Below are 140309 nucleotides of genomic sequence, written 5' to 3' on the forward strand. Positions count from 1 at the left end.
GTGGGCGGGGGGGGATTAAAAAGCCAAATAAAATCCTAATAAATAAAATCACGAAACCGGAGTGTGTGCGGAGAGGGCCCRGCTGTCCCGCGGCCAGGGCAGGGGATGGGAGCCCTGCCGGCACCACCAGGTCCTCCCGTCGCTGTCGGACAGGGACAATATCGCGGCGTTTCCCGGGATCCTGGATGGTGCAGAGGAAGCTCGGAGTGTTTCCAGCAATAGAGCAGCTCCTGCGGGGCCAAAGGAGAGACGGGCGCTTGGCCTCGCTCCGATTTGGCCGGGTCCCCAAGCTGCTAGCAGGGCCGGGCAGGGGTCCCTGCGCTGAGAGGCTTCCCGTAAGGGCGGCGCTGTTCGGAGCGCCGGGATGCGCCGGGCGGAGCGCTTCCCGCCTGGAGCCGCCTCGGCCACAGCCCRCACTGCAACCCRGCTTCATCCTGGCTCAGCCGTCACSTCGGTGTGAGGGAGGAGGGGGGAAGAGCCCCCATCCCTCCTGTGGGGAGGAAGGGGACAAGCTCTTCTCAGTGGTGGCCAGTGACAGGACAAGGGGCAGTGGGTCCGTGTTGAAACCTTGGCAGTTCCATCTCCATGGGAGGAAGAACCTCTTTAGTGTGAGAGTGCCMGAGCCCTGGCACAGGCTGCACAGGGAGGCTGGGGAGGCTCCTTCTCTGGAGATACTCAAAACCCACCTGGATGCGCCCTGGTGTCCCTGCTGGAGCAGGGCGTTGGACTGGATGATCTCTAGGGGTCCCTTCCAACCTCAACCGTTCTGTGATGCTGTGGGGTGGTGGCAGCGAGAGATGCGGGGTTATTTTCCACCCCTCTCTGTCTCTGTCTCTSTCTCTCTYTCCTCCTGCATTAATCTCCCCTGGCTGGTGGGTCTGAGACACAGGATTCCTGCCAGAGCCGGGGAAGGGATTTGCTCATCTTGTGTCTTGCGAGCTCCAAAGCAAATCCTCCCAAGGGAATTTAACCCCCGCGCAGCCTGGAAGGGCCGGGGAGGAAAAGTTGGGCCGGGAGGAAGAGGCTGTTGAGGGAGAAGGGACAGGAGAGGCGGGAGAGCCTGTGGAGGCGCAGGGGACGTCCGCGCTGCCCTCGACCCCGCGCTGGCGTCTGGGCCGCTCCTGAGGGGCTCTGCAGCTTGGGGGGCTCTGCAGGGCCGCAGCAAAGCCTGGCYCTTGCTGGGCAGCAGCGAAGACACCGGGGCCGAGCCAGCCCCGCACCAGGCTCTGCTTCTCCGCTCCGCCTGCGTTTGCTTCCCCGCAAGGATAGCGCCCGGCCTCTTCCTCATAAATAGATTTTCCAATATCTACGTGGCTGCGCGGCAGGTAGGCAGCAGGGCAGAGCTCGGCAGCGTCTGCCAACCGCTCCCACCGAGAACCCAGGCCCTGGTGTCCGTTTTCCAGTGCTCCTGGGATCGCAGCCTCAGAGGCCTCGTCCTGCAGGCTAGGCCGAGGGGGCACCTTCCGAAAGGTGCTCTGCTTCCCCCGGAAAGGAGGCTAATGCACCTGAGCGAGCGGCCCGTGAGCGCAGCCAGGACAAGCCCCAAAGGGTTCAAGTTTCGTTCTCTAGTGGTTTCACTCTGGTGAAGCCGAAATCAGGACCTGTTGGCGCTTCCTTCCTGCGTTCTGTACAGCAAAGCGAGTGCATTCCGCTCACAGGCCCTGCTTGGGCAGCGCYGTCGGCAGCCCGGCGGCCCCAGCACCTTCCGCCTCCGTCCCCCAAAGGAGCTGAAGGAGCTGGGTGTCCGGCACCCTCCCAAGTGGGAGGTGCTGGGAGGAAAATCTCCAAAAGCATCTTAGGGGCTTAGGTTAAGTCCCTTCGACTCTCAATGGAACTTAAGCTCTTAAGAGCCGTAGATGCTTCTGAGTGGTTTCCCCTTTGTGCCCAGCACCCTTGGGTCCCTGAAATCCCACGCTCTGTCTGGAGGAGCCGCCGTGGAGGCTGCTCCCTCCAAACCCTTCCCGCCTCTGTCCGTTTTGGTGATGTCCTCGGCGGTGATGTCCTCCGAGCTGCGCCCGTCCGCGGGCCCCGAGGACGAGGGGATCAGGCAGGGCACAGAAGGAGCCGTACGGGGCTCTTTGGCTGCAAGGATTAATCTCATTTCTGACCTGTGACTGCAGCGAGCGCAGAGCTGACCCTGGCAGGGGCTGGGGCTCTGCTGAKCTGCATCCCGTAACGTGGACGGAGGCCTGTGGAGGGCTGCAGGGGATCCAGGGAATTGGATGGAAATTTGCAGGTCCAGTGGTGTTTCCGTGAACGGTGCAGGCGCAGGGAGCTGCGTGGCGAGGCACAAACCTGTCCCAGAGAGGCAGACGGGGCCGCGTGATGAAAGCCTTGCGATTCCCGTGCCCGTGGCCACAATTCCCCGCCAGAGCCTGCATTTCCACGCATGGCGCGTTTGGAAGGAAGGCCCAGGAAGGCTGTGGGGAGCAGCCGCAGTGCCGGCCCATGCGGCTCCGCTGGTAATGCTGGCCGGGGCAGCCGCTGCCCTTCCCGCTCTGAGGGATCCAAGGTGACGTGTCCTCGTGTCCCTGCCAGCGCTTTCTGTCTCTGTCAAGGGCTCAGGAAGCACGTTAGCACCGRCGTGGAGGTGTCACCCTCTGGCATCTCTTTCTTTGCTCCTGGAGCTGTTGCCATATCCCCTTAAGCAGACCTTCCCGGCCCATTATGTGCCATGAAAACACTGCCTCAGGAGAAACCCCTCACCAGCCCGAGGAGAGTGAAGCCACTCAGGCATCTCTGCTGCCAGAGGGGACACGGGGGCATTTTGCTCAGGCAGAGAAAGATAGAGCTCCTGTTTTCTGAAACGTGGAGGACTAAAGGAGCTGGAAGGAGGTTTTCTTGCTGGTAGCAGCTGGCGGGTGTGTGTGGAGCAGGACGAAGCCCCTRCAGCTCTTCCCTTGGCTGGCGTGGACGCCACATCCCCACATTAATTCCTGCTGCCCCACGGCTATTCCTGGCATTGCCACACGCCAGCACCAGGCAGCCAGGCGCGTTGTTTGCTGCCCTCGAGCCTGCGCACCCCTTTACGCCTGGCTGGAGCCTTTGTGCCCCAGACAGCAGCGACTGGAACCAACATTCGCAGAGGTTCCCAGCGCTGTCGCCCTGTTTTCCCCTGCCTGCGTTTCCCAGGATGGGGCTGGTGTTTCAGCTGTCCCGCCAGGACGGTGGCTGACGGGGTGTCAAACACGGCGCCTGCGGCTCCTGCTGCTCCCCATTGCGCCGTGCCCTCCCTTGGAGTGCATGGGAATCGGCCCCGTGCGGCAATGGAGCAGCCAGTTTCCCCACGGCATCGTCCCTCTGCGTGGCCCTCGTCGCCTCACGCTTCCCCTTGTGCTCCCGCAGGTGCTGACGAGGCTCCGGAGACGCCGTGGGTCCCGCTGAGCCAGAGCCTCCCGGCCGGGGCTGGCGGCCGCTGCCGAGGATGAGCATCCTTCCCGGCCCCGGGATGTCTTCGCTGCTCTCCCTCGTGAACCTCCTCTCCGTGCTGCTTGTGGGCTGCCTTGCTGAAAGTAAGTGGCTCTGCTGTCCCCTGCCCTGCGCTCTCCCATCGGAGCCCTGCGCATCCCCTTGCCAGGCCGCTTGGCCGGGGAAGCGCTCGGTACCCCATGATGCCCTCTCTATTTTCCAGCTACCTTTAGTTTTCCACCCGTTCCCTTCCTGTTGTTCCCGGGGCTGTCCTGGCGGGACATCAGAGGGCAGCAAGGTCCTTGTAGGCCGCTTTGATCCCAGCACTGCCTCCGAGGCTGCCAAAAGGCCGGAGGGAGCCGGGGGAGCTCCCCTCACCCCCTCGTCCTCTCCTGTCCCTCAGACACGGGCCGCCCTGGCCATGTTCCTCGCTGGGGCCGGATTCCAAACAGGATCCAAACCCAGAGCATCGTGTCCCCTTCCTTCATTAGCAGGCTTTGCTAAGGGGACGGGGTCATCGGGGCCTGAGCGGCATCCCGGCCCTTTCCTCGCTGGCCGGTACTTTGGAGCGGTGCTGTCTGTCTGCAGGACTGTGAGAGGGGCCGCGCGGGCGCTGTCGTGGGGAACCCAGCACCCCAAGCAGCCRCCGTGGCGTTTCCATGCCCCTGTTTCCATGCCCCTCGCTGCGGGAGCGCTGGCCCCACCGCCAAGCGCGAGGCCGAAGGCTCCGCCAGGCCTCCTCCCTCGGCCTTTAAAGCAGCCTCTTGCTTTAAAGAGCGGCAGCCTCGGCAATCAAAGGGCCATTAAAATACTYCCCTTGTTTCCCAGGCTAATTGATCTCAGTCAGTGATTTAAATCTTTCCTCGGCTGGAACATGCTATTTAAAGGAAACTGCTATTTAAATTAGAAAAAAAGAAACCAAAGTGCCGCACTGCTTCTTGCCTGCTGTTCTTACTTGGGAAGCTGGAGAGGATGATAATTGAAAGGTAAAAAGCGGCCCCTTTCTCCCCTTTCTCTTGGGTTGCACGTGGCCGCTCTCACTGCTTCTTCTGTAGGGCCGAGGGCCGCTGGAAATTGTGAACTCTGTGGTTATTTTCAGTGGTCTCTCATTACAGGGGACGTATGCTCGTTTTTTTCAGGCTTCGACTGACTGTTGGAGCAGCGTAAGTTGATGGGACCACAGCGGGATTGTAGACAGGTCCCTTGGCCCTTGGACCTTATGGAAAATCAGGCAGGAGAGGCAGATTCTCCCTGAAATTTCTAGCGTGCCTGGGCCCACAACCCACCCTGCTGTTCCCAGCCCTGTTCATGCCGTTAAAACAATTCTCCTGTTTTGTGCCTGTGCAGAACCAGCCCGCGCGCGGCCTCCCCTGCTACCCGCAGCAGCAAGGTGCGCGCCGGGCTGCGCAGCACAGGTCACGCAGCGCTGCGGCACCGGCTCGGCTTGGAGCTGCAACCAGCCTGCCCGCTCTTTGCAAGTGGGGGGTCCTGCATTGCTCAAAGCCCTCGTTCCACCCGCGAGCTTTGCTAAGCGCAGCTTGGCGTGTGCCCAGGGCTGGCGGTGCCGCTCCGCCCTGGCAGAGGTTTAGTAGCAGATCAGGAGCGAGCGTTCCTTGTTACTTAGGTTTCCTGCCTTTTATAAATCACCATATAGAGCGCTTTATAAATCACCGTATAGAGCGCTTATTAGCACGCGCTGAAGTATTACCATAAATAATTAAAGCTGAATTGYAGTTGACAATATGGAAGAAGAAAGCCCCTTTTATGATGCATTGCCCAGCCTTTCTTCCTTCTTAATTGCACTTGCTCTGTCGTTAATTTGCAGCAGGCAGGGACGAGGGTGCAGCAGAAGTTCAGGGGCACACGAGCAGGCCGAGGGGTCTGGCTTGGTGGATGGTGGAGTCTCTCCTGGCCCTTGCTTGTTGCTCCTACCTTGTAAGAGATGGTGGCACCTGAGTCACATCCACCCGCATGGGAGAGTCCCCATGTCCCCCCCGCCGGATCCACTTGTCGCTCCCATCCTCAGTGCACCGGGATTCGGTGATGTCCTTCTGAGCTGCCCTTTCCCTCCCTGTCTCTCTGCCAGCTCTGATSCAGCCTGCGGTTTGGGAGGGTTCTGGGCTAGTTGTCTTCCCGCTCAAGGACACTGAATTAAGCTTCTGTGTCACCTTGTTTAAGTGCCTGATTAAATTAAACAAACCTCGTCTGCCTGGATCGAGTGATGTCATTAGATTTTTTTTTTCTTAAAGGATAACTCAAATTGGAAAGTTTGTGCTTTAGGAGCAGGTTTGTGCTGCAGGAGCAGGAGAGGGAATAAATCATCTTTTCAAGGAGCTTCCCGGTGCTGGGAGCTGCCACCTCCCAGGTCCCAGCTGTGCCCCGCAGTGCAGACACTTATTAGATTAGTGTTTGCGGAGGTGCAGCTGGGGACCGCMGCACCACGGGGGCTTGAGAGCCACTCATGGGTGTCTCCTGCTCCAGGAGCCTTTCCCGACCAGCAGCTCTTGTTGCTCGGCTTCGTTAGACAGTAAGACAGGGGGAAAGAAAAGAGCATCTGCTTGTTGAGTAAACAAGCGGCTTGCACGGAAATGTCGTCTCCATAGCGCTTGTGATGGAGGGAATCTATATGTGTGTGCTCACCACATGTGTGTGCCAAAACCCCAGTCGTCTTCATGCCAGACTCYCCTAGGAGAATAGTTCTTTCCTTGCGTTTTTCCCTTTTTGTTGTGCTTTACACCCATTCTTGCAGGTGCTGCTAGGAAGACTGGGGTTCTTTTGGCACATCATGAGCCCCTGGTCACATCAGCTGGTTTGTGTGGCTGTGTCTGCTCAAGACGGGTGGGATGTTAATCCCTTGGGTCKCTGGAAGGAATCTCAAAGGGCATTCCTGTTCTTTCTGTGGCTTGGGAAGCCCAATGTTATTCTCTGAAGGCAAAGCAGAGTGTTTCCCAGGGACGGCAGAGCAGCGGAGGGCTGTTCTCGGGTGTGCGTGGGATGTAAGCTGGGCTCGAATTGGCCCGGGAGAGRCAGTCTCCCCAGGATGGTTTTATTTACACTGCGCCGCTCTTCTCCGCTGGTCGAGGAGTCTCTTGCAACGTAACCGGTCCCGGTTCCCATTGGAGACAGCTATGAGCTTCTCCGCGCTGCCCTATTTCATTTTGGGGCTTGTTCAGGTTCATGAAGACATTCGTGGTTTCTACTCTGTGCTGCAGGTGGTGGAACAAGTGTTGGTGCAAAGGGCCGTGCTGGAGCATCCCCATCCCGCGCCCTGGGACGGCTCCTTCCCTGCCCTTCCTTGCCTGGCGTTGCTTTTTTGAGCAAGGGCTTCTCTTGCCATATCCTTGTCCACTGTAATTAGGCTCAGCCTTGGTTTGGGGTTCTCGGAATGCAAATGTTAAATGGGCAGGTTAGGCTTTGGCAGAGGAGCCGCTCGAGCCGTCCAAGGGCACAGCAGTGGCTGTGGAAGGGATCACAGCTAACCTAGACCCGAAGGCTGCCAGGAAAGAGCAGTATAAACACGCTTTGGAAGTCTGCTGCTCCGCCTTTGAAAGGGGATATGGATATAGGGGATATAGGAACGATTTGGACAGTTGACATGAGGAGCACGGGCTGACCTCCTGTTTTCATAGTATGGTTGTGCAGAGGATTTTTAGTGTGTCCCGTCTTGCTTTTGAAGACATGAAATGCTGCTCTCTCGCATGAGCTTGGCTAAAGCCAGCGCCACGGTTGTTTCATCTGTAATGCACAGAACCCTTTCTGTTTCCTTTGGAGGGCAAGAGGAAAAGCAAAGCTTTCAAAAGGCAAAAAATAAATAGAAAGAACCACAGCCGGTTTCTCATTCTACAAAGTTTCTCCAAGTCCTCCAAACCTTTAATTGACTCAGAAGCATAAAATTGAGAAGGGGAGAGAGTGTGAGAGTGTGTGGACTGGCGCGAGCGATTTGAATAATTTATTGTCCTTTGAAGTTGCAAGAGAAATTTCAGCTGCCTTGGGGAGTAATTTCTCCCCATTCTGAAAGGGTTTCTCCTTATTTTAAAGTCATCCAGAGGATGATAGTTTTGCATTTTCTGCATAATTAATGAGAAAAACTCCCCCCTCCACGCACTCTCCCAACCTCTAAAGAGTATCGGAGTGATGGAACTTGGTGGATTTTTTAATTAATAAAGTCAAATTAATTTGGCTGTGTCCTCATCCTCCCTCACCTCTGCTAGAATTTGTAGATTTATTTATAAATTAGTCTGAGCGTGCTGATAAGAGTGACGACACTTACAAATCTGCAGCCGGGGCTTTGATTTGTCTGCGTGGAATTTCTAAAGGAGGATGTAGGGGGGTTTTTTCAGCCGAGCTATTAAAGATCACCTTGAGATTGGCTCTCATGTGATCATMCACCGAGCCAGGAAGAGGCTCCAGCTCTCATTTCTCTTTGTCTASCCATGGGTAGGACCTGTTTGGTTTTGAGGGCTTCCCGCGTTGCTTTCCTTCATAAACGTTGCCCCTTTGCAATATGTCACCTCTTCCACCTCTGTCTTCAGTAGAAGACTTTGGGGAGTCCTCGCTGCTGCTTTTCCATTATTTCTTCTCGGCTCACTGAATCTCTAGGGACCTCAAGCCCGAATTCATGGGGTCACCACTGCTGCCACTTCTCAGGGCTTTGCTTGGGTTCTCCCTTTTTCTTCTTTTTCTTTTTGCTGCTGCACCCCCTGCAAGTCTGAATGCTGAGGGCTGTGTTTCAGAGACAGAAATTGTCCTGACTGATGTGGCAGGAGCCGCAGCTCGTGTCTGGTTAAGGCTTCATCCGTCCATTAGTCGTGGATTTACATGGGTTTGTGTTCGTATCTTCAGGTTTCCCATCTAGAGCTCCCTTGACATCCCATTCCAGTGGAAACCCATGGACAGTACAAGCTCACAGCGCGCTGTTACAACCTGCGTTAGGGTGTTTCAGGCTACATACCCAGAATCACCTTCTGTTCCATAGAAAATGTGTGCTGAGGTCACCCAAAATTGGCCAGGAACGATGCAGCCGGCTTTGGAAAGATCCAGAACACCACGCCCCAGGAACTGCACCTTCTTCTTTTCTTCCAGACCACAAAACTTCATCGCTTGCCTGAAAGAAAGAACTAGTGTTTAAATCCGTGGGGATTCAGCCAAATTGCCTCAAAATAACAAAACCAGCAGCTAGTGCTCTGCCACCGCAGAGCTGCTTGCGGGGAGAAGACGGAAGCAACAGAGCTTTTATTTACAGGAGTAGGAGAGCGGAGCTTTGTTGTGCGATACTGCATTTGGCTGGTGTGTCTTGCAATGCCAGGYGATCCCCACGTGCACGTAGTTGGGCAGGATGCAGGACGGGGACGTTGCATCGGTGTGGGGCTCTGCGGCGCCTGCCGCGTCGGCGGTGCCGGAGCAGCCGGGCACGTGCGGCAGGAGCGGGGCCGGGCGCCGAGCTCGCCGGTGGCACCGGGGCGCTGGCACCGCGCGCTGCACGCCCGGGCCCCGCGATGCCTGCAGCCCTTTGCTCCCTGCTTTCCTCCCTGCCGCTGCTCCCGCTGCCACGTTGGGGTGGCTCGTGCCCGCTGCGGCGCTGGATTGAGATGGCATCGCCCCCCGGCAGCTGCCACGCAGCCTCGGGAAGCTCTCCCCTCGTTCAGGCTTGTCCCACAGGAGATGTTTCTTCRTGTTCTGGTGTCCCCTGTGGACTCCGCTGCTTTAATGATGCAAACAGAGCAGCGGGAGCCGAGCAAAGGGCCGAGTCCTTTCGAATCGCGTCTYGGCTGCGCGGCGGGCGAACGGAGCTTCTCGGAGCTGCCGCCGCCGATGGCACGGTGGGAGCAGAAGCTGTCCCGGTGACTTAGCGGTGGAGGGAAGGGTGGCAGCACAGGGTGCACTCCACCCTCGGCCTCCGCTTGCCAGCGAGCCGGGATCGCTGCGCGGACATTGCCGGACAAGGGGCCCTCATCAGGCTGCCAGGATGGCTCCGTGGCCTCCGCGCTCCTGCTCCGCGCTGCTTTGTTAGAGGACCTGGGGGGAAAGGTGGAAATRCAGAGATCTGCCAGTGCTCCCACCTCCTGCCTGCTTTGCCGGTGGGTTTGTCCCGCGAGGAGGGAGAGCGGGACCGTGGGTGCCGGGTGCGGAGGAGCGGCTGCGGCCGCTGGAGTGCTCTGCATCYGCACGGGAACGGTGCGGTGTTTGGGAAACTGAGGCCACTGGTTGAGGACGTTTGGGGAGAGGGGCCATGGAATGAACTGAAAAGAAACTATCAGCTGGGACCGGCTTGCGACGGTTGCAGATGGATGGGGACCCAAACCGCATCCCCCGCGCAGGAGCGGTGGGAAAGGCCCCGGCCACGGCCGCGCTGCCGACGGAGGCGACGGGGAGAGGCTGCAGCCCCCAGCCCCACGTGCGGCCACCSGCACTGGGGCGACCTGGTGATGCTTCCCACCGCTCCTTGCTTGTGTCGGCTCCCACGCTGGTCACATCCGTGACCRCTCTCCTTCCTGTTCCCCAGGCTGGCACGAAGAGGAGCAGAAGYCCTTCAGCTGACCGTCCCCTGTGTCTAAATGGGGAAGAAAGCCTCAAATCCACTTGTGTGCCGTCGTGGAAGGACTTTGGTTGTCAACAGGAGGATTGCAAGGGGGGAGCCATTTCACCTCCAAGACAATCGCTCCCGGCCTCTTTTTACCCAGCTCCTTTCCCCAGCCTTGCTAGTCCCCATCACCCTGAAGGGAGCCGGGAGCTGCTGACAGTAAGAGGAGATCTCCGTCTGAAGCCTGTAATTATCCTGTCTGCCTTCCCAGAAAGGGCCGGTCGGGGAGTGAGCGCGCTCCGGCTCCCGAGCGCGGCCCGGCGCTCCGCTGCCTCCCCAATTACTGCCTAATGGACTTTTTATGATGATAAGACGACTGGGTTGGGGCGAAGTTATTGACGGGGAAATGGAGTGTAATTCACTCCCTGTTTGTTTGTTCTGTCAGAAAACTCTCATTTTAGTTTTATTTGTGAGGCACTGAGAAATAGCCCTCAGGAAAGAAAGGAATAGGCAGAATGTGTTGGCAAAACCTTGGGTCTCCAGGGGAGCTGTTGGAGGGGTGTTTTCGGCTCCCTGTTCGCTCCCTCGTGTGGCTGTTCCCGACCGCTCCTGCTCCCAATGCCCGTTCCTGCTCCTCGCTCTCCATGCCRCTGAGCTCCCCTGTTGGCCCCTGCTCACCTCCCGTCTCCCATCCTCCCTTCCCTACTCTCCATCTTGCCGCTCTTCCCTCCTTCCTCCCGCCTCCTCTGCCCTCCTGGGCCTCCCCTTTCCCTGTGGGCTGCATAGAGGCTGCTCCCTCCTCCTCTCCCTTGGCCTCTGGCCCCGGCTGCCCAGCCCCTTTCCCAGGGATTCGGGGCAGCTCCCAAATCCAACCAGGAGCCATCCGCTCCCAGTGACCCCCTCATCCCTGCTTCCTGACTAAGCACTGTGGTGGAGACCTTCGGGCCCGGAGGACGGCAGCCATCGATCGGGAAGGCCGCCCTGAAACGCTTTGAGAATCAATTTGTTCTCAGAAAAGCTCCGGGAAGTCGATAATTCCYTGCCGTGAGCGGCCGCGTCCCCGCTGGCGGCCAGCTCTGCTCTGCCCTCTCTGAACGGCGGGAAGCCGCTTTGGCCTCGTCCTCCCGCCCGGCCCGGGGGCTCCAAACCCCGGCCGTGCCGCTCGGCCAGCGGCGGGAAGGAAGGAGGAGGTGCAGAGGTGAGGGCGCCGCGGGGTGTTCCCAGAGCTCGGAAACTTGGCCCGTTTTAAAAACAGTCCTTCTGGCTTCCATTCTTCATCCGTTTTTCCCGGCGAGCAGGAAGGCCCGTGCGTTGGCTGGGAGGGACGTTGTCCGCGCGCTCCCAAGTTGGATCCCGCGCTGCGTCCGCACGGCTCCCGGCGGCGGCCGAGCCGTGACTTCTGCTCAGCCCCGTGTTCAGCACGGGCCCTGTCTGCGGGCCAGCAATACCTGTAGTTTCTCCTCCGTTCTCCGATCACGCTGCTTGCACCCGTCCAAACATATAGGCAGCCTGTGTGCGTGAGTACGAGGAGCTTTCCTTGCAGGTTGTGAACCTACAGGTTGGCCTTAAAAAGGCCTCTTGGGTGTTTTGGGCTCTGCCTTCCAAGCTGACCTCTGCAAAATGCTCCGATTTTGAACATAGGAGAGARGGCAGGTGTGAGGTTGCAGCCAGGGGGAACATTTATATGTCCTCTAGCCTGAAGCCAAGTTTGGGGTTGGCYTTGCTCGGGTGGAAAGAGATTTCCCCACCACTCGCTTGGTAACCTCTAGTATAACATTGCAGAGAAGACTCTGCCCTCTAAATATAGATTCAGATATTTATAAATGTAATGCTTTGTACATACAGCGTTCGGTGGGACAGAAACGGCTCCAGCAAATTGTATTTACCTCCAGCGTGGAAACAAATGCTTGATTGCATCACATGAGCTTGCTCAGTGGCTTTTATTTATATACTGCTGGCCATATATACAGCAGGCGGGGAAGAGGGGACATTTCCTTTTGTCTTTCGACCCCTACAAGACCCTGAAGACTTCTCTCTAGCTGCCTTTTGCCCTCTTCTGAAGCTCCTTGGTAGGCAGTTTGCATCGTGTTTTATAGACTTGGAATATGTACATATAAATACGCACATTTTGCAGTCATGTGGCCTGCTTTCCTCAAGAATAACAGACGGCAACTTTATGATCTGAGTGATTTTATTTGAACACAGCTGTGGCCTTGTGATTTAAATATTTCAATAAATTTTAAGCTAACTAGATGAGAGGAAACTGTGAGGGAAAGCAGGTTGGAGCAGGGAAGGGAGAATTCCCCGTGGGAAGGAGCAGAGGGGGCTCCGTGCAGATGCTGCCGTCCTCGGCCCGCTCCCGTCCGCAGCCTCTAGTGCCATCCCGGGTGTGGGATCCTCSTCCCGCTCTGCAGGGATGTTCCCGGGGCCCTCGGGTGCGGATGGGAGGRGAGGGTGGGCGCCGCACGCTCCGGTGTCCAGCCTGTCCAGCCCCGCTCCGGCCTCGCTGCATCTTCCAGCAGCTGCTTCTCCCAGGGGCTGGAGCTGCCCTTGGCGGCGTCTTGGAGCCGTTACTGATCCCTTGCTTTTCTCTGGGGTCTCACGGTGGCAACGGGGAGCTGCAGACTCGGCTGCCGGGCTCTTGGGCTGGGCAAGTGGTTTAGTTTTAGATGGAGATGCCTCTGGTCTGTGGGGCCGCATCCCGCCAGCATGCCCRTCCCAAAGAGGGCACGAGGGGGTAGGTGAAAACAGAGCGTCTGCTGCCAGGGATGGTTCACACGGCCAAGCCGCCCTCAGCAGCCTCCTCGTCTTCAAGATTCCCTCTTTCCTGTCCTACTTATTTCTCAGTGCTCCCACCCTTTTCCTTTGCCTTGGGTGCGTATGAATCTTGCTCATCCGTGCTAATCCAGCAGGATCTGGGGGTTGCAGCTCCGCACCTCCAGACGGTGTTTCCAGCTCTACCGTGGGTTTCTGATCCCGTGATGATCAAGGGTGCTGATCCCTTGATGGCTTTGCCAGGACAATATTCCCTGCACAAAATGGTTTGGAGTCGGAGGGGCTTTGCAGCATCACCCAGCTTAGAGCCGACTGTGGTACCAGGCCCTGAACATCTTGTGCTTTAGCTTCCTCATATGTGAAATGGAGGCAAAGACCATTCTTTCCAAAGGAACCAAGGTTTAGTTTCATCTGGGTTCATTAGAGAGCAGCAGCGATAGTGCTGCTATTAATTACCACTCGCATCTCCTGGGAGTTTGTCTTTCCGCGTGTCAATAATGACATTTCTTTTTGTTTTCAGGTCCCCCTGTGTTCATTAAAAAGCCCGTGGACCAGATTGGTGTGTCGGGAGGGGTGGCCTCCTTCGTCTGCCAAGCGACTGGAGACCCGAAGCCCCGAGTCACCTGGAACAAGAAAGGGAAGAAAGTGAATTCCCAGCGGTTTGAGGTAAGAGGTGTCCTAGAAACCTGCGTGTGCGGAGAGGGAGGAGAGACGAGCAGCCAGCAGCCCTGCTGCTCTTGGGAGACAATAACTGCCGGCTCGGAAGGGGAGGAGCTGTAGCTGCAGGAATGGGATGCAAGCTCCCGGCCATGTCAACAGCTGGGCTTGCTCCAAAGCAAAAGAGAGCTTGGCTGCTCACGCTGTTCTCCCTTTCTGTTTTGTTTTGTTTTTTTTCTTACCTCCTGGGATACAGCTGCGCGCTGCCTTTTTCCTTTCCCCAGGACCCCACCTGAGCTGGTGCTTCTCCAGCTCGGTAAATGCACCTTCAAGCCATCCGTGCCTCCTTATTTAGCCCTGGGGTGGCCTGAAGGGAACGTTGCAACGTCTGGGGCTGCAGTTACAGTGTCTGCACTGCCCCGGCAGCCAGACCCGAGCTCTGTAGATAGAACCGAGAGCGGAAAAACAAGGACCAGGAGGTCATCCCACGGAATTCCTTGTGGGAGTCGGCAGCTGCGTGCAGGGAAGAGCTCTGTGGTGTCAGCTGCCCGGACAGATGGTGACCAGAGCAGAACTTTGTCATTTTTATTTAGTTTTCCCTTGTCCCACATCCCGTTGCTTCCCCACACTGAACCCCCAGCCAGCTCGGAGCCTCAGAGCACTGCAGATGCTCTTGGCAGTGTGGTGGGCTGGGAATACTTGCTGTGGGACACTTTTCTGGCACTTGRAGGTCGATGAAGAGCGAGAGGAAGGCTGATGGGGCGGATTACTCTCAGAGGGCGGCAGGAGCAGCATCTGTGAGCGTGTACGTGCCTGCCTCCGCCCGCCCCAAGGAGGCCTGCGATGTGTGTGTCTCCTCTATCCCTCAGACCATTGAATTTGATGAGAGCGCGGGGGCTGTTTTGAGGATCCAGCCCCTCCGGACTCCCCGGGACGAGAACATCTACGAGTGCGTTGCCCAAAACCCGCACGGGGAGGTCACCGTCCACGCGAAGCTCACCGTGCTCCGAGGTAAGGAGCGCCCCGGGTGCTTGCTTAGGTGTCGCAGGGAGAAGGGAGCCATCGGCTTCCCCTTCCTTCACCAAGGAAGCTTGCTGAAGAAGACTCGTGTTAGGGGAAAAGATGCGTGGGGTTCCCAGTTCAAAGCCGAAGTCAAGTGATGCTGCCAGAAAGGCCCCTGGCGATGGTGGAGAACTGTCTGCAAGTCCCCTCGGGGGCATTAGCTGCCATGGAGCCATCAGCAGGAGCTGCTGGGGGCTTTTGGATAGGGATGCCTGAAGTGAGAGCAGTGATTGCTGCAGCCAGCATCACTGGTGCCACTTCAGGTGCTCATGGTGCTCTCTGTGGTCCCCGTAAGGCGGCTTTCCCTGCATTCCAATTGCCTTTTCTCCAGCAATTCCCAAGTTCCCTCTGGGAGCGTCTGAAATCCTTTCATGTGAACGGCAGCGAGCGCATACCTAGGAGTACGGAGCTAAATTGCCTGCAAGTTCCTGACGTGCAGCAGGGAGTAAAGGCCGGACACGAAGGGTGCRTAGCGCAGCCATCACTTCCCCGTGCCAGGGGCGCTCCTGCTGCTGCCCTCCCACGGGCTCTGTGCCGCTGAGCAGGAGGCCCGTGGGGTGGTCGTGCCCAGCAGGTTTGTGCGGGTGCCCCTGGCTTTGAGCTGCTCTTCTGCTCGGCTGCTGCTTCGCCTTGAGCCCGCAGCGCGGGTTGGGGTGTCTCCGCGAGAGGCCGCGACGGCCCCTGTGGCAGGAGGCAGGCGAGCGGGGGGCCTTGTTCCTCAGCTCGCGTGTTCCTCGAGAGCAGTGACAGGTTGGCAGGAACGCCCTGTGATCATAGTCCAAAGGACTGTCCCCTGCCCGTGCCCAGGAGCGCTGGCGTGGGTGCGCGGGGCCCTCCGGCTGCCGGCCTCGCAGCCCTGCGGGGTCCTGCCGCGCTCGCYGGGCGCTCTCGGGACCGGTGCGGCGCAGGGCTGACGAGTCGTGCGCGGCGGCCGGCCCCGCGGACCGAGGCTCCTTGCCAGGGTTGGCCGCTCGTCCTTGCGGCGTCGGGACCGTGCGTGCGGCGGCGAGAGCGGAGCCTCCATCTCCCTGCTGCTTCCCTAATTGCATCCTTTGCTGGTCCCCCCAGTGCTCCTGCACTCCGCCGCTTTCCACGAGCGGTCCGGCTCCGTGTGCCTAACAGGGCCTTGTTAGGAAGCTTTATTAACTGGCTGTGGAAGAGCAGCGAGGCTCTGCACTTCATGAAATTTGAAGGAGCAGTAATTAGCTGCAGGCCTAGGCAAACAGGTTGTTGAAGAGCGTCAAGGAYGTGGTTCTTCCAGCGTGCCCTCTCCTTCCCTGCTCAGCTGGAGTGCTGCTTCGCCTGCCGCTTCCTTAGCTTTCCCATGGCAGACACCATCTCCTCTTTATGCTCATTTTTAAGAGCTGGGTGAGTTAAAAAGACAAAGCACAAATGCACTAACTTCCACAGTGACAAAGTTAGCAGCTAGTCCTGGCATCCAGCCCTCTCTTTTTCTTCTCCCCTCCTGCTTTCCCCCACTCTCCTGTTTGTCTTTTCTCTCTCCTTCCTCACAGTGCCTCCTCCTCCTCCTCTCTGTCTTCTCTCACTTTCATGCTTAACACGAAGCCAGGGGTGGCTCCGCAGCTTGCRGATGGGTGTGAGCTGCCACCTGCAGAAGCTGCTGCCCTGGCGTGCTGGGGATGATGGAAACGTGGCCCCAGCTGCTGCGGGCTCCGTGGAGCGGGGTTTGTAGTAAATCCTCAGCCTGTTGGCAGTGCTGTAGTAACCACAGCTAGAAATACGTGTGGGCACCTTCATGCTCTGCACGTGTTCAACCATTGTGGGATTTCTGCARCGCCAGCGCAGCCGCTCCGGAGAAGAGAAGAGAAAACTCCCTTCCCTGCTAGGTGCAGCAGGGGCTGAGAGAACAACCCTCCCTGCTTATGCACATGGCTGCTCCTGGATCAGGCCCTGCTGGAAATCCACGTGTGCTCRCTGAAAAGCGGGAAGCTGCAGGAGAGGAAGCCTTTGGGCCCGAGCGTGTGGGGAGTGATGCTCGTGGTGGACACGGCTCAGCGCYGGCCCTGCTGGTTTCTTTGTCCTTCCTGCTCTGCTTCTCCAGGGATCCTAGTTTTGGGAGAGCACTGAGACCTGCTCTTTGTTCCACAGCCTGCTAGACACAGCGCCKGCGACTCAAATCTTGCCTAGTCCGAAGGAAGGGAAGCGTTTTGGGGAGGCATTTTCCATGTAGTGCTGACTCCAGCTGCTGCAGCTTTTCATTATAGCGTAGAGAGAAAGTTAAGTTCCCAGTACAGGTTCTCTAAGCTTCGTGCTCCAAAAGTAAGATTTTTGTGTTATTACTTCTTGTAAACAGGTTGCGCTTTGTCCCCGTGACGTGCAGAGCTTCCAGCGGGGCCCGGGCAGGGCTCAGCTCTCTGCTTTCCTCGTTGCCCAGCAGTGCAGCTGACCCTTTGTGGGTACCCAGTAAGTGCAATGCTGCCGGCACGTTGATCCCCTTGAAACCAATCCTTGGGTCCGGTTAAATGTAATGGAACAGAATTTTCCWTGGCTCACTGAATACTGTCTTTGCTGGAGGATTACTGCACTCTGGAAAATTGCAGAAAACTGCTGTTATACATATAAGGTCTGCGGCGGCGATTACCAGGGTGTGATTCGGGCTGCCATGGACAGGCTCTCAGAACTTCTTTTYGTGCGCTTCCCAATCGTTATTTTTATGAAGTATCCATACATTTCTCTCACAGTTTTAGCCTCACCTTTTTCTCACATGTCTCCTCCTCGAAGGGAACATCTAGTATGGGCAGGCGTAAAGACCTAGCAGAGTCTCTGGGGTTTTGAGGGGTTTTATTTGTGATTGTTGGCTTTAGATTAGCAAAAAGTAAATAAAAATCAGGACTAGGTGCTCAGGAGAGGAAAAGCATCGCATGCCCCAGCAGCACCCTTGGATGAGAAGCTGGCCCTTCTCAAATACCTTCCCACTGGAAAGGCTCCTGGCACACTTCCTTCAAACTTACCTTGTTTTGCTGTTCTTGGAATGGCCAGCATGTCAAGCCAAGTTGAAAGCAGATTAGTTTGTAGGTGATTAATGGTATCAGAGCAAGTGTAACTCGGATGCCTTGTAAGGAGTGCACGCGGGGTATGCTGGTGTCTGGAAGGAGCGTGTTGCCTGCACGGTTATGAAGTCCAACCCACATGGCCAAGCATGGGGCAGCTTTGATGCTCATAAACTGGTACAAAAGKTGAAGAATTGGATTCAGGACTGTTGAATTTTGATCCTGGTTCTGCTTGAAGCTTGTGTTGCTCGAGTTACTGCATCTTTATTCCTCATTACTGCAGCTGGAAGCTGGGACAGCCGATTGCTTAGAGACCCGGGCTGCAGATCTGCAGAGCAAGGATTCCTGCTCCTCCCCATCCTCCCCCAGCTGCTCGCAGTCACCCCGAGCGCGTCCGTACTTGCTCCCACCCTCCTCCTCCTCCGAATTACTGAGCCGCGGAGCACACCCTGCGGGACGATGAGCAGCAGCAACATCCACCTTATCTGTCTTCGTCTTCCCCCTTTCCCGCACAGCTAATTATCTGCACCCAGAGGTGCCACCTTGCAGAGCGACGGGGAGACGGCAGCGAGTGCTGGTGSCGTTGGCTCTGCTGGAGCGTGAGCGCCCGCGCGCTGGGGAGCTCCGTGGTGCACGGCCTCCGCCAGGATGTGCCGTGATTGAAAGCTGAAGAGCTCTTCTCTCTCCGCTCTCGCTGCCTCCCTGCGCTTTCCTACCCACTTTGTTCGGTGGCCTTGAGAGAATTCAGCAGCTTTTCTTTTTTTCCTCAGGAGAGGCCTTTAAAATAGCCCAAGAGCAGCTCTGAACAAGGTGCTTGGGAGAGGGTATTCACGTGGCGAGTGCAGCAYGGGAAAGCCTGTGCCTGCCCACGGCAGCGCGGTCCGCATGGCCAACAGCTGCCCAGATGTGCCCCCCTCGTCGCTGCAGCCCGGGTCTGCTCTGAGCAAGACAATTCGCGCTGCAGGACTCTGCTTGTTTGTTTGTTTGGCAGCAGGTTTGGGCTGGTGTTGGGGGATGGAGGAGGAGGGTGGCAGGGCCTGCGTGTGCACGTCCTGCGGGGATTGAGTTGAGACTCTAATTGCATTATTACGGGGAATCCAATTGTTAGGGGATGAAGATGGTTTCACTTTCCTGGCAGGAAGGAAATGGGAGCGCTCGGATCCAAGGAATATGTGCTGTTTGGAGATGCTTCCTCCGCTCATCTGATCCTCCAATCTGATCACGCCGCTAGTCGCAGTTGTTTTAATTAAACTCAGAGGAATTCTGCGCAATGTGCTGCAAGATTAACATTTTTGTTTAATTAGAAGCGCTCGGTAATGATAGTTGTAGCAGCGTCCCCCCGCACGTGCGGGCCCGGCGAGCCGGCCGGGCGCTGCTCCCGGCGGGTTCCTCGGGAGGAGCGGAGCGGGGCCGGGAGCCGCAGCGTTGCCGGGGAGCGGGATGAAAGCCGGGATCGATGATGATGTCACCCGCAGCCAATGCGGCAGCGGCTCCGCGGCGCCTGCCGCTCCCACCRCCCGCTAAAATGCGAGGAGAAGGAGAGGGGTCTGTGGAAAACCGGGCACAGTCAGCGCCCTCCCCGGCTCCCTCTGTGATCGAGAGACACCAGCAAAGCCCGAGTGTAGCCCGAGGACGGGAGAGCTCGAAGGGTTGGCTCCGGAGGTGTTGGTTACTGTTCAAGGTGTAATTCCCTGCTTTAGAGAGGGTTAAAATGCACCGTCATGACCAGCCCTCGAGCTTGTCCGTCCCAGGAGGTGCAGGTGTGCAGCGGTGTTTTGTGTGTGGACGGATCCCCTTGGTTTTTGGGAGCCAGGTGGTTGGTGCTCTCACTCTGCAGTGAGTCTCAGCCACTGCTTTCTGTTCCCGCGTGCATGGTCAGAAGGAAGGAGGCACATTTGCAAATACAGTTGCGGTGTTTAAGTAATAAAATGGGCTATTTATTGTGTTTTCATGGGTCATCTATGGAGTGTTCACTGCAGCCCTGTTCTTGGTTGCATTGCCAGGGTGCCTGATGTTTGTTCATGTGTCCTCCCACCCTTCAGCTACCCTGAGCCCTCGTCCGTGTTTGACTGCTCTTCTTTTGCTCCTTGTCCCACCAGAGGACCAGTTGCCTCCCGGCTTCCCAAACATTGACATGGGGCCCCAGCTGAAAGTGGTGGAGCGGACACGAACGGCCACCATGCTCTGTGCGGCCAGCGGCAACCCGGACCCGGAGATCACCTGGTTTAAGGATTTCCTGCCTGTCGACCCCAGCGCCAGCAACGGGAGAATAAAGCAGCTGAGATCAGGTAAGGCCCTCAGCGAGACTGTGCGGAGACTTCTGCAGCAGCGAAGGCAGCTGTCAGATGCGGTCGCCTTTGGAGCAGACCGGGCCGTTAGCTTTTCTTCATTTCTGGGACTCCTCACCCAAGGAGGAGTGGTTGGAATATTCTCCTTTCCCCTCTATCTTCCCGACCTTCACTGCTGCCCAGTTAACATAATGGGAAACACAGTGAGCAGGGAGGCTGGTTCCCATCRAGGAGGAGCACGACGAGGCCACTGTGCTGGGTAAGGAGGAAAGAGAGACCACGGTGCAGCAAACATGGTGTTTCAGCAAACGTGGTGTTTCAGACGGGCACCAGGATGGGGCCTGCAGCTCAGGCAGCCTCTTACTTTAATGTACTTCAGTTGTTTTTTAATGTAAATTGAGCCCCAATGCTGGGAGCTCTTCCTGGAACAGCTCTCAGGGTCTCTCAGGTATCACGTCCCCGCCGTCGTCGCCGGAGAGCAGCTCTGAGCAGTGACGAGTGACCCTCGGTGCTGCCCAGCAGTGCCCATGGAGTGGATCTCCATGACCAGATGTACCCCAGCTCTGTGGCTCTTGTCAGTTCTAGTCTTTTCCCATCTGCTTGTCCATCTGTCTCKTTTGTTTGTTTTTGTTTGTTTGTTGGTTGGTTTTTGTGTGTGTCTCCATGTGGCGTCTCTTAATATTCACATCTCAGGAGCTGTTTGTGGACTCGCTGAATCTCCCGGTTCATGGTGGGAGCGTGTCTGGGTGTGCAGGGAGGACCCGGTGTTCTTAGCCTTGATTGCTCCTGATAGAGCACCTCCCTTTCTGCTCTTAAAAGCCTCTAGCTCCTCTCTGATAACTGCAAATATGAAGCAACCTTTGGAACCTCTAACATCTGACAAAGACTAACCCAAAAATCAATCCTTTTAAGTATGCTTGGCCTGACTGCCTGACCCAGCCTGGAGCACAGTGTGTGTGTGGTTAAGCTTAGCGAGCGCTCCCGTCACTCCGAGCATTCCTTTGGCCGAGACGGAGCATTTTTAAGGGAGTTTTCTTTGGCAGAGGAAGGGCGCTGTTGGAGGCCCAGGCAGCACGGAGGCTGCAGAGCAGCAGCTGCCATTGCTGGGTGGGTATCAGCCGTTTTGCAGGTCCACTGGTCGCCAAGTCCCCCTGCCCAGACCCTCAGCATCCACAGCAGCCGCCTCTGACTCTTGTCAGGCTGGAGCTGAACATCAGAGAACACAACCACCTGGTTTTTCTCTTCCCAGATTTACCAAAAGGTCTACATAAAGATTTCCAGCGCCGTGGGCCACATGTGATAAATATTCACTACGGGCTTTTATACCTGCACAAACGCATCCTTATGCAGCGAAGCAAACTTAAACGGAGACACTTAAACTGCTTTGTCTGCATTTGAATGCCTTGTTGAGTCCCACAAACAGAGATGAGACTGACTTGCCTTTTTTATTGTGAAAGCAGAGTCAAATTCAAATAAAAAAAGCACTTGGCATAAATAATGAGAGGTAAACTAGAATTGTATCACGCTCTGTGACCGTGATCTGAAGTGTGAGTAATACACAGGCAGGTTATTTTTAATACACTTATCATCTTGATAAGAATGCCTTTATACTCCTTAACTAGGTTTGATCTAGTGTTTTCCTTAACGCCCCTTGAGTGCTGCATTTTTATTCCAATGAATTGGTTAGCCTTAGGGTAAAGGCGCTTGGCCCTTCTGATAAATCAGGAGATACCTGCCAAGAATTAATCTCATTTACAGCTGCTTTGAATGAGCAAACTGGGGAAAACCTGATGCATCCCTGTTGTCCTTTTAGGACACAAACCTGGTGCTTTTGGCCTGGCTGGTAAAGGGAGCGCAGATTCCTGGTCACGCTGGAGGACTCTGAGTTCCCTTCCTGGTTGGGTCTCTTTTTGTGGCCTTTCAGAAATTTCATGTTCCCAGTGACCCAAGAGAAGAGAAGTCCCCTCTGMCCTGGTAGTGGGAAGTAGCTCAGTGGGAAGGAGCTGGTTTAAGAGCAAGGCAGGGCAGATTCAGGGCAGTTTAACTGGAGTGAAACACGTGGGATGCTGGTGGTGAGGGTGCTGCTGGTGCCAGAACTCAAATTAATGCATTTGTCTTTACAGAAAGCAAACCTTGCTGGCAGAAGGGCAGCACTAGCACTCAGGAGGGTGTTGGATGGAGGACAGTTGTGCCACACCACGAAGCGATGTGGCATGAGCCATAGAGACATTTCTCTGTCCAGCRTTTCCTCTCCTCTCCCTCCTCCTCCTCTCCATCCTCAAATGCATTTTTCGAGTGGCTGGAGGGCTCAAGGGCTCTGACAGAGTGAAAAGCCGAGTTGTGAATCAAAGGGGACAGGGAGAACATCTGTTCTGGGCTCCCGCCTTGTGCAGACACCTCTGCACACCTGGGCTCAGAGAGTGGCTCCTGGGCTCACGGTGGAAGTGGCCGTTCCTGCTTTGCTCCGTCCGGGATGTTTCCAGCAGGGCCAGTGTCCTTGGCTCTGCCGTGTCCCCTAGGGGGGACAGGGACAGGCTGTGTGCAGCCAGCGACCTGCGGAACAGAAACCTCCAAACCTTGTGTGTCTTGTGTGTCGTCTTCTGCTTTCTAAATAACTGCTTATAACAACGTTAATTCCTTCTTCTTTTCTTTTTTTTCACAATTTTTTACACTCAGAGACCTTTGGTAAGTTTGTTCACTTTAAAACACCAAACCGAACAAAAACAACCCCCCCAAACCTGCTAACGTCCAGATTTGTATCCCTTGCCCCTTAAACTAATTCCTCCGTAACAGCTTTCTGAGAGGCATGCTCTGCACTTCTACTAACTCTTTCAATAAGGATTTTCTGCCCTCGTGATGAACTTCCGCAGGGGTATTGCAGGCTACAAAAGTAATAACCATCCTAATTAATATATCTATATGAAGAGATAACMGCTCAATATTAACCTCCTAACATTGCATAGATTTTTTTTTGTGTAACTTAGCCACAGTTGTCCTGGAATTCCCCAATTACACAACAGCTTCTACCCCGGAACCGTGAGCCTTGTGTTCACACCTGCAGGAGCTCTTGGAGTTTCACATCTAGCCGAGTTCTCGGCATTTTGCAGGGGAGTGGAGCAGGGGCAGCGCCTTCAAACCGCATCTGTAGATCCCAGGGCTGCTGCAAAGGGCTGTGAAAAGGAGATGTGAGACGTTCCCCCCTCCTGCATCATCTCGGCCCCTTGGGAAACCAGGGCCTGTCCACAGAGCTCACGGCACGGTTCCTCCTTACGCCAAATGCCCCTTTTTCCCCTTAGCGATGCTGCAGTCGCAGCTGCCCGCAGGATGCCGTGCTCTGGAGYGACGGAAAGTCCTTGGCCCTCCCTTGTTTGGCTCTGCAGCCCTCGGAGCGGAGCCGCGCACACGTGTGCCCGCACGCAGCCTGCCAGAAGGTGGGCACATGTTTTGTGCCATGGCCATGGGCCTTGCCTGCTCTCCTGTTGCGTGTGGAGAGTCCAAGGAGGAAGAGCAGATCCCGTCCTCGGGGGCAGAGGGGGCTCCTGCTCATGGCTTCAGCCTGGCACCGTTCTGGGTGCAGGGGCAGTCGCTGGGATCAGCTGCCCTCCTCACTGCTGCTGAACTGGCCATCAGGGCTCATGTAGCCTCCATGTTTTCCCTAAAGAGGGAGATTTCCTCTTCCTGGRTGGCAATATGAATAGTTTGCATGTGGCTTCTTATCCCTAGGTTTTCGTTTGGAATTTCAACGTGGAGGTTGAGCCGCTGCCTCTCTGATTTTCCTGCAGAGCTGGTTATGTGCCTGTGCACAGGGCAGTGCTGACCGCGTGTCTTTGCCCTGTGTCACCAGGCAAGGCAGCTAGTGAAGGACGCAGCCTCCCCAACAGTCCTTAGGAAGCCTTAGGGGACCTGTCAGGGCACTTGAAAACAGATGAATTTGTTTCAGATCCTCTTGCAGCACCATCCCACTGCCCCGAAATGGAACATGAAGTGGTTAGATGTGAAACTCCAATAGTGAAAATCTACCATCTGTGTCCCTGCCCCTTCTCAAATTGATTTTTTTCTTGCCTTTCAAGTTACTTGGCCTGATTTTGATTCAAATTCTGTCCCCTCCCTCCCTGTGATGGGAGCCTTTGGCTCCTTGCCTCTGTGTCCCACGTGCCGGCGCTGGAACCCGTGGCACTGGTGGCACCGCCGGGCTCCCCTCGCTCCYAGAGCTGCTCCCAGCCCGTTCCCAGGGCCAGCGCTGCCCTTCGGAGCGACCAGGGAGCGCGTGACCCTCAAGGACCGTGGCTGCTGTCCCGTGTCCCCGGTACGGAGCCCTGGCGCCGCGGGTGCCTCTCCGGCCTGTCGGAACAAGCCCTCCCGGGACGGCCAGGCCGAGGCAGCTCCCGAGCAGCGGGTGCCGTCGGGCTCTCTTCCCCTCCGCTACCCTTTTCCCATCAGCCTTGCTCCAGATTTGTGCCACAGATGGCAGATTTTCRCTCCGGTTTGGAGACAGAAGGATGTATCGGAGGCTGTCATTATTTCCACCGAACTGATCTCTCCCCCTCTGCTGCTTTGTCTTCCTCTCGCTTCTTAAAGCCTTCCCGCAGTCTCCCGCGTGGAGACGCGCCGAGCACACGCTCCCACCGGCTCCTCTCCGCGCGCCCCGGCCTCTCTCCCGATAGCTAACCAGCCTGCTTTATTAACCGTAGCTAGTTCCTAACCCTAACTAGTTGCTAACTTCCTCTAGCCGATAACCTAACCTCTTAACTAGAAGTCGAGTATAACTAGACTCTAATATCCTAACACCTAACACCTCTCTTCCTGCGTCTCCTTCAAAAATTAAAGGCGAACCATGACCAGTATCTATGAATTTTTACCTTCTATCCTGAAAATGGAGCATTGAACCGCAGCACGAGGAGGGTGAGCGGAGGATGAGGAGGGAAGGGAAGGTCCTGTGGATTGGGCAGGAGATCAGCACGTGGGGGCTTCACCCTGTTCCTGCCTCTGCCGCAGACCTTCCTTTGAGACCTCGAGCAAGTTGCTTCTTCTCTAGCTGTTTCCCCGTCTGCAAAGTGGGGGTAATGATACTGCTGYGGTCCAGTAATGATATCAGTAGCACTGATATCTGCAACATGCTGTGCCTGCCCGCCTGAGGATGCTGCAGCAGGACAGCGGGCACAGAGAAGCACTTGCAGCTCCCCCTTGCAAGCAGCAAAGTTTGGAGTGCGTGCGGAGTCTGCCCTGTTCTCAGGATTGGGGTAAAAAAACCCACCCACAAAATTTAAAAACCCCTCCTTTAACAAGCTGTGTGCAAATCTGGATGCCAATGGGAGCAAAAGGACCTGCCGTGTTTTCAAAGGAAGATGGTTGTAGCCTCAGGAGGTCAAAGGGGGGACACTTTTTATCCATGTCCTTTGGTACTTGAGACCTGCCTGGGCAGAGCACTCGTGTCAGGCATTAGAGACAATTAGAGACAATTAGAGACAGGAGGGGGGTTAAATTAAAAGAAGCTGAGAGGTGCAGAGGACAGACAGGGCTGTTTTCCCCGCCATGCATCATGTTCTGCACTGGCACTAGAGAAGCTCCTGATGCCCATGTGTGAGGTCCCCTCCTTGCCTGTATCCCTTGAGCAGTAGTTTGACCTTCTTTTGAGCACAACATCAGGCTGTGTGGAGCTACCACAGRATAACTGGAGTCCCAATAAGGGCAAGCTTTAAATTCCACACACATCAGTGTTAATGGCTTAAATCTGGAGCTGGGAAGTCTCTGGCAGAGCTTGGATCAGAATCTGCAGCTCTTCATGTGTTGGAGGACACCTTCCTGGACTGGGAAATAATTCCAACCCTATTCCCCAGGGGCGACAAAGGCAAKTGCAGGTTTATCACATGTTGTGCAAGAAGCAAATATTCATGTTAGTTGTGAGCTTGGAGACTTAAGTGTAAAATGGAGCCAGTCTCAAGAGTTTTCAAGCCAAGTGCGATGGTGATTCTGCAAAGTGCCCACCCAGCTGAACTGCTTGAAAAAGAGCAACCAGCTTGGAGTAACCCACACCGTCCTCAGTCTGTCCCTGCAATGTAAGAGGAGATAGTGCAGGAAGTGTCCTTTGGGGAACTGTCTTCCTTGGCTCAGGTCCTTTTCCCCACGGGCAGTCCAGATGTTTGGGGGTTTACAGTCTTTTCACGTCTGTTCTTTGTTTCCTTTGCAGAAGGTACTCCGATCCGAGGTAAGACACCCCCAGCTCGCCCACTCACCCACTCTCCAAACACCTCTCTCCACTCAGTTTCTGTTTCATTGACCTGTGTGCAATCCAAATTCTTGCTGTTGTTGCTATGTTTTTGTGTCCTGCTTCAYCTCTGGTTATTTATTTCTTGATTATACTTGTCCTTTTTTTTAACATATATGCAGTTATARTGTCTGTTTTTGTTTGCTGGGTGCACTTGATAACACGGATCTGGTTATTCTAATGACATCTCAGACTCTGCTGCTTCAGATTTATGGCAGAATTTTAAGAAATAATCTTTCCAAGACTGGGAAGGTTATCTTGGGCATTGCTAAATATCCAGGGCCTCCTCTTGACTGGTGCAGGGTGCTCCCAAGCCATGGATGGTGGGGAAAGGTTTCCAGTGCTTTGCTCAGTCAGACCTTCAGCAGTTGCCATCTCAGGTTATGCATTTGTTTGGCTCCAGAGCCTTCTTTCTCCTTCTTCTCCACCCTTTTATCCTTAGGTTTTTCTAAGAAAGGTATCTGGTAAGTAGCTTCTGCACTTCCCTTTAATGGAACTAAGAGGAYATTGGTGCTCACGCTGTCATGGAAAGTCAGCAGGAATTGGGTGCCTGTCCCTCCAAACAGCCTGCATTGGCCCTTCCCTGCTGGGGAAGGCAATAGGAGGAGCTGTAGGTGAGGGGTTTTAGTGACCCATCCTCTGTGCTGGCTCAGAAACAGCGCTCAGAGCTTGCCGACCTCCCTGCAGAGTGATTTCCAGCACTGCATTCAGCAGCAGAGCCGCAAAGGAGCGAGCCCGTGGTTGCACCGTGCAGGCAGGGCTGGCTCGGCTGCCCGCGCAGGCGGCGTCTGCTCCGCTCTGCAGCGCGGCTTCGTCTCRCAAACGGGACGTGCTCTGGGTGTCCCTGCTCGAGCAGGAAGGGTGGACTAGATGAGCTCTGGAGGGCCCTTCCAACCTCAACCATTCTGTGATGCTGTGTGATTCTGTGAAAACAGCTGCCCTCAGGAGCTGCATGAAGCCTCTGCTTGGAGCTGGTGGGACCAACCTGTACAACTGTCCAAGTTAAAAAATAAAACTTCTAGGCAAAGCTGCCTGGCACAGCTCTCCACCAAAGCGGGGCTGTCAGATGACAGCAGGCTCGAGCATTAGTCCTGGCTGAAGTCTGCTCAGCTGCGGAGGCTCCATGTGAAGCTTAGGTCCCTTGAGTTCAGATTCTTCCTGTTGTATTGAAATCCCCGTGGAGTCTTTGGGTGAATTCGGTTGGGTTTGGGGCAGGGGGGTGTTTTTTGCTTTCCCTCCACTCTGCCCACGGGAGCTGCTGGACATGGARGAGCCGGTGGGAATCAGCCCCTTCCCTCCCATAAATACTCCCTCCCTGAGCCTTGCCCATGCTGAGGAACGTGGGCACATTGGCTTTCCTTCCCAAAGAAGCTGTATCTACAACAACCGTATCATTTACACTTCTCTCACTGGAGATTTAATCAATAATGTGACACTAAGCTGGAATTGTTTGGTTTTTCTGTTTTGCCTAGTTTCTTCCAGGGCTGGGAGTTAATAGTCGTAGCACATGTGAGCTCCATCCATATCTGTAGTATAATCATGTACTTATAATACATAAAACATTTGCTAGCCTGTTGAATTATTTATGTAGTATGTATTTTAGCTGAGGTTTTACAGGGATGGAGCCTTCTGAGGTAAAAGAGCCAGTTTTCCCCCATGCAGTTACGTGCTGCAGACCTGTGCATGCTGCTAGCGCGAGCGCTTGGTGGGGGCTCCGCTCTATCTTGCAGACCAGAAGAATTTGTGGGTTTAATCCTTAATCTTTTTGGCCAGGTCAGCATACARCACCTGTACACTCTGGTAATTCCAAGAAAGCCTTTAGGGAGTTTCCCYCGGCACTGTCCATGGCACTAACGGGCTGAGGGGCACGGGCAGAGCCGGCAGCGCTCGGGGTACTGGAGAGTCTTGACCAATGACCATCCCAACGTGCAGAGTCAGGGAGTTCGGAGAAGGGTACGAATCTCTTCTTCCTACCGGGATATGTGTCCAGCCCGGCACTCCCAGACAGCAATCCAATCCATAGCAGCCCAAGGGGAAGGGAAGGCAAGAAATGGATACTCTTTCTCGCTCGGAAAGCAAGCGAAGCGCCGATGCTCATGGCCTTGCCGCGATGTTCCTCTTTCCGCCAGGTGGGCTGCAGATCGAGAGCAGCGAGGAGACGGACCAGGGGAAGTACGAGTGCGTGGCCAGCAACAGCGCGGGCGTGCGCTACTCCTCCCCCGCTAACCTTTACGTGAGAGGTAGGGAGCGCGTCGGCCCCGACAAGTGCCACGTCCCCCGCGGGGCGCCCGTGTCCTCGCGGCCCCGGCCCGGCGCGCAGGGACCCCCCTCCGGCTCGCCCGGAGCTGCGGCGCCAGGGCAGCAGGACGGATCCTCCGCGCCCTGTCCCGAGCGCACTCCCCATGTGGGGACCGGGGAGCTTCTCCCGTGGATCTCCCCGGCTTGCCCTGCGCCAGCGGGTTCTTGTCCCCGGTGCCGCCGGCGCGAGTGCTGGCCGTGAAGGTGGCCAGCTCCGGCTCCATGGCCGGGACGTGCCCCGTGCCCGGGTGCTGTGGGGAACAAGTGACAGGGGGCCTGGCTGCTGCCACGGGACCCCTCGATGTTCCAGTGCCCGGCGTGGCAGCTGCCTTCCCTCTTACCCCATTCGTCCCTCTCTGACCTGTTATATTTTGTGCATAGCTTTGATTTAATATCTTTCCACAGCAAAAACAAAAAAAAAACCCCAAAACACACCCTTTTGCTAGCGAGAGAGCAGGGCTGGCCTTCCTCACTAAAAAAAAAAATACTATTAGGAGGAAAAAGAAACCTTGCATCCCAGCAAACTAATTCCCATTTCCATCCCATCGGCAGAGGAAGCGCCTCCCACCTACACTCACGTGAATTCTGCAGCCGGGTGCAGAGCCATGCTCCTGTGTGCACTCCTTTCTCTCTCTCTTTCTCTCTCGCTCGTGTCTCACGCTCRCTAAATCACATGCACATGGAGAGAAGGCTTTTAATAATTGAACGTCTCCAAGCTAAATTTTTAAATAGCCTTTTGTGGCCAGCTGGAAAATTGCGTTTGAAAATTGCCCTCTTGCCCAGGCCTCGAAATTTTCCTTTGGGGAATGCGAATCTGGATGTGACGCCACTAATTCAGGGCTGAATCCTTGGCAGACAACTTAGCTGGAATGTTTGGGATCTTTTTTTTTTTTTTTTTTTTTTGAAAAAAAAAGAGAGAGAAAAATGGGGATTTTTCATTATACTGTTATTCCTCCTCTTTTCTGGCCACTGGGAAACGATGCAGGGGACAAATCTGCGGCCGTGGGGTCACTCGCCTGCACGCCTGGGCTCGCTTGGCTCCCAGGGGGCCAGCCCAGCTCCTAGCCCAGCTTGCCCCATAACCAGCCCCGAGCGGGGGGCGAGAGCAGGCAGAAAAACCGCCGCGYGAGCCAGCTCGGCCTGAGCCTTGGGTGTTTTCATGCTGTTTAATTCCTTGTTTTCTTTGTGTGTTGATATCGTGAAAAGGTAACAAAGTTCGGGAATGGGTTTGCTTGGGGCGGGGGGGGGGGGGGGGGCGGGGAAGTTCATGCACATTTTTTCTTCCCGTTTCTTTTCCTTTTTTTTTTTCTTTTCTTTTTTTCCCGTTTTGTTTCTGAAGAGTCTCGAACACTCTTGTGTTTCCAATTGACTTGTTTCTCCCATAACATGCTTGTCTCTATAGAGCACCTGGGATAGGAGTTGTAAGTTTTAACCTTGCAAAGGAAAAAAAAAAAATGGTTTGCTTTTTCGTTTTGGTTTTTTGTTTTTGTGATTTGATTTGTTTTTTTTTTTTTCCTTTTCTTTTCCTCTTCCAATGATTTCTTTTTCCTTATTCGGTGCCGCTGCGGAGGTAGCGCAAGCAGGGCCGGGCGCGGGGCTGGGGGAGCCCGGGCCGGGGGAGCGGGCGGCCGCTTCGGGGGCTCCTCGGCCCCAGCTTTTCCCAACCCGGTTTCGGCTCCCCCTTCTCCAAAGAGCAGCCCACGGGGCACTTCCTCGGCAGGGTTGGCACCTCTCACGGGTGCTGATTCTCCATTCGGGCTGCTCACAGTCCTCTGGTTGCCCTTAAACCAAAGGTACCCAGCTGGACGGGAGGGGGAACGTTAGGAAGACATTTAAAAAAAAAAAAAAAAAACAAGGGTCGTTACTATCTTCTTTTCTTTTTATTCCTTTCTTTTTATTTTGGTTAAGAGAAAAAAAGAAAAAGCAATCAATTTGCAGCTGACAGCCTTGAGAAGGCCTTTTTTTACTCTCTCTGTGTTTCCCCTATTTTTCTCTTCTCCTCATGTCATTGTGTTCCGCATCAAACCCCCTTAACATCCCTCAGAGCTACGAGAAGGTTGGTGTGGTTTTTTTCTTTTTTACTTTCTTTACCCACATTTTTACATTCTTAAGAGAAAAAAAATTTTAAAAATTATATATTAAAAAAAAAAAAAGAAAACGAGAAAAAGCAAGAAATCTTTAAGATGAGCGAGACCCGCCCGTTCCCGGGTCTCGCCGAGATGAGTTGAGTTGCATTGTGGGCCTCTCTATGCATCCTTTGGTAATGTTGCTGAGTTCTTGCACTTTTTTGTCGTCATGGTTACCTTGCCGTTTGGACATTGGGCCTGATGCATGATAGGAGAATGTAACAATCTTCTTTGCATGCTGGTTTTTTAAATTACTTATGACTTTATTTTTTCTTTTTCGATATCTAAATATGTCTACTTTTGGATTTCTTTGACGATTCTGGTTGATTTTGAAGTGGATTTTCCTCTTCTTTTTTGAGTTCAATTTTTTTTTTTTTTGTTTCCGATTTGTTGGTTCCGTTGGGTTTTTTGCTTTCTCTTGGTTTTCTCCTTTGGTTATGCTGTGCTGTAGTCTCCCCCCAACCGCATTGTGAGAAGCCAGTGTTCCTGCCCCCCCGGTGGTAACTGAGCCCCCCAGGAGGAGAGGAGTCACACAGCTCTAACGCCTGTCCCGGGAAGCCCTGCTCTTTGGGACGAGCCTTTGTGCTGGGGAGGGCGGCGGGAGGGAGCCGGCGAGCGGAAAAGATGCTCCGAGAGCCGGGACGCGGGAGCGGAGCAGCCCCCCTCCCGTCCTTCCCRCCCCGTCCCTTGCAGCCGCTGTCAAGCCCGCAAATCCGCCCTGGAATCCCTAATCCCGGCTCCCAGTGGCTTCCCGGCATCTCCCGCCGCTGGGAGCGGATCTGCCCTCCTCGGCACGGGAGCTTCCCGCCGTGTCCTGCCCCGACCGCCACCGTCCTTCCCCTGTCAGCGCCAAGTTGGAGCCCGCACGGGCCTCGCGCCACCCGCAAGTCCCCTTGGAGCTGAAAACGCCCCTTTTCCCTCCCCTCCATCCCGTGCATCCCTGTGCAGCTTCCCTTACATCCCCTTGCTTGGCAGCAGGCGGGATTTGGGCCGGGCCTTGGCCGTGCCCTGGGTGCTCGGCGCTTCCGCCCTTTCCCGGCGTGAATTCCCTGCCCTGCGGCCCCACTGCTCCCTGCTCCACCAAAGGAGTGGCTTTCCTAGCGAACAGGTATTAAAGCTGTGTGATGGTTGAGAAATCCAGTGCAGTATTGACACAGTATCTGTCTCTTTCTCTCTCTCGCTCTCTCTTTCTCTCTGTCTGTCTTTCTCTTTTTCTTAAAATGCTGAGATTTCAGTGCTTGGACCCTCAGTGCTGGTATCCCCCCCTCCTCCTTCAAATCTCTCCCCCTCTCCCCGTAGGCACAAGGGACCACTCCAGAATGCTGCGCTGCTGCCAGGGTCTTGCTGAGGGGGCTTTGGCTCTTCCACCTTTCGCCTGATGTCAACGGTAGCCCAAAGCCCCCGCCCCAAGGCTCTGTTGAAAGAAAAATTAGATAGAAAGAAGGAAAATAAGACTTTTTTTTCTGCTTAAAAAGAGCAGGAGAGAAGGAAGAGTGTTTGCAATGAGGTGTTCCCATCCCACCTCCCTCCTGCCTAGGACTAAAGGTGATAATCACCACTAATTACAGGATTTTCCATCATGAATAGGAGTTTCAATTTCAGGATTTAGGTGCAATTAAAAAGGGATTTATATGCCATTTATTTTTTTTTGATTTGTTTATTTTACCTCTTATAAAATGTTTCTAACGTATCCAGGCTGCTGCGCGTATCTCTTGTGATCTGAGAAGGTCTGGAGATTAAATTCCTCTTTAAGAGCCAATAAAAATAACAATCATATYTGCAACAATAAACTAAAGCTAAATTGGATATAGTCATCATAGGCYGAGATGACACTGGGTGAGGAAATAAGAGATTTGGTACCCATTGAAAAAATCTCCTCTGGTTTGAGAGGAGCTCTGGGCATGGTCTTGAAATCATTGGCCAAGTGTTTCTTTTGCGTATTAGCACAGATCAGATCATGCCGTGGTCCAAGATAAGCRAGTTGCAGGGAATTTCCAAGGCCAAAAGGCAGGAGCCTCTCTGTGGAGACCTGCAGAGCAGGTGAGGAGCCGGCAAGCTGAGTCCTGCCAACCACCTGGAGCCCTGCAGAAGCTTCCAATTAACCCCTGTCCAGGTTTTGTGTGGAGTGAGTGAAAAGAAGGACACGGTGCCAGCAGGCAAAGCAGCACATCTGCAGACGGGGATGCTGATTTTTCTCAGAAATCTCCCTGGATGCCCCTAGGATGTCGCTAGGGACCCAAGGACAGTCGTCCTTCTGGCCAGCAGTGRTTGCAGCGAAGGGTCATTTGCAGTCCTGCCAATGCCCAAATGTCTTTCCTGCTGTTGGGCATCAAGAGGTTTGTCCCTGGCACTGGTTTGCTCAGAGCAGGGCAAGGGGAAGCTCTTAGACCCGAGCGGCTGGTGCATGGCTCCTGGGCAGAGCTCCAGGACCTTCTCCCAGGATGGAGGAGAATCTTCTTGGCCCCCTTTAACAGGCTTTGAGCCTTGCCCAAAAGGGCTGAATGCTGCCTGCACTTTGGGGCATAAAAGCAGGTTAAAAAAGGYGAATAAAATGCCCAAGTAGTGTGTCCAAGACCTCAGCTTCAAAATATATTAAAATGTGACTAGCTTAATAAAATTTAGCCCATAGTCTTCTGCTGGGTTAGGTTTGGGTTATGTGTAGTCTGGCCGTTAACCCCGAGCTGCTGGTTGCTCAGCCCGTCCCTTCGCAGACGAGCAGGACGGTGCTGCAAGCACTTGTAGTGCCTTTCAGAAGTTAAAAAGGGATTATTTCAGTTGCTCTGTAGACTGAACAAATAGAAGGTCAAAAAGAAAAAAAAATAGCTATTTTAAAGCCCTATAGGAACTATTCAGAATAGTCTCCATAAATTCTTTAATGGAGGAGAAGAACCACCACTAGCTCATAGAGCATCCCCTGAAATGCCATTTTCTGGGCCCTGGAGTTCTGGACAGGAGAGGTCGGTGACAAGAGGTGACAACTGGAGCATTAGGTGAGCGCTGCCGGGGGTGGGGAAGTGCCCTGTCCCCTTTGGGGTGTCCTCAGCTCTGAAATTCTAGTTCAAAAACAAAGCAAACAGACAATTTTGCTGTGTTTCTGCAGAAGGATTTCTCAAGGGTATCAGGAAATGGGTACAAAAAGCCACCCCCCCAAAAAAAAATCAAAATACAAAATATATATCTATGTATATCTCTCTGTAGAGGGCACTTTGCAGGAACACTGTGCTGTACTGATCTCGAAATCTCTGCCTGCCTGTGTCTCTTACACCTTTTGCATCGCTGTTCTCTTTGTTTTAGGGGAAAAAATTAGATTACACCTTGTCAAATTAAACTAGCAAAATTACAAAGCGAAGCCTGTGTTTAATGTTACAGAGCTGCTTGGAAAACAATTGGCTTTAGATGATTTTATGTACAATCCTGCAAAAAGCACCAGGAAAAAAAAAAATTACCAAAGACCAGAGATGTTGAGCCAGGCTGTCACTCGGCTAATGGGTTTATTTAAGTGGCAAAGTCACGATTGGGAAGGAAATGGATTTCCTGCAGAGCAAACCCAAGCCTTGGTCTCATTCCTTATTTATCTCTCTGTTTACTTATGCATTTTCATTTACTGCGGAGGAAATTAGGAGGGAGATGGGCCCGAGGAGGGAAGTATCTCGTCCTCTGGAGGGACGGAGGTCGGAAATCCAGACCCGAGCAGCGCCTGGCCCCAGCGGAACGAACTGCCGATTGGAATGGGAGTGGGAGAAGGCAGAGGACGGCGCAGGGGCAGGGACTGACCACCTTTTCGGAGGGGAGGACAGGTGTAATCTAAGCTTCACTAATAACGTAGAGGCTGCACATTATTTTGGCACCCTTTTTCCTACCCCCTCCTCATTTTGGAGCAAGACGGAATGACTCCTGTCTCACCAAAATGGCCAATAATGTCCGCCTTCTCACCTCATTTGGAGCAGCAGCTTGCTGAGTGTCAAAATGTTTAATACCATTTGGTTTTGTTTGGTGCTTTCAACCAGTCACTTCACTTTCTTTTCTTTCCTTTCTTTCGTTCCTTTCCAAATAATTTCTTCTTTATGATGTAAAGCGTATTTCTCTTTTAGTTGGTTTAACGTGAATCGGGGTTTGAAGTGACGGGTTCCTGTCTCATCCGTGCTCCTTTCCCCACCTCACCTCTCCAACGTCTCTCTCCCTGAGTTAATCTGGAAGGGGCCTAAAAATGGAAGCGGAGGGTTTCCGCAGCGCAAACTGCTTGGTCGGTCCTCAGATTTCTCTCACTAGCAGCATCCTGGGAACACATTTTAAGGATGGATTCTAGTGTAGCAAAAGTCAACCCTGGATCTTCCAGTGTCTCTTCCGACCAGGTCTGTAAATGTGTCCCTTTCCAAAACGTGTCTCACGGCGTGGCCCTGGCTCTCGGTGGCGTGGAGCGGTGGTGGTGGGGAGCCCTAGGGATGCTGATTGGCACCGGCCCCTTGGGAAGCTTTAATCACTGGAAATGCCACTCGCAGAACACAAAGCAGGTTAATCTCTCTGYGTCCCGGAGCAGCAACAAAACCAACTGGCTTTACAAGGGTAGGGAAAATTACGGAGCTGCTCCGTTCCTAATGAATGTCATGTCAGGCAGATTTGGGGCAGGGATTTGCCTGAGCAGAATGTTTCTCCAGCAAAAAACACCGCAGACATTTGCAAGGAACTGCCCTTAAATCATCCTGATTTGGGGACGATTTGGGGACAAAATGGCCTCTCAGCACCGAACTGATTCCCATTGTGAATACCCAGCTACTGTTCCGAAACGTGGCTCTCTTGGTATCCTCGTTTGAGAAAAGCTCCTGGGCATTTTTTGGCTGTTTGGGTGTCTGCGTGTGCTTGTATGGGGTGGGAGCGTGGGCCCGTGAACACCATGAGGTTCCCCTCGGACAGCGGGTCTCAAAAATTCGGTCAAAGCCCTCGTGGAGACTCAGGCAAGGGGCTTCCTGGACCAGCAGGAGCTGGGTGGTTTTGTCTGGCCAGGCTCTCCTCAGCAGAAGTGAGAAAGAAGCCCATGGAGGTGTTGGCTGAGTGGGYGTTCAGGATAGTTCTGTTCTCAGTTCTGCTCGGGCAGAGTCTCCCCTTGCAAACCTGCTCTGCAGCTCGCCCAGGGTTGTAAAAGCGGCGTGAAATAGTAAAGGGCAGTGCAGGAGCCGCTCGGTAAGAACAGGCCGTGCTGCAGGCTGCCCTGAAGCCAGCAAATACCTGGCGCTGCAGGCGCCCCTGCGAGGAGGACGGGCCGTGGAGCAGGCCCAGGCCAAGGGCGGCAGCTGTTCGGCTCCGCTCTGCCCGGCTCCGCGGCATTCYCCACGTTCCGGCTTGGGAAAGCGCCACGGCACGGGCGTGAAGAGCAGCCCTGGGGCCCTGCGATCTGGAGGTGCTATCCCTGCTACCCTCAAGCCTTTCCTCCGAGGATGCTTCCAGAACAGGGATGCCCTGGCCAGGCACTCCRAGCGCTCCGGCTTTGAATGTCGGAGGTGCCGTCGCCTCCCGGCCCGGTGTGCAGCTRTCTGCCCTGTGTGCACGTGTGAGCCCGGAGCCTTTCTGAAACCAGGATGCTCGGCCGAAATGCGGCCGCCCTTGCGCTGTTACGTGATGACTGTCCCGAATCCAAGTTGCCACATCCAGGCGCTCTCCCGGGCTGGCACCCGCATGTGCCGCCTGCTCCCCGGCTCCGTGTTCTGTGAGCGGCTCCTTCCCGTCCCCGAATCGCTGCCACGGGCAGCAGGCTGCTCCCTTCAGACTCCGATTCTCAGCGCTCCACCWTACATCGAATAGTGCTTTTCAGTTAATGAATTCTAGTTTGGTTGGGTTTTGTTCTTTTTTTTCCTTTTCTTTTCCCTTTTCTTTTTTCCTTTTTTTTTCCCCGTTTGCTTTTATTTCGTTGCGATTAGCCTCGGTTTGAATTACTTGTCTTGTTCCGTTCCCATGACAACTCGGTGTTTGCATCCCACCCGCCGGTGTTTGGTGCTGTCGATGCTGTTTGCTGGCCGGCTCTTGCCCGGCGCCCGTCTCCCCATCTCTCCTCACCCTTCCCACCTTGCCTCCCCTCTCCGGAAGKTCTCACACCAGCAGAGTCATCCCCCCCGTCCCCGGATCTGTCTGCATGGTGACCCCCCCACTTGTTTCTTTCCAACTTCTCTCCATCCTGTCTCAGACTGTGACTGCCGTGGTCTTCCCGGGGCTCCATTTCCTGCAACACGGCGCCTCCCGGAGCAGGGAGCGGGCGGCAGGGACGTGTGCTCTGGAGCCAGGGCTGCTGGTGCCGTCCGTGCACCATTCCCCAAGGAGAAATTTGTCTCGTGCCTTTGGTGTTGGGATGAGTCTGTAGCCTGGCCCTCCGCGCTCCCTTCCCGTGCATGGTGCATGCAGGAATTCCCTTCCTACGTCTCTGAGCTCCTCAACCCTGGATGTCTTCCTCACGTCTCAGCACTGGTAACTGTAGGAGAGGACGTGATGGCACCAGAGGAAGGGCACACGGTGCAAGGGAGGCTTTGGAAGCCTCTGGGAGAGGGCAGAGGCCCCATTTGACTTTCATTCTGCAAAGCCTGCGTCTCTCCTGGCAGCAGGTTTCCCATCTTGAAGGATCCAAAAGTTTGAGCAGCCAGGCGAGTGGGATGGGATGTAAATACCAGGAATAAAAGAGGATATCAGCTCCAGGGGACGTAGGAAGGACCAGGGAAGCAGGATCGCAGGCTCTGCTCTGGTCTCCTCGCATGGGTTTCGCATGGATCCCCTTGTCACTGCCCTTAGCAAGGCTGTTCAGGGAGAAGCTTCCTGGGAGGAGGACAGTGGGATTTGTCCTCGGGATTTGTGAGGCCCCCAGTGCTACTGATGCTCCTGCCTCCTTGCTCACCTGGCCCCAGGGCTTCCCGCATGGCCATCCCTGAGCCTGGATGGATTCCCTGAACCTGCATGGATTCCCTGAGCTTGAATAGATTCCCCGAACCTGGATGGATTCCCTGAGCCTGGATGGATTCCCTGAGCCTGTGCGATTCCCTCGCTCCTCCCTGCCTTGCCTGCCTCTTCCCCGCATCCGCAGCCTCCAGTCCGTGCTCGTGGCATGAGACCTTGTCCCCGGCTCCCTGCATGGTGGGAGCAGAGCTCTCTGCCCCCTGCCTTCCCTCCCGCCTCCCTTCCCCTGCTTCAGCGCCCAGGGAAGAGCACCCGCCTCGGCCAGCCCTGCTGGGTCAGCAAATGGAGCCAAGGAAACCGCGGCCTCCCCTCTGCGTCCATGTTCTTCCTGTGTAAGGTCTGGGAGCTGCATCCACCTCTCTGCTAAGGAGATGCACAGAACATGTCACTGTTTTCTCGACGGTCAATTTCATTACCTTGTTTTTCTTATTAATTCTATTCTATTTATTATTCCGCCAGGGCTGAGATGTGACAATGTGAGCCACCACATTGGGTCACATCAGCTAGAAAAAGTATGCAGCATTAAAGTGGGTTTCCCCCTCCCCTCCCTCTCTTTCTCTCTCTTCTTTCCCCCTGCCCCTCCTCGTCCTCCTCTCCTTGTCTTCCCTTCTTTCTCTGTCGCTCTCTTTCTATTCAGTCTCCACGTGGGCATTTGCTAGCCGCCCATAAATAATATTTCTCTGCATTTTCCTTTCTCTCTCTTTCTCTTTCTCTCTTTTCTCTCTCTTTTTTTACCTCTTTTGCATGATGTTTGTGACTCTGAGAGCTGCATCTATCGATGGAACCGTGTCAGATCTTAAAGAGGCTTCGTTAGGGTTTCTATACCCGAAAACCACAAAAATTTCATTAGAGTTTCTCATCTTTTCCACACTCTCTCTCGCTCCAGGGGGACCACATCCCCCTGGACGGTTCTCGCAYGCACAGCCACTAAATTGTTGTCCCGCTCCGGGGCCTCCCTCTCCCCCCTTCTTGTGTTTTTGCCTCCTCACCCCGTCGCGGGGTCCCTCGAGCGCTGGGCAGGGTGCTACTTCTCTCCTTGTTGGAGACGCTGGGGCAAATCCAGACCCGGACCTTTCCAACAAGGCCAAACCTGGAGAAGTGCCCACCTGCGCCCAAGCCTTCTCCTTGGCACCACCCCGGGGCACCCACCTCGGAGCCCTTGCAGCCGGGTTGGTGCACGTGGGAGAAGRTGCGGAGGGAGGATGAGCCCATGGAGCAGGGGAGGAGCGGGCGCCCCGGGGCGCGGAGCGGGGAGCTGGGGGCCCCAGCGGCCGAGGAGGAGGTTTTCGACGCCCGCCATGCCAGCTCGTGCCACTAAAGATGAGAAATTGCTAATAAATTTTTGTGTATTTATCTGTGCTGTGATGGGTCTAATCTTGATCAATGGAACCCTGTTGCTATGAAATATCGCTTTTATGTCTCTATTCTATATATTGTTTGTGAAGTAAACATTTATTTAAAGTTTGATTTTTTTGATTTTTGATTTTTTAATTTATTTTGTTTYGTTTTGTTTTTAATGAAGGAAGAAAATAAATGATAACAAACCCCATCTGTATTTAAATTATCTTTTACTCTTTTTTCTTTTTCTCCCTTTTCTTCTTTTTTTCCTTTCTCTCTTTTGTTCTCCTTCGTTCTTTTGTTTTCCGTTTCCGTTCTGTTCTGTTTTGTTTTTTTGTTACCTCTGTGCGTCTCGTCCACAGTTCGCCGCGTGGCCCCTCGCTTCTCCATCCTACCCGTCAGCCACGAGATCATGCCCGGGGGCAACGTCAACATCACCTGCGTGGCGGTGGGTTCGCCCATGCCCTACGTCAAGTGGATGCAGGGAGCGGAGGACCTGACGCCCGAGGATGACATGCCCGTGGGCCGCAATGTCCTGGAGCTCACGGACGTCAAGGACTCCGCCAACTACACGTGTGTGGCCATGTCCAGTCTGGGAGTCATAGAAGCCGTTGCCCAGATCACGGTGAAATGTAAGGGAGTGTGAGCAGGGCTGTGCGGCCGTGCATGCGAGCTGGGGCGCGGGCGGCCGCGCGCACGGGGCGCCCGCTGCGTGCACGGCCCTGGCAGAGCGTCTGAGCACGCGTGGGCATGTGTCGTGTCTCTGCACGCGGGCGTCCGTGGGTATGTGGTCCTGGCCCCTCTGGTGCATGCATGGATGTGTCGCCGTGTGGCTGGGTTTGAGCAGTGAGTAGCCACCCGTGTTTGTGTCTCTCGGGGGCTGCATGGGGTGAGCCTGGGACTGCCTGGTCCTGCGCCTGGAGCACAGTTCTGCATGGGAAAAGGGAGACGTGCATGAGTGTGGTGCATGGGAGCAGGAGCTCCGTGGCTGGATGGGCATGTGGGTGCCTGGCTGCACGCGTGCAAGTCCGTGTTCTCACAAGCCTGTGTGTCCGTGCATAGGGATGTGAGCATGAGCAGGAGGACACGCGTGTGTACTGTGAGTGCTGGGACTGTGCATGTGTCTGGGGCTCCCCTGCACAAAGAAGTGCTCAGTGAASGAGAAGCTGGTGGCTTGAGATCCTCCCTTGCCCTGGAGCCTAATCCTTGTGTTACGCTGGAGCCTGTGATTCCGAGCCCTGCACGTGTGTGTGTGTCCTGGGACCCAGGGCCGCCTGGGCCATCTGCGAGCGGCCTTGGATGGCCCGAACGTGCCTGCCATCCTGCTGCSAGGCTAGGGCCGCGCCGAGCCCGGCATGCGCCCCGCGGTAGAGCGTAGCGCGGCCGCTGTTGCCTCAGCAAGATGGGGAGTAACCCCAGGCGCCAGCTAGCGATTCCCAGGAGGAGCCCGGGTGCAGCCTTCAACCTATTGTGTCCTCAGCAGGGGAGTATTAAAACCCAAGCGGGATGCCCCTGTGGTTGGGTGAGTGGAGAGCTCTCGGCGAGAGCTGGTGTCTGCTCTGAGGGCCGGTGCTGCCCGTAAGGGCCTGGGGGGGAGACGGGGTGGGGAAGGATGGGGGGAGAGGAGGAGGAATGCTCTGGAGAAGGGGTGGGTGAAAGCAAAATAGATCCTTTTATACCAGCGCCTCTGAGTAAGGGAGTTCTGACAATAGCAATGAATAGGCACTATTGAATCTTGACGTGAAACTGAGCTGTTTGCACAGGGAGTGGGCTCATGTGGCAGCGAAAGATGCCTGGGGCTCGATTGGGTTCTTTTTTTCCTTTTTCCTTGTCTTATATTATTAATATAAAAAGCCATTATCTGAGATACACTGCATCTGCTTCCACCTGTCCTGCRGCCTCAGCTGTGGACTCTTGTCCTGCTGCCTTTCAGCTTTTTGTTTTCTGTTTCCCCCRCGTTCCTGCGTGTACGCATCTGCACTCTTTTCCAGTTGGAAAATGCAATGGGAATGTAAAGCTTTAGAGGAGCTCAAGCCTAGAGGAGAGGAGCTTGGAAGGGTCTGTCGCCCGTATCTCGTAGGAAGGCACGTAAAGCGTGCTGTAAAGGTGCCCGGTGCTTGGCGCGCCGTCCCGGGAAGCTCCCATTAGGAGAAGGACCAAGGGAGGTGAGCGTTAACACGCTGTGGGGCAAGAGAAGCACCTCCACGTGCTTGGGTTTGCTAGTTCTGGAAAGCGCAGTCTGTGCTGCGGAACAGGAGGGCTTCAGCAGGGCCTGCGCCRGGCGCTCAGTGCAGTTTCAGACGTGGTTCCGTGCTCGCAAGCAGCTCTCGGGAAGCTGCTTTTCCCCGCTGCCACGTGAGCCAGCGGACGTTCAGATGAAGCCTCTGCTAACGATTCCAGATGTTTAGCTGAACGCTTCGCCTTTGATGGAGCAGTTTAAGGAGGATAATAGAGTGTATAACTAGGTTCATAATATTTCAGCAGCACTTTACTGAACTGCCTCGCTGTGATTGGTACTGTGCCTCTGGCTCCTAGAGCCCTAACTAGCCCAATTAGGCACCATTTCAGCATATGTTTTTTTTTTAAGTGTCTGTTCTTCCTGATTCTCAGCACTCCCCAAGGCTCCTGGGACGCCGGTGGTGACAGAGACGACAGCAACAAGTATCACCATCACCTGGGACTCTGGGAATCCAGACCCTGTGTCCTACTATGTCATTGAATACAAGTCGAAAAGCCAGGATGGACCGTATCAGATCAAAGAGGACATCACYACCACACGCTACAGCATTGGGGGGCTCAGCCCTAATTCTGAATATGAGATCTGGGTCTCTGCAGTCAACAGCATCGGGCAGGGACCTCCCAGCGAGTCGGTGGTCACCCGCACTGGGGAACAGGCCCCGGCCAGTGCCCCCCGTAATGTGCAGGGCCGAATGCTGAGCAGCACCACCATGATTATCCAGTGGGAGGAACCGGTGGAGCCCAACGGGCAGATCCGGGGCTATCGTGTGTATTACACCATGGAGCCCGATCAACCCGTCAGCAACTGGCAGAAGCACAACGTGGACGACAGCCTCCTGACCACGGTGGGCAGCCTCCTGGAGGATGAAACCTACACGGTCCGGGTGCTGGCCTTCACCTCTGTGGGAGATGGGCCTCTTTCTGACCCCATCCAGGTTAAGACACAACAAGGAGGTGAGCACTARCCTTGGCCGGGCTGGGCTGCAGGAGGGAGAGAGCTGGTGACTCAGAGCATTATCCAGCCACGAGTGCTGTGTCACCAGCACATTTCGTTTTCTTTATTGGCTCAATTGAGTTAGAATAGAAAGAACCTTCTGGGAAGAAGTTTGGTTTGGTGGCTGGAGCCAGAGGACCTGGCATGTGGTCTCTGGTCTCTGTTCTCAGGAGGGTGGCTACTTACGTGGGCAGGGCACACAGTTGTGCAGTGAGGATCCCTTTTTTTTTGCTATATGATGCTTCAAAGTGAGGTAACTTAGTACCTCTGGTTTCACAGCATCTCTTCTAGACCTAAAAACAGTTAGGGCCCAGGGAACGGTGAAGTTTAACTCTTCTTAAAAAGTACCTAGAAACTACCCACTCAGAGCTGAAAGGGGAATGATCCAGTGGCACTGCTCTGCCTTTGGCAGCTCTGGACCGTTTGCTGCCCTTGTCCTGCAGTGGACTCTAACTGTACCTTGTTCTAAAGGAAGAGCCTGCCCTTTTGTAGCATTTTCCTGCTGCTCAGATGCTCTTCACATGCAGGCCTTAAAGAAAATGGAATAGGAGTCTTTGAACTAGCCAAGTAAACGTGGTTCCTCCTGTCTCCCATCTCTACCTCCCGTCTCCCATCCTGTCCCGTGCCACCCTTCTCCGTGCCAGTCCCTGGGCAGCCAATGAACTTCCGAGCAGAAGCCAAGACGGAGACGAGCATCGTGTTGTTGTGGAGCCCTCCCCGGCAGGAGATCATCGTCAAGTACGAGCTCCTCTATAGGGAAGGAGACCACGGCAGGGAGGTGAGCGCGGAGAAGAGCAGCGCGGAGCGTTGATGCCTGCAGGAACGGAGCAGCGCCCGGACCCCCGGGCTCCCTTTTGGTTTCATTTCCATTCCTTTTTCTTCCCCCTCACCCACCGCAGGTGTCGAAGACCTTTGAGCCGACGACCTCGTTCACGGTGGAAGGCCTGAAGCCCAACACTGAGTATGTCTTCCGGCTGGCGGCCCGCTCGGCTCTGGGCCTGGGGGCCTTCACCCCGGAGGTCCGGGAGCGCACCTTGCAGTCTAGTAGGTGTCTCTCCTTTTGCCACCCTTCTCTGAGGGGAAGACAGTGAGGGAGCCGCAGCAGGCGGGCACAGGGGTACGGAGCTGGGGGGCACGCCGAGCTTCCCGCGTCCCGGGTTACTCCGTGGGCTCCTGGGGACCTGCGCCCTCTTTCCCTTGCTGGCGTAGGGAGCCAGAACGCGGGCACAGGGGGCGGTAGGCAAAGGCACCGTCCCCTTGACTCCGTGGGGCAGGCGGGGGGCCGAGKCCCGGCCCTTGGTGCTGAGCATGCTCAGGGAGGACGGCATCCCCACCACGGCGTCTCGACTGCTGTCCGGAAAGGAGCTGTGGAGCAGGGAGATGGCCGGGCAGGCGGGGAGGAAGAGGAGAAGGGAAGGCGGTTAATGAAGGCTCCCGGCGTCCCCGCCGGCCTTCGGCAGTGCAGGCCTCACGTGGCATTTCGCGGGAGACTTGGGCGCCCATGGCAGGAAGGCCGGTTGTCCCGGCCGGCGCCGGCCACCAACCCGTTTGGGCTTGGGCAGAGCTGGAGAGAGGAGTCATGTGGAGGCTGGGGCCAGAGGGGACGTTAATGACACCAGGATGGAGCGAATGCAACCAAAACGTGCTGGTTTTAGTTTAATGGATTGTCTCCCTTCGCTGTTGCCCTGGGGACGATAACCCCAGCCGGCAATATCTCAACCTGGGCTTTTCACAGATCTTTGCTTTTAAACGAGGTGTTTTTTTTCTTTCACTGCATGAGTGGCTGTGGCAGCTGTTCTTTGTGTTTTCTGTCTCCTCTCATCTCTACTAAATCACTGCGCCGCAGTTTGGAGCAGCCGGGAGCAGAACTAACTCACAAATGGCTCTGGGCAGCAGTGCGAGGAGGGCGAGCGCCTGCTCCGTGTCCGAGCCCTTCCCGAGGGCGAGCGGCGGCTCCCAGCCCGCGCCGGCCCTGTCCTGCCGGGTGGCACTTGGTGCTGTGTCCCTCTCCTCTCCCTCTCTCTCCCTCTCCTTCTCTCCCCCCTAGGAGTGAGAAGAAAGGGGATCTCTATCCATCCTTACTGGGTGCATTCTCAGGCCTCCAGTCCCTTCAGAGATAATTTGTTTTCTTCTTTCCTTCAAATGGTTTCCCCCTCTGTTTTTGGTTTGTTTTTATTTTTTCTAACATCTATACGTGCTGAAAGAAAATCCCTTGCTGCAAGCCTGCTGGTTCTGACCCAGTATGGGACTGTCCGAGGGACCACCACAGTGCGGGTGGCGGAAAATGGATTGAAAGGACCTGGAAAACCAGTGGCGTCAAACTTACCCACACTCTGCTTCTGTTTTGCAAGGGGCTTCCCTCCAGAGAGCCACAGGAGCGGGAGGAAAAGAGGCTGCGGGCGCTGGGTTTGAGGACAGCAAGCTGCGAGGGGGGCGCGGGGCCGATGGCAGCAGGGCTCAATGACACCGGGCACGGCCCCGAGGGGCGCAGAGAAGGGCAGCCGGGACAGGGGAAGGCTTTGGGGCGCTCTGAGGCGGCGCAGAGCTGCTCGACACCCGCTTCGTTGCTCTGGCGCCGCTTCCGTAGCTTCGTTAACGCTCTTAAGGACAGCAGCCGTGAGCTGTCGGCGTCCTGTAACACGGTGACACGTTTTTTCCTGGCTGGCTGCTGGAGGAACGAGTCAATTCTCGCCGGTGCGGGCGCCATCCTTCGGCTCACAGACCTTCTGGCTCGGGACAGGCTTTTGTGTCTCCCCTCCGCAGCTCCTTTTCTGTTCRGCTCCTCCTTGGCCCGCTCCATGGCTCTCTCCTCTCTCTGCTCTGCCTGCCTGCATGCTCTCGCAGCCCRCGGAAACCCGCTCCTGCTCTCTCTGTCTGCGTGTCTGTCTCTCGCTGGGCGGTTTCACACCCCGATGGCATCTTGTCTCTGCAGCAAAGCCTTCCTCCTCCTCCTCCTCCTCCTGCTCCTGCTGTGTTCGGTGCTGTCCCCCTGCTCGCTCAGCGGGCCAGCATGCGCCCGCTGCCCTCCCTGCACTGCACCCCCTGCCTCCCTGTACAGCAGGGAGCTCCTCCCGAGCATCATAACCAAAGTAAAATCCATTAAACTAAAGGTAAAGTATCTTTTTCTTCTTGAAGTAGCTGGGTTTTAACTCTTCAAGTACCAGAGACATAGATTGTGAAAATGGCAGAYTCTCAGGGTTGGAGGAAGCTCCTTTTGCCCTTGCTAAATAGCCACGACCTTCCCAGGGCTCCTTAGCATCTCTCCAACTCCGAAATTTCAGGGGGCGACAGGCAGGGGTGGGTGCTGTGAGGCTCCACGTGCAGCGGTGGAGGAGCAGCAGGGATTTCTTACCTTCTGCTCCTTCCTTCAAAAGGGTGTTTCTCCCACCCGCTAGCTCTGCCCTCCTTCCCTTCCCCCTTCCTCGCAGTGCAAGAGGTGAAAGAAACTTTGTGCAAAGTCTATGGTACCTAAAGGGTTAAAAAACATTGTATTGCTCAAGGTCAGTAAGGGTCATTCTTGTGGCTTGGACAGTCAACTTTAAAGCATGTAAAAGATGCGGTGCAGGTGAGTACTGGCTGGTCTCAAGCGGATTCACAAATACAGTCCACCCTGCAGCTGCAGGCTCACGCACACGTGTGTGGGTCCACCCAAGTCCAGAAACATCCCGGAGCCCRTGGGAGGACGGGAAGGGTTCCCAAAGACCACGTCTGCGTGGCGGACATGGAGACCACCAGGCAAAGTCAACCATCTACTCGCTGATGGCTTCTTGCTCTGGCTCCTGCCCCAGTAAAGGGCWCTGCTGCGAGGCGGATGCAGCCCCAGTTTGGGGAGCTTGGCCCTCGCTGATTCTCACCCCACGCGTGCGTGCACGTGGCCCCGGCCTCGCAGGGTGGGCTGGATTGTGAAGGACTCTCCCTGTGCCATGAGCGCCCCAGCCGCGTCTCCAGCGTGGGCGGCCAGCACTTGGTGGCCGTTTTCATCCAGGTGCTGTAGTYGAGAGTGACGGGGAGGGGGCCGGGGTGGGACCTGGGCCTTCGGGCTCTTCCCCCTTCTCCCTCAGCACCTCATTTTGAGCAGAGAAAGAGCAGACGTTTCCCAAAGGAGGCCTCGCTCCAGGGCCTCTCAGTAGGTCTCCATGCTGGAGCGCRGAGGGTGAGTGAGCAAGAAAGCGTCACCACGCGCAGCAGCTGCCACTGCAGCCAAGTGCCAGCGCCAGCTGGAGCTCGGGCTCTGCTCCCCGGGGCTTTCAGAATGAGGTTCAGGATGGAAAGGGTAGGTCGGGTCAGACCCTCTCCGCAGTGGGTTTCKCCGCCGTGGTGGCTATGGCTGGATCGCTAGGCAGGAGAGGAAGCTTTGAGTGCTACCAGCCCCTGACAGGGAGCAAGCTGGAAGTGAACAGCCTCATGCAGACCCTGGAAGACGGCTGAGTCCTTTCCGTACACTGAAAGGGACTTGAGGTTCTTAGGGGATGCGGGAGGAGCAGCGCGGCGGTCCCATTTGAAGGTGGCAGTGCCGCAGCAATCACAGCATGTGGGGAGAGCCATGGGGAGGCAATCCTCAGTGGCTACCTGCCRCCCTGCCCTCCTGACCCTTGTCGGGACCAAAGGGAAGAGATTGGCGTTGAAAATGCCCATTCTTGCAAAAGCTCAGATGCTGAGGGAAGAGAAAAGCAGCCTGCGGGACCTGGTAGCAGAGCTGGCTGCATCTAAAAAACCAGCCACGTGCAGAAACCCACCAGGAGCTTGGTCTGGCCTCGTAGCTCAGTTTCTCTTGCTCTCTCGTAAGAAAGTCTTATAAGTTAGCAGTTGAAGCATGGAAGGTAGGTAAACAGACTGGGAATGTTCTGGAAGGCGTCACTTTTATATCAGTATTATTTTATTATGATTTTCTTTTTGGTATTTTTATTTGAAGTTATCAGCTTGATTTAGCTTTCGTTTTTGAGTTTGTTGCTTTTGGTTTTCTTTGTTTGCCATATTTTGTATCATTTGGCGTGGCTAGCCATGGTCAAGGGCTCTCAGCACTCAGGCTCTGGGATTTCTTAGCGTAAGGTTTTCATTTTGCCATTTAAGTAAAGCTACAGGTTAGTAAGCAAGCTTCAAATGTAGGAGGACAAAGCGCACAATGAACTATTGAGCAGTGTAAGGACCTTCTTCATTCTCACTGCAAAACCTCTTTCCTTCCACTTAATGGAGGCATGTGCRGAACATGTGGCTTGATTTAGAGTTGAGCCCAAACTTCTGTTTGCGAGTCAGGGATGGGATTGAAAGACTTGAAAAGATCATTCCTCCATAAATAGCATTGGTTGATTAAAAAAGCAGTACTGGAATGAAAGTGCCCAGCATTCAAGCCCAGGCTTGCTTTGAGGGCTTCGAGGGATGCCCAAGTTCCTGGCAGGACCTGCARTTTGGCTGTATTAGGTGAGATGGAGTTTGCAGGTTTGCCTTGACAATTCATCATGCTCTTGGCTAAGCTGGAGCGATTAATCGGATTCGGTGATTGAAAGAAGGGAGAGAAGGTCTAGCCTAAGATGGCCCAAAGTGGCCAGTGTTCGTAACGGCTGGCAGGTCACAGAAGCAGCAGGGCTGTTTTGTCTCCCAGACTTGTGACATCTCCTGAGATGAGAGCTGTGGTTTGGGCTGTCTTCGCAGTGTCTCGAGGCAGGGCCACGCAGAATCGCCCCGGGCAGCTTCAGTGAGCACCTACACGAGCCACCAGCACCGGGAAGATGTGGTTTAGCCCTCGCCCACCGTGCAGACCAGCCTGCCGGGGTTGCCTCTGTCTACGCTGGTTGTGTAGTACCAGCTTTTCCAAGGGATCTTGAGAGTTTTCCGGGAGACACTTCCATGGGGTAGGCAGTGAGCGCAATGGCAGTCAGGCCTGCTATAACAGCTGGGAATCCCGGCGGGTCCTGAATCCCTGGAAACCTCCATCCTGGCCCCTTGGCAGACCTTGTCTCCAAACCCTCTTGCCCCGCTCGTTGCCTATTCCAGTCGTTAGCACTCTGGCCTTCAGCCTCCTAGAAGCTGGTGGGCAACTAAGAACTACCCGGAGGTCTCTTAAAAGACCAGTTTAAGCCTCCTGGCCAAAGATTTGTCTTTCCCACTTAATTTACACAGACCCCTCAAGCCAATAGGAGCTGGCCCAGGCCCTGGTTTGGAAAGGAGCCCCGAGTTTGCGAGGCCGCGGTAAAGGCCGGGTGGGGTGGGAGGCCAGAGCAGCAGGACCGCTTGGCTAGCCCGCCCGCCCTGCCACCCTTTGCTTTATCCCATCTGGGTTTTGAGGCCCCGTTTCGCTTCCGTTGCCTTTTTTTTTTTTTTCCGCCTTCCCCTTTTTTTTTTTTTTTCAAGAAAAAAAAAAAAAAGACCACCAACGAAAAGCTCTCTTCTTTTTTAATTTTATCTTCCTGAACCAAACTTTTTRTACGTTTCGTTTTAGATTTTTCGTTGTCATTTTCTTTTTCTTTCTGTTTTTTTTTTTCCTTTTATCTTTCCCATCTTTTGTTTTCTCCCCCCTTCTTCCCTCTCCCCTCCTGAATCTTCCCCCCTCGTAGAACCGTCCGCCCCCCCTCAAGACGTAAAATGCGTCAGCACCAGATCCACCGCCATTCTGGTAAGTTGGCGGCCGCCTCCGGCCGAAAGCCAAAATGGCGTCCTGGCTGGCTACAGCGTCTACTATCGAGCGCTGGACTCGGAGGACTCGGAGCTCAAGGAGGTGAATGATATCCCCCCAACCACCAGTCAGATCCTCCTGGAGTCCCTGGAGAAGTGGACTGAGTATCGCATCACTGTCGTGGCTCATACGGAGGTGGGGCCGGGCCCGGAGAGCTCGCCGGTGGTCGTCCGAACAGATGAAGATGGTAATTGCGCGCTTCCCCGCATGGAGGACGGGGTTCCTTGGGGACGCGGGGTGCTGGTGGGGGGGGTTCCGCCGGCATCGGGATGTCTGGAGTCCCTGTTGGTGGCACGAGGGCAAAGCCCGTTCGGTGCCTCAGCCCGGCCGCCACCAAGCTGGGGAGCAGCATCTGCTGCCATCTCCAAAGGCCCCTTGGAACGTTTTCCTTCACAGTTTTTGCTTGTTTTTTTAAGGGGATGGGATTTTTGGTGRTTTTTTTTCTTTTTWTTTAATTTTTTTTTCAATGCCAAGCCTCTGGGTCTTGGCAGCACCATTTTTCCCGAAGAGAAAACCCCACTGAGCAAAGAGGTGGCAGCAGTTAACATCACAGGTAGCAAAGGAGACAAACCACAGAAGGCAAAGGCATCGCCGAGARAAATTGTTTTGAAATATTAGCAGTTCTTCCCACAGCTTCTTAATGCCCTCATTAAGTCCAAGTCCTGATTATTGCTGGGAAGGAAGAGCCTCTTTGGTAGAGTTGCAAGATGCTTTTAATGGCAAGCAGCTCAAGTTGCAGCTCAGTTGCAGATAAAGAGACGTGAACTTTCCTGCTATCACTACAGTGATGTTCATGTCACCATGTGTGTGCATGAAGGGAGGAGGACAGTGCTGAGGGTGAGGTAGGACTTTGGGAAGTCATATCCAAAATTTCAGTCTTTTTTCTACCATCCCAAAGAAAAAGTGTAAAAATAAACCCGACAGATTTGTCCCCAGTGTGGGACTTTTTTCCATGCCTCTCAGCCCACCTCCAAGTAGATAGAATTCCCTACTTAGTGAAATCACAAATTGTTCTGCAGRTGAGGTGGTCATGTACTGTTCTTTTCAAAAATCCCCCCAAGTCCCATCCAGGATACTTCTTGTCTCCAGTCCTGTGGTTATGCAGCTGCTGCAACCACCAACCTGCTAAGCCTGAGAGCCAAGGCAAATCCAAGGAAAAACCCCCTGTGCATTCTATCCACCCTAAAATCCCACAGACCAGAGCTTTTCTGGCTCATAAGAAGTGGGCTCTGTCCTCAATTTTTTGATTTTTTTTCAGAATTTTCTCCAATTTTCTCAAATTTTTGATGTTTGATGTGGAACTATGTGGTTCCTTCCAGCCAAGAAAACTGGGGAAAAGGAGCCTGTGGAAGGATATTTGCACTGTGAGGCRGAGCTGTTTAAGATGGACCTGTTCAAATGCATGCACATCTTAGGGCCACCTAGATTAGGTCACCCAGAATTGCTTCCCTTTTTCACTGAGTAAAGGCCAAGAGTGGGTGATGGGGCCACCACGTTGCTTTCTAAGCCTCCCCTCCTTCCAGGGCTGTAGATTCCATGCATGTTCATCCCTATGCCAGTGAAGGGCTCCGTGTGGGAACCTCCAAGTGACTCCTTCCCTTTTCCTCCCTTCCTYGCAGTGCCCAGTGCGCCACCCCGGAAAGTGGAGGTGGAGGTGCTGAACTCCACTGCCATCCAAGTGTTCTGGCGCTCTCCAGTCCAGAACCGCCAGCATGGCCAGATTCGCGGYTACCAGGTGCACTATGTCCGCATGGAGAACGGAGAGGCCAGGGGGCTGCCCCAGATCAAGGATATCATGCTGGCTGACGCCCAGGTAAGGGCTCTGCTGCTGCCGCTCTCCTCTCGTGGAGGCTTTGAGGGGTGGGTGCTCCAGCCACCTGGTTCTTCCTGAGCAGCTTGTTCCTGGCAAAAGGAGATGAGTGTCTCCTGTGACAAAGGTACCTGTTATCTCTCTGCAGTTCATTTGTGCTCCCAGACRATAGCCATTGTGGAAGGGTATGAACTGTTCTCCCAGCACTCAACTAAGCTCCATCCGTGTGTCTGGGAGGTCTTTTAAGACAGGCTAAGGCCACAGTGGAGTCTACTAATTTCTCCCACTCTACTTCTTCTTTTGTGCTGGCCCGGTAACTTCTGACCTTGTGTGGCTGCTTGCTCAGGGACTCCTTCCTCATGCTGCGTCTCTGTCTTTCCCCTCTTTCCCCTCTTGTATTCTCATGTGCAAAACCTCTCTTGTTCTCTGTCCAGTGGGAAACAGATGACACAGCTGAATACGTAAGTAAAAAAAATTCTCCCATCCTGGTTCTGTCCCTTGCCATCCCCCACTTCCATGTTGTGTTGTGGTATTTTCCTTTTCCTTTATTTATTTATTTATTTTGCAGTGCCAGTGTGTGTGTTTTAAAGCCTGTTGTTGGTATTCCCATGCACTGTCCCCCCTGCTCAGTTTGCTCTGCAACCCGACGTGATCGTGTCRTTTGTCCGCAGGCGGCAACGCTGCAGGGTTCTCCCCTGGGCTCTGGAGAAAAGATGAGTCTGCTGCTCCTCCGCTGGGAAGCAGCTGGAAGGCTGAATTTGGGACCAACCTCTCTTGAATATTTGCTTAAAGGCAGGATGGTCTCAGCTACCTCTGCCCTTCGTTTGTGTCTGAAAAGAACAGGTTTAAAAGCAGTTGGTAGTTAGAGCCCCAGAACTTCCAGACTGTCAGGGCATGTACGAATGGTCCGTGTCCTTAGAGGGCCAAGCTTCCTAGATAATTGTTTATAGGAAGCACTGGATCACTATCAGCCCTTTCATGTTCTAAGTGGAACTTCAGATCAACCTGGCAGTATGCTTGACTTTTGCTACTGCTGTTAAAATACTGAACGGTTTGGGGCATCTTACAGCTACAAATGAGAAGGAGAAAGACTTTCCTTCCTGGAATAACAGGGTCTGCTCCTACTGAGCAGAAAGTATGCATGTCTGCCTGAGAGTGCCATGTGCCCTGCAGAAGTGAAGGGCCTCACAGGTAGAGAAACTGCATCATACAAAAGGCAAAATCTCTTGCTTGAAATCTTAGCAAAACTCTGCAGCAAAGGACAGGTCTTCCTTGACTTCTAGAAGACAAACCTGCCCCTCTTGCTAAGGGCTTCTAAGCATATTCATTAAAATCCTGCTGTTTGAAGTTCTGCTGTTCCACCTCCTGCTCTGCTTTGGGGCTAATATTTCCAGGACGAGTAAACTTCCCTTTGCTGCCCTAAAATTTAATATTCATAGGACTAAAGGGGAAGTGGGAATGAGGGAAGGGGAAAGCCATAAAACAAGCTTCAAGATTCACATCTTCCTCCTTATCAGGGCCTCAGAGAAAACCCTGCAGCATATGCCCCCGTCCTGTGTGATTTAGCACGGGTGTTGCTGTTGCATCGCAGCCCTGTCTGTGAAGGGCTGTTCTTGAGGCCCGTCTYTTATTTAGCGCTCTGGAAGCCAGGTGTGTTGAGGCTGATAGAGGATGGAGGAAGGCGGGTGCTGGGGATTTAGCAGAGAGTTTTGGCGTGCAAGCAGAAAGCGTCGTCTTGCACTTGGCGTTAAAGCAAACCCTTTAATATCATGAAGGCATTAAAAATATCTAAGGAGGGTAGGGAGGGAAGTGGTGGAGGGAAAAAAAGTGTAATCTCCTTGAAACCAGTGAGAACTCCTCTGAGACGGCACAGTGAAGAGGAGCGCTTTGAAGAGCAGCAGCGGTTTGATGGCTGAAGCAGTTTGTGTGGAGATAGGGAGTGTGTTAGAGGTGGCTCTGGAAGAGAGCGCGTTTGAACCAGGTCTCTGCAGAGGGACGCGCTGTTTGCCGAGTGCAGCCTGCGTGCCTCCTGCTGAGGGGTTGTAGCAGCCTTCCCCCTGCCACAGCTGCCCAGCTGCTGGGGATTGTCTCGTGGTTTCATATGTATTGGATGTTCCTGCATGCTAGTGAAGGGCTGAGACCCCTGCAAGGAGGAGCCGCCTGCTTGTGTGTGTGTCAAGGTACTCACGTTGTTTTCTTTGGCATCTTGCAAACAGGAAATGATCATTGCTGGGCTCCAGCCTGAGACTTCGTATTCCATCACTGTAGCCGCCTACACCATGAAGGGAGATGGTGCTCGCAGCAAACCTAAAGTGGTCACCACCAAGGGTGCAGGTGAGAGTCTGTTCCTGCCCTTTGGGGATTCAGCAGGTCCCTAACACCCCAAAGCCAAGAAGCTCTTCCTCTAGACTCAGCTTCTTGCACCCTTTCATGAAGAGGACTTGAAGCAGGCTGCCCCTGAGAATGAAATTRTGCCTAGTAGGGTAGAAAACATTCCATTCCTCCCAGGTAGCACTCCAGGCAGTGCTGTCCAGTGCTGTAAAAAAAAAGAAAAACACACAAAAGCAGCCAGTAATGCAACAGAAGATGAATTCATGGCTTATCATCTGAATTCAAGTGCACTACAAGTAAATAGAATCTGTGCCCGATCAGACCTGTACGGTGACACTGGAGGCTCTGTAGCTTTGATGATTGGTGCACACACAGGTACCTCAAGGAACAGGAGACCCAGAGGTCTGTGGTAATGGTGCTRACTTGCAAAGAACTGAAAGGCAGCAGGGAGAGACTGATGGCTGTGCCCACTCTCCTCCTCTTGCAGCACTGTGGGTGAATGCAGCTCTCCTGTTTGCTGAGGGCTAGTGATTGCTCTGAAAGCAGCCTGCTGACAGTCCTGACCTTTTCTGGCATGTGTTCCTGAGACCCGGGCTCTGTCTGCCTGTACCACCCAGATTCCTTCCCCTTGACCTATTCTTTGTGGCAAAGTCAGCCTCAGTGCAGGGGACGCAGGGCTGTGCTGGGTTGGCAAGGCCCGAGTGGGGCTATGACAGGGGCAAGGGGGCAGCCCTTGCCTCTCTAAGCTATTCTGCTGCGGGCAGAAAGGAGAGATTGGCTCCCCRCGAGTCCTCTCAGTGCCTGCTGTCTTGCAGGCTTCTCTTTCTGCCCCAGCTTGCACCTTCATCCCATTTTCTGTTCTTGTCTTCACACAACGAGATTTCGGTCTCTTCTCTCTTGCCTCTCCTGCCTGCAGTCAGGAGCTGGTACGCAGGAGAGCAGGCTGCTTTCCAGGACACCACGTCTTGCGGGTGTCACCGCGCGGTGCGTTTGGGTGCCGGTATCCAGGCTTTGCAGTGTCAGTGCCCTTAAGTCTTCTTCTTCACTCAGCCTCTGCTCCTTTCCCGTCCTGCTTTTCCCATATTTCTTCTCACCATCCTTCTGCTTCTCTCATTTCCTTCTTCCTGAGACTTTTTACCGTTTCCACTGTTCTCTCCCTCTCTGCATCCCTTGTCACTGTCTCTTGTCATCTGTGCTCATCTCTTCCCATTAGGATTTGCAGTGCAGGTGATCAGTCACAGAGGGATGTTTTCCCCAGTGCCACAGCTATTACCCAAAACTCAATTTCCCCAACTCGAAATAGCTATTAAAAAAAAAAAAAAGCACTTTTCAAATGGCTCTGTGACATTCTTATCTTCTTCACAGCATTGAGTCAATAGACCTTCTGAAGGAAAGATTTCTTTCTTTATCATTCAGGGCTAGGGGCTGAATTTAAATACTGTAATACATCCAATTTTCTCCTTTAGTGTCCAAACCAATTGCAAATAAAACACTTTACCCCACCTTTCTTCTCACCTTTCCAACAGACAATATTTGTTGTGCAAATGTAATATTTTCAAGCTCAGCTGATTATAGTAACATTGGTGATAAAAAGCAAAGCATAGAGGTAATGGCATTGTTTTTCTTCATAACGAGTTCCTTTAGCTTTTCCTTTGCTACCACGGTGCAGCTTTCCATCCCTGGCTCCTCCGCCCGCTCCGTGCCACTTGCAGAGGGGCCGGCACCTCCTTTAGACTCCATCCTTTCTCCCTCTGCTCTTCAGCCACGAGAAACAGCAAGGCAGAGAATGGGAAATTAGATGTCKGAAAGTGGAGTGAGCACAAATGATGCATGGGCTGCTGGGGTCAATGCCCACATGGGGCCACAGCCTGGGCCTCCCTGGGCCGCGCATGCAGCGGGCAGGGCCAGCCTCGTTAGGCAGCGGCACMGCAGAGCACCAAGGGACCGCCAGGTTAAGCAGGGAGTTAGCTGAAAACGCAGGGAAACCCTGGATGAGCACCCAGCCCCCTTCCTCTCACACGCTTTTTGCTCTGGTTCCGCTCCCTCCGCGCATCCTTCTTTCTGAACCCAACTGGCTGATCAGACGCCTGCCAGATTCGCTTCAGCTGGCCCCGCGCCTGCTGCTCAGGACCTGGGGCTGCCCAGACCTCCTTTTCCATCCTTCATTACTTCACCCTCAGCAGCTCCGGCCCTCCCAGCCTGAGCCAGTCTGTTCCCGTCTTTCTGCCGAGCTGCATGTGTCACGGGCAGGGAGGCCGGGAGGCGGGATGCCCTGGGGCCTTCCACCCAGCTCTGCGTGTTTGGGTCCTTGGTAAAGGGGCTGTGCTCAGCCTGTGCTGTGCAAAGGAGAAGAAATGACCCCAGAAATGTGGCAGTTGAAACCCCAGCAGTGCATCCCATTATACACTTGATAGAGCCCTGCCTGGATGGAGGCAGGGTGGCAGCAGTCCTGTCACGGGGGAGATGCTGAGGTACATGGACGTTAGGTGGAACCTGGCCGCTGAATCGGGCAGCCTCCTTCTGCAGCTCAGCAGTCTCCACATCTTCTTCCCAAGCACATGGGCCTGCAGTTGACTGACTGTATCTCTCTCCTCTCCCAGTCCCAGGAAAGCCCATCCTATCTGTGCACCAGACAGCRGAGAACACCCTTCTGGTGAAATGGGAGCCTCCATTGGATGCGGAAGGCCAGGTGATGGGCTACCGGCTTCAGTTCGGCCGCAAGGACGTCGCCCCGCTGGCGACCTTGGAGTTCACGGCCCTGGAGGATAAGTACACGGCCCCCAGCATCCACAAGGGCGCCACGTATGTTTTCAAGCTGGCTGTGAAAAGCCGGGCTGGCTTTGGGGAGGAAGCTGTGCAGGAACTCACCACCCCTGAAGACATCCCCAAAGGTTACCCCCAGATCCTCGAGGCGAGCAACATCAGTGCCATGTCGGTCCAGTTTGGCTGGCTCCCCCCCGTGCTGGCCGAGAGGAACGGAGCCATCGTCAAATACACCGTGGCCTACCGGGAAGCCGGTTCTCCCGGCAACCCACTGGAAAAAGACCTGCCCCCCTCCCCAGAGAACTCATACACCCTCAACGGCCTCAAACCCAACACCGCCTATGACGTTAAAATCCGGGCTCACACCAGTAAAGGCCCCGGGCCGTACAGCCCTACCGTCCAGTATCGGACGTTCCAGCTGGATCAAGGTAGGACTTACCGGTTTCTCCTCCCTCTCTCTCCTTGTAACCGGGGCTGGTGCCGGGAGGCAGAGCTGGAGAGGTCACCAAACCTCAGCCAGGCTCGTGAGTAAATGCAGAGCACTCTGGTTGCACACTCAGTCCCTCAGCTCCTCTCTGCCTTACRCCAGGTAAGTCCCTTTACCACTTTCTTCTAAGTTAAGTCCGGACACCCTTCTTACACTGGCACCTGAAGTGGGGGGCCAGTCGCTATACAGGTGGGAAGAGCATTTTCTTCAGCTTTTGCAAGCAGCCAAAAGAAAACAAAAATAGCAAAAAAGCCTCAAACGTGACCTGGGATGGGTTTCCTCACCTGAGCATGCTCAGAAATCCAGCACCTCGTTCCTGCAGCAACCACCCAGGCGCTYGGTGTGTGCCGAACACGGGCAGGGTGAGGCGGAGCCGCGCACCCTTCTCACTGCTCCCCGGGGTTAGGCACAGGGACAGGAGCGCTGGGAGAAGGACCTTGGCAAAACTCAAGCAAAGTGTGGAGGAGGGAACRAACCCTTCCATGCCCGCAGCTGCAGCCAGTCGCAGACTGGCAGCCCTTTTTGCTGGTGTCTGATCATCTCTTGTTTCTCTTCCTTGCTCTTTCTTCCCTCTGCTGCCTTCTCTTCTCCTTTCTCCCCTTCCTCCTCACTTTTCTTCCGGCAGTTTTACCCAAAAACTTCAAAGTGAAGATGGTGACAAAGACATCTGTCCTTCTGAGCTGGGAGTTTCCTGAGAATTACAACTCTCCCACCCCATACAAGGCAAGTGGGAGGGAGGAATCAGCACTGTCCTTCTTCTCTGTCCCCTTGGACTCATCTATTGGTTTAAATAAGAGGTTTTAAGAGCCAGGAATTCTGGCTTCAGTTCCCAGATATGGGCAGCGTGTAATAGTTAATCATTAGATTGAGGAAATGGGCTGAGAATCTGGACTGTTGAGTTGTAGCCTTGGCCGCGGTGTGACTTTGCTGCCTCTTCGCCTTGCACAGATCCAATACAATGGGCTCAATGTGGATGTGGATGGCCGCACCACCAAGAAGCTCATCACCAACCTGAAGCCCCGCACGTTCTACAACTTTGTTCTCATGAACCGGGGCAATAGCATGGGGGGCTTGCAGCAGAACGTCGCTGCCTGGACCGCGGCTGACATGCTGTCCAAGAAACCAGAGGTGACCCACAAGCCTGATGCTGATGGCAACGTGGTGGTGATTCTGCCAGACGTGAGGACCTCCGTGCCTGTCCAGTAGGTTTTTGTTAAATTGCAGGCTCAGAGCACTTGATTTGCGTTGCGGAGGTCWGTGCTGGTGCCTGGAGCCCACAGCACAGGTAGTGGCAGGATGAGCTCCATGCTTTGGCTGCCTTGTCTGACTTTGGGAGCTACTTCCCATGGCCAACAGGAGCTGCCATAGGAGCAGGGGGGGATCAAACAGGGAGACATGGCACTTGGGAGTGCCACTGAATCCACATTTATTCCATGAACAGCATTAAGAACTGTTCTAAATTAAAACTAATAATCAGTGTGCTGGGCTGTGCCAATTGGGCTGTTTGGGCTAACGTAGTCTGCCGTCACTGCATGTGATCTCTCCTCCTGGGGCTCTTAGAAAGAGATTCATTTCTCCTGTTTCTTCTGATTATTCTCAACCCTCAGGGCTTACTATATTGTGGTGGTGCCCCTGAGGAAGTCCCGGGGTGGACAGTTCCTGAACCCCTTGGGCAGCCCTGAGGAGATGGACCTGGAAGAGGTGAGTGTGGGTGKGATGGAGCTGGTGACAGGGACACAGCCAAGAGCTGTAATGGGCACAGCAGTATCCTGGCAGCCGGGAGTGATGTGACAGAGGGTGGCATTGGGCTGTGCTGTGCTGCATATTCTAGGTATCTAAATACCTGTCTGGTTTGGCTCCCTCTCCATCCCAACTCCTTTAACATCTCTGAAGGCATCAGAGCTCAGAATGTTCCTTTGCCTCCTCCAGCTTGTCCAGGACATTGCGAGGCTCCGGCGCCGAAGTCTACGTCACTCCCGACAACTGGACTTCCCCAAGCCCTACATCGCTGCCCGCTTTCGCTCCCTCCCCTCCCACTTCATCCTGGGGGACATGAAGCACTATGACAACTTCGAGAACAGGGCCCTGGAGCCAGGGCAGAAATACGTCATCTTCATCCTGGCCGTGCTCCAGGAGCCCGAGGCTGTAAGTGCTGCCTGCTTTGCCTCATCTCCTTCAGATGCTGGTGACCCTGCTGTGCCCATTATCAACCAGAGCCCGCAGCTCCAGGGGCAGCTTCCTTGCAAGCTGGCCAGCAGCTCTGGTGCCCTTGTGGCATTTTCTGTGACTCTCTCCCACCAGACACCAGAGCTTGGGGGAWTTTTTTTATTATTATTACCCTTTTTTTATTTTGTTGCTCCTCCAAAGGCTCTTCCGGTCCAGCTGTGGGGCTTTTGTGTGCAGCAAGCCATAAACATGAGCTTCAAGTGAATATGATCTTTTAGTGATCTATCTGTCTTGGAGGTTTGGACAAAGAAAATACCTTTCACACAGGTCCTCAGGGACAAGAGTCTATATTCTATAGGTTTCTGTTATGTTTTCTATATAGGTCCCCATTATAATTTTGTCTGTGCAGCAAAGATTCTCTGTAGCGACTTCTCTTCTGGAAACTGTGTGTTTGCCCGTGTGTTTCATCTCCATTCTCTCTCTGAACTCTACTCTGCAACCTTTCGTGTCTTCCAGACCTTTGCTGCTAGTCCCTTCTCCGACCCCATCCAGCTGGACAACCCTGATCCACAGCCAATCATCGATGGAGAGGAAGGGCTGATCTGGGTCATCGGGCCCGTCCTGGCTGTGGTGTTCATCATCTGCATTGTCATTGCCATCCTACTCTACAAAAAGTAAGAGATGCTTCTTGCTCAGATCTGTAACCTTTCTGAATGTCTCTACCTCTAGACCCTCAAGGGAGTTTCCTGCTTGGTCCTAAAGCAGTCAGATGGAAGGCAAAACCTTGCCCCAGAACCAGAAATGCAGTTTTGGAAGAGACTGGCTAGCACAGCAGAGATCAGTAGTGGGTTTGAGAGACCTCTGTCTGCTTCCACATCTGCCCTGTGGCACTTTCAGTAAAGCTGTGCCTGTCTAGAGACATTCTGCAGGGCACATGTGAGATGAGTTTGCCTGGTCTCTTGCCTGTCTCCTCCAGAAGAGCTGTCCACAGCCTCAGGCTCCTTCCCGTGCCCTGTGTGTGCACAGTGAGGGTGATGCCAGGGACCAGCAGAAATCATCATTGCTCTCAAGCTGATCTTCACCTGGAGTTGAGGGACAAGAGCAGCAACAATAGGGGTGTCGTGCGAGTCTGCAGGAAAGAGGAGGAAACCACCACTGGAAACCACCCCCTTTCCTTTGCTTTCTGAGCAGTTCGTGGTGATGGATGGGGATGAGGGCCCCTTGAGCACACAGAGCCCAAGAGTGAGAGCAAAGTGGCAACTGTGGCCACTGCAGGGTGTCCATAGCTGGGAAGCCTCGTACGCACTGTGGAGGAGGCACAATTCACTCTGTCTTTCATCTGCACAGATATATTTGCTTATACCCATGTCTTTGGTGTCCCAGCATGTGTGAATGGCTGGATGCACAAGAGTTCTGGGAGCAGGGACTCAGGTTCCTTGTTGCAGTTCATTAGCACCAGACTAACTGGGGAGTCTTTGCTGCTCCCACGTTCCAGCTGTGTTAGCAGAGCTAGAGCTGAGCGAGTGCTTTCCCCTTCCTTTACAACTCCTTTCTAACCTGAACATTTGTCTTGTCTTCTCTCYGCTCACTGCTTTCCTGGACAGCAAGCCAGACAGGTAAGACACCGGATTTGCCATTTGCTTAGGTCCTTTCTTGCTGGGCTGGCTGAGTGGTAGTCCTGGTTCGCTGTCTGGTGATGGGGCTTCGTTGGTACCGTTTCTGCTGCTAGCTCTGTCCTAAAGGACACTCTACACTGGACTAGCACAAGAGCATGTTGGAACTGGGGCAGCAAAAGCAGAGCAAGCCCAGCCTTCTCCTGCTTGCCCCTTCCTAATTACAATGGCCCTTTTTCAAGCTGAGCAGCAGTGGCAGTAAACGGCTCATAAAACGTTGGGTTAATGGAGCAGAGAAACACCCGTTCGTGTTGCAGTCAGAGGCAGGAGAGGGTTTTCTCTGTGTCTGATTGCTCCGTACGGCTGTCCCTGAGCCTCTGGCATCCTGGACGCAGAATCGCACCAGCTGAGCCATCCTCACCCCATTGCAAAAGCCATTGCTGCCCCATCAGCCAGGGACTTCTAGCAGAGCTGGTTTATGACTGTGAAATGAGAATAATTTCAGGCTGTTTCCAAGGCTGAGGGAGCTTTCACTGGAGGTAACTGATGGGTTTGGCCAGTGAACGATTAACAGCAGTTTCCAAACTGCGGCAAAAATAAACTACTTCCGACAACAAAGCAGTGTAATTTCAAAGCCCTGCCCCATGCAGTGCTGGCAGGGCTCATGCCTCTTCCTCTGACTATTAATGACATTAAGGGCCAGTGAGAAATGTGCTGAATAAACCTCCTCTCTACCTAAGCAATTGCTGTTACGACTGTGGGCATGTCACTGGGGGCATCTGTGCCACGCAGAGACGGCCAGGATCTCTAGACCCATCTTGCCAAATGGATTAGCACGATATATGTGAGCCCCACACTGGGGGTGCACATTCTCTCCCTGCTGGAGAAGTTCCCCTTCCATCAGCTTGTCACTGTTCCCTGCCACAGGTTATCTGCTCTTCAGATCCGCACTGGGCTTAACTTCCAAAATCTTTTTAAGCAGAATGAACCAGATCAACAAAGACTTTTAAACTGCTTCAGCTGCCTAACCTGCTTTGAACAAAGTGTATTAGGAAGCACTTCCATGTGCAGCTCAGCTGGCAGGTTGAAGAGGGCTTCACTTTCTGGCAAGGAGGTGGGACAGATCTCAGCAGGCACAGCTGCGATGGGAGCGAATGCAGCCACCCTGCTTCTGACCCCAGATTTTTAGGGTTCTGCAGATCAAAACAACACTGAAAACTGCCACTCTGACTCCTCTGCCTGCAATGAGGCACTGAGAGCTCCTACCCAAGCCAAGAGAGAAATATCAGTACTTTATGTCCAAGGACACGGCCAGGAGATTCTGTACTTTTCCAGATGATTGTGTTGGCTCTGGTTCTTGCAGGCTGTAAATGGCTTGGCCAGAGTTGGAATGTTTCTGCTCGCATTGCTCTGCAGAGCTGAGCGGAGGCTCGTGTGCGCAGGGAGGCGCAGGTGTGAGTGCACAGCTCCTCTGCTGCTGCTTGCTGCTTGCCTGAACCTCTGCTGGGGGCACCTTCCAGAGCTGTCTGCGAGCTGCCGAGGGGCTGCTGGGCCGCTGCAAACCCGTCAAATACTTCACTGATAAAACCTTCCAAATGTCGGCCCTGTTCTGACATGTTTTATGTAACTCAAACCCTTGTTCAGGACATGGCTGCATGTGGCCCTGATTTCTCTAAGAGCTGCACTCAGGTCTGCACATGACCTGCGTGGCTGAAGAGACTAAAAGGTGCATAAGCTAAGTTGTTTTGTCTTGTTGGTTTTTCTGTTTTTCTTTTTTTTTTTCACCCTAAAAGCAAACGGAAAGATTCAGAGCCGCGGACCAAATGCCTGCTGAACAATGCAGAGATCACCCCACACCACCCCAAGGACCCCGTGGAAATGAGGCGCATCAACTTCCAGACTCCAGGTAACCGGCTGCACACCAGCCTCTCTCCCTGGGAAGGCAGCACTGGAGCAACTGYCCTTTCCCCAGCCTCCTCCTGCTGCCTCGAGGCTACTGATGCTGCCCTTGAAAGCCAGGGCTGAGCCCCGATACGGCCGAGGAATCTCCAGCCTTGTCCGGGCTGTGCCGAGAGGAGCCTTTGCTGGGAAACCGCAAGGGCCTCGCACACACTCTCAGCAACAACTGCAAGGCAGGAAGAAGGGCTTTATTTTTTGGCAGCTTGGCTACATAGGTGCTTTTTAGGCCAAGGGCACAGCTGCCAGCGCCGTGGCCGTGCTGAGCTTGCCAGAGCAGCGCGGGGCCGCGCACTGGGGCACCGCCGGCGCCGAGCGTGGCTGCCCGCCCGGCCCCGACCGCATCCACCACGGGCGCTTCCCGCACGCGCCCCAGCGCTCGCTGCCATCGGGCCCTGCCCCGTGGGCTGGGAGCAGGAGGGCGGGCAGCGCCCTGCAGCTGAGGCCGCATCTCTCCGCGCAGCGTCCGTGCGTCACCGCGAGCCGCCGCCGAGCCAGCTAGAACCTGGCCTTGCCTGCGCAGCGGCGAGGCGCGACGCCCCCCCGGCCTCTGCGCGTGTGTCCCCATGCACATGCATGTCCGAGCCACCTGCACGGCACCTCTGCGAGTCGCCACRGCCCCAGGGCACCGCCTCGGCACCTGGCGAGGCTGCAGTGCCCGCGCAGCAGCACGCAGCCCTGCCTCCCAGCTCCTGGTGCTTCACGAGTTGGAAGGGAATTGATTGCGCTTCTGGGGGGCTGGCTGTTGTTTTCAGTTTGTTTGTTTTTTGGTTTTTTTTTTTTTTTTTTTTTTTGCTATTTTGTGCTTGTTAGTAATGTTTCTGCAGCTCTTTCCCCCTCTCTTCCCAGTCCTGTCCTTAGCGTTGTCTGAGTTTTCTTGGGGTGAGGTTGTGAGTTGCTAGGTGCAGGGATGGCCGGGGAAGCACCGAGGCAGCACCGAGCCGAGGTGTTTGCATCCAGGAGTTAAGCACAAGCCCTTTCCTCAGGCCCAGCTTGGGAGCAGTTGAGTCTCGGCATGGGGATGGAGGAGGGTTCAGGGCTGGGCACAGGGTGAGCAGCCAGGCCCCCCAGGCAGCTGCCCTTGCAGGAGAGGCTGGAGGTGCCGCAGGTGCAGCAGGCACCCGATTCTTCCTCTAAAGAGGCTTGCAAAAGGCTCAGCAAAGATCTGCAGGTCCCCAAAGGCTCCAAGTTGCCCTGTCTAGTTTGAAGAAGATCCTGCTAGCATTTCTTTGTAATGTCGAGCTGAAGGGAGGTTCTGCTGCTGCTTGCTATGTTCTGCTCTGGAGCTGGCAAAGCAGGAAAGGGTTGTAATGGATCTGGGGGAGTCACCTGCCTCCCGCAGCATCGGGCTGCCTTGGGTGAAGATGGGAATAGCTGGAAAAACAGGCACTGAAGGCCGTTGGTGGCCATGGATAGGAGGTGGTGCACTCAGCAGGCGGAACCCTTCGTAGCTGCTGCCCAACTGTTTGAATTAATTATTTGGGGCTTCGACAGGAGCCCCTGGGCTGCCAGATGCCCTAGGCCCRGGCAGCAGAGGCTGGGGAAAGCGGGAGGGGAGGACGTGTGAGGGGGAGAGGAGAGCGGATCCTAGCGGCCCCATCCCTGCCTAATCAGCACCAAAAATAACTTTCTTTTCCTCTTTAGATTTATGTTGGTTTTTTTTGTTTTTTTTTAATTAGCATGAAATTTGAGAAAAAGTGTATATTTTATTTATTTATTTTTTACTGTTTTCTGCAGATTCTGGTCTGAGCAGCCCTCTCAGTGACCCTGAGTTTGACTTTGAAAGTTAGTTCCTGTGTGTTTTTGTTCCTGTTGGTTTCATTTCTTCCCTACCCCTCCGTTCTTATTTATTTCTCTTTTGTCATTTTTCCTTTCCAGTTCTGTTTTGTTCCTGTTGTTTTCGTTGTGTTCTCTTCTTTTCGTTCCTTCTGCTTTCCTTTGGGTTCGTTTCTTCGCCGCTCTCTCCGTGTTCCTGCGGTGTTTGCCCATCTCATCCCTTCTTTGTGCCATGTTTGTCCGTCCTGCGCTTGCAGTTTTACAGTCTGAGAGCCCGGGGCCCTTTGCAAGACGAGAGCAGGAGCACGGGAACAGAGGCCGGCGGTTCCCGGAGCCGCAGCCTGTCCCTCTGCGGCTCCCTGGGGAGAAGAACACGGGGTTGAGGCTCCTCTTCGCCCCGTCGTCGAGGCCGTTGCCTTTCTCTTGGCTTCACATCCTGGTGCTTCCTGGTGGGGCCTGGGCATCCCTGCGGTTTTGTGCTCCATAACATGGGGAGAGGGAAACATCTGCTGCCCATCCTCATTTTGGAGAGAAGAACCAGGAAAAAGGGCCCGTTTGCATCCGCGCAGGCATCCGTCCTCGGCCCCGGAGCAGCGGCCGCCCGTGTGCGGTGCCGCCGGGAGCGCCGGGCGCCGGCACGCGGAGCAGATGCCGGGGGGACGTCGGCCGGCGCGYGGAGCCTCAGCTCCTTGGTGATAAGATCAGAGAGATTGAAGTGATTGAACCCTTGGATGAGACCAGCTCTGACAGACTTCATCCCCATTAGSAGCCAAGATCCCAGCAGGGATTTGTCAAGTGCTTTTTGGGTTGGATTTTTCTTTTTTAAATCAGGCAGGGAAGTAGATGGGAGATTTTAGCTGGCAAGTGGGAAGGAGCCCACGCACGCCGCTTGCACGCAGGGATCTGAGGCCTGGGGCAGTTTTCTGAAGCTTTTCATCCACATGCCAGATTTTCACATTGATTCAAGTGGCCAAGGAGCCACTTAGACCCGCAGTCAGCGGGTCTGAAAGGAGCAAATGAATTGGAGCAAAGCCAGGGGAAGCTGCTGYGGCACGGGCAGTGCCCTGCAAGGCCCTGCGCCTGGCTCCCACACTGCCCAGGCCTCAGCAGCACCCCTGGGTGCTGGGTCCAGGGTCATCGCTGCAGGGGTTTCTGCCTGGTTTTGCTGTGACGGAYGCTAGCAGCAGTTCTGTCCTTAAGGGCACCAACGAGTGGGTCCCCACGTGCCACCCACTGGGTGGTGGTGGCTGGGAGCCAAATATCCCCCTGCAAAGAGGCAGATGCTTCTGGGGACCTGGACATGTGGCGCATTTTGCCAGGAGCTTTTGCGAAGGAAACTTGTGCCCTGCCCCGAGGGGGACGTGACTTTTTGCTCCGCTCAGCCCCATGGCTCTTCCCCGTGCAGCTCCATGTGCTCGGGCATGGTGGCACGTGCTGCTCTGCCAAGGAGCAGCTGGGTTTCAGCTTGTTTTTTAACTCATTGCTACCRGGCTTCGTGGTGTATTTTTTATTTTCTTTGAGTGTTTTCCAGCATGCCTGGTCGTTCCTGGGGGTTCCATTGGCGGCACTGTGTTGCTCAGCRAACCATCTCTAGCTTTTTGCAGTGGGTGGGCAGTGGCAGCCAGGCCCTGCTGGGAAGCGAGTGGCACGGGGGGASTTGCCCAAAGCTGCAGGCCCCTCCTCGAGCTGCCGGCAGCGGCTCCGTGCAGGGCCCTTTGCCCCCTGCTCTCCAGGTTTCGTGTCCTCTGCAGCGCTTGCTCTCAAAGGCAGAGGGACAGACGTGGCACTCAGTACCTGCCGTATAAACCCAGTCGGTCTCTGCGCGTTGGCATCGCGGGCAGGTTGGCTCTTCCCATGTGGGACCAGCTCCTGTATCCAGGAGCGTCCTGGATCGCCACGGGATGGACCATGGCCCCCTCCAGCCTAGGGTGGGTGGCTGAGGTGAAGCCCTTCTCCAGGTGAAACGCGTTTTGGAAATACCTGGCTTTAGGGATGGCCCAGAAATGTTGCCTCCGTGAGCCACAACGCTTCCTGCCCCGATCCCTGGGATAGCATGGAACCAGCGCAGCCTCCAGAACTCCCGAGGATATTTTTATGGGTCATTTTGGTCTGCTCCTCCCCTCTGCTCTCCCATTTTCAGCCAGGCTTCCTTGTGCTGAAAATGGCCATTTAGTCAGCTGGGAAAGGCCCCGTTGGAGCGGCCGCCCAGGGCCTCGCTCCGCAGCAGCGCCCCGCGCGCGGGCCTGGGGGGAGGCAGCCCCGCTCTAGCACTCGCTGTAAAACTGAGGATGTCACGCTTGCTTTGCCATCTCTGTGCTGAGTTTCCAGAGTATCTGACCATGCTGCTGCCACCGCCGCTGCTTTGTCACACRCCAACACCCCCGGGGCTCGAAATTCTCCCTTGCTTCCATCTCTTCTCCACTCCTGTCCTCCTCATCCGGGGCACTGCCAGGGCTTCTCGGCATGCTGCTGTCCGGGCCCCTGCTGGCAGACAGCATGCAGAAGCCTTTGGAAAAACACGATCCAATGCAGATGAGCAAAGCACGGAGAGCTTTTCCACCTTGATTTGTTAGGTAGCTACTTGAGAAGGTAGGAAGGGAGGGCTCCCTGCTCTTCCCAGAGCTGCACCTCCAGGGCAGGATCATGCTTGTTTTAGCCAGAAAAAGAAGTCAGCAACTCAGCCTGTGCTGCTCAGTTCGCGGCCGAGAAGCAGCCTCAGCCTGGCCGCGTGGCTGCCTCGGTGCCAGCCTGTCCCGGAGGAGAGGAGCGTGTCCCGTGGCCACGGCCCTGCCCTCAGCACCAGCGCAGCCCCGGGCAGCAGATGGAGCAGGGCCACGGGGCACCAGTGTCCCCAGCAAACAGCCTCCCTGCCCCACATTAGGAAGGGGCCAGAAGAGCCTCTGCACCACTGATAGCAATGACCGTCCCGCAGCGGAGGTGCCACCAGAGCGGGTAGAGCCCAACCTTGAATCAAGCAGCCCTGGCCACCCGTGGGCTCTGCTGCAGAGGGGATATCTGGAGCTGGGTGCAGAGCCAGGCCGTGGCACCCCCAGGCCGGGGCGCCTCTCGGAGCCGCGAGCTCTGCCAGGAGCTCTCAGAGCCAGCGCTGTGCCAAGGGCAGCTCGAAAAGCCTCCCCTGCTTCCCCGCATCTGCATTCCCGCCCCTCGCCCCCATCACCATGGATGGCTGCATCCCTGCCCCTTCCCGGCCCCTCTGCTGGATGTGGGGGACGACCATGGCGGGCGCGGGAGCGTTTGCTGCGTGGGATCCTCTGGCAGCGTTTGCTCATTTTCAGTCCACTCTTGGAATCGCTAACACGCATCTGCTCTTCGGATTTTCCTTTTTTGATTTCTTCTGATTTACGCATTGAGAATGGGGCCATCATGGGAACACGCTCATTATTACCGTTATTTTTATGTTCTTGATTTTTATTTTTTTTTACTTCCAAGGACACAATTTCGAGCCCTGAATTCTTCTCTTCTAACCTCCCTACTTTCATTGCAGATCTTACATTGTAATTTTTTTCTTTCCTTATTTCTTCTCTCTTATAAAATATGCAACAGTTGTGCATTTTTCTTGGTTATTATTAAATGAGCTTCTCTCCCTGCTGTCTTGTCTTTTAGGTATGCTCAGCCACCCACCAATCCCTGTTTCCGAGCTGGCTGAACACACCGAGCATCTCAAAGCCAATGATAACCTGAAATTATCTCAGGAGTACGAGGTATGAGCAAGAGTGGGTGCTGTGCAGAGGCAGGGAACAGGGGAATTTCGACAAGCCATCATGCAGACAAATAAAGCTGTTTAGGGAGCGGGTCAGCTGAAATCAAAAAGCTATTCATGCTTTTAGAATTGAGCACCTGCTCGGTGCAGGGCTGGATTTGCTTCCAGATAATGAACAGGAAAGAGCCTTAGCCCGTGTTCTTTTCCTAGCAAAAGCCTGGGCATCTTTCTGAGATGGGGTCTATGCTGGTGTTGTGAGGCCGGACTGATTTTTCTCCTGGTTTTGGAGCAGTGGGATGGGCTGGAGTTGCCTTGTCCTCTCCCGGGACCTACCGTGGCCCCAGTCAAATCCCAGCACGAGCAGCCTCGGCACCGGCGCGTCGTTGCGCGAGATGCCTTCATTGCACATGGAACATATGCCTGGGTTTTTCCTTTGTTGCTGCTGTTCAAAGACATTAAATGCCCTGGTATTTTTAGTCTAATAACTAGTCTAGACTGCCGCGTTGTGTTTGCAGGCAGCGAGCGAGGGCCGCGCGCTTCCCCAGCGAAGGGCTGGCGCGCTGGCACGTGGTCCCTGCTGCAGCTCATGGAAAGTGGCTCCAGGGTCGCAGCCCTCGCCCGGGAAGGGGCTGGAGCAGCGGGGATGGCACCCGCGCTCCGCTGGGCGCCCTCAGCCCCGCTTGGCTGCTCTGCCCGCGTTTCAGAGGCGCTTGGGCATCGTGCAGTGTCCCCGGTGCCCTGGCTTAGCTCCAGTGCTGCCTCCTCCAGCGGGAGAGCCAGAGCTAAACAAACAGCGCTAATGAAATGAAGGCAGGGCGAGATTAGAGGGATGGAGAGCAAACAGACACATTACAGCAGTATAAATACCCATTAGTTAGAAACGCTCCGGCGCCAGGGTGCAAGAGGGCAGGGGGACCCTGCGGGTTTGCAGCGGCACTGCCGGAGCCGACCCGCGCCCGGCGAGCTGGGCACGGCACAGCGAGGACAGGGAAGACGCAGAGCCGACCTAGGGCGAGCGCCGCGAGCTCCCAGGGATGGCTCGAGGCGAGCGGCGGCCGCAGGAGCCTCCAGGCACGCCAAACCCCCAGGGCTCTGCGAAATGATGAAGGAATTAAGCCCTTGTTTCGTTTAATTCTCTGGTTGCGGATTTAGAGGTAAACGTAATTAACCTAATTTCCATATCTGGGACAGCTGGACTTGGGGAAAAAAAATAAAAAGGCATCAAACCAGGCATAAATCAGCAGGACAGGCAGAGAGTGCAGTTTCCTTGTTTGCTCCTTTAGTCTGGTTTATTTGTGCCCTGTTAATCGCYGTTGGGTTTAACCACACACGGGTTCGGTGCCTTCATCCAGCGTGTCCTGCCATGGTGGTGGCTGCTCATCCCGTGTGGAGGCGGCTCGAGGCCTCTGCACGGAGCCTGCGATGGCCCCGGCGCCTCTGGGGATGTCCTGGGTCCTGCTCAGGACCAAGGAGATGGACTGGGAGACATTATGGGGCTGGGCTGGGGCTTTTTGGAGGCAAAGGTCTACTCGGGAGAGAGGAAAACATTGAATGCTGCAGTTCCCCTGTGAGGGCAACAGAAGCACAGGGTGTCCCGCATGAAGCATGGCCTCTCTGACCACTTTTCTTTCCTGATTTCTCCAGTCCATTGACCCGGGCCAGCAGTTCACATGGGAGCACTCGAACCTCGAAGTGAACAAGCCCAAGAACCGCTACGCTAACGTGATCGCTTACGACCACTCCCGCGTCATCCTGCTGCCCATCGAAGGTACCGTAGCGGCCTCCCCGCGCCCGGGCTCGCCATCGGRGCAGTATCTGCAGGGTCGGGGGTTGCACGAGCTGCCCTCCCATCCCGGGTACCCTCTATTCCTCTTCCTGCCTGAGCCTCTCCCTGGGAAGCTGCAGGGACCTGGTGTGTAGTTCGTGCTGTGCTGGCGGGGTGAGGAAGTGGRGATTAAACCTCAGAGCCTCCTGCTCTTGACAGCACTGCCCCAGTGCGAGCTAGGACACAGGGGCTCTTGGTGGTGACAAGGTGGATGTCCAGCAGTGGGGGCTTCCTTGCTGCTGGTGGGATCATATTTGAGTTCCCTCTTGGGCTGCACGTGGCTCTGCTGTGCAGATAAAGCCTTTCCAGGCAGCCTCGCGCTGCCAAGAGCTGGTGAGCTGAGCGGGGAGGATATGGGCTGTGTTAATAAGCCCCTGGTGAATTTAAAGGTTAATTTGGAGGCCTTAGCGACAAGGGAATTGCTAGAATAATCTGCCTATTTCAAGATAACTCCGAGGGATGGAGGGAAGTGCAAGTGCAGCTTCTGGGGTAGCAAAGATCACGGCGATTTGCCAAAAAGCTGCACAAATCGGGGCCGGCGCTGCCTGCCCCGCAAGGGTGGGGAGCGTTTCTCCTTGTGGAGCTGGCTGTGTTCTGGCTGTTTTCCTGCCGCGATTAATCCTGCATGAGCCGAGCAGAGCCAAGTCCTTGCAAAACTGCCTCGTCATTCATGGAGCAAAGCTCCTGGACCTAGGAACAACGGGCGCTTGGGCTGCTCCGGGGGCACCGGGCTTCACGTTGCACCTTACCAGGGGTTGGGACGGGCCCTGGCGAGCGATTTCCTCGCTGCCCGGTGTCCCGTGGGAGGAGGAGCGGAGCCGGGCATTGCTCTGCTTTTAGATCCCCACCTGCGAAGGCTGCAGATTGTTGGTGCCCGTTTGGTCGGGACGATGATGCAGCCCTAGCTCGGGGACGCCTCTGTCGAGGGCCTGTCACACAGGGGACCCCACAGGGRGTCATGGCCCCCTGTTTAAATTACAGAGCCAGCCCAGAGGGGCTGCAGGGGGGATTAAACGTGGGAGCTTGGCCTTGAGCACATTCCCGCTGCCACCGCGCAGCTTTCGCTCCTGAAATTGCCCATGGGGAAGGAGCGGGACAGGGAGCTCTCCAGAAGTTTAATCGAAAGCCCTTTGCAGCAGCAGCTGCGGTTGCCGAGTACCCTTGAGGGCTGGCAGGCAGCTCCAGCAGGACGCGGGGCGGCCGCCCCTCGAGACGCRGGTTAAGTGGCTCTGGAGCCGGCTAACGGTGGCTCAGGGGGAGCTGCCAGCACTGCCAGCTGCGTGGCCCTAGCGCAGAGCGGGCGCAGGCTCCGTGCCGCCGCTGCCAGGCCTCTCCTCCCTGGCACCCACCCACCCGCTCCGACCAGGACACAAGCAGGCAGCTGTAACCCCACAGCCTGCAACTCGGGCAAGAAGAAAGAAGGGCAAAATAACCCTAAATGGCAGCGTGTGACTTGATRCGAGTCACAGCCTGTCCTTCCAAAGCCAGGTGTTTACTGGCCAGGCCCAGGCTGGGTTTATCCAGCTGCATCCCAAGATAGACTGTGCGGTGCMGCCACTAGCTGCCATGCAGGCTCCGTGTGATCCAAGAGGTTTTTCTTGTTGTGCTTGAGACCAGTGAAGCAAGAGGCCTGTTCTGCCCCATCCCCTAACTCCTTTTTGCCGGTTAAATGCAGGAATCGTGGGCAGCGATTACATCAACGCCAACTACATCGACGGCTACCGGAAGCAGAACGCCTACATTGCCACGCAGGGGCCCCTGCCCGAGACCTTCGGAGACTTTTGGAGGATGGTGTGGGAGCAGCGCTCAGCTACCATAGTCATGATGACTAAGCTGGAGGAGAAGTCACGGGTGAGATRCACGGGCGCTGACGAGTCCGTCACAATCCCGGGCCCCGCAGCAGCCCACGTTCATGTCAGCGGGGGTTTCTGCCTGCTCCGGGAGAGGACACTCAATCCCAGGGCATGCTCTCGAGCTCTGTCTCAGAGTTAATCAYGTTGCAAGGTTCACGTTTGATTCTCTTGTTTAACAAGCCCTAGTACATGCCCTGTGATGGTCAGGATCGTTCCGGTCTCTCGTCCCCCTGACTGATGCACCACGCCGCGGTGCATCAGTCAGGGGGACGAGAGACCGGAACGATCCTGACCATGATGCGGTGCATCAACCAGTGCTTGGGCAGTGGGAGCTCTTCATTCTGGGACCATCCCTGCTGTGGGGCCCTTTCCTGCCCCTCTGCTCGGCTCTGCAAGCCGGCCAGGTTCCCCCGCGGCACGGGCTTCAGCAGTGCCTCTCGCCTTCCAGATCAAGTGCGACCAGTACTGGCCAGGCCGGGGTACGGACACCTACGGAATGATTCAAGTGACGCTGCTGGATACCATTGAACTAGCCACGTTCTGCGTTCGCACGTTCTCCCTGCACAAGGTGAGTTTTCCCACGTTTCCCAAGGTGAGTTTTCCCTTCCTCCGGGYGGGCGCAGCGCCGTGTCCTCCCCGCCCCGGCGCACGGGCTGGTGCCGCCGCCTCACGCGGCTCTCGCCTCTTGCAGAACGGCTCCAGTGAGAAGCGCGAGGTCCGGCAGTTCCAGTTCACCGCCTGGCCTGACCACGGCGTCCCCGAATACCCCACCCCGTTCCTGGCGTTTCTGAGGCGGGTGAAAACCTGCAACCCGCCTGAYGCTGGCCCCATTGTGGTGCACTGCAGGTAGGGGTTGCCTTCAGCTCRCTCTTGCACCAGGCTCTCTGCAAGAGAAGCAAAAGTTGAGTGAGATACTGGTGTGCATCCGAGGAGGAATCTGCCTTTCAGAGACACATGCAGCCTCCTAGTGAATATGCAGCAGGCTGGAGCTGCAGAGTGGGTCCCAGGCAGTGTCTGAGGAGGATACTTGGCGCTTTCCTCAAGCAGGATCTCCTGAGATGAGGGCTTTGCCGGACGCACCACATCGCTCCRGCGCTGTTAGCGAGGGGAAGCTCCGGTGCTCTCTCGGTGTGTGTGACCAGAGAGCGCGGGGCTGTTTCCTTGGCACAGTGGGAAAGCAGGAGAATAAAGTGGGACCTAGGAAGCTGTGTGAGCGTCGCCTCATCGGCCGTTAGGGAGGCAGAATCGCCTGAGCTGTCAAAGGGAGAGCTGACAGTGATTGAAGGAGAGTTTTATAGGTGCTGCAGCCTATCTGGAAGTGACAATCTGAAGGCCCCTGTGGGCTGGTAGCGTTCCTTAATTCAATTTACAATCCAGCTCGGAACGCTTGCAGCCTCAGCTTAGATAAATCCCTGTGTTCCCCAGGAGGATGCAGAGGACCTGCAGGTTACGCAGAGCCGGGGAAAGCAATGTCGGAATTTCGCAGGCAGCTGGGGACCGCTAATCCTGCCTCTCCTGGAGGATGCCATTTAAATAGTCTTTGTGAGTGGGCAACTTATCACTAACCTTGCAGATGGCAATTATTGTGCACCTCTCAGAAAATGAATAAAGAGACCTGTCAGCTCGCAAGGTGCATGAACCAGCTCCCGGAGCAGCTGCTATTCTTGCCAAAGCTCCAGTCACCTGCGTGGTTCAGGTGTTAGGCAGTCTAATTAACAGAGATCAAGGGGGCTTTAGGAAAAAAAGAGCCTGCATTGGAATAGTAAGAGGAAACCTTTTATTAGCCATGACAAACGCAAAGACCCACGGAGCCCTGCTGCTTCAGGAGCACCTTTACACACAGGTTTGATGTTACCTCAGTGCACAAAAACATTCAGGTAAAGGGGTGACACATGCTACTCATTGCAACATCAGTAGTTTCTCAGCAGCTGAAAGATCTGAGTGATTAAATGGGCTTTTTAAGCCTTCAGATCATGGCAGCCTTTATGCAGGCCCAGAACCCCCTGCCTGGAATTGTCGTAATTTGTGTCTGCCCGGAGCGCTCGCCCGTTGGGCTGCGCCGGCCGCCGAGGGGTGGGAAATGGGGCAGAGCGCTGGCGAGGGCCAAGAGGCACCCGCCAGAGCCAACGTTTCATCTGCTGTCCTCGCATGACACAGGATCAAACCGTGGCAGGAGAACGTGGCTAAGCTGAGCTGACTCAAAGCAAATCTTTGTGCGTTACAAGCTCTTTGGCTTTCAACCTGACTCCTTTTGCCTAGCGGCCGGCACAGATGAGACTTGTCCAGCTGCTCCACACTCCAGGAGCCTTCGTGGCACTGTGACAGCCCCTAGGTGCAGGCTCACATGGACGGTGCCAGTGATCAGGGCAGGGGCTCTCACACGGGACCCCCYGTGACCCAGCTCTGCTGCAGGTGGGTGTCCAGGGAGCACTTGTCCGTCACGGATTTTTCTCCTTTTCCTTTCAGCGCGGGAGTTGGCCGCACCGGCTGCTTCATCGTCATCGATGCCATGCTGGAGAGGATAAAACACGAGAAGACAGTGGACATTTACGGGCACGTCACCCTCATGAGGTCACAGCGCAACTACATGGTACAGACGGAGGACCAGTACAGCTTCATACAYGATGCCTTGCTCGAGGCGGTCGCTTGCGGCAACACAGAGGTCCCTGCTAGGAACCTCTACACCTACATCCAGAAGCTGGCACAGATTGAAGTGGGCGAGCACGTGACAGGCATGGAGCTGGAGTTCAAGGTAAGGCCACGTCCCTTGAATGTCCCTTGAGACACATCTTCMCTTTCTGTTTGCACTGGATACCACAGACAGGCCGGGAAATGACATGGGCTGTGCAGGAAAGATGGAGATTGGTGCAGTGCAAGGAGTTAGTGAGGGGCAGTGTGATGAAGAGCCCACATGTGGTTGCTCCTTCACAGGTGATCCTCACTTGGGCTTTTGTAGGGCTCACAGCAGGGTGGGCCCTATTCCTTCTCCCACTGCTGTGACTAATAGCCCAAGTAACACATGCAAGTGCTCTGGAAGCTCTCAGCTCAGAAGTCCTCGTAGTTAAAAAATGACTAGAATTAGTCTTTTTTTTTCTTTTCTTCATTGAAGAAAGAATGAGGACAGGGAGCTGGGGATGCTCTGTATTCAGAAGTGGAGCTTTGTTCTCATTCTGCTCCTGGGTGATAGACAGGGAGCCCTTCCATGGCTGATGGGAACTTTTGGGTTCCACATTAGAGAAGTAATTATTCTGACTTCTGCTGTCGTGGCTCCCAGAGGAGAGCCAGTTGCCGCTACAAGAGGCTTGGCTGGTCATTTCAGCTCCAGATTGAATTTGCTCCCTTCTTAGATTGGGTTTTTACCGTCCTTTTTTATTACTCTTTGAAAGTTTTGCTGGGGAAAAATCTATCAGCCTCTGTTTGGTCCCCTGGCAAAGAAAGGAGACACACRGGGCAGAGCAGCAAAGCAAATGGGCTGGAGCAGGGGCCTGGCAAAGGCGGGCAGCGGGGCTGAGCTAAGGGCTGTGTCCCCCCTTTTGCCCGCAGCGACTCGCCAACTCCAAAGCCCACACCTCCAGGTTCATCAGYGCCAACCTGCCGTGCAACAAGTTCAAGAACCGCCTTGTCAACATCATGCCCTACGAGACGACGCGGGTCTGCCTGCAGCCCATCCGCGGCGTGGAGGGCTCCGACTACATCAACGCCAGCTTCATTGACGGCTACCGGTGAGCGGCCGCGGTGCTGCCCCCGTCCTGCTCCGAGGACATGGGGGTGCTGGCAGACTGGTGCCCTTGGCCACCTGGGCCTGCTGCTCTGTCCCCTGTGTGCACGTGTAGAGGGAAATTTCCTCCTGCTGSGGTCCTGCAATCCATGCAAAGACGTAAATACAGCCCTCGGAKAAAGTTCATTTTCTGGGGTCTTAAAATTACCTTTCTCCTATAGCAAACAGAGGAAACCTCTCTCCAGGTGCCCTTCCTAAACACCCAGCATTGCTGAGGGGGTGGATTATGCTGTGGGGAGGCTTCTACAAAACAGACTGGCCTCTTTTTTATTGCATTTGGGTTGGGGAATGTTGCAGTTATGACAGCTTCCCACGGGCAGTATGTGCCACGTGTCCCAGCTCTGGGAAGTGCAGCTTCGGCTGGAAATGCCCAGGCAGTGAGGACGAGCCCTAACAAAAGGGTACAAATCAACCCCACGTGTGCATATATGTGTATATGTGCATGTATACGTACATATGTGTGTATTTTTCTCACCTCCAGGTAGATGCAGCAGTGCTGGATGTTGCTGGGACTGCTGCCCTAGGGGCAGCCTTGCAGCTGCTCTTCAATTCTTGGTGATCTTTAGACAATCCCAGAAAACACAGATTTTCCTGGTCCCAGGAATGTGGTTCCACTGTCTTCCTTCACCTAGCACATAGTGCCAGATAGATTTAGTCGTTTGAAACATTAATTGGAGAACTGCCCCTTGGCTCTTTTTTGGACTCTCAGCACCAAAAGCCTCCCCTGCCCCCTTAGACCTTGCCCTCCTCCAGTTCTTCCCCGACGTGTCTATTTGTTTCCCAGTTCCCAATTCCTCAGATAAAGATCGGTGCTCAGCRAAGCTCCTGCCCTCTCCCAGCGTGACGGTCCCTTGTGCTCTGTTCCAGGCAGCAGAAGGCCTACATTGCTACCCAGGGCCCTCTGGCAGAGACCACTGAAGACTTCTGGCGGATGCTGTGGGAGAACAACTCCACCATCGTCGTGATGCTGACCAAGCTCCGCGAGATGGGCCGGGTAAGCGGCTACCGAGGAGGAGGAGGACGGGGAAGCCCTCGGCCTCCGGGCTGACGACGAGGTTTCTTACCCTGTTTCTTCCTCCCTGGCAGGAAAAGTGCCACCAGTACTGGCCCGCGGAGCGCTCGGCCCGGTACCAGTACTTCGTCGTGGACCCCATGGCCGAGTACAACATGCCTCAGTACATCCTGCGGGAATTCAAGGTCACGGATGCCAGGGTAGGTGCTGGAGGATGGGTGGCCGCTCGGAGCTTTCCCTGTGGGACCGGAGCTGGGCACGGGCGAGACCTGCCCAAACACAGGTGCTAGGGAGGGTGCCTTGAACAAAGCAACAGTTTGGGCTCCAGTGGGAAAGMTGGAGCTGTAAACACTGTGAGAAAGTCAGTGATGGAGAGCTTAGCTGTGATAGGGAAGAGCACACAAACACAGATAAACTGAACTTGAATGTATTTTCTTACACAGTGGAAGTGGTTTTCCAGCCTCTGCTCACTAATCGTGGTTTTGAGTCACTTTGCCAGAGAGACACTAAGCTTTTAGTTTTACTTGCAGCTCATTTTAGATAAAGGCAAAAATTAATATCTCCCTAAACAGCTAATGAAAACACAGAGCTGTGAAGGACACTTTGGCCTACAGGAGATTTACACTTCTTCTCAAGAGGTGCCACAGTTACTCATATTCAAAAGGGCAAAGTCACTCGAATGATCTTAGATTCAATGTCAGATTTGTCCTGTAAGGAAACATTTCAATACCTACTGAGATTTGTGTAGTGAATGTGAGCCTGGCTCCCAGAGCAGCTTCCCAGGCGATGGAGGTTGCTGCTGTTCTAGAACGTGATAATTCTATTTGCAAGGTTGAGAAGGATGCCGCTTCAGTGCTGGTAGAACAAGATTTATCTTCCTGTCAGCCGTAATTCTGACACTATGGCAGCTCTTCCTCAAGATTGATAGAGAGGCCGTAACCTCACCTTGAATGTTCCTTTGCTGCAGACTCCATCTGTGCAGTCTCTGCCATGGTCAGAGCTTTCAGGACACCTGCCAGGACTATAGATCTGTACTGACAAGCTGACTCCAGACATGTCAATGGCAAGATGAGCAGCTTCATCGTAATCTATACACTTGCTCATGTCCAGCTCCAAGTGGGCTTGATTTTTCTCTATGTGTGTCCCCCCAAACCAGAATGGTTTTACTTTTGGTATTTCGTAGCACGAATACTTGTTCTCGCTGTGTGTTAACCATGCTTGTGTCCCCCACAGGATGGGCAGTCGCGAACCGTCCGTCAGTTCCAGTTCACTGACTGGCCAGAACAAGGTGTGCCAAAATCAGGAGAAGGTTTTATCGATTTCATTGGCCAAGTGCATAAGACAAAGGAACAGTTTGGGCAGGACGGCCCCATCTCTGTCCACTGCAGGTAGGCATGTGTGGCTGGAAACATCTCAGTTCACCTCGAGTGAAAAGAGCAGAAGGGCTTGGACTCCTGCAGAAACCTCTCTCCTTTCCCAGCCCCTCTGAGCGTGCAGATTCCTAGCCAAGGGCAGGGTGGTTACTTCTCCCACCCAAACTCCTCTCCTTTCATGCCAGGGCATTGCCCATCCTATGCAGCGTTGAGCAGGACATGCTGATAATTCTGAAGGAGATGGAAAAACTGGTGTTAGTGTATTTTTGACCTGCAGCTTATTTCAGACACGATTGGAGAGTCTCAGTGTTACAGAGAAGTGCTGTCATCCTCTGGGAGAGGACCTGCAGCAACTCTTGCAGTTGGGATGAGACAGGAAGCGCTTTGTTAGCAGCCGCAGCCTGGTCTGAGCCTCTGATGCTGTGTTTGCTGGTGGCAAAAATTGTGCATCCATCTCCACATAGAGAGGATAATGCAGAGTGCTGCATTCTGCACATAATTTCATTCAGAGAGTCTCATGTTACACATTAGCAACAATTTTCACAGTGAGTGCTCTCTAACGCTCCCAAAGCTTTTGATCTTTCTCTGTCAGCCCCTCAGAAGTTTCTCTGGGTCACACATGCTCTCAGTTTTGCTGTTTCTTACCTGCTGGAGGACTGACTGGGTCTCTCCAATTCTAACATGCATATTCAGAAGCCAGACCTCAGTCATTCTGTACCCTCYGTGTTCAGGAAGACATTTGAGGATTGTAACCCAGGGTCTCCTTGTCCCCCTCTGCTCTCTGCAGCGCTGGCGTGGGCCGGACCGGCGTGTTTATCACCCTGAGTATCGTTCTGGAAAGAATGCGTTACGAGGGGGTTGTAGATATTTTCCAGACAGTAAAGATGCTGCGAACACAACGACCTGCGATGGTGCAAACAGAGGTAAGGCGGAGCGGGGAGCCCCGGCCCTCCCGCAGCGCGGGCACTGAGAGCAAAGCCCCAGAGCTGCCGGCCCGGCCTGCCTGCAACAAAACTGCCTTTCCAACCACTAGCAAAACCTTCCCTGAGGAATGGCAGGTTCCGGCTGCACTGCTGATTTTACCTTCCTCGTGATAATAAAGAAATAATGGTCACTGTTRTGAACATTCCCAGCAGAAAGCCAAGCCTGATTCCCACCTCATCCCTGGCCCTGCAGTTAGGAGCCCCAGCTGCTCCAGGCACAGCCCCTTTTGGCTACGGCTAAAGAAAGGCTGGGGGGGTATTGGYGCCTCTGGGATGCACAAATCAGGGATTTCCTCTCCCAGGAGTTCCCAGCTCTGAGCCTGAGCACGGACCCGAGGACCTGTTAGCTGGAAACCAGGGCTGGGGCTGGGGCCTTGCAGCTGCTGAAGCTGCAGCTCTTTCTCTTGGCTCTTGCAGGACGAGTACCAGTTCTGTTACCAGGCAGCTCTGGAGTATCTGGGCAGTTTTGATCACTATGCAACATAAAAAGCCATCGTTGTGCAGACTCTACCAACCACTCAAGTCCTGGAAGGCCTCTTCTGACCCAGGAGGAGCGCTTGAACTTTCAAAACTGAATCAGAAGAAGTACCTTTTCATCTGGACAATGCATTGGGGAGCAGGGGCGAGGACTGCAAGGAACACCCTTCAGGAACTCCATGGTGTAACCCGGACCGTGAAGAGGCAGCTCGGGAGCTGGCTGAGGGCGGCGTGAATTGGGGAACTGCTCCTGGTACCTCACGTGCTGTTCGCTGGGGAGGACGTATGGAGATGTATGGACATCACGACACAGACCCCAAAGCTCTCACACACCTTGCGAAACGTTACTGCTGGAGAAGGGAAGGAAACCGACTTTGGTTACATCATTAGAGTTCAGTTTATTTACTAATATAGTTGACAGTCTTTAAAGGAAGTCACTTGCAGCGTTGATGGTGTTCTGCAAAAGAGGAGAAAAAGAAACACGCTAAATCTCAACACTTAGGCCAACTTAGGGTCAGGAGTTCTTCTAGCTGGAGTCTTAATAACCTGGGTATCAACATTGGGACGATTCTGGGCTTACAGGCACCCGCAAACAGCCTTCACCGACTGCCCCTGCCACGTGCGAGGTTTTGTAACTCACATTTTGAATACTTGGAACATTCCTCATTTCTTCTAATTCCAAAATTTATTTTTTAGGATATTTAAACCGCTAGAGAGAGGTACGAGCGGCAGCCCTGGCCGCGGGCCCTGGCGYGGGCAGGGGCAGCTCCCCCGGGCCGGCTGCAGCCGCCGCCGCCTCGGGCGCCTCGCCGAGCACCCGGGGCGGCCCCAGGAGGCGGCAGCTGCAGCAGAGCTGCCCCGGTGCCCCCGGCAGCCCCTTCCCCGCGAGCCGCGGGGCCCCCCGGGCCCGGCCCCAGGCCGGGAGCTGCTCTCGCCAAGGAGCCCGAGCCTTAAGGAAGGTCCCAAAGGCGCCGGCTCCCGCGGCGCTGGGCCCGGCTCGGCGCCGCACGGAGGGCGGCCGCGCGGGAGCACGCGCGGCGCGGGCAGCGGCGTGTCCTGTCAGTGGCTTGCTTTAAAGTATCGATGTAACTGTAACAAGTGACATTACCTTTTTTTTTTTTTTTTTTAATAGTGTATTTTTTCCTTTTTTTAAGAAAAAAGACAAAGAATATCAGTCAATGAATTTAAAAGAAAAATTTGCTTATTTGTTCATATTATGTTCAAAGACAGTCTATTTTTTCACTGTAGAAATGTTACGTGTAATGGCTGTGATATATAAAAATGCAGTGCAAATTGCTACTTCTACATATTGCTTTTCTACCATTTAAAAGGTTCGACTTGCTCATGTCAGAACAAACTCTCCTTTCTGGATTTTTTCTCTCGTTTTCAAGCTCAGACATATCCAGTGTCCCKGGCGGGCGCGGGACGCGGGGCCGGGAACCACCCGCCCGGGGTTACACATGGACAGGGCCCTGGAGCAACAGCCCAGCTCCGTGCGCCGGTTGTAGCTACAGCCGTCCTGCAGCGGTGCCGGGCCAGGCCCCCCCGCCCTGCTGGCCYGTCCCCCTTCCCTGTTTTTATTTTCCTAGCAGGGGCAATCCCGGCAATCCCGGCCGTCCCGCGCTACCCGGCGGCCCCCACACCACCCTCTTTTCTGTCTTTAACTGACAAACAACAGTTGAACTAAAGGCTTCTTCGGGGTTTCCCTTCTTTGTGTGAAAGTCGCCCAAATTTCTAAGTATGTTGCAGCAAAAATCTTACTGGAAGAGTTTGGGGGGGAGGGAGGGAGGTTTTTTTTCCTTTGTATGAGAGCAAAGTGCTGTTGCTTTCACACTGTTATTTCAAACTGAAACAGTAAGTGGTTTTCATACCACGGTGTATGTAGATATATTGACTTTGTATTAAAGGAAGATTGTCTGACCGGGCTGGCTGCACCGCTCTTTGTGGGGACGTGCGCAACGGGCTGCGCCCCTTCCCTGCTGCTTCCCAGCYCCTGGAATCCCATCCTGACCCGCGCTGTCCTTCGGCGGGAGCTGCTGCGCCGGGCAGCACCCGGAGCTCAGTATTTATTTACTGGAATTAACCACTGCGTGATGGTTCCTTAATGGCCAGTTTTAGGCAGGCAGCAGTGCAGCTCAGGGACGGCCCTTTCTTATTGAGCTGAGGCTCTTTCCCAGTCCCTCTCTTCTTCCCTCTTTTCTCCCTGGCCGCAGCTTTGGCAGCAGGTTTATCAGCCCCTTAGGACTCACTGGACAGAGTGGATCCTGTTTTCGCTGCTCTGTGACTCCTCAGTGCCCGGATGGGGTAAAACAGAGCCAGGGCTTTCTTGGGGCCGCGTCCCGCGCGGGGCCCTCCCGTGGGCGGCAGGACGCGCAGACGCGGCCGGCGCCACTCGCAGCACTCGCTGCCCCCCTTCAGCTGCAGCTCCCCAGCAGCTGCGTCTCCCAGTCTAACACACAGGTCTGGCCCGTCGCTCCCTGCCATCCCGTAGGCACCCCTTGTATCTCTGCTCCAGCCCCTTGCACCCTTCCCTCGCGGGCCCTCCCGAAGCCTCGCTGGGGCTACAGCATTTCCCGAGCGGCTCCCGGCTCCTTCCCGCTGCTTTAATTACACYGAGAGCAGCAATAACCACATGCGGAATCAATTCCTTTCCCCTCAATAAGGCGTCTGCAAACGCCAAGCCAGGAACTGAGCAGATGTAGAATTGAGATGGAAAAAGTAAATACCGGAGCAGGCGCCAAGAACCGTGTCTGGCTCTCGCAGCAAGTTCATGCGCTGGGAAAGGGAGGCGGCGAGAGCGGCGCAGGGCCCTGCAGCAGCTGCGGCCCTTCCCCTTTCGCATCCCCATATCCCGGAGCACGAGCCGGCCGTGTCCCTGCGGAGCGGCTCAGGCTGCACACAGTGACCCCCGGGCTGAGCGGGATGGGGATGGGGATCTGCCACCAGTTGGGCTCCACTGGACAAAGYGAAGCTCCATCCCGCCGCGGTCCCACGCTCGCCGGCCCAGCCGTGGGGACGCGGGCGCAGCCCCACACACGTGCAGATGGCAGGCCCAGATTAATGGGTTACACAAGGGTTTTATCCCRGGCTTACCGAGGATAATAAACCCTCCAAAAAAAAAAGAAGTGTCCAAATGATTAAAACAAAGCAACAAACAAAATCCCCTTTCTTTAAAACACAACATCCTGCCGGAGCCGCGCGTGCTGCCCAAGAGCCTGCTCAACGCTGTTAATTCGGCTCCCCTATCAGCGGGTTTCCTGCCCCTGCTCTGCAGCCCAACCTGCGCTCCCCSCTGCTCCCCGGGGCAGACACCGGAGGACGCAGCGGGTTTGTGGCCCTTCTCATCACACACGTTCCCCCAAAAGCAGCAGAAATCCCAGCGCCGGGAGCCGCCACCTCCCCCTGCACCGAAGCCGCCCGGGTCCGAGGGGCCGCGCGGGCCGGGGGCACCGAGGCCGAGCGCCCCAAACGCAGCCGGACCCGAASCCGGGGGCAGAGCACAGAGCCCCGCGGGCCCTGCAGGTGCTCAGCACACGGGGCCCTGGCGCCGGGCCGGGCCCGCGGCCCCGCAGCTCCCCCTAAAGAACAGAGCTGCTTTCTTGGCTGGTGCCGCTCCAGCAAAAATTTTCTTCAAAAAAATCCCATATTTTAGGCTATCAGTCCTTAGCTATTTAACAATTACATCGAAACCTAAAAATAAACCAAAACAAATGACTATTCCACCAGGAAAAGCCAACTCAAACTGCTACGCCTTTTTTTTTTTTAATCTAAATAATGTTTAAATTTTAAAAGGGGTGGGGGAGACCGTAATTACATCTTTATGCGGAAGATCATAAATCACATAATTACAATGGGAACCTCTGCATCTTTCCCGCAGCCTAAGCGCAGGCTACACAAGTTCTTATCTCATTACAGTTTAATTAAGAATTATGTTTGAGCATCTTCTTTTTAATTATCGCCAAGCCCAGATGACGGCTAATCTCTTTCTTTCCCTTCTTTTTTTACCCCAAGTGAGGGTGGGAATGGTCCGAACCAGGCGCTGGCCAATTTAGACTTGGCTCATGGGGAGCTCCCGCGCGCCAGAGCCGGGCRCTAGACGGGCTTAGACGGGGTTTGCATCAGCCCACAGACAGGGCAGCAGCTGAAGATCCCATGCAGCGCCGTATCCCAAGCACATATATACATATCCATCTATCTAGATATGTGTATATATGTATGTACACACATCCCTAGAGCACCTATACGTGCCGGCACACACCTACCCCTTGCAGGCGCTGCTTTTCCCTCCTCCGGGCAGCAGGGAAGGTTTCTCCTGCCCGGAGCCCGGGTCCCGCGGCCGGCGAGTCCCGTCCATGGTCACCAGCGGCAGCAGCCCGCGGAGCTCGCGCTCCTCTTCGCCTGCTTTTCAAACCCGGCGCCCGGCAAACACCTTCTAATTCAATTGGCCCAATCGACACGGGGAGATTATTAGTTTTCGGGGAGATCTGATTCAATTAATTAGCTTGGAAATATCAGCAGAGCCAGGCAAGCAAAGAAAAAACAGAGATAAATCCGCGCCATAGCACTGCTTYATCTTTTAAAGGCAATTAACTCTTAGTTATTAGCTTTTAATTAGGGAATAATAATGACACCATTAATATAGTTTATTATCCTTGTCAGCAGACAGCTGTTCCAAACAGATTTTCCTATCAGATCGCGGTGGGTTGTGTCTGTCGCGCTCCCTTCTGTGCAAGGGGAGGGAAGGGGCCGCGGGGGGCGCAGGACCCCCAGCCCGGGCGCGCGCGCCAGGAGCCCGAGGAGCAAACGGCAGCTCCCCCCAAGGCACCAAAACGTCGCCCACCTCCTCATCCTCGCTCCTTTTTGCTGCAAACCCCTAATTCCTCGAGGAGAGGAACCTCTCCCACCTTCGCGTGGCCAAAGGCCCCGGGGTTTCGGTGACGCTGCTCACTGCGTCATTGCACTWAAACAGCCTCCGGGCTGCAGATTTTACTCTATCATACGTGCAAGAAAAGACACATTCCCATTATTTGCATCTCTTTCTTCTCATTGTCCCCTAGAGAGGGCAGAGCCTCCTCTAAAGGGGATTTTCAGCGTCGTAACCTGCACAGCCCCAATCCCGACCGCGCAGGCAGGACGCTGCCGTAGCAGAGATATGAACACAATAAATTTCCCAGACATAACCCTGAGCTGAAAAGCATCAGCTAAAAATCATGAAAACACTGAAATCAAGTGACAGCCAATCCACACGCGAGCGCGTGCTGCGTGCTCTGGAGGCAGCTCCGTTAAACGAAGCACACGAGCAGCGGATCTGGCCGTGGATTTATTTGTATTTAAAACACAGTTTGGGGCAGAGGGGAGGGTATCGCTCCCTTTGCAGGGACAGCTTGGCCACGGGCTCGCGCGCTGCGGGCAGGATGCGGAGCCCGTATTAGCAGCTGGCATCCGAGATGGCACGGCTAGGGCAGAGAGATAAGCCAACGTCAACTGCACTGAAACACAGCCAGGCTCTTATTTGTTCCACAGGAAAAGTGGCTAAGCTGGGGCCACTCTATCTTTCCAAACAATATTTACACAGTGACCTTTACATTCCCCCTCTTGGAAGCAAAATTTTTAATTGTTTTGCTCCTCTAAAGCAGAATAAATAACTCTCAGTAATTTGCTGTTGATGTGCAAGTAAACCAAGTAGTTATATTTTTCTGCTCCTGTAGCTGCCAAATAATTCCAGCTCAACATCTCCAAATCATTGAGGTCTTGGCATTTCACCAAGGTTTGTTTGCTGTTTTTGGAACGCCTGTGTGTGGGTGCCAGGACAGCTGCTCGGGGGTGAGGACCAAGCTCCATGTCCCCAGTCCCGGTCCCCTGTGGTAGACTTGTCCCAGGTTTCACCACTGCCCTCCCATGAACAGGCAGAACTGTCCACCGCCGGGAGCACAACCGGCGTCCCAGGACACGGTTTGGTCACACGGGGTACTTGTCACCCAGCTCCTCTGCATCTGTCACCCACAGACACGTGCCGGGCAAGCAGGGAAACGAGCCGGGGTGCAGGGAGAGGCAGTAGCTGCTCTTGCACCTACCTGGTGCGTGACAACACGGGCTCCCATGATGAGCTCCCATGCGGTCGACGCTCCGCTCTTGCTTTCCTGGGTTGAAATACAGCACCGTGCATGGAAATGCTCTTCTCTGTGTCTTCTACAGTGTTTCCACCTTGGTTTGTTGGCAGCTGGTCTGAAAGGGGGCAACTGGCTTTGGAGTCATTTGAATTACTGCAAAAAAGGGCAAAAACAACTCCACCCATTAGAGCACCTTTGGCTACATAGAGAGCAGGGAAAAGAGACCCAGACAAGAACAGCAACTGGGACTCACCTTCTGCAGCACCAGCAGAAGAGCCTCCTGCAAGGAAGTCTTCACCCGATGTTTGGGAGATATTCCAAGGTGCAGAAAGAGTCAATGGAAGCAACTAGAGGCTCTAACGTGTTGTCCTCTGGCCCCCTGTAGGGTTGAGCCCACTGCCTTAGGGGACACATCAGCACAAGTTTCACTAATTCAACCCAAATTGCTTTTAAGTTCAAGCACCAAACACATAGTTCAGCTTAAAAATGAGCTCCAGCTAAATCCCTCCAACCAAAATAGGGGCAATCTCGCAAAAGGGCCCGTACTCCCTTACGAGCAGTTTTATTAAGCTGGTGCAGCTTGTGCAAGCTGAAGGAGAACTACTGATGAAGAACTAATGTGAAGAGCTAGGCAAGAGGAAGAGAGAAAAAAACCCTCCAGAATAACCTCAGGAAATGGAGGTTGTGGAGAACTGGCCAAAGCACAGATGTCTGCAGCATGCGACGAGGTTTTCCCATCATCTGCTCCTTGCCCAAAATGAGCACAAGCACCAGAGAAAGCAACGCGAGAAGGAAAGCAGGGAGCACTCCGAACAGCAAGGGCTTGAGAGCTCTTGCTAACCTCCCATTTCCCAAATCCGGCAGCCAGCGGGAGRGGCCACGAAGGGGAAAGCCCTGAAACACCCTGTGCGAACGCGCTCAGGTCAATGTCCACCCTGGAAACCTGCAACGTCACGCTCGCAAGAACYGCTCGGGCAGGACTAAACGTTATCACAAGTCTTCCAAAAACGAGAGGAGCACGAGCCAGCACAGGAGAAGGTGGAGAGGAGCTACCAGCCTTGCTGGGGATGGGGGCACCCATGGGACCTCAGGCATCCCTAGCACCACCAGGAGGCAACAGCTTCACCCCAAGCAACACTTGGTTTCAGTCTTCCAAGCAGTCCTTTACCATAAAAAAAAAGGAGTTAGCTCCTCCATTTCTTCTCACCAAGCTAAGGACCCTTCTCCAGCCCGAGGAGAAGGAGGGAACGCACTGCTCCCCGTTCACTCTTCTGCTCTCCAGGGTGAGAGTCTCTGCCAGCCTCCTAACAGCAGCACGAGCAGCCTCTTGCTCCCCATCTTATCACGGCTACCAGCAATTATCACCGAATGCCTTTACTGTGTGACACTTGSTGACAAGAAGGGACTTGGAGCAGCTTCTGAGCGCCAGGTTTTGCAACATCTGCTTGCTGTGAGCAGCCCCTGCGCAGCGCTAGCGCCCGAAGCGGAGCCCGACTTCTGCAAAGCAGCAAGAAACCTGAGGATGGAGCAGCGCCCGTCCCTCATCAAGCCAAGGCCACCGCTGGCCATGCCCTAGGAGCAGCTCTCGGCAGGGCAGGACGCAGCCGAGCACAGGCAGGCTGGGCTCAGCACACCCTGCGCGCAGGATCGTTCCTATAACCCCCATTTTCGGTGCCTTTTCATAGCGACCTCGGCTAGGAAGGGAACCCACGGCCACAGCACGAGGTCCGTGTCAAACTGTCTGCTCCAGCTCCGCGAGGCYGTCACAGACGGTGACAAAGGTTTGATCCTCGGCTTTTGATCGCTGATCCAAGCAGCCGCTTGGAGATACGCACTACTGCTTAAGACAGCTTTAAAATGGTATTAGAGTACTTTGGATTATAGCAATACAGCAAGCTTAAATTCAAAGGTAAGGTCTGTGCTGGTGTAAATTCTAGAGACTCCAAAGGACTTTATATCACTGAGACTTTGGCTTCTCTATCTTCTCACTAGTATGATTTCCTCAGATTATCTCAAGAAATACTATTAAGCTGCAAAGAACTGAAAGTTGGAGATCTCCTTTCTTTTATATAATCTGCAGCATTAGCCTCATACTGCAGCAATTTGAGAGGTATTTGTAGAAAAGCAGCAGGGCTCAAATGGGGAAATGGAAGAGTTGAAATGAGGGGTTGGAAGGACGCTGTTTTAAGGGGCTGAATGTCGGCATGACCGCTAAGGGCTAGAGAGAAGGGCTACGGGCAGCTACGAGGCAGAAGGAAGCAGCAACCAGGAGCCCCTTTATTTAAAATAAAGGATTTTGTGAGAGATCCCGCTAGAGCAAATGCTGGACCTTGGACCAAAACCCCATTGCAGTTCAGCTCTTCACCTTGGGCAGGGGTGCAATGACAGACCTCGTCCTGCAAGGCTCTCGGAAGGGAAGGAGAAGCCAAGGCTCCCGTTTATCCATCCTCTGGGCTCAGCAGCCAGCTTTGCCAGCCAGACCTGGGCGCCTCCTTCTCCTGCAGCGCAGAAGGCTTTAAACTCAGAAATGAAGAGACTTCAACCCCCCAAAAATTGTAATTCTGAAGTGCTCAATAGCCTTTAATTCATTACGAACCTAGAGGCAGAGAAAAAAAAATAGGCAAAAAATACATCACATCTTTAGTCTAGGGAAAAAAAAAATCAATATTTTTATAGCACATAATCAGACAATAACGAATATATTTCACTGGAGGAAGGGGAGGGTAAGAATGTGCAATTCCTATTTCCTTTGCAATAGTCGGATGCACAGAGGCCATCAACATGGTCATTATAGATAATCTGCACAAGTCATTCCTAAACCAAAGAGGAGTTAAAAATAAACCCAAAACCAAAAAGARGAATAAAAAAGGAAAAGCCCAGCAACAAGGAAGGGCATTCTACAGTTCCAGATTCACTTTTAAACATAACTCGTCATCTGAAGAGGGGGTGAGAAAACACGCTTTGTTTTTACAATATAAATAGTATTTTTAAAGGTACTACATATGAATACAGCAACGGTGCTATTTCAGTCAGGACTTGAACATGCAGAGGAAATTCCCCGTTGCTCCCGGCCACCCATCCCATCCCTTCCTGTCCCCAGCCCTCCCCCCAGATCCTCTGCTGTTTAAAGTCTCTTTCAATAATTCTCTGTGGCCTGGCAACCGATAAAACACCCGTTCTCTTTCCTTTGTACAACAAGGGTTTTGCTAAACCAAGTCTTAAGCGACAGGAGCCAGCTAGGGAGGAGCGACTGCTCTGGAGCCACAGCAGCGAATGGAGGGAAGGGGCTCGCCCAGGCACTGCCTCTCCCCACCGAAGGAGGCACCAGCCGAGGCTTTAAAGATCCTTGCCAGCTTTGGAAAAGCTTTATTAGCGTCTCACGGTTTGCTTTGCACTTCTGGAGACACCTCGTGAGAATGCCAGAACTCAGGCAGAAGAGAAAGATCCTGTTTCGAGCCGCACGCGCCGAGCAACGCGGAGCAGAGGCGGGTAAGGAGGAAAGGGGACCCCAGTGCGCTCACAGGGGAGCAAAACCCCAAACCTGCCTTTTTCTCTTCCATTCTTTCACTCAGACAGTTTAACAGCCATCAAGTCCCTTCAAATGTTCAACTGCCATCTGCCAGCCCACAAATCCTTCCAACTTATTCCCTTAAAGATCCAACAATATCATTGCTTTAAAACCTCGCCACCGAGGAACCACCACCTTGCCAAGGGGCTTAAGAAGAAAAAAAAACCCACAAAATCAGAATGAAATGAAAAATCCACATAGCTTTTTGAGGTCCAGTAACCTCAGGGATTAAGCAGAAAGCTTGTGCAGCGTTAGGGGCAGCTCTGCTACCTCACAGCGGAGTCTGGTGGACCAAGATGCTTGGATGACGTTTGATTTTCTCTGGTCCCCCCTCACCTTGATGTYCCCCTTCATACCTCTGTGCTAGGGCTGCCCTTTCTCTTCCCCTCCGAGTGGATAAAAATCCTCCAAAGCAAGTGGGAGACTTTCCAGTGACTCCAGGCTCTTCTACAAAACACTGCTAGGTAACAGCTCTTCAAATGGGGGATTTTCAAGTGTCTGAGCTACCGACCCAACACGGCAGCGTTTTATTTTTGCCATTAACGCTCGCTCAGTCCTCGGCAAACGGAGCCCAGCCAAATGAAAGGCTCACACTCCTCCTCCCCACAAGCATCTCCAAAGGCTCAGTCTTTACTCAAGTAAAGGAGGTCACAACAAAGACGTTTGGGGAACTTCTTCTTTAATAGGATAAAAGGGAAAAAAAATAATAAAACGTACAAACGCCTCCCAGGTTTCTGTCATGGAATGATTCTCCCAGCTGTAAGGAGCATAACTCCAATAAAAAAAAAAAAAAAGAAAGAAACCCAAAAAACAGAGAAAATGAAAGGTTCCTATGGGAGAAGTGCCTACCAGAGCACCAGGCCAGTCCCTTTTGCTCCAGTCGCAGTGAGGATGGGGAATGGCTCTTGGAGGAGCTAACACAAGAAGCAGCAACAGAACGCTTGCCAAACCCGAGGGGCAGAGCTGAACTGAAAGCCATGCTCGTCTGGAACTAGAAAGCAACCRTGATGGCCACGATGGGCAAGGAAGAGGACGAGAAGGACCAAAACCCGGCCGCTTCGTCCCTAAGTCCCTTCCTGGTGACATGGCAGGAACGCACGCATCTATCGCGTGTCTTTAAACAGAACTACCTGTAAGAAACATCCCAGCGAGGAAATATTTCTTTCCCCATCTTCCCCAGATTACAAAGAAGATAGTGTTTCTTTACAAAAAAAGAACCCTGGACTTCCCAGGAGACCTGCTCTTGCTCTCCCCGCTGCAGTATTAGTCACATTTCATTTGGGGGATGGCAGGGAGGATTTTATTCGTTTTCTGGTTTAAAGCCATGATCTAGAAAAATGTTTGTGGAAACTTCCATTTTCCTATTTTGTGTTTGCATCTTTTTTTTTTTAATAATGCTCATTTATAGAAAACTTCACAAAGGTGACTTATATGTACAGAAATCACAATTTCAAAGGCTGCTTCAGTAGTCAATGAAATAGCACCTTTAAAGACAAAAGAGTTTGACATGGTTTAAAAAGTCCTTTTTTTTGTCAAAGTTTAACCCTTTCCAAGCCTTATAAAAAGGAGCCAGTCACAGAGCTCCGTTAGTACAAACTCTTCCCAAGTCTCCATGTGAAATGTTGTCCCAAGGGCTCCCGGGCTCCCTGATCTACTGGTCAGCGACAAGTCTGGCCAAGTCGAGGTAGCGCGTAGCCAGACGGGATCATCCTGCAGTCCAAACCAAGAGCAGATGAAAGGAATTCACAGCAGGCTATTGCACCAGGCTGCCCTTCTATTCCACAGTTCCCTGGTTATTTTTCCGTGGGGTTGAAAAGGGTTAATGTCAGGTTGAACGACTCCTGGTTAAAACATGTTGCTCGGAGTCCCAGGCTGGTACTGTGTCTGCAAGAGGCTCTCCATAAAGGCCAGGTAATCTGGGTTTTGTCCGTAATCTTCAGGATTCCTGGAATTGCCCACCCGAGGGCGCTTGGCTGCTTTCACTTCATCTCCCGAAAATATATCTTCCTGAGGGGCCCCGGTGCTCAGGGACTGCAGAAGACACGAAAGCAAAATCATTAGAGGCCCAGCAGGAAAGCAGAGACGTGCACAAACTCCTGAGCGCACCGGCTTAACAAGGCAGCAGGGATAACAAGGCGGCAAATCATTCGGTATAGGGCATTTCTGCAGCAAAAAAGTGAGCTCCAAGACATGCAAAGCACGAGGCTGAGAGAAAAACCTCTTTCTGGGCTTCTGAAACCCACCTGGCAAGAGAAACGCTCAAGCTGGCTGCCTTCTGCATCAGAATATCCTTCACTTCAATTCCTGCCTTGCCAGTTCACTGTTTATTCCCATTCTCCTCTGGCTCTCCAGGTTATTCTTTCCTAGCAGGAGGTACATGGGAAACTGGAGCTTCCCAGGCGTCATTACAAGAAACCCAAAGGAAGCGTGTGGGGTCAAGCTCACTGTGCAAATGATTGCTGCTCTTCATCCTGCTCTTACACTGTCAGGAGACATGCATTTCTTGGTAGGAATTGTGTCCTACCACTTTGTTCTTTTGTTCAGCTGTTCTGCATTAAGGCGCCGCGTGCGTCTCCTCCAYGGAGTCTAACACTTCTGGCAGCAGAAGGCACATAAGAAGAATTTCAGCTTTCAACCAGGCTTGAAACTTTTTATTCACTTTCTATCATGCATTCCTCTTCCTCTGGAAGAGTTATAAAGCCTGACAGTCTCCACTGCAGTGAGAATATTTCTTTCCAATTTCTGTAGTTCGGGGCTCCAAAACATTGCCTTCATTATGGAGCAAGTTTAAATAAACTGGAACTATTGCGTGCGTCAGCTATCTGCTGGAACTATCGTGTACCTAGGAATCAGAACAGGGTGCTTCTTTGCATTAATAACCCATAAAACTTATGCCATAAGGCATAATTGAGGCTTACTGAGACAAAGGGGGGCGGGGGGGAAAAGACAGAGAAACCAGCCAGAGCCACATTATGAAGATTGTAAGTATTTTACAAATGTTTTCTGGGTAAAAGCTTTAAGGTTTCATGAATAAACCAAGGAAACTGTCTGCAAACTGCCATCAGGGGTTTAACAGGGCAGCCTGTTGCTAGGCTGCTTCTGAGCATGAGCATCTTGCACCTAAGACAGGGCTCAGACACCCGCCTGACTTGGCGTGGACCCTTAACGAAAGGTTGAGACCTGGACCTTTTCTCTTAAGAAGGACAAAACCCCACAACCTCACTACAAATTAATTTTGTGGATTCATCCCTGTCATGTGCTGGCCAACATTACAGATATTCGTAATGAAGAGGAAAACTCTGTATTCTCCACTGGCATGGAATCCAAATTCCTAATTTGTTTAAATGAAATGGCTTTAAAAGGTCAGAGCACCAGGTCTGAAAATATCCAGCAAATATGGAACTAAAAAAGTTAGGAAACAAGTCCTTTGTATTTCCCAGGCTGAATAATTCAGTTTTATGCACTTAAAAACAGGGTGATCTTTTAGACGAGCTTTGTAGATAAAAGCTGTGTTGTAAATCTCCTATTTGATAAGAAAGAGGCCTGGTCCCATGTCACTAATCAGTTGTCTAGAARCCATTTAGCTGTAGGCCAGTTCACCTGACTGACAAAAAGCAGYATGCAGGCAGAACAGCAGTCTGTATGACTAAACTTGTGTAAAACAGCATGTAAAGTGATACGAACACATTCTCTTAACCAGAGAACGCAAGAATTGGGTCTGAACTTGTGAAAGAGGGAATTCATTTAAATAGGTCAAGTATTTACATCAAGGATTTCTTTAACTCTGTGCGTTTCGTGAACAACTTGAGATTTCACAACCGCAGAAAGCAGAGAGTGCTTTTCACCTAATATCTAAACAATATGCTGAGAAAATGGGAATCAGGACTGCAAGGCACAGATATTTGGTCCTGCTACTGATACTCACCAGACGAGACTTCACTCTCTTAGGAAGCTCTTCCTCCAAGGTATAAATATCACCACGTTTTACCATTAGTTGGGAACCATCTTCAAACTCCACCTGCAGATATTTAAGATGGTATCAGTAGATGCTCTTTTTTTTAAATCATCTTAAATAAAGTATTTTTGCACAGCACAAGGAACAATACCAGCTACTAAAATGTATTTGTATTTTAACAAGCAGTAATAATCAGCCAGGTACAAAAAAATGCTGGTAACTCCTCACATCAAACCTTTTCCACTAAACACTGATTATATCATGAATTATGCATCAGATGCTACAGGAATGTTTATTCATGAAAGTGTGCATATAAAAATGTTAAAACCATTAAAAGTTTTTAAGAGAATCTCATTTCCTTTGCTCAAGACCTATTATGCTTTCCGGGATAATTCAGAAAAACACGCACCACAGCTCAGGATGGGATTTCAGCTTTAGATTGGATGAATTTAGCAAAAGGAACAAGAATCTCTTCTGCCATTCCCCCTATGGGTACTGCGCTTCTAGAGGGGGTGGATTTGGCAGCTGAGGGATGTAACATCTTGAACTATCACAAAAAGACTTGGTGGATCTTGCTTAATAAAGTTCCAAATTACGGATAGTTAGAGGTTAAGACCCTGTTACCACTCACCTTTCAGGAAGTTAATTTGGGCTCAATTTAAAAAAAAAAAAAAAAAAAAAAAAGCACATCCCATCCCCAAAAGCACACAAAATAAAGGCTTAGAGACCTGAACTGGGAAGCTAGGGAAAAATAAGGCAGGACAAATCTAAAATGCAAAAGCCAATCCATGCTAGCTTCCAATGAACACACTTATTTATACCAGAACTGCCTCTCTGTTGTTAAATATAATCCTATTTCAAACGGACAAAGAGATGCATTGTAATACTGGGAAAAAAAAGTGGAGATATAGGAAACCAATGTGGAAAGCTATTCAGGCCACTTTCCCCACGGAAAAGAGATTTACTTATAGGTAACTGCTTGATTTGAAAAACACAGACTTGTACTCTTCCTGCATATTTTTCTGTCATCTGGTTCTATCAGCGGAATTGCCTATTTCAAATTATTTTGCTTTGGAGAAATCAATGACGATTTCCTGTCCTGTGATTAAACTGGAAAGCATGCATAAAAATAGATCTTTATGGAGCTATATATTGTACTTATTTATAACCAGGGTCACCTCCAATGCCATCTTCTCTGGAGCAGTTAACATCCATTATACACGCCAAAAGGATTGTTAACGGATGGTATGGATTATTGTGCTCTTTTGCACACAGATATGAAATATTCCATATAGAAAGCATGGAAACAAGTCCCCTCTTATCTAACAGGCACAAGGTTTGGGATTTCCTTTGCCTTTTACAATCGTCCAGAGACAACTTCTTTAACATAACAGTCCTTTGTAAATGCTGTTCCAGCATGCGTTTTTTAAAAGACTATGCGCAAAGCCCACTTTCCAAAACCCCATAATTTTCAACTTCTTGGAACTGTTTAATAGAGATTTAATCAAATGAATGTACTGCATCTTCTAAAACCTTCTGTGCTGAAATGCTGACACTTTGCACCAGATTAAATCTTCCTTTGCTGATTATTATGACCTTCCACAATCAAAATCCTTTCTGTGGAACAGACTCCAAGACACACACGAAAAAAGAGAACAGGCTGCTACTTTTTTCTCCTTAAAATGGGGATGGTAAGAGTATTATGAGACCAGACATTGAAGGCTTCCAATTCCTCCTGTAGCAGCAGCAGGACATTATTCCCATATGGTGCTGCTCTTCTGTCAAGTACCTTCCCAAGACCAGGAGATAATTTCCCCCCTGAAACAGTCTCCTGACCCAGCTTTTCCCTTACTGTCTCTCAAATTGTCAAGGAAAGTTTTAATTATGTAGATCCCGACTCGTGGGGAAGCGTGGGTCGTGAGCTCATTTAGCACAAGCCATGGACTGGCCGTTGGGGAGCACCTGATTTGGGCACTTTTGACCTAGGTTTGACCACAGCTGTTTTTCAGTACTCCACCAACAAAGCTGAGCCACCAGTCATAAAAACTTCCCCACAGTGGAGGCAAATGGCCTCAAAACATCCTCTGTTAGGGGAATATTCCTGCTTGGAAGCTTCTTGATGCTGGCAAACACTCGGTGAGGAAATGCTACAGGGCAAGGGAAAGGTTTGATTTTTAACCAAGACAGCAAATAAAATGTCTGCGTGGTGTCTTTGTCTTAGTAAAGCTCTTTACCTTCTAAGAGCCAAATAACCCTCTATTGACTTTAGGAGATCCTGTTGGTTTACTAACCTTTGTTTCTTCTCTCCAGCTGGAAAACGCACAACCATAAACAAAAAAAGGGCATGTTTTCCACCATAAGGGAAACTGCAAATCTATTTTTTAGTTTAAAAGCAGACACAGTGCAGACATATGGTGTATCTATCCATACATCCACATTCTGCTATAAAAATCCTCTAGCCCTGATCTTATTTTAACACTGTATTTCTCTTTAGACTAGCAGCAGTATTGATTTCAGAAGGCAAATTCTCCCTCACAGAGCAAGCCTTTAGCATGAGTGAGCTGCAGCATTTGTGTAAGCCTCACACACATTGACAGGAGCTACATGGAAAATCTTCTGAACCTACCTGATAAATCTGACTGATCTGGGCTGCAATAAACTTGGCTTTATAGATGATTCCATCCGTCCACTGCAGCTGAACCAACTCACCCTCTGGAGGGGGTCCCATTTGGAGGCAATCCCTGCTCTGGAAAGGGAGAGTGAAGGAGAAACCAGCATGAATAAAGCTCAAGAGCGAGTTCAAGAGGTCTGTTACAATCACTACACAAGGAGTTTCCTACRTAACACTACAACTGATTAGAAGTTGTTTCTGTGCTTGTGATTACTTGCAGTCATCTCCAAACCAAACCATTAACTGCAGAGAGAAAAGAAATMAATTCTTGCACCTACTTCTGGTGATAAGATTTAATTCTAGAAAATTTATTTCAAATCCCAAACCACTGAATCTCCTACAGCAAGAGAAACAAGGGGGSGGGGGGTAACTGCTTTGTTTCACAGGGTGAATCAATGGCACAGCTGGGCAGGCAGGATACATGAGTCTTGGCAAGTCTAGCTTTTCTGTATGTTCTGTTAAGTGCATTTCCAATCTCRAACCAGAAGTGCTCACAGACAATCTGCTTTCCCCATGAATTGGACTTGTCAGTGGGAAAATAAGAGATTATTCAACCAAATCCCCCCCAAAACAAATAGGATGCAACTGAAGACAAATATTGCTTTCTGTTAAGTCGTCTGCACATAGCACGGTACATCTTTAGACGGAACAGAAGTCCAAAATGAGATCAAGTCACAAAGRAGGAGGACAGCAATGAAAAATACTATGTTTTTTTTTTTTGCTATGCAAGCAGCAACTTTGGGTTTTTTAAGTGTTTTTTCTTTTCAAGTTTTACTTTGCTGTTCTGCCCTACCACATACAGCGGGAATGTACCTTTTGTGCTTTATACTCATCTATAACTGCAATAGTCTCCACAGAGAGCTGCTTACTGTAATGCTTTCTGGGTAAACGTTGTCACTGTAGGAACCATCATCAAAGTTTACTTCATAGAAAGTCTGCGTCGTCATGCCAATCACTTTACATCTGTAGTAGAGCCCGTTCCGGTTCTTTGTGATCACAGTCTGCCCAAGGGTTACCTCCCTCCGAAAGGGGATCTGAGGCAGAGAGAAAAGGGAATGATTGGCAAACGCTAAGAAACACGGCGAAAATATAGGGATACAGAAGCCATTTCACAGAAAAAAAAAGCCTTACACTGTGGTTAGCTGCTTTGTGTTTGAAGCAAGTGATGGACACGACGTAGGGCCAGTCGTCGGGCTCGATGGGCACGCCGGCGGCGTGCGCGCACGTCACGTGGAAGGAGGTGGAGCAGTGCTCGTAGGAGCACTGGATGCAGGCCCCGGACACCTTCTTCATCCGCTTCCGGCAGTACACACATTTCTGGGAAAAACAGGAGGGAACCACAACAGAGCGGGTGAGCGGCAGGCAGAGGCAAAGCCAGCAGCAGCTTTAGCACAACGGACTGGCACCCTGCCAYCCCCCTGGCACCCTGGGCCACCTCCTAGTGTATAAGGGCCAGAACCACAGCAGGAGAGGACGGATGTGAGGATATAGGATATAAGGTGAAGTAAGATGCTTCTGCAAGTGTGTTCAGTTACAAACGCCTGCCTAGAACCATCCCGAAGCCAAGCAACTTCCAGCAGATGCCAGCTCGACATTCCCGTGACAATATTGTAGACTCCTAACCAGGTATTGGGAATCCAGGCTCCAGAAGCACACTGAGCACGGACACAGGCTTGAACCCAGTTCCAGGACAAAACAGATGAACAGACATTGATCTGTTTCATTAGTATTATGATAGAACTGCTATAACTTAGTACACATCCTCAGATTAATCAAATGCATGTCTCAATTCAAACAGCAGCCAGAGCTTYGCATTGCTAGAAACTATTTGCACTTGTGAGCAGGAAAGTATCCAAGATGCACGACAGATTAAAAACAGGTCTAAAATATTTTTTGTGAAACCCCATACAAGTGGTGGTAAAAATATAAGCCTTATGTTCCTGGAAACTTGGACGAGGTGTCAGTGGGAAATGCGATGTATTCCCTCCTGCCCTAACTGCCCCAAATCCGTGTCTCCAGCCCCTCCAGAACGAAGAACACCAGATYTTGAGAATCTCAATCTAAAAAAGGACTTAAGTTAGACGCTTCACTTGCGCAATACCCCAGGGAACTATTCGAAAGCCCCTTTTTATAGCTTTGAACATCTTTTAAGGCTGGTGGAGCTGTCACTGATGGACGGCAGGGCCTTGCCTTTCCCGAGGCTTGGACATGGCAAATCAGGGAAAAATGAGTCTCGCACCTGAGACAAGAACACGCACATTACTGCTCAGAACGGATGGGGCTGTTCAAAACAGCTCCCATAAATAAAACCCTGGGAGATATTACATGCCCATGAATCTGACTATACAGCTACGGAATTTAATTATTAGAGAGCACATCTCCTCGTGTAAGGAGGGCAGCAGGGGAAAGCAGTGATTTTTAGTGCCCATTTCTGGGTTACAGGCTCCGCAGCACACTCCGTTGGCTTCTACAGCTACTCCTCCCGAGCTCCAGTGCCTTCCCAGTGCAGCCGCTCATCTAAATATAAATGTCCTATAAATATACTGCGATACGAAGAGTGACAGCTTCTTTTTCTCTCTGTGTGTCTGGTACCAGAGTCCTCCTCCCGCTCCTCCAGGCTCCATTGCCCTTCTTGTTTACCTCACTCCCATTAAAGCAGCGCTCAAAGTAGGCAACATTGCAAAACTCATGACCTAAATTGTAAGARGAGTGTGAATTACTACATCCCCTGGGATCAGCGATGTAATGCAAGCTGCCCAAGATCACACAACAAGCCCAGGCAATCCCCAGAAGCCCAAATTCATTCTGCTTCTAGATCTGAGCTAGCTTAAAAGTGCCTCCTCTAAAGCATTAAGAGCAGTAATACATTAGAAACTATCCAGCAAACGCAAAATAAACCATAATATTGAAATTTGGCAGTGCTTATTTGCGTTATCAGAATACACAGGGACCTAGTAAAGAGCCAGGGCCCTCTGTGCCAGGTCCAGCATCATGCCAAGACAAATAAAAGACTGTTCCTGCCCCAAGATTGCTTTGCCTTTCCTCCAGAGCAAAACCAGCCAAAGAAAGGGAGATGCCTCCTTCTACCCGGTCCTTGGTTGGGGTCTAGCTCACATGCATGTGAAAATAAGTCAAATCCATTTCTTGTGGATTAACCCAAGTCAATGCTTACAAGAAAGATTAATTTGGCCTTTTTACTCAACCTAACAAAAGCCAGGAAATTCAAAGTGAGGCCCTCGTGTTGCCAGAATGTAGTTTTTTTGTATTTAATAAGCTGTGCCTTTATCGCTCTGTAAACCATGTTCAAAGCTAGATAAGCACCGCAGCAAAGTGCACAGCAGCAACCCGGCACTGAAAGCAAGTCAATAGCAATGAGATCTCATTATTAAACTGTCAATACCCAATTCTCTCGCCAGCAGGGCCAAGTGCTGATATACCGCGTGCTCGGTACGGCCGCTCCGGGGAGCGTTAACCCTCGAGTCGCAGGAATCTCCTTTTATCGACGCAAAGGGGATTCTTCCAAGCCTGAGGGATTAGCACGTGTCTAATGACACCCCAGCGGCTGCAAAACTGCTCCCGGCAGACAAAGCAGCGGCGCTAAAGGAATATTCGGAGCAAACTTGGACAAAGGATAAAGGAAAACGGGAGCCGCGCGCGGCTGAAACGCGGAAGGCAGCGAGGAGGGGGAAGAAGCCRAAGAGCTGCAAATGCGGGATAGGGAATGGGAATGGCAGCAAACAGGAACACACACACGCAGGCAAAAGGTGTTTCCTGAAGGAATGGAGGTAGGAGAGGGAGAGAAGGTCTGAAGCACAGGAGRGAGATCTTGCACACTGATTGCACCCCGGAGAATCAGACCACTGCCAGGAGGAAGAAATGGGCTGTCTCCCGCATGATGAACACTACAATTCATTTACTCCACTCCGGAATGACAGCTAATTATTCCAAATTTCCACGTCATAAATAATTTAGCCACAGAGGCCCATAATGCACCATTAATCAGGAAGCACGCAAGCTGCATGGGTAAAACGGGTGCAGGGCACGCAAAGGAGCTGCGAGTCTGGGCTCTGCGGGGGAGCTAGGGCCATGGCAGCAACTTAAAACAGGCAAATATTAACGTAATCATGACAAAAAAACCCAAACAAGCCAAAACCTCTTCCCTTCTTTATCCAGAAGTCTAAATATGATGGTTAAAACCTGGTGATGATCTTGAACAAGGAGCAATGAGGCTAGCAGCTACTGTCTTCCTAACTGCTCTGGAGCTCTAGGGGGTTACAGACATTTTCCAAAGGGATCACAGGGATGGAATCCGAGACCTGTTGTTAAGTCCCAAGACATCCTGACCGCCGGCTGTGTAACTTGAGGCACTTAATATAAAAATTCTCTACTTTTCATGAGGTATGAGGAGAACTTGGGTGCAAATGCAATGCAGCACTGAAGAAATCAAAGCTTTAGGTCAGGAAGGAGAGCAAGCTGGGGAGCAGCTCTTGKGGAGAGGCTTTGCCTGCAATGGCCAAGGCTGCAGAACAAAACAGAGCAACAGCTTCACAAATTAACACACAGTCCGGTTCTGTGGAATCGTGAGGTAGCCATAGAAGAGTTAAAATTAAGGCATATTAAGGCATTGTGTTTCCTTGTGAGGCTCCATTAAGCAATATACAAGCGAGTCTTGTGTAAAAAGATTTTTAGCTCATGGCTGCAAGTGCTGCTAATGAAGAGGATGCATGCTGGAAATGTCAGGCAATCCATAAAGAGGCAGCGCCGCAGGATTTATCACCCTCCCATCACACCGCTCCATCACTCCACCTGAATAATGAATGCTTTTTACATTCACATTTGTGTACAAAACCCATTTGCACAACACAGAAATAACTCTGGAAGCAGACAGAGATTCTTCCTAATCTCTCACGCAGGCCGGGCCGGCACTAAATAGCTGCACGGTTAACAAATACATCAGTGCTGGCCAATGTATCACTGCTAACATCACCTTCCCCCCAAACCCCTCCCAAGTGACAGCCCAACTGACTTCTGCACGGAAAAAGCCACAAAAGCACAATTTATTTTGCAATAACACACTACAGTGATGGAGCATTAACTAACATGAAGATTAATTGGTCTGAGCTAATGAATCATCCATTACTAATCCTTCAGATGAGGCTTTTTGCAGCTAAACAACAAGTTGTAACTGGACTTTTAAGATCTTTACAGAGTCTCACCTTACAGTTAGGCTCCAAACAAACAAACGTCTTTTTATTTCTAAAAGATTTCCTGGACAAAGAAACGTTTTAAGGAAAGATGAAGCAAATTATAAGGCARCAAGTTAGCACTTATCGCTTCTTCCTAGTTCCCCGCTCCCTGCGTGCTGCTGCCGTGCAGTGAAGGAAACCCTCCTTTGGGTAGCGGAGGCTTCCAGGTAGCTCAGCCCTCACTGAGCAGTGGGCAGGCTCTGCACAGCACCACAGCTTGCTGCTAGAAAGCAGGGGCAGATCAGGGAAGCACAACTTGTCTGTGTGTCAAAGTTCTCATATAGCACCTCAGAAGACATCCCAATGATACTGTTCCCTGCCACGTTCGTGGGAAACGACAGCAATCATCATCTCGAATCTCCCTGCTTTACGATTTCCTCCAGCACACAGTATTTTTCTGTGTAAAGATCTTTTCTTTGCTCTCATTCACCAGCGTTCRCTACACAAAGACAAGAGACGCCTACCAGCTTCCACCTCTGCTCTGGAATAGCGCTGATATCCACAGGATGACGCTCTATTACGTTGAGAAAACGGGCCTCGGGGACAGCAATAGCACAGATTATATGGATCCACCTGAAAGGAACAAAACACAGGGAGAATTCTGAGTCTACCATTATTTGAATTTCTTCTTTAAATCTACAGTATATTTATGAAACACTCCAGAGGACAGTTAACATTTCTACGACTCCCTCATCCACAGTATCAAAATATATTTATGGGGCTTGGCAATCCTGGCAACATTACAGACTGTTAATCATGGTTGCACAAGATAAWGGCCTCTAGAACAATAGGGATCATCCCCCTCTCTTATGCATGTGAATGATGCTAAATGTTCTCTGAAAAGCCTTTTCTCTGAGAATCAACTGAATTGAACAGTGCTCAGAACCTCGGTGGTTCTGCTGTTGGGAAGGCTGGTTTGGAGCTGCTGGAGCTTACCTTGCCTGTTTAGCGAGTGGCAGTTATGGTCATAACTCCAAAACAAGATGTCATGTTGGGCATCAAAGCCAAGCTCAAAACTGCAAAATTAGACACAATACGGAAGCACAAAATATTTTCAAAGGTCACTTACCGCCCATCAGTAGTCATCTGAAGAGCTCCTCCCCTGAGATTGCACAGGCAACATTCCTGCAGGAACAGAACTACTTCAGAGCTGCACTGAAGAGGTAACCAAGGGGCTCCTGTCCCCAAACCAACCCTGGGACACACAAACCCACCACCCATCCCTGCTGCAGTATCCAGGTCCCACCAAAGGCGCCCTGGTGTCCCCGAGAGGGCAGGTACTCACCGCTGCCCACGCGCCAGCCGAGCACCGGGAGCACGACCAGCTCTCATTCACCAAATCGGGACGTATTCCGTAACAGCCTGAAAGAAATCAAGTTATTCCCTTGAGAGTTTTGCTAACACACGTGTAAATATTGACTTGGTGGCTGTTCAGTTTGGAAGCATCTTCGAAATCAGATGTAGTATCTGCAGAACTATATTTAACAGTCTCTGCTCAAAAGTCATAGGAAAGTCACCCTCAATGGGAGCAATTTGGGACTGACAGGTCCCATATTCTCCTACACCACCATTATTCTCTGCACCACCAAAATAGCAATGTGATACTATACTCATTATAAAGATAAAAGAATAAGGCAAAAAGCCTTTACAATTCTTTAGGAGGCACCAGGCTTTGCCAATGAAGACAACAGGCAGAAATATAAATACTTTTGCATATAAATACTTTCGGAAAGCTACATCCATGGATCTACACCATGTCCCCGAGCAGTAACACAAGCAATACAGTAATCCAGCAGCAGAAAATGAAACCTGAGGATCACAAATTGCTGGCAGCAGCCTAGCTAGCAAAGTTCAGCCCATGGCCTTAACCCACCCCAGCAGAACCGAATGGGAAATTTCAGCTAGAGAAGAAAAAACAACACTCAAAATTACTGAACTAAACTAAAAATAAGATATTTGGGAAACCCTGAGGCTGCCATGATATCCTGACTTACAAAAATCAGCCACTTAACCAGATAAACATTATGTCAAAAAAAAAGTCAATAATATAGATCCATGGCTGTCTTCTGTACTTGAAGTCTCTTTTTATCATCTGGCAGACCAAGAAAGGAGATTCAACCCCAAATCTAGAAAAAGGATAGAGTCATTAAGTCTAAAAAATCTGATTTGCAAACTGAGAGGGAACAGAAACAAACAGCCTTAATTAAAATACTGCTGGAACCCAAAGCTGTGCAGAACAGGCTGAAATTTCAGCACTAGTTTCTTGCTTCAAGTCCCAGCAAGGTGCATGTGGGATGTGAGAGGTGAAGCAGTCAGGTCTACTGAGCTCCAGATTCTCCTGTGTCAAAGATACTACAGAAACAAGCAAAATAGACTCTTTTTATAGGTTTTGTCAGTGCTTGAAAAGCCTAGATACCTTTGCAGAAGACAACTTCTCTGTATGCACTTGCTGTTGTCACAACCCATCACAGCCAGGGGAGAGCACATCTAAGTGAAACTTTAACACACAGATTGCCGAGTGGTTTTCCAGCGTGCCTCAGGTTAGTCAAAATACACCCGGACTGCAATCCCAGAGAAAGGCAATGGGTTCTGGCAGCAACCTCAGGTGGGTATCGCAGCCTAGAAGAGCAGCGACTCRAAAACCACTGGCCAGGCTGGAAGGCCAAAGTTAAGTCTCCACATCAACWTCACTTTACCCCATCACTCTTCCTAAATCAGCATTTGGCCACTGAAACCTTTCTGATGCACCAGGCTAGTGAAGATGCAGATGTACAAGACGGAGCAGCTCTGGTGCCACTGCTGCAAAGGCCACAACTTGTGAAGAAGGAAAGTCTTTATCCTCAGAAAGTCTTTATCCTCACACTCCCTCTGCATGACACATTCTTACTAGCCCAAAACGACCATATCTCACAGATACAGCCCAGATATAAAACTTGCACTCTAGTTCTGCACACGAGACAGCTCGTGCCAGGCTGCACGGTGACCTAGACGGACTCTAGAACTGGAACAACAGAAGTAATTCCAGCTGATGCAAGTCAAATAAGACTTCCCATCTGTCAAGATCAAACAGCTGAACAGTAATTTGTCACATCTCCTAGTGCAAGTGCAAATGTTAACGAGATGTCACAGAATCCACAATGAAGGTACAGTCCATCAGGATTAATCAGATCTTATTTTAGACATAACCATCAGAGAAACAAACAGACATATGTTCCTTTTTTGTAATCAAGTGCTATTCCTACAAGCAGCAGCACAGACACTAACAGAACATCTCTCGCAAACGACTCCATAATCTCTGGTGCACAAAATACAACCTCACCCAGCGGGCCAATATTTGAACAAATGAAAGGACTGCAATCAGCCCGGCGACTTCTGCTTTATTACAAAAATAAAAGGTAACATATATCCCACAGGACAGGCTCTTTGTAGTGACAGCACCAAAATTAAAGGAGGGTGAGCCAAGGTGTCTGTCGCATACAAGATTTACTCAACACTGTCTGTTTTGGATGCTATTCAGTTTTAAAAGAGCAGTAATAGACACAGAAGGAGCAAAACTAGTTTGGAGGAACTGCATGTGATTCCAAAGGCACAAAATTCCTAATGCAAAAAATTCCCCCCTTTCACTCTGCTCCCTCTATAGCTGACCTAGCACTGCTTAGTCTAAAAAGAGTTTGAAGCATTTATCTAATGACCAAAAAGCAAAAAAAATCCCTTCCGCTTTTCTAACTTTCCCTAGTACTTGGAATAAAATCTACTGGAATTCAGACATCTGCAAAATATTGCTCACCTTTTTTTTTTTTTTTTTTTTTTTTTTTTTTTTTGTAAACTAAAAACCACCTAAAACCACTCAGCTGTAATCTGGACTCCAATTATCTTAACCCACAAGAGATCTAAAACATCTCCTCCTTGTCACTGAAGAAAGCTTATCTAGACAACACAGGTTTTGAGCGGCACTGAAAAAAAGTTCCTTTCCCTTAAAAATTTCCCAGAACTGCATTACCAATCAATTTATGCCGAACTCTCTCAGAAGACTCGTGTGTGACAGATGTGTCAGAAGTGGCCAATAATTAATGAGCTCTTCTCTAACAGACACCGTCTCAACAGGAGCCCAGCCTACAGATGGAAATATTTTAGGGGCTGATCTGCTGCAGGTTGAGCAGCTACTTGATTTTGCACATGGGTTTGTTAATAGGGAATATTCACAAGCAAGTTTGGAAATGGAGGCCAACTTATTGCATTAATTGCATCTCTATTTCCTTCTTTTGCTGTTTCCCTTGGGCTGCTTTTAATCAGAGCCATGACTGATCTTCCTGCCCATGTAAGATGAGGATTTCTACTTAGTGCTCCTCCATCTAGAGATGCAAGGCTATATTAACCTCGTTTCCTCATGCTCCAAGCCCACCAAGAGAGCTTACAGAGGAACCCTATGTATTTTCTATGATCCAGAGAAGAATACTGGCCARCAATACAAATAGTAGAAAGAATATTTGTATTTATTAGTTACTACAGAGAGACTCAAGGAGGATACACAAACACTAGCCCCAAAAAAGGCAAAAGGGGAGTCACAGGCCCAGCAAGCATAGACACAAGGAAACTCGTGAGCTATCTTTGAACACCCAAGTGTTTTGGTGAAGAAGGAAACACTCACTAGCATGGACCTGCAGGCAGCACTTGGCACAGGATATCAAGAGGCTGGTTCCATCTTCCCCAATATACGAATTTGAAGGAAGGGGCTCTGTGTTTTCTCCGCTCGAGGTAAAGCACATCTCCGGGATGAGAGGCTTGGTCTTCTGTCCACACTTGGAAAGGTGCAGGAAGGAGGTGGGCTCCCCTCCAGAGACCTGGGCAGCTTCTTTATCCATCTGTAAGGACTTAAAGAGAAAAGAGCATCATATGGCATCTTTCTCTTTCCCAAACATAGCTCATTTTAGCCTCAGAGTTAGACAGCAAAGCAAAAAGCTCTCCTTGCCAAAGAAAAAAGCATTCCAGTCCTTTCATTCAACACCTGACACCACGCAGCATCCACAACCAACTTAAAATCCTACAGATTCCCACATAGCCTCCCCACTGCCTTTTGCTCCTCTTTCTTCCCTAGGCACGGACTGAGATTTGTAATTTAATTTGAAAGCTCAAAGAAGTGTCAGAATAAWGAAAAGCATTCCTTGTTTTTCTTCGGTAGAAGCATAAACTTTTAGGGATCAAATCCCTAAACCACAGCTGAAAACACCATGTGGAAAAAAAAAGGAAAAAATTAATAATAGCAAGATCTCYCCTCCCCCTCTCCCATCCTTTTGGCATCCTTCCCTGTTCCTGCTGCAAGAATTTCTCCAGAAGGACATTTCAAGGTTTCTGGTAGCAAACCAGTGTTAAAAACAATGAATTAAGACAGACCAGCTGTATCTGGTTTTCCTTAGCATCATTATACAATAAAATCTAGCAATCCTGCACTGACATTTTATTTTTGATTTGTATAATAAATCAAGAGGCTTTGTTGGAAGGTAAGGCGGCAGTTCTGCTTTTCTCAGAAAAAATTTCCAAGACATATATATACACACTCATATATATATATATATGTGTGTGTGTGTGTGTGTGTGTGTGTGTGTAAAAATTTCCAAGACATACACACACACACATATTAACAAGTGCATTCCTAGTAGATATACAGACACATTTGGTTGTATGAGCACGCAAGGGTAAATCAATAATCAGCTTCACAAACAGCTAACTCACCTGATAAATTTGCCTTTCTGTTCCTGACTTATCCCAAGCCATATTGGTAATTTCCCCCAAATATGTACATGCTTCCTGAGTAAACTTTTGTGGTGTTGCTTGTTTGCAAATACGCCGAAGCCCCTGCACAGAACTGCACAGCACTGAGCGCACGCCCAGCATGGCACTGGCTGCTGTTCTCTGAGCAAACAAGTGTTTGCAGCGCAAAGCTCTGCGTGTGATTTAAAAAATGAAAAGTGAACGCCAGGAAAGATAAGAGGAAAGGCTCTATGYGCTGATGCCAGATCCAAACACATTTTCGTGTTTGGCATAAACCTATAAAAATCTTCTCATTTTCTTATGCTCCGTGTCCCGACTTAGGCAGCAGCCACCCATTCAGGAGCCACCAGTGATGGGGTTGGTGGTGGCATCAGGAATTACCTGGTTGTAGGGGTAGAAGAGGGTGCAGACAGCACAGAACGGCTCGCTCAGGGCAGCGGCCGCGTTGAATTTTCGCTCAGCTGGGAAATTATGTGCTTTATTCTTCCACTGGAGGGAAAGTAAAGATTTCAAAGCCTCAGGGTCACTCACATCTTCCTCCCCAGAGAATGGAAATGTTTCTGGAAAGAAGAAAAAATGGGAAGTCCTTAATATAGGCAAAATGCAGCAAGGTGAGGTAAAACAACTGCTTATGTTTCAATAATACAAAAATGTGGGTAAGGACATGTAACTCATCGATAGTTCTCCATATCCATATGTCTTAATTACTTCAYTAAAACAACCGCAAGCTCCACTTTAAGGGTAGGGCAGCAAGGTAGCCACGCTCATAAAATCAACCAAGAGAAAAAGGAAGAAAATCTCAATTTGAGGGTTTCCTGGCTCTGACCATCTCCAACACCCTTTGCATGAAGCCAAATTCAAAATGCAAATAAAAGTGTAAGGAGACGCTGCGTCCCCGCCTCCTACCAGGAGCCAGGCTGCAATTTGGGGCGCTCTGCTGGGTTTGGCCAGCTCCCAGCGGCTGAAGTCTCCCTCTTCCTTCATGAAGCTCCTCTCTTACCCATTCCTACAAACAGGAATGTTGGCCAGGAGACAACCACAGCCCAAGTTCTCATTTGAGTTTTCTGCAGCTACCTTCCTCAAGTGCGAGCCCTAAGCCTTCAATTTACATTCAGCACCACTTTTTTCCTTCCGCTGGAGCCTCGGTAGGTACCGCTTGTGCTAATTAGTTTACTAAGCCTTTGTTTTTACAAAACCTTTAAAAGGCCCTTGGTATTTTATGATTAAACCACCACAGACTCTATTCGTGTCAGTTTGGGGGGTCCACGTTTCTTACCATTCATTATTAAAGAGTTTTTGAGTCACTACAAGTGTTCAAGGAATTTTCCATGCAAGACTGAGTGCAAATTGCTCACTGCGTTGTGGATCTGCAAAGAGCCCAGAAGAGCAGCTTTGGTCCAGGGAACTCAAAAACATCTTAGTGGAACATTATCCCCAGAGCCCAGCACACTAAACCAAATTGTGCTTCACTCTTAATTACTGGGAATACACAGTTAATGTTTTACTCTCCATAATTCTAAGCTCCCCCTCCATTCTTACCTCCCTTTAAAGATTTTCAGACTCTGTGCTGTGGGAAAAGGATAAAAGGAACTTGTAAGCTTAGCCCTAAGTGTTTTATTACATCTGAGATATAATGTTCCCCCCAACGAATCTGAGACATACGTTTGTTAGACAACATGGGAAATTTTACTGTGTTTAATTAATCAATGCTTTTTGGAAATTATGAACAGCCTGTGTTCCTTTGTCACACTCAAAATAAGGTTTACTTACTAATATGTGTCTTCACTTTCTTTTTATGTTTTCATTTTTATCTTGGACTAAAAACTGGCACCCACGGGCTAACAAGATCTGCGAATCCTACAGTCTTTTCCTCAATGCTGCCAAGGAAATCGGGGAAAAGGAGACGGAGAGAGTGCGCCTTGGCTGCGGATGAGACTCCAGGTTTCCTTCACAGGAGGAAATGATGCTTGTGCCRTGAGCTGCCTTCCAGCTCAGCGGGATCAGCATCAGAGAGGGCTCCCATAACAACAGGTTTGTGGGGGGCTCGACCCTTCTAACCCCCACAACACATGCTTGCCGGTCTGCACCTTGTTGGGGTGCGGCCAACACTGAAAGGGCATCAGCTTGGGCACGCGGATCGATACTTTCAAGAGGTTTTATTTTCAAGAGCACCTTACCAAGTTCACCTWGGAAAGAAATCTAGCACCTCCAATGACATTTTGAGACACAAGTCAAAAAGGAAACTACTTATTTCTCCCACATTTAGCCAAAGCACACCCGGAGAAAGGCAAGGATTTATGGAATTATGATGCCAAAAATAAAAACGCCAATAGAAAACCAGGGAATTTTTGCTTTCAGATGTGAACTTTCTGTGAACTCTCCTCTTCCTTTTGCCCCAAATGCTGCCTCCTTCTGCACCCACCAAATAATTTCCTTCAGAGGAAGGAGGGTGCAAAGTAAGGAAGGACAGCTCTCATAGATGCATCTGTTTCCAGCTGTGTTATCAAAAGAGGAACATGCCGCATTTTTATCCGTTGAGTGGAACACTAGAAGTTTCAGTCCACCCAATTACATTAATAGCCACCTTCAGCAATTTTTCAGATTAGACAGGGCACATCAGCATTCTTTAYGTTTAAGGGCACTCACCCTCGTCACTCGAGGTCTCCTGTTTAACCACAGACAGTGGAGAGCGAGTTGGTGGTTTGCCCAGGGGATGACGGCGACTTTTCTTGATCTCCATCTTCATCTTTGAGAAAGCAGCAGTCTGAAAGAGCAGACCAAGTTAGGTGGGAACCCCCAAAGGCTCTTGGCAAGCACAGGAGAGAACAGGGCATCAGAGGCCAAATCCTTCTCATTAAGAGGTCTTCAATTTACACAATGAACTTTTCCCTGCCTTTTGCTTGAATCAATAAAGCCTTCCCAGCCAATTAGTGTAGTAGATTTTCTTAAAACCAGAACGGCTTCAGAACAGTTTCATGTCTGCCAGTTCCACTAGTTTATGCCTGGTCAATCAAACATGGAAAAATTCCAGCACGGAAGTTATGAACAGTAAAACCAAAACCACGTGCCTAGAGCGTTGGTGTGCACCTTCTGATGAGGGTATTTACAGCGTACCTGCTACCCCCTGCTGCCGCCCARCATCCTAAATGTTGCAGGTCTCATAATCAGAGCGGCTCTCTCAGGTGAGAGGCACTTCACGCACCCCGGGCAGGCGGCTCTGCGCGGGAAGTCGGCTGCTCGGGGTGCCTGGTGCACAGCGTGAGCAGCAGCAGCAGCAGGGCCATTGCAGCACCAGGAATTAAACCCAAGCCTGTTCCAAGCGAGCAGAGAGGAAGGCGCTGACAGCGGCCACCGCAGCCACAGCAACCGCCTTACGTTTCTCCTCTCCAGTCTGCAGACTTTATGTTTTAGAAACATTTATGTAAAAGGTATTCTGACTGCATGGTGCTGGCGTGACAACACACATTTTCCCCTCTATCCCCGTAATTTCTAGCAGTGCCTTGCCACTCTTTTGGCTCTTTCTGCAGAATCATGCAGAAAAGCAGAGTTCTATCACACAGCTCTGCCATGCTGCTAATTCCTGAACATTCTCCTCCTCCTTTTGGAGTCTGCCCTCAGGAAAGCACTCCCCCAGGAGATACCTGCCACTGATTATAGTTCATGGGCTGAATTGCCTGTGAAAAGGTCCCTACCAACTTTTCCAATACGGAGACTCGTTAAGGAAATGCAAAGACCTACGTGGACTGTGCTGGGAGAGAACAGTGTCTTTTCCAGTTAGGCACTCGATGGTTCAACACAGTCATGCCAGAAGCCTGGCACAGGTCAGCACTCCTGCTCCTTCCAAGCTTGGTGCTCAACTGGCTGCTTAAAACAAGCAGACCTCACAGCTGTTCCCTTGCTCACGCATACCTGTAAATCTCCGGCCGCTGTAGCAGCCTCTGCATTTTCTGCCTCGGCATTCTCCTCCTCCTTCCCAGGGATTTCCAAGGGGACTGTCTGTTCCCGCCAGCCAGGACTCTTCTGCGTGGCAAATTGCTCGAACGCCTGCTGGCAGGACATGCGCTCCTTGTCGAACACCACCTTTTTGGTCCGTGGGACCACGTAAAGCATGGGAATGATGGGCCGAGGCTTAAACTCCTCTTCCTCGGCCGATGTATCTGAGGGCTGGATGACATTCAGGGGAGCTGGRGGCAAGTTCTTCTCTGCTGTGGATGCGGTGGGCGCTGCTGTGGGTATCGGTGGTCGTGTTGGTGCCCCCTCCTCTGCCAGCTGCTGCTGGGAGGCTGCTGGTGGCACTGGGAGGGGTGGCTGCTGCTGCTGCAGAGGAGGCTGCGGTGCCTGCAGATGGTGCTGAGGAAGGAGATGCTTCTTCTTCCTCTCACCTTTTACCTTCGGAGGCCGGGCCTTGGCTTTGCAGTCACCTGTTTCAAGAAACGGGCAACATTTAACTTCCAAGCTGTGATTTTGAGGCATTTAATACTCTCCTCCTCTTACCAAAAAGCTCCATGCTGGGCTATGTTATATCATGGTCCTGTTCATCCATTCACAAAGGCAAATTGAAGGCTCTCAGCGCTCCCTTGGAGCAACCTACTTCAGAAATAAAAGGCTCCTGTCTTTTCTATGGACTATTTAATTCTTGGCAAGACTAGAATGGCTGATAAAGCGAATGTCGCCTGTGAGAGAAAATATCTTTCCCCTACAAACTGATCAGAGYGCAATGAGACATGTAATATATCACAACAGCCCTCACTTGGACAAAACCAATCAGCATCCTGAACAAAAATGATCCTGTGCAAGTAATTCACAATCCTCAATCCAAGTGCCCAATTTACACAGGCAATAGCAACCGACCAGAAGATTAAACAAAGAGAAGCACCTCGATATCCTTCAGCTCTCCCTTTCAGGAGAGAAAGCACCAAGTTATCAGAACACAAGGCATTCCATGCCAGAAATCCTCCTACTTCAAGGATGATGCCAATTAAGGCAGGTGTTTCTGCACCTAGACAACTTACTTGCCCTTCCTACCACTTACTGCATCTGCACTGAGCTGCAGCTCTCTTGCATGGCTGCAAAAGGAAACAGACTCCTTGAACACACAGATATTTTCCTAGAATTCCCTGTAAAAGCCTTTGCCACCTCCCTTCCCAGCACGGCTCTGCTGGAGGATCCCAGCAGTCTGATTTCAGAGCATGCCACGAGAGTCCCCAAATTCATGCTGGCCTTCAAGCCAGCGCCTCCAGGTCAGCATGGGAGATGCCCTCCCTGCCCGCCTCACTGGGCTGCGCTGATGGATGTTCTCTTTGCCCACCCTTTCCCCTGTCATGAATAAAGTTATCAGCTCACTCAAAGGAAGGTAAATAATAGATGCTCCACAGGCAGATGCCAGCGCTCCATTTGTTTCACAAGAGATTGTTTTGCACCTGCAGGTGCCGCAACTAGATGACTCTGCTCCCAAAGGTCACCTCCCCACTAATAGGATGGCGAGAGGAGGAAGATTTACCAAGCCCAGGCTCTTCCAGCTAGGATTAACCCAAAGCCTGGCAGCCAAACTTAGCAAGGAGAAAACGAGATAGGCCGGCACATATTAATGCGACATCTCAAGGAGGCAGGGGGTGAAGGGACAAGAAGAATAATCCCATGATGAGATGAAGTGCTGAAATCCCTGCAGGAATCTTCTAGTGGACACCTGAACCTTCCCCAGAAGCCTGTGCTGGTGACTTTATTTAAACTAATTTATAAGAATGGCGACAAGTGCAGCCCCAATAGTTATTGCTGTACTCGTGTGGGCAGTCCCTCTGCTAAGCTGGTTTGTTCTCACACAAAGAACGGAATATTGAATTTCCTTAGAGAAACAAACACATTGAATGAAAGTCAAATTGGATTTCTCCCCAGTCACACAAAACCAGATCATATTTACTCTCTGCACACCGAGAGCATTCTCTGCCCTACAACAAAACAAATGCCATTCAGCAGCTTTGCTCACTCCTAAGCAGGCTAATTTGACAGCAGCTGGCACCCACAACTTGCTTGCAAAGTTTCTGTGTTGCGATGAACCAAGTGGTTCGCAAGCCTATCTGTAAAATCAGAAGCCAGGCAAAAAAAAATGACGTGGGAGCTGAAGGCCCCATCTGGCTACCCTGAAGACCTCTAGGAAGGAAGGGGATCTTTATGGATGAATAAATGCAGTTGGTTAGCAGAGGTTCCTTTGCTTTAAGCAGCATTTTGTAACTCCTAGGAAGGAGATACCCCTCTATACCCAGGGTTCATAGCCTATATATCACCTACACTAGCAGAATATGCTAACATCACTGACACAAGAGCAAAAAGCAGAAGTAAAATCCTTATGGAGCAAGCGGTCATCTAAAAACATTTATGCACCCATTTGCTATTACACGTAGGTACCAGCAGAAATAGATTTTTGGCACAAATGGGAAGTTTTCAGTTCTGCTTTAGTGGCGTCTTGAGCACAGTATTAGTTCCTGCAATTATGTACTTAGTTTGCAATGGCAATGCCAAACAGATATGTGGGAATGACATTTAAAGAAATGTAGTGGAAAGTAAGAGGCAACTGTTTTGCATTTAAGCACCTCAATGCCTCCCTTCACCTTGTAAAAACCAAACTCTCCTGCGAGATCTAAGGGCTGGTGGCCCCGCTCTGCGGGACGCGGCGCGAGCACCTGCTGACTCACGGGCTGCCCATGCCGCTTAGCACACCCAGGCAGAGCAGGGCTCGACAACTCGCCTCCTTCACGTCAAGTCCCATGACAACCTGCTGAGAAACTCTAACTGAATTAATAAAAATGTAATAAATGATAAATATAAAATTTAGCCATAAAAATAAGAAAAAAAGAGAATACAGGAAGGTATCTGGGTGACAAATCCTGAAAACCTCAGGGTACTAATGCTCAGACAGTCTCAATAATCAACGTGAGTGTAAGTGCTACTCCTTTGCAGCCACTGCTTTAGAATCTCATTCTTCCTCTCCCCCCTTCAAGGTCATCTTTTCTGGAATAAGTAGGAAATGCAGCCAAACTAAAGCCAAAGCAAAAGGAAGAGGAGAAGAAGAAAAGGTAAACTGCCCTGACCAGGACCATCCAAGCAGGAACTATTTTCTTTTTGAAGTTGCAGCTTCAAGACATTTGCAAGAGGTAATACTGACAGAGGGTGCAGAGAACTGGAAGTCAGTGGTACTTAACTGCTACAGTGCATTAAAGTACCTGCCTATTTGCTAACTGCCACATTGATCCCTCCAAAACTGCAGTGCCAAGAGTCTAGTTCCAGCGATGCTTTCTTCAATGGTGCTGAAAATAAGTTTGCCCCTCCAGTGCAAGCAGTTAAAGAGCTTTTAACATGAAGCCTAAGCATATGATTTAGAGTCTATCCAGCTAGAACAGAGCTTTTCTTCTTTCTCTGCCGTTCTAAGGACTGCACATCTGTCCTTGCCACTTCTCTCTTGCCTCCCAAGGGACAGCAGCATCTTTGGGCCGTTTAGCACAAGCATTAGCTGTTCAATTTGTACAAGAGTTAGAGCATACAATTTAACACACTGCTGCCCCTTGCAAGCTAGGCCAAGAGAAAGGAACTACTCTCATTGTGCTGCTCCTGCTCTGTATGGAAACACTTTTCCTAGATCTTATCTCCCATCAAATGAGACAGTACGTTGTCTAGGTTAAGACATCAGGGAACTGAAACCAGACCTTGATTCCCTGCCCAGAGCTTTCACAGCTTCCCTATAAGACCATTTTGAAGGCTTGCTGCATCACTTTTCTCCAGCTGCACAAGCATATGTWAAACACGATAGCGAATTAGCTGGTGTTTGTAAAACACTCCCGAGCAGCTCAGAAGGTGAGTACATCATGAATATACGCACGAGGGCTGCACCACTTCACCCAGAGTCAAGGAAAGAGCATCACAAGAGCACCTCTAGGAAGATGGTTGAGGTCCTGCCTCCAGACTACATGCACCTAGTAGGAAGATAATGCACACAAAACACCAAAGACAGCCTGTGGTTTTGCAGCAGTCACGGTGCATTCCAACAAAGCACTTAAATGAATCTTACAGATGTCTTTTCCTGAAATGGAACCAGAATATTAAGAAATACTGTGTCCATTCCATGGTGTAAACGAGCAAAGTCAAGTGACTTATCAAAGGTCCAACTCCTATTCCTGTTTGCCTTCTCCTCAACAGTTTACAACTGGTACTATCCTCTTTGCACAAGAAATAGAGAGAAGTGGGGACCAGGTCTTGTCATGGATGGACAACAGCTTCAGCCATGAAAAGAAAGCTGAAAAATCTTTCCTTTTACAGAGGGTACTGAAGGCCTCAGTCAAACTGCAGCTTCTACTCCCACAGGAGCAGCTGTGGATCCCACACAACCTAGTGCTGACTTTACGCAAAGGCTCTGCAAGAAGAAGGGGAGGGAAAGGGGAAAAGATTCATTGCAGAAGGGCAGGCTCAAATCTTTCCTTTTCACAGTACAACACAAAATATATTTATTTGCTTCTTTATGAAATATTTAAAAATATTTCTCCCCTAATACATATTTTTACAAAACTGTAATAGTTTTGGCAGAACTTCCAAGGCCGGCCAAGAAAGCTATTTGGACTGAATTCTTAAAGAGAGGAAAAAATCAATTGCTGCTGTAAATGATGGTGTATTTCAGTAAGCACAGATTTAATATTGGAAAAGACTCTGCTGATATKTCAACAGAAATAAACAACACTAGACAAGTTATTTACAGAGGTGTTTTAGAGAAACAGCTTGCCCCAGATCCCTGCTGAAGCAAAGCCCAGTGAGCAGGGCCCTCACCTTCTCCCTCCGCCACTTTGCTTCTCTCCTCTTCCTCTAGATCTGGCCCCTTCTTTAGCTCCTCTTTTACTTTCACGTCTTCCAAGGCAGTTTCAATAGCCATGACTTCCCCAAGAGACTTCTGATCYTCTGTTTTGTGTCGTCTAGGTTGACTTCTTTTTCTGTGTGACCTAGAGGGAAAGAAGTGGGATTTCATATAAAAGAACAGCCTTCAATATATGAAATGATCACTTGAATAGGAAACAAAAGGATCTTCTTTGGAGAGAAAACAAAGGGTARCTAAAATACTAGGCTACAGGGCAAACCAGATATCCGAGACCATCAGATGAACCTTAYATAACAGCGTTTAAGATCCATTCACAGCAGCCATGAGCTGTCCTGGCTCCTTGAAAGAGCCTTTTCCTCCACTGCTATGTAAGCCAATAAGCTGCAGTTAAAATTACTTTATTTGCATTTTAAACCTGCTCTGCTTGTGTTTCAAAATGACAACTTGACTTTCTTTCATGCCTGCCTCCATCCCGTCGTTTTGTTGCGCTCTGTTCGTGTGTCCCTTCAGCAAATTGCTGGAAGCCGGCGGAGCGTCGCGTTCCAGCGCTCAAACGCTACCCAGCAGTGCCAGTTTTTAAAAATATGGCATAATGAATACTTGCAGCATAATCAATAGCCTGTCATTTTCCMGTAGTAATTCACGGGGTCCAAGGCCTATGGAGTCTAACTAAAAAAAGCGCGTATTGATACGATGCAATAGCATCAGCCTAACAGGAACAGTGTTCTTTGTAACGAGTCAATGTCACTAAAACAAAGAGATTACAGTCATCACAGAGCAGAGGCGAATGGGGATGCAGAAAGCAGGATAATCTCAGTTAGGCACCACATTTTATTTCGGAATTTTTTAAAGATCTGACAAACAGATCCTTGAATGCTGGGTCTAAGCCTAACAAGCCCTCTTTTGAAAAAGAGACTGATTCAGAACACTGCAATTTTTATCACCATTTTTAGCATACAKTTTTTTTCTGTTTTGCAAGCAGCRTCTTCCATCTGGCCCCCTGTTCCATGCCCTTGCATCTAGCATCATGTAACAAACTGCAGAGCGCAATGACACCACGTTCCAATTCATCTGTCCGCAGCTCCGCGAGAGCCGCAATTCAGCTTCACATCCTCAGAGCCCCAAAACTCAGGTGCTAATTAGATCTGGAGTACAATGAAGTTAAGAGCCCTTAATCAGGCAACCAACAAAGGAGGAAGCATAAAAAAAAAAAAAAAAAATCCAACCTGAGATGAATGATTAATAGAAAAGAAAGTTAATCCATATGCACAGTAATTTATAATTGCTAGACTCTAACCATATGGTAGCCCTCCAAGTATAGATGTTAAATTCACACCTGCAAGACATTCATTAGCAGGAACACACAGTGGAACCCAAAAGGATCAACTCTTCTCTTCACTGAGATTCTAAAAACATCCCACTTCTCCAGAGGGAGGTAAAAAAGGGAAAAAAAAAAAAGATGAACCTGTAAAACTTTGGTGTTTAGAACTTTCCATCGCTGCAACAGAAGTGGAGAAGAATCAAGTGTTATGGCTATGGTTGGTAAAGGACATCTTCAACTGCCGTTGGTTAGAAATGTGGGACAAAAATTCCATCACCAAGCTGTACGTTCAGAGAAGGTAAAGAGGTTTTTACAGTGCTCTTCTCCTTGCTCTAAAGTCATAGGAGAGGAAGGGAACGCACATCTAGTTCCAGAGAGGGGCTTGCAGAAGTGCAGGTCGAAGGGGGCACGTTTCCAGGAGAGAAGACACTGCATTGCTGACATCATTCCCAGAGCAGAAATGGGCTGACTTACTAATGCACCAGACTGAAACAGCTCCTTGCTGAAGCCATAAACAAAGTTGGGTTTTTCAAGGTAAGCAAGTATGAATGACCTTAGAGAAGAAASAAGAGAGCTCTCTGCAGAGTTTAAAAGCTGCTTTTTCCGAGAGAGTTGGCAAGAAACAGTGTTTGTTCTCTTTGAAGAATAGACCACAGAGCCATTCAATTTAAGTAGATCCAACTGTGAAAAGGTTGGGACAGAGGTGAATCCCATTCCTCCTGCAACTCCATCCTGCTTAGGCACATCAGCCTTCAAGACATAAGCGTGGGACAGAGATTATGGCAAACAAAGAAATATCTACATTCAACAGCTTGAAACCTGCTTCAGGATAACAGTGAAATAATCTAGGAAATAATTAACAGATAAGCAAAAAAAAAAAAAAAAAAAGAGGACAGGTCTTCTGAGTCTCAGACCACCCTGCTTTTCCTGCAACTCACTATGGAAGGCAAAAAATACAGTAGGCCAATAACGGAGCTACACTGCTGAGGTCAGTTACTCAACAAATAACTGTTGAAACTCCGTTTCTCCTGTTGTTAGGAGCATTTAGTGGGAAGAGTCATTCCCCATTTCAGCATTTTGTGACGCAAGGGACAAATCACATCATGCAGAAAAGGCAACACACGGGACAGACCCAAAGCAAGACTGGGTGGTGGAAAACTCGCCAGGACAAAGACCAATTCTAGAGAAAGAGACACAGACTCCTCTCGGCATGTGCCACCTTGGCGCTTGGTACAATGCCTAAAGGCTTCCTCATCACCAGTTGATTAGGTCAGTAGTTTGTGAACAGTCACTCTGAGTCCCTGTCAAAGATGGGACCAAGGGGCTATTTAACCCTACGGTGCTAGATTTCGAGGAAGTCGTACTTGAAATAAAATGGCAAGCAGATATTACGTGCAGATGAAGCAGGGCAATTTCCAAAGGCTGCCAATACTCAAATCAGAAATTCCACAACACTAAATGTGAGCAGAAAGAAATAAGCTGATAGATAATGGGCAGGAACAAGGGTAATGCGAAAAGGAGGGGCCCGGAAGCGCAGGGCAGAGCAGCGCTCTGCATCGCGTTGGGTACATTAAAGTCCAACGATAATGCAATTTCCTCTTGATAACGAGTCTTCCTCTTCAAGAGAGCATGAGGGGGATGGAAAGCTCTCCCCCACGGGCAGCCCATTTCTACAGAGCGTTAGTCCAATTTCACCTTTCAGGAAGCAGCAGCTTTTTATTAACTATGTGCTCCAGTGACCTTTAGCCGTAATCCGTTTATCATTATCCATGTACTACATCACTGCAGCATCTTCCTCAGGCTGGGCTTATTATTTATATTGGCTGCACATTCACGAATAGAAAACAGGCATGAGATAGTTAAGGTCCCCTAATAACACAAGAGGTCAGCTCAGAAAACCATGCAAAGACAAGAGAAAGGAAGCCTGAGAAACCCCGACTGAGAAATCAAAATTTTCTATGCCTTTTCAATGAAGCAGACGTTAAAAGTCTGGAATAAAGAACTATCCGAACCAGAAGAACACTTTGAGAGTCAATATGGTAAAAAAATTCATAAGAGGAGGAAAAAAAAGTCATTTAAGTAGATGAGGGAAGTCACATACCGGTGTTTGTTGTCCTCTTCCTCATCTCCTATCCTACGAAGCAAGATTCCAAGAGCACAACGTTAGCCAAGCCTTCAGTGCAGGCAAACTGCAACACGTACAAAATATGAACTTGCAGAAAACGAATACAGAGATACAAGGAAGCACGAAGAGGCATGCACGGGAACCCCTTTTGCAACTGGCAATTCTTTTCCTCCTACTTTCCGATAAGTGAAACKAGGAATGTTTACTACAGACTTTTTGTCTTACAGGATAAGAGATGGGATGCAAGGGGACACACAGTGTCCTACTGTCAAAGAACATGTGCTCCTATAGGGCTTAGAAGGAAAAGAACAGTGAGTGGGCAACCAGGAGAAGTTACAGAAGCAAGTTTGAGCTGTTCCAAGCTGAGAATTAAAAGGTTTAGCTCTCAGCTAGCAATAAAAAAAAAAAAAAAWACATATAATTTTCTAATGCAAGCTGAGTGAGTTCAGAAATTAAAATCAAACATAATCCCTAATGAGTAGTGACTCTACCACTCTTTTAAAAGTATTCACACTTTTATTAATGTATTTTTTTTTCTTTTACCTGCGAAGCAATTTGGCCTTCAAATCAGCCTTCGTCTCATTCCAGGCATCCAGTTCAGGGCTAGTCAGAGCCGTGGGTTTCATGTGATCCAGGACAGCAATATCCTTCCCTTGCTTCCATAAATCATAGCGTTCGGGCTGCAGAACCCTCACAAAGACATCCATGGAAATCTTCACCATGTCTTTGCGGCAAGTGCACTGCAAGAGAGTTCCAGACATCAACACCATGTCAGATCATGGGCATGTTTTTCCTTTCTTGCTGTGTGTTTTCCTTTCTCCTGAGCCAAAATAATGTTCTACAGGGTTTTTTCCTGTAAGGGCTCTGGTGGGTTACCTAGGACCCTTGATCATGTGGGTATTTCAACTTGATGGGAAGCACCAACACTGCCTGCCCTTGGGAAAAGCAGATGCAGCACGAGGCCCTGTACGAGACTGTGTGCTCCTCTCTTAAGCTTTTACAGTTATTAGTAATAATTTTGATCTCCATAGATCAGCTCTGAATTTGATCTGAACCCGAGGTCCCCTTATTAGCCATCATCTTCTGGAGTTTCTCTGGCTGAAAAGAGATTATTAACACTGCTTCATCACTGAAAAAGCCTTCAAGGAAGAAAAGCCTAACCTAATGACCACGGCAGTTAAACTTCATAATTATAAATCAAGATGCTGCACGTAAATCCTTCCCAAGCCCGCAAACGGCAGCACTGAAAATTAAGAAGTGCTTGCTGCCGGCAAAAAGAGATTTTTTGCATGTACGGATGAGGGTTACTCAGCTGTGTCCAGCTATCAAAAATTAATAGGTTACTTAAAAAAAAGAAAAAAAAAGAAAGAAAGAAAAAAGAAAAAAAGGATAGCAAAAGGGAGGAGTGGTGGAAGGAAGAGGAATCATCAGAAGAAAGCAGGAGGGCATAYACGGCTCGGGATGCAGCTAACAGGCAGGAGGCCCACGTGGCATTGAGGTTAGTCGTGAAGCCTGCACAAAAATGCACTAGAATYAAGGTAGAGCCGTGTGCCCAGTCGTGTGTTAGTGTTGCAACCAACAGAAGCTACTCACACCCTTTTGAAAAATTCAAGAGAGAAACATAAGCGTTTTATATACGAGCAATTAGCACAAACACCACTTGACTCTCTGGTGGCCTGACAAAAGAGTTAAAGCAGCACAAGAATATCGATGCCAGGCTTGGGCACGGTTCATACGCTGCTGGCGATCAACTCATGAACCCCAGGACCAATAAATGATTTTTTGCTCTTGCGTTTCAGATTAACCAAAGGCTACGTGGAGAAGCAAAAGGTTAGAACAGCAACTAGGTTCCACCTCTAATGGAAAGACCCCTAAGCCAGAGGAAATGCCTATCATTAATTTAATCTAGAAAATGTGCATGTAAAATCAACCCCTGGAATGACACYCTTAACCATCAGAGATGCCTACACAAAAAGGTAGCTTCAGGATTTTACTCTTTGGATGTGTGCGTGCTGCAGGGAGGCAGAAACCAGAGCGCGAGGCTTGCAGGGCGAGCCCGGCCCAGCCTGCAGGAGCACCCACCCCCATGAACTTCCAGCCCCAGAGAACTTACAGAATGGCAAGGCCAGAGCGAGGGCTCCAAATCCCACTTATCTGGCGGGGGCTGCGCCCACCGCGCTGCGCAAAAAGCCAGGCAAGCTTTTAGCTCTGCTCCAAGGTGCACAGCAGCATTCGGTATGCACTTGCACTAAATTGCTTTTCAATTCCGAGTTAGAGGACGAGGTAATTAGAGCCACTTTCCAGGGCTTTTTTTTAAAGCTGTTTCACCCTCCCCTCCACRCATTTTCAAAACTCTTTTTTTTTTCCCTCGGCTGAAACGCATGACATTAAACTTGCTTCTCCCCCTTCTTCTTCCGTTTCTCACCACCATTATTGGAAGATTTATGGCCGTACTTAAGAAACCATTGAGAGTGAGTGCGAGGAGAAAGATTCCTCCGTACACTTCTCAGCTCTCCCACTTCCCTCCCGACTCCTGTTTTTCATTTTGCAAAAACCGCTGGTTACCTTCTGCTCTGCAACTGCTTGGAGAGTGGTAATAACCCGAGTGCGCCGAGTGGGAAGCAGTATTTATGGCCAGGCACTTTCAGGAAAATTCAATTCATTTAATGAAAAATAGTGTGTGAAAGAAAGGCTGGAAATGCGATTTGGCTGAAGGGAGCAGGAACGCAGCTGGTGCCCATGCTGCAGATTCCTGGCCAGGCAGAAGCTTCTCCCAGCCCCACCATCAACATTGGCTTAAGGAATTTGTGTTGAGCAGATCTTGCTTTACCCTAGGAAACGCTGAAAGTCCCTGTACAGGGGTCCAAGGAGAAATGCAGAAGAGCCCCCACGGCACCTACCATCGATGCGCTATGGAGAACGACCTCCTCTGCCTTCCCATAGTATTGAAACCAGTTTTGAAGAGGGTTATTCCACCTTTCCATGCTAACTTGGAACCAACGTGCTGCAGGACACACACGTCAGCTCCTGCAAATGAAGCGGAGCTGCCCCAATGCGGCCGGGTCTCAAGGTCCCGTGCACAGGCTCCATCACCACAGCCCCTTCACCTGCTGAAGGGTCACCTGATAATTTGGGCCGTATAATAATATAATTATTATTATTTTGGGGCTCCATAAGGGGGACCAGGAACTCCCACAGCGAGCAGGGTGGGRGCTGCTCCTGCTCCAAGCAGCGATGCCGGCGGCTGCAGCAGCAGAAGGCTGCAGCAGCCAAGCTCCTCTCTGCACACAAATCTAACGTGATGTATGTTTATATTTCAATTTTAATTTAATTTTATTGCTTTCACACTAGCGAGCATGAATAATTTACAAAGCCTCTTTCCTTCGGGGCTTCTCCTGGCCCCTACAGTTATATTTCCTCCGCTGCTGTGCTCGTACCATATTCCTGCCCCGGCAATGCCGGGGGTTCCCACACCTTCCCCCAGACAGGGCCGCAAGATCCGGCCTCATGCGGCGGGTGCTTCCAGCGCAACGGCAAAGGGAAACACCTTCCACATATTGACACCTTCCACATATTGACACCTTCCACATATTCAGAGCTTTTAAATAGAGGCCCTAAATGCCTGAATTACCTAGAGGGCCTTATCCCCTCCACCCCGTCGCCGTCCCCACGCTGCGGAAGGGAGCCCGGGGGACCCGGCTGCTCCTCGCGCAGCTCCCTTCGCATTACAGCTCCCTCCGCACGGAAGCGCTGGTGACAACTCCATCGATCCCACGCCCGCCCATAATGGATTTCTCTTTATCCACAGCGTGACGGAGCGCGCAGATCAAACTGCTCCGTGCAGAAGTCAAGGAGCCCGGTCGTCGTTGGGCTCTCGCTGCCACCAGGCCCGTCGCTCCGTGCAGGAGCAGGGGACACGGGCTGGGCACGTCCCCTTCCCGCTATGCCAGGTTCCCAGGGCTGGAGCTGGGCAGCCCGTCGAGGTCGGCGGGGGGATCTAGAGACACTCATGACCGAGGGGGACGTTCCCTTGCTGCTATTCTGCGCTAGCATCCATTTAGAAAACACAGGGAGGTCAAAAATAAGAACAAAAATTCATCACAGGCCRTAACAAGGGATCGCAGCCCAAAACTAAACCACACCGAACCCAGGATTAAATCCCAGAATTCCTCTTCCTCCTCGTGATTTCCAACACTTCATAGTGCAGCATTATTAAACTTGGTAGAAGCAACAAGGTACAATGAACAAGACTACACTTAAAGAGCAGCACTAAGGAGAGATACGAAACCCCGTTTCCTTTGCGGGAGCCAGAAGGGAGCCACAAAGCCCTCATTCACGTATTCCAGGAATCCCTCCTGCACATTTCCTTCCCCTTCAATTCACGGTCGGTTTAGACCTCCTGAAAGATTTAGGAGTGACCCAGGCACCGAACGCACAGCACGACTCAACGGCAGCATGAAGGATACGCCTGTCACGTCAGAACGACAGCTGCAATATTTACASTAATAGAAGTAAGGGTTTCCGAGACCTAATCAAGCATTTTTGCTTTTCTCCTCTTCCCTTTTTTGGGGGTACCAAAACAGCAGGGCTGTCCAGCAGCGACAGACTGAACGCAGAATATTCCTAACCGCATCTCCAAGAACCCACRGGGAAGTGCTAAAGACAACGGAGGGGAAGAGAAGAGAAAAAGCAAATGGCCACTGGTTTAGGGGGTGCTCTTGAGCTCCTGCTACAGGGAATTTGAGACCCTAAACAGCAGCAAAGATGAGAGGAGCTTCTATCTTTTGAAGACTTCTCCATCCCTCATTTTCCATAAGCCAATGACTTTGCTCTGCTCCTTGCAGGATTCCAAGGCACCTCTATAGGATTACAACATGCAACATTAGTCCAGGAAGCAGCTTAACTGCCCAGCAAGAACCGTGAGGCACCGACTAAAGCCCTTTTCATACATATTAAGGCAACATTCATACATATTAAGCCAACATTCCTCCCCTACATGTCATTTTATTATCTACAGCTCAAACCTAGAGACTGTGGTGAAATACTTGACTGTGGTGAAATACTTGACCGTGCCAACACTCCTGTCTCATCAAGCGTAACTCCAAGATGGATAATGAGATGTCTGTGGCTACTGAATGTCTTACCATAATCTTGTGTGCCAATTTTTTAAAATAAAATACTAATAAGCCTATATAAAACAACGGTCAAAAGGAAAGGCTGTCTCCCTGAAATAGGAAGCATGAAATGATACATGGAAAAGGCAGCTCCATTCAACCTCATCCTTCACCCTCATTTTCATAAGGATTCTCCCCTCACTTCCCAGCTATTAACACTGAGCTGAACTCCACCTGAGTGGAGAACGCTAACATAAAATAACCCTTCTCTTTATGTAAAAAAGTTATATATATTAAGTACATAAATTAATATCTCTGGTTCTGTTGGAAAGAAACCCTCACATTTAGATGAAATCACGACCCACAGAATCCACACTTGTTTCAGGTTCAACTAGCCTCCCACTTTGCCTTAGTGGTAGCTTAAATATAAAGCAAAACAACACATTCAATGCTGAAGGTCTTTCAGTCATCACACTAGCCCAGACGTGTTACTTCAGACCTAGTTACTACTCAGCAAGTAGGACAGAACAAACTGCTCAGAGCTCCGGTTCGTTCTCCTTGCATTGAGCCCAAGTTGTGTCCACTCGTGCCCTGCACAGCAGCACTCTCAGGCTGTCTAAGCTTTCAGAAGCCCCAAGGGAACATATAAATAGCAATTACATGTGCAAATTGAGCGAAGGGTGAGTGGTAGGCAAGCACGGGTATTCTGCAAGTAAATTAGGAGTTAAACTTTCAAAGAAAGGAGAAAAACCTAAAATGTATAGTTTCTGTGCTTAATGGAAGGAAGATGAGCCCTGACCCCCTGTTTCTCGTGTAATTACAAGCATTGCAGTGAGCCTCAACAACAAACCAGTTCATTAGGAAGCCCACTGGAAATCCTCTACCGGCTTTCATAAACAAAACAATTAGGCAGATTCCCGCGCCGGCAGCGCAGGGCGCGCGGCCCCTCCGCTCGCTCCCGCGCCGCTCCGCGCCGGCGCTGCGGGCACAAGCGCCGCGTGGGCAGCAAGGGCTTTCGCTGGACACTGCCGATTCACCACACTCCTCCAAAACGCCTGAAATGGAGCATTCTGCCCTAATAAATACCACCCTAACAGGCGATATGAAGTGCTTCCCATCAGGCAAACACGATAATATCCCATGCTAGCGCACACCAGGTTTCTGCTGATGAGTTACACTGAGGCCTTGGGGGTTGTCTTTTTATTTTGCAAAGCTATTTTGCAGCTTCTGCTGAGTCCTTTTTTGCCTTTTCCTTCTTCTACCATGCTGTAGGCTACACCTGGAAGGCTGGTGACCGCACCTGAGCCCATCTCAAACACATCCCATCGCCATCCCTGCGGGACAAAGACAGTGTGGGGAGGGGAAGCGCCAGGCTGGGGGCCCCAGTTATGGTCYGATATAAAACTGAGAAGGCAGAGAAGAATATTCAGCACTTTCAGCTGAAACATGAAAGTTCCTATTTCAACATGGGGCTTTGGGAAATASGGGCTTGGGGAAATAGCAGCTCCTCTCTGTTTGGACAGGCTCATTGCAGCCCAAGAGATAAGGCTGCGTCAGGAGCACTCCCTGAATGCCCACCGCGAGCTTCACTCCTCCTCATCTAGGTCACCTCATGCCGCTCATTGCTCTGCTTCCTTTCAACGTTGGGCAAGAGGAGCGTCGATACCCAACGCTGCTGGCACAGCAGTTGTGTCCTGTTCAGTCGGCGCTGCACCTGTGCGTCAGGCAGGCGCTGACCCGGGCGCGCTCGGCTTGGCAAACCCTGAAGTGAGACACACTACATGGTCGGTGCTAAGTGAGCTAAGTTATTCTTTTACCCTCCTACTTGGTTGTTTGCTTTTTATTTGTTTCTTTGGAGGAAAAAAAAAAAAAAAAAAACTAATCCTGCAATGTATTACACACTTGTAAACCAGTACATGAAATAATAAAATCCATCATTTTGTATCCCCTGTACAACTAGGAAAATCTATAGGCAGCTTGTAGAAACATGAATAATTATGTTCTGCGGAAAGCAAAGTGCCGGTAACAAAAGCAACAACCCAAGATTTGCTTCTGGCACACTATGGGGAGACTCTGCGCCCTGGCAGCGACACCCGCTCTTTCTTTAGGAATATTTTCCTAARGTTCAGAGGCTGAAATACGGTTGCTGCATCTCCCAGAAGCCAGGGAGGGCCGGCGGGCGCACAGGAGAGGTGGGAGGCTGCTGCCTGCCGAGCCCAGGGGACATCCCCAACCAAGACACCGGCGTCCCCAGAGCCGGGTGACCCCGAACCTCCTCTCCTGACACGCGGGTGACCGAGCGGACAGACTATCGGCGACTCCAGGGTGACACGGGTCAACGGGAGCCGCCGCGGGGAGCACATTCCTCACATCGCTATTTACTGCGGCTGCAGAGCCGCCTCGATGCCATAAATCTCAGCGTCGCTGAGGCAGAGCGCGAGCGGCTCCCATGCCAGCACCACAGCAGCGGGATCAGCAGGATCAACGGGATCAGCGGGATCAGGGCACCTTCCAGTCCCTACAGGCTCACCGGTCCCAGCCCAGGCTCCCGGCAGTCCCTCTGAGCAGCCAAGGCAGCCAGCAGCGCTCTGGTTTACGTCTCATGTATTAYACCTCATCCTCTTGTTAAGCTAAATTGGGCTCAGAAGGAGAAACAGGCCTTGACTTTTAAAGCAGATCTTGCCATCCCTGTGACAGTGGCTCCGGGGACCCTTTTCCAAGCGCCGCACATCTGCAAGGGGTCGGCCATAGAGTTTTGCATCTGCCTTGCAAGGAGAAACGATGGATTTGCTATTGCACACCAGAGAGGTTTTTCCCTGTAAGTCATCCATGTTTTAAAGGTGTCAATTAGAGTCAGTCAAGGCACACATACAGAGCATTGCAAAAATACAACTTCATTTCCCCCATTTGAGAGAGAAATTCTAGCACTATCAAACAGTTTCTGCCAAAATGTCACAAATTTTATCTCCTGAAAAATAAGCACGTCTTTTAAGACAAAACCTACTAGCCTCTGAAGAATAAAAAGCAGCAAGCTTCAATTTTACAAGCAAAATTGTATGCCAGGCACCCTTTAAACTACAAATACTTAAACTGTAGGCTTGGAATACGTTATTCCAATGTAACCATGTACTAAAAAAAGGCAGCAGAAAGTTCAGAAGCAGAAAGGTTTGTAGAAGACCTCTCCGACATGTAAAGGGTGCCGTTCTTGAAGGCACCTTTACGCACCTGTGAAGTGCAGGGTGGGGAGAAGCAGAACCAAATTCCTTCCCCCGGAGCAAGGCTGGCTGCATGGGGCCGAGGCCTCAGCCAGCAGCAGATGCYGACTGCTTCTTTTGGGCCCAAATGCGAGGTCTGGGCAGGCAGGGCAACCCGACCCCGGTTTAGAGTGAGCCACATAAACCCAGCACCACCATCTCTGGAGTAAACAGGAGATAAAACGAAAGCAGGAAAATGTCAACCTGAAGTAACATAGATGTTATCATTCAGGAGTGCCTGCTATTAATATAAAGGAAARCACAAGAAATTGTTCCCTTCCAATCCACTTATCTCCAGGCCACTTTGGAAAAGAAATAGAAAAGCCAACCTGTGAGGTAGACTTAAATTTCTTATAAAATTACATACTCTTGCAGTGCCTTTTTGAATAGGGGGAGACTTACAGGCCGCTTTGACTTCAGGAAGGCCACTTTACTAAAACACTTGACTTTAAAAAGGCTATTTTGGCTTTGTGTTTGACTAAGCAAGTCTATTGATGGGTGCAACCAAGAAGTTTCAGAAACAGAGTGAAAGAAAGCAGCAGCAATGCAGAAAGAACTGCAAAATGGAAAGGAAAAATAATAAAGTAATGGAAGAGAATGAAAATTATCATTCACTGCCTTCCATTTGTCAGGCCTTCCTTGACAACCAAAGTGAAGAAAAAAAAAAAAAAAAAAAAAAGGTATGAGAAATGGGAAAGGATGGAAGACTAATGCCCGGAGGACTCCAATGATGGGAGCAGGAGGCAAAGTATTTCTCTGTATTTCTATTTCTCTATTTCTCTGGAAAAACTCTTCAACTCATTTATTCTGGATCTGTTTTTACTTGGCACGCTGATAAACGTTAGCCAGACAGGACTACCTTAAAAAATGCATTTCCAGACAGAGTTTGACCTCCCCATGTGACATACCACGGAGTGCTGACCTGAATTACCATGAAGGATTTGGAAAGAGCAAGTGACAGCACCCCAGGACCATCTACAGGAGCCCTAAGATTAACTGAAGGGCTCAGTAACGGCCAGATGTGCTACTCAGCCCCTGCTTTTCACACAGACAGAACAAGCAAACTGTGGGCGGTCTCAAAGTCACCTTCACAGAAAGGAGTCGGTTGCAGCGCAAAGTTCCTTGAGGACAGATGGAGACATTTACACCGACACTAACTGGGGTAACAGTTAAAGAGCTGTTAATTCTTATACCTCCGGGCACAGTCTCCAGCTGCAGGCAAGACAGCTATTTCCCAGTGGTAACCACCACCTAATTAGAGACATGAAGTGCAGGAGAGTGTTACCCCTTTGCTCTCCATCTTAAGAGACTGACTTTTACTAAGAACAGCGAGCAGCCGGTGCTGAGGATTTACTGACATCATGAGAGACGATGCAGGTTTTGTCCATCGTGTATCGGGATGATGCACTGAGGCTGAGAAGCAATTGCCAGAAAGAGGAGCTAATCTGGCTTCAGAGGCAAAGCCCTGCTGGGACCAAAAAGCTGAACCAAGACAGGGACAAATCTAAAGGAAGAGATGGTGAATTCTGCTGAACAATTGTGGTAATCATATGCCAAAAGTCATCAGCCCTCAGACTGCCCACCTGAGCAACACTCATACAGTAGCAGGCTGCTTGTCAGACAAGGCTACAACTCCCATCTAAAGCCGTGGTAGATGTTACCACCCCTAAATTACCATTATACACATTATTACACCTTTCAAATCAACTCACCTAAGCGGTTCTGAAAGAGACTCCAAAACTTTTCCACTGGGTTCTTCAAAGCTTTGAAGTGAGCAAGACAGCTAACTTATTCACTCCAGTGTTCGCTAAACCAATTTCTGATTCAATTTTTAAGCATCTGCTCATCCYTGCAATGGGTTTGCAGAGATACAAGATACATTTATCCGCAAAGAGCTGCCTGCACAACTCCAGTCATTGCCRAAATGTTGATTTCCTGCTAATGCTGATGCTTGCTCTACAATTACAGCAGAACCCATTCCTAAGAAGCTGATCATTAAACTTCACTTGGGTTATAATGTCTTTTTACAGTGTAGGCAGGTCCCATTGTGGTTAACTGAACATTTCATCTCACTGGGATGTAATTAGCACTGCTCTGTCTGCGTTGGTCTAATGCAGCCATCACCTTCTTATGCAAGCTCTCTCTGCCATCAACATAGATCACTGTACTCGTAGTCTGRGAAAAGCAGAATCTGAATTTAATCCCCAGAATGATGTTCAGGATAACATTAGAACTGGCTAATTTTGAACCTGTTCTTGTCACTGATCTCCTGAGCATGAGGGAGACACGACTGCTCACCTGAGGAAAGGCCACTGGACCAAGGCAGTAGCAGCGGGCTCTTGCAGTGTGCCACCYGCTCCAGAGTTTCCAAGAACTTTACAAATGAGAATATGACATGAGAAAAAACTGCTCTAATGTAGGTAAGTTTAATCTAATTGTGCCTGAGAGCAGAGGAATCAATATAGCCAATTGTTTTAATTTAGCAAACCTGAGATAGTTAACAAATAAATAAATAAATCACATATTCCAGCATTTCCCTCTCCACAAATTCTCTCTCTGCAAACGTGCAGGTAGCTTAAACAGACACTGTCAGCTGCTGTTTCATTAAGCCCCTGTTTAACTTAAAGCAAGATTTAAGCAAGCCTTTTGCCCTTACAGTACAACAGCATTCCTACCTCGCCTGGAAGCTGCTACTAAGGTATCAAGGGGTTAATTAACACATATGCAGTGCGTGGCGTAGGTAATATTAAAAAGGACTCTGCAAACAGACAAGAGCCATCGAGTGCAATGGAAATAAATTGGGCGTCTCCTCGTGCTCTTCAACTTTCTCTCTGCAGATCTGCTCAGAGCTCTCTGTGCTGCTTGTTCAGTAATTTCACGCTACGCTGCTTAACAATGTAAGCATGGAGGCTCAATCTGAAACTGCACTTCCCAAATGTCACTTGTTTGTGAATACATGGCTGAGTCCAAAATTACTTTTAATAYTAGAGCGGTGCCTGCTGGCACTGCTGTAGTTAAGGGTCTGTCGGAATTTACATGATAAACCTCATTTTCTGGGCTGTATAACCATGACCATTTGCTACAGATAAACCTGGAATACAAGGTCACAGCAAACAAACAAGGTTTTCTAAATTGTTGAATCAAGTTTTCCTAACTCTTTTGAAATCTATGACACACAAAACTGATCTGAGGCCTCTTGAAGTTTTAGAATTTTCCTGCTGTTCTTTTAACTCCAAAACAAACTCCAATGTACGACGTGAGCTGCCATCATAGCTGAGAGAGCAGGTCCTCAGAGCAATGGCATTTTCAGTTTTGAGCTAAAAGGCAAGTCTCCCTCTTGCACATTTGTATTTAACCAGCTAGTGGCTTTAGCAACTCCTCGTCAAACAGTCACCTACTTGGGTTGCCATTTTTCCGTAGTCAATCCACCGCAAAGTGGCAAAGTTGGTGGACTCGGCGCAGTTGAAGCCGTGATTGAAGCCAGCATGGTAACCGTAAGGAAACGTAATCATAAACTCTCCAGCCTCCTGGGTGATCTGAAAAAACAAAAACGGCAAGAAATACCCTGCAGATCAGTTGACAAAGTGGTTTGAGAACAGAGATCTATTAAAAAACATCACCAACCAAATTCATTGAAAAGACTTTGTCAATTCTTGGCTAAAGTTGCATCCATTTCTGGTAACTGCAGAAATACCAAAATGATTCTATTACAGAAAATTCGAGTACAGTACACACTTTCCCAGCCTTACGTATCAAGTCTCATTCCCATTCGTTCACACGTAAATCAAACCACCTAAAATTGCAGCCTGCCACTCCTCTACTTAAGCAGAATTAAAACAACAATAAGCACTATGGACATTACTCACATCAGGAGGTTTTAGAAGTTTAAAAACTCTGCAGCTGATAGCTGTAATCAAAAGCTAATCAACTCCTGCCTCTTCTAGAAGAGCCTCCTTTTAAAACTTACAAAGAGGAGACTCTTGTTGGGGAAAAAGGAATTCATAAAAATAAGCTGCAGGGATACAGGATATAGGATTTGCTCTTACAGCAATCGTGCAGCGCCAGCTCTGCTGCTTACAAAAGCACACATCAGCATCTCCCTTCTACAGGTAGAGTGAAGTCAAATTTTACCCCTTTCCTAGTCTGTTTTAAACCAGAACCGCTGACACACCTTTCCCAACAAGCAGCCACACAACCAGCAACTCCCCGTGGATTATTTGCATCCGTAGCAACTCAGCAGTGTGGTTAAAAGCCTATGGAGAACACAGAGAACATACAACTCTTCTCCCAAAAAAGTGTCCAAATAAGAAAGGACAAACTCACCCCAGCTCACCCCCTAGGCTGGGGCAGCACTGAAGCTTGCCAGGGCTATTAACATGAGCAGGATAAGGAATAAAAGCTTCTATCCTAATGCCAGGAGCAGTTTGGGATGAGGGGTCTGATGCCTGGCCCGCACCCAGCTGTGTGGAGCGCTCTCCCATAAATCACAGCCGAGTGGGAGATCGCTAACTTGGGAAGACGCAAAGATTATGTTTCTGTCAGGAAATCTACATCCCGGCGTCTTCATTTCAAGCCCACAGTGTATGTCCTCCATGTCACTGCTGTCAACATTATCCCTACAATAAATTAGAAAGCACTCAAGATGATGGATAGGCCATGCAGAAAAGTAATAACTATTGAAGGAAAGCCAGCACAAACTGCCACTCATGGAGAAAGCCCTAAATTTACTGACTTCTGCAAGCTCTTGCAGAATAAATGGAGAAATCAATAGGAGATTACAGAAATACACATTTTTAATTATTAAAAAGCCCTAGTATTGATCTGCCTTTCTTTTTTCCAGAAGTAAATACCATTACAGAGATTTATAAATGCATGCCTATTCACTTCATTGAAGTCTGCCAGGAATATAGATGAAGGGGGCCTAGCTCTGTTTCTAAAGAAAATGACACATGTTCCCTGTCCCCGAACAGCAGCGATCCTCCTTCAGAGCCACTATTTCAGGGTGGGAGTTATTCAGATTCAGGCAGCTCAGACTAAAGAGATCTCCTCCCTTTTACATTTAAAAGGTCCTTCCAGAGAGCGCCACAGGAAAGAGAGGCTGTCACAGCAAGCCTGTTTTCTCCCTACTCCATTCTGAAAGTCAGAATTCCTATTTATTTCATCAATTGGAGTACTAATAATCTCCCTTTCTTTAAAAAATGAAGTTTAGTTGTGAAAATAATATTGTCTTCTTCTATATGAACCCTGGTCTCTTCTGTTTTTGAAGGAAAATTCAAAGACAACATCCAATCCTCAGGACATGCAGCTCTCACTTCAGGAGTTTCTATATACACCTAGTATGGGAGAGGTGCTAGGCAGGAAAGTGCAAATAACCCTCGTGTCACAAATCAAAAGGTTCCTTGTGGGAAGCCTAGCTAAGCAGAAAAGTCTCTTTACCAGGCAAGAAAGTAAAAGCACCCTAATTTAAGCCATTTTGTGTGTTCTCCCTGTTATTGTATAGCCTAGTAAAGCTGACTTGGGATAAATGTGGAAGGAAAGCTTTCTTCTACTGCCATTTTACAAACTCTTTTGCTACTCTGCCTTGATTATCGATCAGAAATCACTTAGTATGTAATTACTAGTCAATGTGACTTTCCTCAGATACATGGAAAAGTAAACGCATAACAATATATCACGTTGCAGGAAAATATGCCCATCTACAAAACTCAGCCATTTGGAGTCTTGCACAAATATTGCTTTAGGATTTCCTTTATGTTCTGAGCTCAGACAGGAGCACTGCTCAAATATGCAGTTCCAAAGTTTCACTCCTGTTTCCCATCTCCTCCGTGCTGCAGGAGGCTCACGTCACTGCCGGAGAGCAGGGCAAACCTCCCTCTTAACTCCTGCTACAAAGAAGCCCCTTTTTATCAGTATTTTCAGCCTTATCTTTAGATAAGCAGGCATCCTTTCTTAGGCTGTGTCTACGAAGTTATTGTGTCTCCTATGGCTTCTGGGGGCACAACTTCATAGGGAAAACACCCCCAGAAGTGAGACGTAGTGTTCAGCTCTTTTTCCTTTACCATTTAAGTTCCACTCAGGTCATTAAATAAAGTCAGATTTTAAGAAGATCGCTCTGGCTTCAGATTTGGTTCCCTTTTATGAGTGTGGTTGGGATAACAGAGGACATTTTAACTGTCTCTCCAAAGTCATTCCCAAGAGGGATGGTTGTGCATCAACTACCACTATTCCAAACCTCCCATTTACTCTCCCCATATTTGTAAGTCAATATCCTTATTTAAAAAAAAAAAAAAAAAAGGCACCAGAATTAGGTATTTTCTTCATTATTTTCAGTCAGGTGCAGCAGATATCAGTGTTTTCCTATTTGGGAATTAGGTTCTGCAGATAGATTACAAGAAAAAAGCTCTGTTGCTCTCTATGAACAATTTAATATCGACCGTGACGTGCAAAGTAGGGCAAGTCTAGCTGCTGATGTTGAACCAAAGCCCCACACTGCTGCACGCACTGACAGCAAGCTCATCTGACAAGCCAGATGATCACACTTCAAATTTCATTCATCACAGCCTTCCACTAGGAAAAACGAACCAGTCTCTGGAGGAGTAAATTGAATGAATTCCTAGTTTTTATGCTATAAAAGAGCCAAGATCTTTTATTTCCATCTCAAAGAATCACTATGCTCAAATAGGTGCTATATTTTTGTCTCAGGTGCACTAACTCTAGCAAAGCTGTGCTTTATAAAAGGAAATAGAAAGAGACACCTTCATGATGTGAGAGAGGGCCCTAATATCTACAGCTGATGATGCAAAGGGGATGGGAAAGGACCAAATCCCTTTCCATCTAGCATCCTCTGATGCTCCTCAGTGGACTTCTGATACCTCAAGCTCTATCTCCCTTCTCTTCTCCCTCACCCTTCCAGTCACACTTTCCAACATTGCCCTTCAGGGTCCTGCAGGACACGGGTGCAGTCTGACTCTGCACAGACACTAAATCCTTGGTAAGCACGTTTGGCTGAGGAGATTTATTTCTTGCTAGAAAACTTTCAAGAATAAGCATATTAAAGCAATCATACCAAATAAATACAAGCCTGCGTTTCAAGTAATAGGACTTAAGGGATTCACAGATTCTTATTGGCAAAGCTTAGGCTAGAAAAAACCCTCATCTACCCCTCGCTTGGGGTTCATATTGCAGCTGGCACAAAAAGCAAGTCTGTATTCCAAGAATCATCAATGAGTTAACGCTCGTAACGATACTGATAAATCCTTGCATCCCTATTGCAATTCACCTTTCTCTAACTGCAGACTCTCTCTGACTGACCAACTAGCAACGCTTTAGTTAGTTCTGGTGACCAGTTTTAAAAGATCTTTGCGGAAAGTGGCTTAGCCAAACCATAAATCCTCATTTATAAGCAGCCATTGGGTTTAAACTGATAAGATACACTTAGCATCACAAGGCAGTCTGAAATCAGGCAATCTGCTCCCCAGCTGCTTGCACTGAATTGTTTCGGAAAGGTAGGTGTGTTTTGTGTATCTCGGCAACTTGCCTGGCATTATACATACCCGGTCGAAAGGAATGCCGTATTTCTTCAAGATTGAGGGCGAAATAAGGGTCATCTTGTGACGGAGGAAAGCGTCGCATCCCTGAGAGCTTCCTGGGAAAAATCCTGTATAGAGACAGTAGAAAAAGAGGTGCATCATTAAAGGAATATTATATCCCAGCCGTACTTAAGTAGAGACAAGCTAACTAAATGAAMGCCTGCCTAAATACTTTCTACAGATCAAAGCCGAAGACCTCCAACTGGAGACATCAGAAATTAGGACAGCCCTCTTTGTTTGAAGTACTACACAAAAGTCGTGACAGGAACCTACACACGGAGACCTGTAATCCAAATTCCAGTCAAATTGAGATTTAGCATCTAAATCTTCTTGTGCATCTGGGAATAAGCAACTTGGCCAAAATCTCAGTAAAATCCTGGCAAAGCAGGAAGCAGAACCTGGCGCTCTCGCGTTTTGGCTAGCAACCTTACCCCTTTCTTCTGACACACAATCTACTCCAAACACTGCTGTGCCCTGTTTATGCCTTCTCTGATAGGTATCTATGTTATTCCTGGGAAGAGTAAGACAACCCATAAGAGTCCARATCATTCTGCCCTACGTATCACTCTAAAAAAAAGGAAAGAAAAAGCATGCAAATATTAATACCCAGGCTGAAGAAAGAAATTAAACAAAACAAATGCACTGCAAAGTAATACAGCAAGGGGGACACTCGGTCAGTGGCCACAGCAGTAGACACTATGATCCCACACAGGCAGCCTCTCTTAGCACCACGAAGCACCAGTTCAAACATAGCTAAAAGATCCAAACTGGGTCATTACAGCAAGACGCAATAATTAATATCCTAAAATTGAGCTAAAGAAATTTAAAAACCCTTTGATGTGGGCACTTCCCTCCCAAAGCCAGACACATTTTAATATGCTCAGATCTTCTGCTCCAAGTTTTGCACTTCAGAACAGAAATGGCCACGTCGGGCTGGTTTCCATGCAGCCTTGCAGAGGGGATGCTGATGGGCAAGAGCAGAAATTCCAGGTACCTCTCAGCAGTACAGCAGAGTCAGCTGGAATTCTGCCACCTCCACTCACTTGCTCCAGTGTTCATCACACTCCTCACAATTGACAATTTGAGGCAATTTGACTGGATAAACCATCCCCAAACTAACGTAACAAAAAACTTAATAATTATTGACCATATACTGTGTTGATTCAGCTCAGCAGAGAGTCTTGCAGGTCGCAGAACTACCAGAAAGGAGGGAAAAACGTGTGCACAGAGCAGGGGACACACGGAGACTTGGCCTCTTGGCTATCAGATCAGCTCAGGTGTCTCATTAAGTCTCCTCTTAAAATAAGACTACTGAGACCTGCCTCATCTTTGGTCTCCTGCCCTTCATCTTCTCAGACTCACCAACAGAGCAGCGCTGTGTTCAAGACCACGCATTCCACTCAAGTAGATGATTCAATCAGCAAATTACGGGTTGCAGGGATGGAAAAAAACCCACCACCATTTGGGGAAAAAAAATAACCCAAGCTCCAAAAACAAAACTAATTGATGTGACATAATGGAAGGGATATCAGAAAGTGCAATGGTTTACTGGACTCCTGGTTTTCTTATTTTTTTTTTTTACTAAAAGCTTTTCAATTAAAATTATGACTGCCTGCTACCCAGTCTGTCGTCCCTCTCTGCAGTCCCTCTTTTTAATGCACAGTTTAAGTGGCTCTCATTAAAGCTACTAATAAAGAAGCACATTTTAAGTGATTAGCACCAATAACATGGCAACACATTAACATTCTCTCCATGGGTTCCACAACTCTCCCAGTGAGCCCATTTACAGCTTGGCTATTCATTTTCTATATTAATTGCACACCCATTTCTCCATATTGAACTACTTCACAGTATAGACCATCGAGTCATAAGATAGGGAAAAATGCCTAAAAAAGTGAAGCTGCTTCATGGCCACTTCAAAACATCTCCCAGCTCCAAATTCCATAAGCTACAAAGCAAAAGAACAAACTAGACTCAAAATACAGACCACACCACTGGAGATTTGCCCTGGTTTCCACACAGCCAACCATGAATAAGTCTCCAAAGTTGACTGTCAGTAGAAATAAGTGACAAACAGCAAGAATCAATGGAATATTGGTCACCAGGAAATTTTAATACTATGAATTGGTCTGCCTCCTGCAAGAACTGTATCAGGACATTTTTGTTTTGCGTCAGAATAGAGTCTTCCAGATTTTCCTGCCTGCCTGTGTTGCRTTTCCTTCAGTGACAGATTTAAGCCATTAAAGTATGCCTCGCTGAAGATGAAACATGTAGATTTTGAGTTAATTATTCTGGGGCAGGAGCTTTTTTTAGCTGGGCAGCTCTCAGAACATTTGCAAGGGCGTGGAAATAGCAACAACAACAACCTAGCACAGCCAACAAATGTAAAGATTTGTATTTTTGCAGTCGATCATCTTCCCTGCAGCTTTCAAGGTGACCAAGTGGAAATCAGCACGAGTGTCGAAGTGCCCAACTCGGCCCCTTGCTCTCATGGGGGGTGGGTGGCAGCTTCTAGGGTGCCCTTGCCAGGGAGCCAGGCAAGAARACGCACCCAAGGGATCCAGCAGCTGAGGCTGGTGCTTGGAGAGGGCAAAACTTCGCAACTCCCCAGCGGTGCCACTGTCGAGCACATACAGAAAGGCCCTGACAAGCGAGGGTGGCTTCTCATCCCAGAGGCTTGCCGTTTCACTGAGGATGGACCCGAGCCTTYGTCCAAGCACCGTGAAGCCGCACTCACCTTTCGCCAGCCGTTCCAGTCTCTTGCCGTGCTCCGGGGGGATGGCGTACCTAGGAGAAAGGCAAGACATAAGGAAAATAAAAGCATATTCCAGCCCCCAAAAAAGACTTTCTTATAAATGTCATTTGTGAATATAACATTTATTACAAATTCAAACTCTTGTTTAGTGTGAGTATTGAGGAATGCAAGTGTTATACTCAATAAAGATGTCAAAAGTCAYCAGCACTCATGGCAGGCTGGCAGCCGGATACTGTAGCGTGCAACTGGATAAGAGCAGAAACAGGTAACTAGTGTTGCTTTGCCTAGGGTAGGATCTCTCAAAATACACCGAGTTTTAGAGGATTTGCAGCTGGTCTCCTTGCTCAACTTCTCAATTTGYAAGTCAAAAGTTTATCTACAATGTAAGGAAAAATACAGAGAAGTCACATATTTTTTTTCTGTCTGAAATCAAAGTAAATACACCTATTGTGCTCAGGCAGGTTAGAAAGGATCACCGAGGAAAGAAATCAACATAGGATGCTTCAAGATTTAGATATTAAGCCGATTTAAACTGATGGCTTAAAAAAAAATCTAAAGGAAAACACTATGTAGCACCTAATCTTATAAAATAATAAAAATATAGTAATGTGCTCCCAACATCCTCTGACTAAAATTTGACAGTGCCTTAAATTGCATAATTATCAAAAAAATTCAATTTCATTTGTCTTGGACAAAGCCAGTAGCTTTCATTTTACAAAGGCCATTCATCACTTACATAAATGTGATAAAACTAATCCCGATCCAAAGCTCCTTTGTGGGATTAATGTCCCTTAAAACAGGGAAATGAGACATTCCATTCCTTCTGGGAAAAAYGCTGAAGGATTGGGAAAGAACTAATTTATGGCTACAAGGCTGCTGATGATTAATGTAATATCCCCAGTCTACAATGCAACCTTCACTTAATTAGTGCCTGTAATTGGGAGTTGTAAAGATAAGATTAATTGAATCTTGAGGATGTTAAAAGTTTAATACATTGGAACATGGTTATTGTGTTATCTGAAACTGCAGACTGCAAGAAGCCAGGCTGAGTTTTAAAGAATGGTCCGTGGAGAGGCAAAGAAAAAGGACTTGCTTGGATAGGTACCAGCAAGACAGGAAGAATTTCCAGCTTAGAAAAATCAACCTATATCTAATAATAAACAACAGAACAGACTCACTAAGTGACAGCTGGCTCCAATTTTAAAAATCAGCTTTCCTGTTTGGACCCATCTTTGAGGAACTAAAGCCTATATATCCTTATAGATTTATTTGGGGGAGTTCACAAAATTAACTCCAGACCAGCATTAAAAGTAGGTCAGATTCTGCTCTAAGTTACACTCAAAATCTGACTGATTTCCATAGACATGGGCAATAAAGAGAGAATCTGGGCGGCTATTTAAGCCCGGGAGAAACAGACGGTTTCGGCAAGGACGGCACGGACCGAGCTGGATAGCTCTGGATGATCAGACATAAAATGATTGATTATAAGGTAGAATAACAATGGAGGTGATACAGAAAGATAAGAAATTGCTCTGATCCAAGAGGTACTGTAATTGAGCACATAAACATCCATAAAGAGTTGGCTTTTGTGTACAAACTTATGGTATCACCCTCCTGCTTTCACTATGAAAAACGGCCAGGCCTCTATTGGGGACAAAATCCTTGACAGAAGGAGCTGACGGGACGTCCGTCATCGCACGCCATTTGTTACCGTCCCTCCTGCGCCACACGCGAYGTTGGGGCTCGGCCCGACAGCAAAATATCTCTAGCTCCAGAGACAGCTGCTAAAATTAAGTATTAATCATTTACAGTATGAATTTCCTTTTCTACATGCATCGTTTTGAACAAACATCATGAATCWTTTTTTTTTTTAAATAATAAGAATAATGGTTCTTCTTACTTTACTTTCTTAGACCCAATACTAAGGTAGTTGGTTTGCTCTAAAAACCAACACTCCTTGCCAAAACCCTCTTCAAAATGAAGAAAAAAAAATTCCAAAAGCCCCTACCAGAGTGCATGATATCAAACTAATTTTCTTATCTGTCCCATCTGTCCCACAGTGCGTCCTCTACCAGGGAAAAGGGGGAAGAGAGGTAAATGGAACCTGAAAAGAGGCTGCTTGGGTTTTAATTACCACTTGAGCATCACAGAGGAGTGCTTCGCCCCAAAGCTGCAAGCACGCTGGATTAGCTTTCCCGTGAAGCGGGACCTTGCTCTTGTTGATGAGGAGCAAGTTTAACCGGATGGTCCCCTCTTCATCCTTCACACAAAAGAAAGAGCCTTCCTATTTGGCATAAAGGATGTCATTAATAGTGTAATTTTCTTGGTGTTTTGTTTATTCCCCTGGAATGGCTTGATGGATGTGGATAATTATCAGACTATAAAAGCTAGCAAATGTGCTATTTTCTATCGCTCTAAATCATCAAACAAATAAAGTGTGAAACAGCATTTTTGAATACAATTTTCCCCTCTAATGGCTTAGAATTATTATCAGGAACAATGAAAATAAATAAGCAAATGTCTCGTGAGTTGCGAACGAAATGAGCGTGTCGGTAGAAAGGAGCAGTGGGGCCATCCTGGGAGYGAGGGCCACTTCTGGAGCCACCACAGGAGGACGAAACAGGGAAGTCGCCGCTGCAGCGACCCCGTTTCCAGCATCAGGTGCATCTGCAGGGACCGTCGGGTCTAGCTTAGATCCTGTCCTCAAAGCTGCCTCTCTGGTGGAGGTGGAGAGGGAAGACAACTTAATTTTGCCTTGTTCTCGGCTACTGAAAGCTGCTAAAAACGTTATGCAGCACAAAGCCCGGCTGCCTCCAGCAGCCCCAGCCGCTCACGCTCTCCCCAGCCGTTTTGCTGCCTTTAGGAGCAACTTMTTGCACCTGGGGCAATACATAAAGCTTTGCAGAGCACCAGCCATGCCTTCCCCTCCTTCAGYCTGCCTTGCCAACTTCCCAGACCCTTTCTTGCTATAGATGTGAGGTACACACGCAGAGTTTTCCGTAGAAAATAGGTCGTCATGTCGGCATTTCCGTTCCCCCCTTCAGCAACCCAGAGGAATTAAGCAGATGAGATTAGCGGGTCTCACGTGCCCCTTCGAGGTCCAACGGGAAGGCTCTGGAAATGTCACTGCCATCTGAGTCACGTTAGAAGGCAGGAAAAGTTAATTTCACAGTGTCTGCACAAGGTCTGGCCAAACAGGGCCCACACAGTTTAACACGCTATAATTACGGAAATCAGGACGGGAAACTAAAAGCRAGCAGCACATTTAAAATGCCTAAGACCATGTGTCAAGCTGGGGGTTAGTTATCTGTCTTCGAAGCAGATTTAGTTGTGCCAAGAATATTGACCTGCTGAAGACTCAAATGCCAACCTGCTCTCGGAGGTGACAGGCAGAATAAAATGCTGTTATTTCCATCTTCGTGAGACAAAGTGTGTCCATAAACGCATAATCTGAACCCTGACCTTCAACAT

General features: G+C 50.8%; 2 protein-coding genes across 10 annotated transcripts in view; one reads left to right on the forward strand and one right to left on the reverse strand.

The window, feature by feature from the left end:
- The first annotated feature begins 3395 nt into the window (after positions 1-3395).
- Positions 3396-79266, forward strand: PTPRS (protein tyrosine phosphatase, receptor type S). 7 transcript variants are annotated; one of them, XM_026035256.1, is made up of 34 exons: positions 3396-3512; positions 13224-13369; positions 14230-14371; positions 19533-19721; positions 28116-28226; positions 39044-39313; positions 41292-41873; positions 42558-42691; positions 42813-42957; positions 48465-48770; positions 50203-50396; positions 50828-50854; positions 52610-52727; positions 55325-55915; positions 56600-56697; positions 56923-57176; positions 57582-57675; positions 57904-58119; positions 58657-58814; positions 59745-59756; positions 61547-61659; positions 63447-63494; positions 67110-67207; positions 68851-68974; positions 70707-70882; positions 71333-71452; positions 71576-71730; positions 73351-73636; positions 74428-74606; positions 75530-75656; positions 75749-75874; positions 76908-77062; positions 77835-77970; positions 78448-79266. In XM_026035256.1, exons 1-34 carry the CDS (start codon positions 3425-3427, stop codon positions 78514-78516), a joined length of 5787 nt encoding a protein of 1928 aa, XP_025891041.1. In that variant the 5' UTR covers positions 3396-3424; the 3' UTR covers positions 78517-79266. The 7 variants fall into 7 exon arrangements, with proteins under 7 accessions (XP_025891041.1, XP_025891042.1, XP_025891043.1 ...); XM_026035257.1 differs by lacking the exon at positions 50828-50854; XM_026035258.1 differs by lacking the exons at positions 50828-50854; positions 63447-63494.
- A 9382-nt stretch (positions 79267-88648) lies between these two features.
- Positions 88649-140309, reverse strand: part of KDM4B (lysine demethylase 4B) — a 68344-nt gene continuing 16683 nt past the window's right edge. The window contains exons 5-22 of one of the 3 annotated variants that reach the window (XM_026035184.1): positions 136821-136870; positions 134048-134151; positions 129893-130030; positions 118670-118866; positions 118103-118135; positions 114635-114804; positions 109736-110247; positions 108473-108590; positions 106208-106386; positions 104706-104928; positions 101343-101419; positions 101127-101182; positions 100522-100630; positions 95943-96128; positions 95681-95845; positions 94767-94886; positions 92111-92203; positions 88649-90216 (exon numbers count right to left, since the gene is read on the reverse strand). In XM_026035184.1, coding sequence (XP_025890969.1) covers positions 90031-90216; positions 92111-92203; positions 94767-94886; positions 95681-95845; positions 95943-96128; positions 100522-100630; positions 101127-101182; positions 101343-101419; positions 104706-104928; positions 106208-106386; positions 108473-108590; positions 109736-110247; positions 114635-114804; positions 118103-118135; positions 118670-118866; positions 129893-130030; positions 134048-134151; positions 136821-136870 — 2716 coding nt within the window. In that variant the 3' untranslated portion in view covers positions 88649-90030. Of the gene's footprint in view, positions 90217-92110; positions 92204-94766; positions 94887-95680; positions 95846-95942; positions 96129-100521; positions 100631-101126; positions 101183-101342; positions 101420-104705; positions 104929-106207; positions 106387-108472; positions 108591-109735; positions 110248-114634; positions 114805-115789; positions 115793-118102; positions 118136-118669; positions 118867-129892; positions 130031-134047; positions 134152-136820; positions 136871-140309 lie in introns of those variants that run through there. The other 2 variants (XM_026035185.1, XM_026035186.1) reach the window with 2 other exon arrangements.

Source organism: Nothoprocta perdicaria, unplaced genomic scaffold, assembly GCF_003342845.1.
Source record: "Nothoprocta perdicaria isolate Ctin4 unplaced genomic scaffold, notPer1 scaffold_157, whole genome shotgun sequence".
Lineage (NCBI taxonomy): Eukaryota > Metazoa > Chordata > Aves > Tinamiformes > Tinamidae > Nothoprocta > Nothoprocta perdicaria.